The sequence below is a fragment of the Labeo rohita genome, chromosome 14 (genome assembly GCF_022985175.1).
Source record: "Labeo rohita strain BAU-BD-2019 chromosome 14, IGBB_LRoh.1.0, whole genome shotgun sequence".
NCBI classification, from domain to species: domain Eukaryota; kingdom Metazoa; phylum Chordata; class Actinopteri; order Cypriniformes; family Cyprinidae; genus Labeo; species Labeo rohita.
The window spans coordinates 7,052,868-7,155,504 of record NC_066882.1 but is presented as its reverse complement, the minus strand read 5'-3'; the positions used below and the strand labels follow the sequence as shown (position 1 = coordinate 7,155,504).

Here is a 102,637-nt window from a genome sequence, read left to right as displayed (position 1 = left end):
TTGGCCAGAGGCGATGGTTTAAAATTAAAACGCCTTAATGATGGATTTCTCACTAACATGTAGTTTTTCACTTCACAAGATGTTAAGTGATGGACTTGAGTGGTGTGGATTACTTGTGGATTATTGTGATGTTTTTATCAGCTGTTTAAATTCTAATTCTGACGGCACCCATTCACTACAGAGGATCCACTGGTGCTAAATTTCTCCAAATCTGTTTAGATAAAGAATAAAGCTCATCTACATCTTGTGTGACCTGAGGGTAAGTACATTTTCCGCAAATGTTAATTTCTGGGTGAACTACTCCTTTAAAATTATGTTTGTGTGACCAGAGCTAAAGGAAATAGAAGTCAGAGCTGTTCATCTGTTCGTCTTGGACTGTCACACATAAGATGGCAACAGTGCTATTTTCACTGGCCAAGATTCACACTTTCACTGGCTAAACAGCATTGCATCCTGCATTGTGTTCTCACTGTAAAGTTCGAAACATTTCTGGTATAGTATTGGTATAGCAATTTGGCATTTATGGATTCAGTAAATGCTTCAGTGCATTTTATGTGGACAGTGCAGCTGGAAATTATACACCTGTAATTTCAGCATAAACGGAAAAGGATGATCTGTCCAGGTGTATAAAAGATGTGCAATGTTCCTTTAAAATAGTTAAACTTACTGCATCAGTTGTTTAAAAACCAAACAGCAAATTAAATTAGTAGGATTTGGCAGTATCACACAGCTATACTTCCATACTTGTTTATGTTCTTATGCTTATGAGATCCGCTTGTAAATATACTGCACAGATTGTTTAGCATGTTTAATTACTGATGTCCGTGCACAATTTTCCTATTTATTCATTTCATTTTTTGCATCGTTATAGACTTCTCAAGTAATCCTGCTAGGGAAATAAAGACAATGATGCAGTATGGCCTCCCCCTTGGCTCTGCGTTATGTGTTTATCTCTCCTTTTGTGTCTAACTTAGAAACACTGGGACAGATCATCGCCGGCATCATAAGAGGATATAGATTACACAGAGATGCTCAATAACACATATTGTCTCAAAACAGCAAAATGCTTCTCTGAAGTCTCTTGCCGGAGATGAATGCAAATAACATGTTAGAGCGAGATGGAAAAGCAAAAGCGTTTTGCTCACAGGCTTATCCAATATATATCCTCCCACTCATGAACGATCAATGCGACGCTTACAGCTTCCACGCTGTGTGTATCATCTCGTTGCAAAGCAAGTGCCAATACAGTCAAAGTTGAAAATATGCCAGCTAGGGTTTGCGTTCTGTTGTTTTTCATTAAGGAGAAAAATCTGGCAGTGAATTATTGAATGGATCTTAAAAACTACAACAATCTGAGAGGATAAACAATTCTGCAAATATGACATCCAACAAATCTGAGCTGCACTTACAAGTGTCAAAGTTTATTTTTATCTACTTTTCCTTTAATGCATAAAAACTGGACTTGTACTGTATTCTAATGAGTGAATGTAGAACGTATGATTGTAGAGGTGCGTTTTGGTATTTCTTGCTAAATAACTCTGAACACAGGCTGATTCCCATAGGCTGGATTTGATGGAAAACACAATGTAAAGTTATTAGGAAAGTGCAAATAGCCTTTCCCCCCATTTTATTTCCTTTGAGAACCACTCTACACACTATTTGAATGCTTCTTAATGCCATTAAAACTCCAGTCTATTTCCCAAAACAGACGAGAACAGTTCAATAAACACATTCACATAGCTTAGTTTTATCAGCAGCTGTGGTTGATAGAATTTCACTGTAAAAAAATAAGGTAGCAAAGTTTTTGGTTTTACGGTTTTAACCTAAATTTTACATGAAAATACTGTAATTTCATTAACTGATATAATGTTAAAGGGGTCATCGGATGCAAAGTTCAGTTTTACATGTTGTTTGAACATTAATGTGTGTTGGCAGTGTATGTACACATCTACCCTATAATGATAAAAATCCATGCAGTGGTTTTTAATTAATCTGTAAAAATAATATCCCTTTTTTCAAATCATGCCATTCTCAGATGCCTCCATGTTCACGCAAATCATTTGTGATCCAGCTTCACCTACAGCAGGAGTATAAGGGGTTTATTATGAATCTCTGCAATCACCTTTCCTAATAACATGCTATTTAGCAAGTTTAGCGGATAAACGAGGTTAAATGCGACTAAAGTAAACAGGCTCGCCACTCCACAGAGAGCAGAGAGAGGCGGTGCGAGCAAAAGACAAAAATAAACATCAAATTTAAAATATAATGGAGGGAATTCTGGGAATGTTGATTTATGGTTACTTACTGTAAATTATACATTCTTTTTCCACTTCTAAAAACGGTATACTACTGTGAAATTAAATGCAATGTGCAATATAATATGCAGTTTTACAATGTATATAGTAGGGGAAATTACCCATAACCACTTAACAGTTTTTTACTGTTGCATTTTTACAGTATTTTACCGTTGGCCATTTTTTACACTACATATAAAATCTGTAACATTTAATTAAGCATAAAAGACTCGTTATAAAAGGAATATGGAAGAAAAGTGAAATTCTGTAATAAAAAGGTTTGCTGAAGCTACCAGTGATATACAACCAGCATATGGTGGACATGCATAAAATAAGCACTAAAATCGTATTCAAGGCTTTAAAAACAATCACACAGTTTCAGAGGATAAACAGACAATCAAAACAGTACTTAGAAATTAATAGAAACAGAAATTAAATAATAAAAAAAGTCCTGCAAGTGTGACTACACCAATCTATTATCCATTGGAAATTAGATGGGTGAAAATAATATTTTAAATCTGGTCATTGCCTACTTAAATGACTAAATGATAAAAAAAATGAGTTTCCACTTATTCATAACATCAGCTGTGTTTAAATGATCGCATGTAGTCGAATTATTCTCAATCTTATCGATGTTTTAAATACATTTTTTTCAAGGCTTTCTGCAAACAGAGATCATGAACAAAGCATTCAATCCACACAACTAACTTCTGACACCGATGACATCACGGAGGCTGATCCAGACCGACTGTCCTCTAAGGAGCGGTGATGATGCAGCATCAGTGATGCACAGAAACACCGACACCGCGTGCACGAGCGCTCTCCGGCTCATGTGGAGTTTAAACGGCATCTTTATTTGGGAATTATCTGAGATAGCTATGTGTGGATTACTTCTTAATTTAGACAACTATTCTTTTGCAGCGTTGGTAAGTAAAACTAAAGCCACTTTTGTTCTCAAAGCAGGTATAGTACAGGTAAAGTTAGTCACATTTGCTTCTTTATTTTGAGCAATACTGGAAAGAATAATGTAATTTCATCTGCTGTCGCGATAAATGTCTGTACAAATGGTGATCTTAAGCTGAGCTGTATGAGACGTGTGCACTTACATTAACAAGGAGCTCGTAAAGACAAACTTGAGAACTGATCTTTCCGTGCATGAAGTCGGAACTGTCGGTCTGCTTGTAGCAGCCTACCGATAATCAATAAACTTCACAAACTCTTGTACACGAGCAAATCAGCCAGATTAACGTTCAAATAGAATACAGTGTACATTTTCCTCATTTTATCTAATAGGCTAAATTATCTAAAATGTATCTAATAATTGAAAATATTTCCGGTTATAACAAAATACAAAATACAAGGGTCTCACTCTGAGGGGTTCAATCAATCAATCAATCAATCAGGTATATTATTGAAATATATTATTGTAGCTATTATCTGACATAGATTTAACACTTCTGTTAAGACAAATGAGAAGGGCGTCTAAATACACTGTAAAATGAACTTCTAAGCTGTAAATACAAATTAATAAAGAATATTGGAGTACTTTTTACACTAAATATTTCGATTTTTCTACTTCAAAATTTCACATCTAATTCAATGCCTTAGGCCTTCTTGCCATTTCTTTGTAATTATTTGTGAAATTTACTAGCGATTTATGAGTGAAAATTGTTTAACACCAATTCCTGAAATATTACAGTAGCTATGTAAACAAAACCTGAACAAAATCACTATATACTTTCAAAGTATGCAAAAGTATGCTATATGTTTCTTAATGCTGCGTCTGACCAATGAGAATTAAGTATTTATTCTGGATTATATATTATTATATTAGCATTGAAACAATACTTTTGCTCCCAAACTTATTATTTACAACTATGTTGAATATTCGATTCATCAGGCTTTTATGGCTCATACCTATGATAAAGGATATAGATGATATGAAATCCTGATAATTTGTAATGTCTCAATGAGAAATTATTTTTTTATGAAATCAGTGAGATCATTATAACAGTATAAAAGGCTAATTTCATAAAATGCATATAAATAGCAGTTGTTACTCTATATCTCCCAATAATTTGCCTTTGTAAGATGGTATTTAAATCCACATATAAAAACATATAATGCAGTACAATAATGATTAAGGGATGTATGAATAAATATTACTCAAAAGTCTGATGTAGGTTCAATCAATCAAACAATCAAATATATAAATAACGGAGTTTAAATATTGTATTATCTGATGTAGATTTCTGACATTTTCACATGATTTTTATAAGAAATTATGTATTGATTTTCAAATAAATCCAAATGCTTCAGTCCAGTAAATGTTCATCTTGAAATATTAACAATTAAGTTAAGATTTCACAGCAAAAAGACACATGTATCACAGCCTGAAGGTTAGCATTTTATAAAAATTATACTAAAAGGCCTTTTATTTGCTACAAAAGTACAAATTTATATCAAATATGATATAGGCTCATTTCTGTGATAATTTTTTATTGTCATATTTACAGTATTTTCTCCCACCTGTTGCTGTTCTTTTTTCAGTTGGCTCTGTAATCACCTGTCACAATGGGTAAATCCTGGATTAATTGTCTTCTAGCGCTGTTTACGTGGACTTGTTTAAATGCCCAGCGAATGGAAGATTCATTGTCTTTTCAGTTTACTCACCCACTTTACAATGTGATGATATATGAAAATTCAGCAGCTAAAACTTTCGTTGAATGCCCCATAAAAATGGGCATTTTTATGGCGAACCAGTCTTGGGACATTTGGTACACAATAGAACCTGGGGACCATGACAATTTATTCAAAGCAGAGAAGTATGTTTTGGGCAATTTCTGTTTTCTGCGAATAAGAACCAAAGGAGGGAATTCTGCCACTCTTAATAGGGAAGTAAAAGATGTCTATCTACTGACTGTAAATGCTATTGAAAGACATACAGGTGCTGAAACACAAACACAAGTTAAAATACAAGTTCTGGACACGAATGATCTCAGACCTCTTTTCTCACCGACTGCTTATAGTTTTTTTGTACCTGAAAACTCAGCCATCAGAACAAGCATAGGCAGAGTTTTTGCTACAGACGCTGACACAGGCACCAACGGAGAGTACTATTTCAGCTTCAAAGAGCGGACTGACATGTTCTCCATTCATCCTACAAGCGGGGTTATAACTCTGACAGGCAAGCTGGATTACTCTGAGGTGGCTCTTTATGAGATTGATGTGCTGGCTGTGGACAGAGGTCTGAAGCTCTACGGGAGCAGCAGCAGCAGTAGCACGGCAAAGCTAAAGGTGCACGTACTGCAGGCCAATGAACATGCACCTGTCATCACAGCTGTCCCTTTAACTCCATGGAACGCAACCAGGGATCCCACTTATGCGTATGTGACTGTGGAGGATGCCGACGAAGGGCAGAATGGCGAGATTGCCTCTTTGAGCATCGTAGCTGGAGATCCGCTCCAGCAGTTCAAAACCTTCAGAACAAACCCTGGGAGCAAAGAATTCAAAATCAAAGCTGTCAAGGAAGTTGAGTGGGAGGGTTATAGTTTTGGGTACAATCTTACATTGCAGGCCAAAGATAAGGGAAACCCTCCAAAGTTTTCCTCAGCGATAGTTGTGAGGGTGAGATCGCCTAGTGAATACACAAAAGCTCCTACATTTGAGAAGAGCGTCTATAGAGTTACTCTCAATGAGTTTGCGCCACCTCACTCTCCTGTCGTTATGGTCAAAACTGTACAGAAGGATTTGCAGATTAAATACTTGTTGCAATTTAAGATGCAACAACATGAGAATCCATTTGTCATTAATCCAAATACAGGCCTTATCACCACCGTGGCACCTATAAAAGCAGAAAGTGTAAGTCAATATGAATTCGATGTTGCTACGAGTGACAGACGAGCAGTGGCCAAAGTGGTGGTGAGTATAAGCGACGTGAACAATAATGCCCCGTCATTTCAAAAGTCAAATTATGAAGCAAGTATTGCTGAACACGTGCCTGTAGGGACAAGTGTCTTGACAGTCAGTGCTACCGACAAAGACGATGGAGAAAATGGGTATGTAACCTACAGTATTGTCAATGTGAACAAACAGCCTTTTGTAGTGGATTATTTCACCGGTGTCATAAGCACTACAGAGGATCTAGATTACGAGACAATGCCAAGAAAATTCTCCCTAAGGATTCGAGCCTCAGACTGGGGCTCCCCTTTCCGCCGTGAGGCAGAGACTGTTGTTTCAATCACTCTCACCAACCTGAACGATAATAAGCCACACTTTGAGAATATCGATTGTGATGTTACTGTGCCAAGATCTCTAGGGGTCGGTGAACAAATAATAGCGGTGTCTGCCATTGACGCTGATGATCTTGGCATAGTGCGGTACAGAATTGACAGTGGTAATAACATGAATCTTTTCGAATTGGATTCCAGCTCTGGGGTGCTGACACTTAAAAAGTCGCTGAGGGATGGCGATGCGGCGAAACAGTCTTTCCACCGCCTGCAAATAACTGCCAGCGATGGAGAAATGTCAAGCACTCCTATGTTCCTAAATCTAACAGTTGTTAGCGCTTTTAAACACGTCCGCTCCAAATGTGCAGAGACTGGCGTTCTGAGAGCTTTAGCCGGGCTGCTGCTTTTTGGCTCTAAACGGCACAGTCAGAAAGAGGCAGAAGATGAATTCGCAGACATCCATTCGGTTAACCGCCACACTCCACGCTTTATAGAGTCCACTCCAACTGTAATAGAAGTTAAAGAGGACCTTCCTGTAGGGACAAGCATAGCACTCCTCAGAGCTGCCGATTCAGACTCTGGCTTCAATGGGAAATTGCTTTTTGTGATCTCAGGGGGAGATTTTGATAGTCGTTTCACGATAGAATCTGACACAGGGTGGCTTAAAGTTTTCGAGCCACTTGATCGAGAAACAACGGACCGTTACACTCTCAACATCACTGTTTATGACCTTGGCTTACCGCAGAAGTCCTCATCTCACATATTAAATGTTAACATTTTAGACGTCAACGACAACAAACCAGACTTCCTTCAGTCGGAGTATTCAGTGGATATAAGTGAAGACACTGCTATGGCAACAGACATCATTCAGCTTGAGGCAAAAGATAGAGATTTAGGGGTCAATGGAGTGGTTAGATACTCATTTATTACCAAAACAGACAAATTCGTCATACATGAAAAAACAGGGATTGTACGTGTTACGGGTCCACTAGACAGAGAAGCCAATCCATCATTCGTTTTGAAGGTGGCTGCTTTTGATGCAGCAGTTGATGAGCCGAAAATGGTATCAACTGTGTTGTTACGCATTAATTTGGAGGATGTGAATGACAATGCCCCTACTTTTATACCTCAACACTACCACATCAAAGTGAGAGAAGACATTCCAGTGGGCACCTTGGTGCTTTGGCTTGAAACTTACGATCCTGACTTTGGCCTGTCCGGACAGGTGAGATTCAGTCTAACAGATGGGGAAGATGGAAGCTTTCATGTGGATAAAATGACTGGAGCTGTGTACGTCTCTCAGACTCTTGATTTCGAAACAAGACAAGTATATAATCTGACAGCAAAGGCCAAAGACAGAGGCAAGCCGAACCCTTTATCCTCATCCTGCTTCATTCATGTGGAAATTGTGGATGTTAATGAGAACTTGTACCGCCCGTCCTTCCCATTCTTCGTGGACTGGGGAGCTGTGAGTGAAGACGCCCCAGCTGGCACCTCTGTGATGAAAGTTACAGCTCGTGATGAAGACAGTGGCAGGGATGGAGAAATTCGCTACTCCATACGAGGCGGTTCAGGCCTGGGAGTGTTCACCATTGATGAAGACAGCGGTAGGTTCATTAGTATTTTTGCATTTTTAAAAGAAAATAATAACTTTGGTTGAAAAATAAGCCTGGTTCATTAGCATTGGTTCATTAGGTCTCAAAACAAATAAGTCATCAGTAAGTGTTAGAGAATCTACAAACCACGTCTGAAAAATATTTTGAATGAGCAACTAATGGCAGCTTGTAAATTAATTTTCTTTTTTTCATAAGAAAACCGGTGTAAAAAATAAGAAGTGCTTTATTTATTTATTTGGTATGTGGATTCCTTGTTACTGAACATTTCTACAATTATTTAGCATTAATATTAACTGATGACCCACTGCCCCACAAGGTATTAGAACACTTACATTACAAATACAAAACTGTTACAAAATATAAAACCAAGTGTCCTTTATATTAAATCCAACCAAAAAATATTAGAATTTAAAATACCTGTAACACTTTACAATAAGTTTCATTATTAGTTAACTACATTAGTTAACATGAACTAAGAATGAACAATACTTCTACAGCATTTATTAATTATAGTTAATGTTAATTTCAGCATTTACTAATTATTTATTATTATTAAAATCAGAAGTTGTATTTGTTGACATTAGTTAATGCACTGTGAACCAACATGAACAAACAATGAACAACTGTATTTTTATTAACTAACATTAACAAAGATTTATAAGTAGTGTAATAAATGTATTGTTCATGGTTCAGTCATGTTAGTTAATACATTAACTGATGTTAAAAAGTGACACCTTATTATCAAGTAACCAAAATAACAGATGTGTTGTTCAAAATTAAGAAAAAACAATATTTGGACACTTTCAGATGTTAGTGGAATATGTTCATAAATAATGTAATCAGATTACTTTTTCCAAGCTACTAGTAATGCAATGCATTACTTTTAAATTTACTATGAAATATCTGAGTTTCAAATTTTTTACTTTTTCAAATAAGTAACTCAAGTTACTTTATTTTTCCATTTATTGACTGACATCTCTCTTATCCTCGTGTTGAGAGAAATTGTGAGTGAAGTGCGAAAGCACTTTCTGAGACTGAGCCTGAGACTTATTAACTTCACTTTTGGTGTGAAAGGGCCAAAAATATAACTTTTTATTTTTTTTTGTTATTAAAAATAAATAAGCAGCTCAGGTTACAAAAAGTAACGCAAAAGTAACATACTGTTTTACTTTCCATAAAAAGTAACACAGTTATTTTTTTTATTAACGCAATATTGTAATGCATTACTTTTAAAAGTAACTGGTTATAAGTAATCTGTTAAATAGCTTAGTTAAGTGAACAACTAGTGGTGTTATTGTAGTGTTTGCATATACCATTTTGAAATGTTATCTAATGTAATGTATTCATTTAAAAAGTGTACAGTACGTTTCGAGTACACTGTATGAATTTTTAACAAACAATGCTGATTGCTTTTGCTATCTAAAGACATCAGATAGAGAAAAAATGAAAAAGAGAGAGAAAAAGAGGGAAAAACAAAGAGGGATATGCTGGAGACTTTCACCCTGAGGAAAGAGCTTATCAAGTTTTACTGGAGTTGTAGAAGCCACACCGCTACCTTTAGAACAAAGCCCCCAGCATGAAAGCAGACACTACTGAGAGACAGACGAACAAAAAGAGCTGCCTCATCTCCTCTTATTCACTCAATATTTTATGTACAATGTCTGTCCTTTACACATTTAATCTTTTATGCAAATGTCCGCGTTATGAATTCTCAATTCCCTGCTAGATAATAGACCCATTTTTTGCTTCTATGTTGATTACAGTTTTCATTTCAAAAGAATATTATTAGCGTAGTGTCAGTCGTGCCTACTTTGTATGGTTAATTTCTGCTCCATCCTTATCTAGACTTTAGAGTTTACAATGCAAAACTCTCAGTACCATGTGACATGGTTTTATGGCAGCACCGCTGGTGCTTCCTCAGTCGAAATATTAAAAGTGCTTTTTGTTTTTCAAGTGCTTAACATGTAGTGCAACATGTTCCTTCTTCTTTTCTTTGTCACAGGCATAATAAGGACACAAGAGATCCTCGATCATGAGACTACCAATCATTACTGGCTGACAATCTATGCTACGGACCAGGGAATTGTGCCGCTTTCATCATTTGTGGAGGTCTACATCGAGGTTCAAGATGTCAATGATAATGCTCCACTGACAACAGAGCCTGTGTACTATTCTTCTGTATCTGAGAACTCTCCCAAAGACCTCTCTGTCATCCAGATCCAAGCATTTGACCTGGACTCCAAATCAAGCGATAACCTCTCATATAAAATTACCAGTGGAAATCCACAGGGATTTTTTGCCATCAACTCCCAGACAGGTAAGTTTTAAAAATGTTTTAAAATATTAAGAATTTAAATTTGTATACATTTTAGAAACCTGTGTTTTAGTATATACACAAATAGAGACACAGTTGAGGTCAAAAGTTTACATGCACCTTATGTTAACTATTTTTTACCAAAATAAGAGGGATCATACAAAATGCATGTTATTTTTTATATTTCACTCAAAAGACATTTACATGTAGTCCACAAGAGACTGTGTTGTTACCTGAATGGTCCACAGCTGTTTTTTTTTTGTTTGTTTGTTTAGTGATGGTTATTTATGGGTCCTTTGTTTGTCCTGAACAGTTAAACTTCCTGCTGTTCTTCAGAAAAATCATTCAGGTCCCACACATTTCTTGTTTTTTTTAGCATTTTTGTGTATTTGAACCCTTTCCAACAATGACTGTATGATTCTGAGATCCATCTTTTCACACTGAGGACAACTGAGGGACTCATATACAACTATTACGGAAGGTTCAAATGCTCACTTATGCTTTAGAAGGAAACACCTTGCATTAAGAGCTGGGAGGTGAAAACTTTTTGAATTTGAAGATCAGGGTAAATTTAACTTATTTTATCTTCTGCGAAGCATGTAAGTATCTTATGTAGCTTCTGAAGGGCAGTACTAAATGAAAAATATATATATATTTAGGCAAGATAAGAGAAAAATGTACACATCTTCATTCTGTTCAAAAGCCTCCCCCCTCCCCCCTTTCAAAATCATATAGTCATTGTTGGAAAGGGTTCAAATACATAAAAATGCTGGAAAACTAAAGAATTTGTGTAACCTGAAAGATTTTTCTGAAGAACAGTGGGAAGTTTAACTGTTCAGGACAAACAAGGGACTCATGAACAACTGTCACTACAAAAAAAAACATTATTAAGATTAAGAGTATTAAGAATCAAGTATATGTAAACTTCTGAATAGGATCATTTTTATAAATTCAACTATTATTTTCTCTTGTGGATTATATGTACGTATCTTTTAGCTGAATTATCTCATTCAGGTCAGTACTACATGCATTTTGTATAATCGCTCTTATTTTGGTAAAATAATTAACATTTTGCAGATTCTGCAGTGTATGTAAACTTTTGACCCCAACTGTAAAGCTAATTAACTGCAACATTTGAGTGCTGTCCACACCTGTGAGGGAGATCAAAGTCAAACATTAATGAACAGTAATGCTCATTTTTACAAATGTACATGTAAACAACACATATGCTATATAAGTTTTGACATGAAATCTTTCCTGAAGCTATTCATACAGTATATAGACATAATTGATATTCACACCAGCTGGTTAATTACATTCACTGAGCAGCACAAGTAATGAATGCAGCTAATTAATTTGACGCGTCAATTGATTTCTCCTCCACCAAATTACTTGCCACACTCAGTCAGCTCAGCTTAAAGTCTCAACAGTGCAAGTAAAAAGTTTTTCAAAGGATTTCCTTGCCAAAGTCAATCGAACAAACTGAATGTTTTCCGGGAAAGAATTGTGACCGTTCAGATAGCGTTTCAAGGAACAGCAAGCACAGTACACTCTAAACTATGACTCCACTTGTGGGTTTTTTTTTTGCAAAAAATACTTGAAGGAATTCAATAAAAAGGAAACGCTCTCTGAAGAGAATACAAAATCTAGGACAGATTCATCTGTCATGTCTGAATGTTTCTTTTTTGTTGGGGACTGACCCTGTGTCAAGAGAACAGCTTGAATCTTTTATTATTGATAGAAAGTCTTCTCAGTCAGAGGAAGAAACACACTGAACTATTCCATTTGTCATGTACAGGGTTGGTGACAACAACATCGCGGAAACTGGACAGAGAAAAGCAAGTGGAGCATCTTCTTGAAGTAAGCTGTACCCCAAAACTGCTGACTTTGTATTTGAACAAGTTCATTTGACTTCCACAGAGCATAAAAAGAGATTTTTTTATGCTTCTTTTTCCTTAAAACAATAGCTCATAGTGACGTGTCAAGCTCCAAAAATGACACAAAAACCACTGTAAAAGTAGTCAGTGCACTTATGCACTATGCTTTCTCTGATTTGTGAATGAAATGTTCTTTTGAAACAGTCTAATTTAGTGTTTCACTGGAAAAATGACACCATACAGGTTTAAAATGTACAAACTGTAATCTATTCTAATCTATGTAATCTAGTCAATTACATTACATTACTTTTAGATTACTTTTGACCTAACTTATTTAACACATTGATTTAAATAGGAAAACCTTATAAATCTTATTAATATAAAAATACAAAGAGCAAGGAAATCTGTATTACACATAGATATTACCAACATTAAGTGCGTTAAAGTCCCCCTGTAGTCAAAATTATTATCCCTTAAAAATCTTTGATCATCAAAATGACATATTTAAATGTTTTTTATTGTGAAAATAATTTTCTCATGAATTAAATGAATGTAACTGTACCCCCCGTGCCTCATTTATTATACGCGGATCTATGAATATGCAAATTAGCCCCTCCCCCACGCAGTCACACCAGCCAGAGCCCCGTGATCCACTTGTAAACGCGATATAATGGCGAAACATGGATAATAACTGATAAAATTATGTTTTTACTAGCGGACAACTACAGTAGATGCTGTAACATTTGTTAAAGTTACTTACTTGACGATGCTGTGCCCTCAAAATCCCTTGAAGGCTCGAATGCAGCCCAGTTTGTGATTCCAGTTCGCGCCCGCGAGCATATGCGAGTGAAGTGCAGACGGCAATGCGGGAGAGGTGCGTCTGACTCCAGGCTACTTTTACACTGTTGCCGCGGGTTATTTTTCAACTCTATTAAAGGCTCTATTTAATGTTTGGTTTTGTGCTGAAAATCCTATTGGTATATTTTGCATGCTAATGATAGGAATCTATCCTTTGAAGTGATTGGCTACTCATTTTGTGACGTAGCAAAAAAAGGGCATTTCCGAGACAGCCTTTGGGAAACTACAGTTTTACGGGGAAAATCAGCAATGGAAAAAGGAAAAGGAAAGGAAAGGATGTGACATGTGGCCAAGTATGGTGACCCATACTCGAAATTTGTGCTCTGCATTTAACCCATCCAAGTGCACACACACACGCACACGCACACGGAGCAGTGGGCAGCCATATTGCTATCGCTGCGGTGCCCGGGGAGCAGTTGGGGGAATCGGTGCCTTGCTCAAGGGACTCACCTCAGTCGTGGTATTGAGGGTGGAGAAAGCGCTGGTTATTCACTCCCACCACCTTCAATCCCTGCCAGACCTGGGACTCGAACCCGCAACCTTTTGGTTACAAGCCCGACTCCCTAACCATTAGGCCACTGCTGCCCCCAATGGTGTTGATTAATGGACTGGGACATGGTTTGTCTAAAAGCATATTAAAAACACCACATATTATTTAATTTTTTTTTAAAAATTGCATTACATCAAGGTTTCCCTTTAGCTAAATTAATTTTGAATAATAATTTATTGCTATTGTGTGAATAATATGTAATCATGTAATCAATAAAAAGTAACTGCAGTCTGATTATGAGTATTTTAAAATGTAATATAATCTAATTACAAGTAGTTGATTTTTGAAAGCTGATTACATAATCTAGATTACATGTGATCAGTTACTACCCAGCGCTGATGGTGTGCAAATAATTTTAATTTTTGGCTGAACTGTTCCTGTTGAAGAGATACTGAAGTTTACATTTAACTGAATAAATTTTATGCCTCCCTCATGTTTATTTTGGCAGTACTTTCTTAAGCGCTCAGGCATGAGATGTGTTTTTTCGTTTTAAACAGATCACTGTTTCGGATGATGGCAGCCCATCGAAGGCTACAGTGCTTCGTGTGATAGTCAGCGTATTGGATGAAAATGACAACAGTCCCCAGTTCTTGGAAAAGAGCTTTAAAATCAAGCTGGTGGAACGACCAGAGGCAGTGGAATGGGAGCCAATTTATCGAGTGATTGCTTATGACAGAGATGAGAGTCCCTCCTCTGATATCTCATACACAATCGAGGAGGGAGAAGAGCACGGGAAATTCTTCATTGAGCCCAAAACTGGGTTTGTGCTCTCCAAAGAGTCTTTTTCAGCGGGGGAGTATCATATTCTCACGGTACATTTATTTCAATTCCTAGACTCCAAATGGTGTCAGACTTAATAGAGATGTATTTGTGGACTCAAACTGAATGGGCACACACCCCTTCATATTTTTGATCCAATTGGATTTTGAATGCAGCTTGTAAAAAATAATAGAATATTTTGCCAATCTTCATAATTAGATTAAATTACATTGCAGTTTATATATTATGGAAGAAATCACCCATTAACATTAAGAAAAAAATACAATATATGTTCTTGACATGTCCAGTTCTCAAGAAACAAGAGAAAACACTCACACTGCTCTCTTGCAGATTAAAGCATCAGACAATGGAAGGCCTTCAAAGTCGTCCATCTGTCGGTTGCACATTGAGTGGATTCCAAAGCCTAAGCTGGCTAAACAACCGCTGGCGTTTGAGGAGATTCCGCTTTCATTCTCTGTGATGGAGAGTGATCCAGTAGCCCATATGGTGGGAGTCATCAGCGCTGAGCCACTTGACTCCCCTGTATGGTTTACAATCAAAGGTAAAGATCTAAAAGCTCTGCAATCAGCCTTACAAGAAAATCTGCAAAAATGAATATTCTGTCATTTATTCACCCTCATCTGATTCCAAACCCATATGACTCTCTATCTTCAGTGAAGCACAACAGGGGGATTTTATGGTGTATGGTGGTCTTCTCTATTTCATGCAATCACTAAGAATAGAAATATCAAAAAAGATGTAAAAGCATCATTAATATTTCCATGTGCCACATTTTTAAGCCTACCAAAGTCATACAATAACTTTAAGTGAAAAACAGGCTAAAATGTAAGTCGTTACTCATTGATAATCTTCCACTCCGGTGGTCTGTTAAAAAGTCAATGAGTTAAACTTCAATACCAAATCATGAACATATTTATAGGTGACATATTATGAAAATCTGACTTTTTCCATGTTTAAGTGCTATAATCGGGTCCTCTGTGCATCTAGCATCCCAAAAAACTTGAAAAAGAACATGTCTTGGTAAGCCTTTCTCTGCCAGCTTGTGAAAAAACGCTCCTCCGTGATGTAGAAAGGGGATATTATTAAAATATTAACGCCCCTTATTCTGCACGTTTACACCCATTTTCGTAAGTGACAACAGTGTACCAGTTCTAACGGCATGGCAAAAGTTTGAGGAAAGCATGCTAACTGTTTTGTCCTTGGCTGCACTGACTTGCACAGAACACTATTTAGAGTCCCAGTCTCAGAGGAGAAAAGACAGCAGTGGATTTATTGATTTATTTACTGTATATTACGCTGCCGCTACACAGATCTAATATAAACATGCGATTTCTTTCCCAGCTGTTTACCTTCACAGACATAACCGACTGTTTTTGTAACTTTTGTGTGTTTTTAACATAAACTTGTGTGTATTTGGCAGTTTAAGTGCAATAAGACACAAAAGAGAACTTGGTTTAGTACTCACATGCCGTGTGACAGGCGCATTCTGTGTGCGTGCTTCGGATATGTGTGCTCAGAAAACCGTATATCAGAAGTTTAAACTAACATGGTTTAAAATGCATTACTTCAGTGTGTTAAATATGACAATCAAAGCCAAACAGATTCGTTTTGGCAAGGTATCTGAGTTATGAGCTGTAAAGGCACAGCCCTAGTCTGGAAAAAGGGGTGGGGAGCAACAGCTAATTTGCATTTAAAGAGACATGCATGAACACAGTGTGTTTCTGCTTGAAGTCAAAACAGGCATTTTTAAAACGATTAATAAATGATCTTTGGGGTATTTTGAGCTGAAACTTCACAGACACATTCTGGGGACACCTAGGACTTATATTACATTTGTAAAACGGGACATAATAATTCCTTTAAGTCTGTTAAACTGATTCAGATCATTCATTGAAAAGATAAGACATTTACTCACCCTCATATTGTTTTAGACCTGTATGAGCTTCTTTTATCTAAGAAAAGATCAATGAGTTCCAGTGTTGTTTGGTTTCCAATGTTCTTCAAAATATTTCATACAGGTTTAGAATGACATGAGAGTGAGGAAATGATTTTTGGGGGGTTTTACCTTTATTTAAACTCCTAATTCTAATCCTCACACAATGTTTTTGATTGGGTTCAGAAGACATAGCACACAAATCACGTACCACTTTTATGCTGCTTTTTGAAGTTTTAAAGCCTCAGTTCCCATTCAGTGTAATTGCAGAGGGGAAAAAAATCGTGGGTACATTTCTCCATTTATCTTCAGAAGCCAGAACATCATCAGGATTGGAACAACATGAGGGGGAATGAATGGAAATGCATTTATTTGGGTGAATTACTCGTTTCAAAGAAAGCAAAAATGCATTGTTTAGTCATCTGTAGTCATTCTTGATGCTTCAGCTCTTTATTGTTCAATGTTTATTTGATCTTCAGTAACCCAACCTTGATTTCGCCCTAATCAGCTTTCAACTAACTAAATGTTTTTTTCTTTCCTCCGCCGTCTTCTTGTCTGCCTCCTCTGCTTTTCTACTCTTGCTTCACAAGGAGTCACACATGTTAAAGAGGTTTTTCACATCCTACAGATGGCTTGTGACCTGAACTGTACAGCAGGTATCTGCTGAGAAATAGAAATATCGCTTTTTGTTTTCTTACAGCTCCCAGAATGAGTTCTGAATCTGTATTCTGTGGAAGAGGTCTTGCACATTATTTACTTTCTTTGAATGTCTGCTACTTTAATAGCTGATGCAAATGATAGATTATGCAAAAATTACACCTGTTAAAATGCGACCGCTCTCTGTATTTATACTAACAGGTGGAAACGCTGACAGACGCTTTGACGTGGAGAGGGCGAGTGGCACAATCATCATCGCTGGCGCTCTAGATGCTGAACGGCAGTCAAATTACAACCTCACTGTTGAAGCAACAGATGGAACGAGATCTATCAGCACTCAGGTGTTTTGTCTTTAATGGCACTTACCAAGAAATTGCCCATGTATTTATAAAACTGAAGCGTTTGAATAATGGATGGAGGATAAGAAAAAAGATGCACATCTTTGCTTTTGACAAAAGCATACACGTGCATCTGTATTGTGACAGGATAATTGTTTTGTTGCTTAGTATTACCTATACATTCCGTCACTGCTCAAATTGCGAAAACCGTTTAAAATGAACAAGATTACATGCCACACAATGAATGACAGATTTGAATTCGTCCGAAAGCAAACATATCATTTTGCTTTTTCCCCTAAATGGTTGATATCTTAACCTTTTGATTACGTCTAAAAAATGTATTAATTTCATTTCTTTGTCTTGCTACACGTGACGTTCCAAATCGAAAGATCTGGTATAGAACCTATTCAATTTCATGCCAAAAACATGATATCTCAACTAGCTGGAATGTGCCCTGGCACCTGCATATTGCAATACTAGACTTGGCTGGAGTCAGGCTCTCTGGCTGTCTTTCTAATGTACAGGTTGCCTTTGTCCTTTTGTCATGGTGTGAACATACCTCTCCTTGGGCGATACCTGCATGTATCAGCCAAGCCAGCCAGCCTTATCAGGTCACAGTGCGAGACTCATCCATCAGCGTGAGCAGACCCAGAGGCAAAGAATGATGTGAGAGGGAGTAATGTTTTAAAAGAGAGCTCCGTTTCAGCCCTCAGCCCATCGCTCCTGTTGCAGAGAGCATGCCCTCCAGGAGATTGCACTCAGTACAGTTTGTCATCCCATAATGGGCTTCTTACTTGTGGGCAGTTTCAGGGTCTGTGTGAATTACAGATTTTCATAAATTTTGTGTCTCAGGTGAAATAATACGCATTGGGTGCCCTTATGTTCTTGTTGCTTGAGTAAACATACATTCTCCAGAAAACATGAGTGCATTTATAGTGTGATGAACTTGTGGACATATGATTTTGATGGAAGTACTTTCTTGAAAGCAGCTGAATTTCTCCCATTTGATTCTCAACTGATCTCACTGCAACTATAAATAATAATATATAATATATCATAATGTAATATAATACATTTATATATATTTAAATTTGGGGCATTTTAAATGAATTAGAATATTGATTAAATTGTTGATATAAAAAATATTACATAGAACATTTTGTATTTAACCAAGAAAATGTGACTGGGACATGAATTTACATTTGCTTTAAAAAAAGAAAGTAAAAAACACACTTTGTTATACTTTATTTAATTTTTAGTAATATAATATAATATTGTAATCATATGAAGACTGGCAATAATAGTCAGAAAAATCTAAAAGCCAGATATATCATATTTTATATCATTTAAAAAAAGAATAAAACAAATTAATAATCAAGTAAATCTGAGTTACTTTAGTCCAGTGAGTGTTCATATTGAAGCTGGACAATATAAAATACAATATAAAATGCTCACAGGATTTTTTTGTAGAATTGTTCTAAAGGCATTTTACTTGGTAAAAAAAAATTATGATTTATCACACAGACAAAATAAGTTTAGTAAATTGTGTATAATTAAAAATGTAACATTTGTGAATTAAATATGATACAGTAGGGCTTTGTAGGGTTGTTATCAATGCATATATGCTGTATTTAACTGTGTGGTTTGTTATTTGTTAAACAGGTCATAATTCAAGTTATCGACACAAATGAACACCGCCCTCTGTTTAGCCAAAACCAATATGAGATAAGTATTCCGGAGGAAACTCAGCCTGGTATGAAGATACTGGAAATAAATGCAACAGATAAAGATGAGAACAACAAACTGTCCTACACATTGTTGAGCAGCACAGACTTATTCAGTCTGAAGAAGTTTCGTCTTGATCCTGCAACAGGCTATCTGTACTCTGCTGAACAACTGGACCATGAAACCATGCACAAACATATCCTCACAGTAATGGTAAGGCCATGCTTAATCTTTTTTTGTCCTCTACACTAGGTATTACAAAAACAGCAGCTGGTTGTTACAGTATGTCATATTATTCCAGGTTAGGGATCAAGGTGTGCCTGTGAAGAGTAATGTTGTGAGAGTGATCATCAACGTGGAGGACAGTAATGACAATGCACCGTGGTTCACAAGCTCTCAGTACACCGCCTGTGTGTTTGAGACAGCTGTGATTGGTTCATCTGTGTTACAGGTCACTGCTCTAGACAAAGACAAAGGACTAAATGCTGAAGTCCTCTACAGCATAGATTCAGGTACTGTACAGCACAGCTCTACTAACACTGTATTATTATACAGATAGAATTGCTTTGAGATGATCAACGAAATTATATTTCTTAATGTGTATTTTCCCGTTCTCTGATGGTATAGGAAATCATGGAAATTCCTTCAACATTGATCAGTCTTCAGGCATTGTATCAGTTGCAAGAGAGCTTGATCGTGAATACAAAGATCAGTATGAATTGATAATCAAAGCTTCAGATAAAGGAGAACCTCCTCTCAGTGTGGTTACAACCGTCAAGATCACGATCACCATCTCGGATAATACCAACCCAAAGTTCCCTTTCAATTCAGTATCAGCTGAAATCAGTGAATCTGTTCCTGTTGGGAGTTTTGTAACGTTAGTCTCAGCCATCAGTCAATCAACCATCTACTATCAGATCAAAGAGGGAAATGTGAACAGCGTGTTCGACATCAATCCAAACTCTGGTGCAGTCATCACAAGGAAAAAACTGGACTTTGAAACCATTTCGTCATATAAACTGATTGTACAAGGGTCAGACATGACTGAAAGGTCAAGCAGTGTCACAGTAAACATTTATCTAAAGGATGAAAATGACAATGCTCCTGTTTTCACTCAAGCTGAATTCACCGGCTTCATCAGCGAGTCAGCCATTGTCAGAAGTGTAGTTCTGACCTCTCAGAATGTTCCGCTTGTTGTTCGCGCAACTGATGCTGACCAGCACTCAAATGCCAGGCTTGTTTATGAGATTGTGGAGCCGTTTGCTCATAACTATTTTTCAATCGATTCTGGCACCGGAGCTATTCAAACTCTCAGCAACTTGGATTATGAGCAGAGAAAAGTGTTTAACTTCCAAGTTCAGGTTCATGACACTGGAACACCACGTTTGTTTGCTCGAAACACTGCCAATGTGACTATATATGTTATTAACATCAATGATTGTGCTCCAAAATTCACTCAGGATTCATATGAGACAACAATCCTCCTTCCAACGTACAAAGGAGTTAAAGTAACAACAGTAAAGGCTACAGATGAGGACTCATTGCCAGACACCAAACTGCGTTTTGAACTTGTAGATGGCAACATAGGGAACAAATTCCTGCTTGATCCAACTTCAGGTGACATTTTTGTACAAAATGCTACACAGCTGCGGAGCAAGTACAGACTGATGGTTAGAGTCTCTGATGGAAGCTTTACTGGGACTGCAACTGTTAAAGTCAGCTTTAAAGAAAACAAAGGTCACAATCTGAAGTTCACTCAGGAAACTTTCACAGCCTATGTGCAGGAAAACTCAGCAGAGAAGAAAACCCTGGCAATCCTCTCTGTCGTTGGAAATAGAGTCAATGAGCCTTTGTTTTATTCCATTCTCAACCCTAACAACAAATTTGAAATAGGACGCACATCTGGAGTGCTCTTCTCCACAGGAATCCCGTTTGATCGTGAGGAGCAGGATTTATTTGAAATCTTTGTGGAGGTTACAAAAGAGACAAGGTTAAACGGGACCGCCCATGTGCTTGTGAGAGTGCATGTTGAAGATGTGAATGATAATGCTCCCATCTTTGTTGATCAGCCCTATAACGTCATTGTTCCGATTGACAAAACCGTAGGTTCGGTTTTCAGGAAGGTGACCACCATAGACAAAGATACTGGCAGAAATGCAGAAGTTGTGTATTATTTGAAAGGGCACGATAAATATTTCCAGCTAAGCCCTTCTGGAGAAATCTCTCTTAGAAGACCTCTTGAACTCAAAAGCGTTGGTAAATTTGTTATTAACATCACAGCACAAGACAAAGGTGAACCACCGTTGTTTTCAAAAGCAGAGGTTGTTATTTCAGTGGTGAACAAAGCCACACCAGTGTTCGAAAGGCCATTTTACAAGATCGAAATACCTGAGAATGTGCAAGTACGTACTTCTATACTCCAAGTCGTGGCTAATCAGTCTGTAGGACCTCGTACGGTCTACACCATCTGTGGGGGAAACCCATTCAATCAGTTCTACATTGATTTCAATTCGGGACTCATTGAAGTCATCCAGCCGTTGGATTATGAGGCTCATCCTGCATATCGGTTATGCATCCAGGCAACAGACTCTCTAACCGGGGCCAACTCTGATGTTTTTGTAGACATCATATTGGAAGATGTCAATGACAATGCACCCAAATTCGAAGCGATGGTGTATAACATCAGCATCTCTGAATCTGTTGTAATTGGAGCTTCGGTGATACAAGTGGTAGCCGTGGACTCTGACGAGGGAAGCAATGCAATATTGTTTTATCAGCTGTATGAAAAGGATGGAGGCACTTCAGATCACTTCAGAATAGATGTTGAGACTGGAGTCATTTGGACTACGGGACTACTGGACCACGAAACCCAATTGCAACATGAACTTATTGTAAAAGCAGTTGACCGTGGAGCGTTTCAGCAGTCTGCTGAAGTCCAAGTGATCATAAGCATAACAGATCTTAATGACAACCCACCTGTTTTTGCACAGAAGCTTTATAATGCCACCATAAGTACAATATCTTCTCCAGGGCGGCTTGTGACCTGTGTTAGAGCATATGATGCTGACAGCCATGGAACCAGTCAGCTTGAGTATGCAATTTTGTCTGGAAATGACAACAATGTCTTTGCCATTGATGCGTCGAGTGGAGAAATTGTGATTGCCAACATCAGCCAACAGTCTCTTGAGCACTTCTACAGCTTAATTTTGTCAGTAACTGATGGTGTTTTTAGAAGTACTGCTGAGGCAAACATCTATGTGATGGGTGAAAACAGCCACAGGCCGTTATTTACCCAGGATGAGTATGTTATTGAGCTCGCCGAGAACTCTCCAGTTGGTACGTTGGTTGGACAAGTCAAAGCCATTGACGAAGACCCAGGGATATATGGAGAGTTGACATTCTTCATTGTAAATGATATCGCCAGGGATAAATTTACCATCAATGATGATGGTTGGATTCACACAGTGGATAGTTTTGACAGAGAAAACCCTGATGAGAAAGCAATTAGCTTTAGTTTAATGGCTAAAGATGGTGGTGGTCGATTAGGTTTTTGTACCGTTATTATAATTCTCTCTGACGTGAATGACAATACACCCAAATTCAGGCTTTCAGAATACAAAGTTACAGTGCCTGGAGATGCTCCCAGTGGTACGACAGTGATCAAAACATCTGCAGTAGATAATGATGAAGGAAGTAACGCTGATATCATTTACACTATTGACTCTGAGATAGGGCACTTTGAAATTCATCCCCTTAGTGGGGCAATTGTCACAAAGGAAAGTCTAATTGGACTGGAAAATGGCCTCTATTCCTTATTTGTGAAGGCTAAAGATTCTGGAAGCCCACCAAGGCAATCTGTTATCCCAGTTTCAATTAGAATAGTTCCCCCTGAAACATCAATCCCAAAGTTTGCAGAGCCGTCACTGCGGCTGGAGCTTTCAGAAGACCTGGCTGTCGGAAGTGAGATGGATATCTTCCAAACCGAGAATAAGCAGCCTGTGATCTACAGCCTTGTTGATGGAAACACTCCTGAGAGTAACAAAGATGATGTCTTTGCCATTGACAGCAGTACTGGGAAGCTTACACTCACAAAAAGACTTGACTATGAAACTATCAAAGAGTATCAGCTTGCAGTGCGAGTCCAAGATGCTGAAGATGGCATGGAAATTGTCTCAATTATAGATGTGAGTATCCATCTCAAGGATGTCAATGACAACAGCCCACAATTTGAGTCTTACCCCTACCAGTCATATATTGTTGAAAACCTACCGAAGGGGACATCTGTAGTACAGGTCAAGGCCACCGATCTGGATTCCTGGCTTTATGGTCAGGTAACTTATACTCTGCATGAAATCCAGGAGCACCCTGATGTATTGGAGATGTTTGTAGTGGACAGAGAGACGGGATGGATAACCACCCTCACAGAGGTTGACAGAGAAAAGACAGAGCGATATCGAATCACAGTGCTGGCCACAGACCGAGCTGAGAGGCTACAGATGACAGGCACTACTGTTGTAGAAGTGACAGTTGTGGACACAAACGACAACCCTCCGTTATTTACTAAAGCAGTTTTTAAAGGCACTGTGAGAGAAGATGAATCTATACCAGGCACAGTTATCACTATTCTCAGCTATACTGATGCTGACAGTGAGGAGGTCAACAGGAGGTTCAGCTGCTTTATCACAGGTACACTTTCCATGCTACTAAGTGAAACCAGTGAGTTTTCTTTCTCAGAATGGGAGTTTATATCTCACAATTCTGATGTAATAACTTGCAACTACGTGTTAAAAAATCAGAAATGTAAGATATAAACTCTTAATTCTAAAAAAAAGTGAGAATTGTGAAGTTATATCTCAGAACTGTGACTTAATTTCTCAGAATTGCGAGTTTCTGCCAATGAATAAAAAATAAAGGCATAATTGCAACTTACCCTTAAAGGGGTAATTGGATGCAAAGTTTACTTTTTCATGTTGTTTGAACATTAATGTGTGTTGGCAGTGTATGTCCAAATCTACCCTTTAATGATAAAAATCCATGCAGTGTTTTTTAATTAATCTGTAAAAATAATATTCCCTTTTCCAAATCAAGCCATTCTCAGATGCCTGGCATCACACCGACAGAGTCCGCTCCCACGATAGTTGATTGACATGAGCATTTTACCTCAGATCAGCTGTCACAGTCTGACCTTCATTAGCAGGGATGTTAAGTTAAACAAGAGTATCTCTGATTGTGTTGCTGGATGTTATAATCAACATAGTGGTTGTCATTTACTCCCAACATCTGAGCCGCTAAAGATCCAGTGGATTACGTTTGTTTGTGAATGGAACGCACCTCCCGATCTACATAAATACGCCTATGTTCGCGCAAATCTTTCGTGATCCAGCTTCACCTACAGCAGAAGTGAGTATAAGGGTACAATCCCTCAGAATGGGATGATTTTTGCAGAGCTGATTTTGGCAAGGTAAAAAGGGTGTTGTTTTACACAACCATTGAGAATTTTTAACCAAAGTATATTAAAAAAGTATATTATAAAAAACCTCAGTCTTTTTTCCCACAGAATTGGAGTTAAAAAAAAAAAAATTCTAATTCAGAAAGTCTGAATTATGAGATATAAACTCACAATTGCAAGAAAAAGTCAGAATTGTCAGAATTGTGAGTCAGAAAGTCTCTTTGACTTTATGCAATTATGACTTTATAACTTGCAATTGCGAGAAAAATGAAGTCTTAAAAGTAAGCCGTAATTACCTTTATTTTTGCAATTTTAGGTCACAATTCTGAGATACAACTTCACAATTCTGACTTTTTTTTTCAGAATTGAGAGTTTATGTCTTGCAATTTCAACTTTATAATGTGCAGTTGTGAGTTATTACGTCAGAACTGTGAGATATAAACTCGCAGTTCAGAAATAAAAATCTGTCTTTTTTTCCCTCAGAACTGGACTTTATCACACGCAATTGCTTACATAGCTTAAAAAAAGTTTACATCTCACAGTTCTGAGAAAAAAAAGTCTGAATTGTAAGATGTAAACTTGCAATTGCGAGAAAAAGTCAGAATTGTAAGCTTATATTTTGCAGTTCTGACTTTGTAATTGCAATTGCGAATTGCAAATGTTAGAATGGCAAGTTTGTAGTGCACAATTCTGAGATAAAAAGTCAGAGTTGAGAGAATTACGAGAAAAAACAAGAATTTTAAGATAAAAAGTCGCAATTACTTTTTGTTTCTTCAGTAGTGGAAACGGACTACCATAGCGATATTTTTGTTACTGTAATACAAAAAGAAGAATGTCCAGAGTGTTCAGACTACCCAGAAATAAAACCATACAGTTTTTATACTAGAATTATACTAGTGTTCATCAAATCATTGGTCATCTAATGCAACGCTTGCCTTAATATAAAGGCAGTTATATTTTAAAGATCGGTTTATATTTTGTTGAATTAATCAAGTAAAATAGTATGCATCATGAACAGTATTTTCATTTTTGGGTGAACTATCCCTTTAAATTTGTTAACCTTAAAAATACATGATGTAAAATATTTTTCTTAGCTTTCTTCCTTGACCCCCTAAAATCCATTTGCGGCCACTGGAACCAGTTTGAATCATTTTGTCTAAAGCCATACAGTAACTCTGTGTGAGAAACAGACCAAATTTTTATTTTTAGGTGAACTAGCCCTTTAAAGAAACTGGTACTGGAATTTCAGCCTGATAATTTCTTGAGGTATTTATTAACCTTTGGATAGTCAGCAAAGAAATTACAGAGCTAACACCAGAAACCCAATTGCTGGATGTTATGAATAATCTATGATATGTATATGAGTGTTCTGTATTATACCATCGCTGATTAGAGATATTCAGAGCATCTTGTTATTGTCCTCAGTTTCATTACATCGCCTGATTAGCATCTTGAATGCAGCTAGAAATACAATGAATCCCCAAGCTGTTTAGAATGATGCTAAATGCATGATGATTTGACTGCTAATCTCCTTATTAAATATTTCTGATTAGACCAAAGTTAATTTTTCCTTGTTTAATGTATTCAGGTGGAGACCCGCAGGGCCTGTTTGATGTGAAGCACACAGATGGTGTTTGGGTGGTCGCTGTCAGCAAAACCCTGGACAGGGAGGAGAGAGATTTCTATCTTTTAAACATCACAGCCACCGATGGAACCTTTGAGACAAAGGCTACCGTGGAGATCACTGTCCTTGATGCAAATGACAACAGTCCTGTTTGTGCAAAGGCATGATGTGTATATTCATTAGCCCCTGAGCACTTTATTCTGAACTGTGCGGAGAACTTTTAATTAATACATTTTACACACGTTACGCATAGACACATTTTCACAGAGAATTTCTTTTTCGCAAAGTGACTTCGGCAGTGTCAGTTTAAATTGAAATCCACTTTCATTCTCAGGACGTGTACACTCAAACTGTTCCCGAGGATGCTCTTGTCGGAAGACAAATTCTTCAAGTCTCAGCCGCTGATGCAGATATCCAGTCAAATGCGGAAATCACGTACCAGCTGAGTGGCAGTGGAGCTGAATCATTCACAATTGATGCCAAAACAGGTAAATTGAACAAATGGGAAATATATAGTCATTTAGCCTGCTTTCTTATCTAAAGAAAGAGGTTAAGTGTCTGATTCAAGGACATAATGGCAGTAGCTTATTGATCACTCCTTGCCTGGTTCAAGCCCACAACCTTGCGATTATCGCTTCTGATCGGTATCGACTTTAAAGCGTTCAGTGTTTAATGTGATGTAGTTTAAAAGATGTAAATAGTAGGGCTGGGTCAAATCTAATTTTTTACAAAACAATATTGATTCTTAAATCCCAATAATTAATTAGTCTAGTCTGTTTTCACGTAATGAAGGGAATATTGTAGCGTGCCGCCCATCCAATAAATCGCATCATGCTTTGTGCTTTCTTACTTTTGATAGCACACATGAACTGATCATCACCTCCGCTTTAATACCAGTTACAGCACAAAATAAACATTAAGAAACACCCAAAGGTATGTTAAAGTGCTCTTATTATGCCATTTTAAAGTTTGCTAATATTGTTTTATGAGTCTCCTAAAACAGGAGACTTGTTAATACATAGAAAAGATGGCATCGATTTTACCTTACCAACTTGAGCCGGAGACTGACAATGAAACGGTTGAAGTGGCTGATCGATCAAGTTAGCACAGACCCAGCGGACTCATCTGTATTTTACAGCATTAGTTTTAGATTAGATTAGATTAAATTCGATTTATTTTCTATTTGTACTGTACCCAATATATATATAAAAAATAATTGATATTGATATTGATATCGAATTAAATCGAATCGCAAGTTTGTGAATCAGAATTGAATCGAATTGTGAAATTTGTGTCAAAACCCAGAACTAATTGGTAGGATGAGAAGGAAACTCAAAGAAGTCCTTCATGTTTAATGTTGGATTTATTAATGTATTTAAATAGTTTGGGGTTGGTAAGATTTTAAAAATGTTTTTTACAATATTTGTTAATGTAAGTCTGTTATGCTCACTTGCACTGCATTTATTTGATCACAAACAAGTAGAAATTTTGAAACATTTTTAACGTATTATTTCTATTGTATTATATGAAGAGTTCATGTGCAAAAACAGATAACTCCGTTTTTAACAGTTTTCAAAAATCATGTTTTTTCATTGTACATTACAATTAATTTAAATCACACTGCAGTTGGGTTATTTTGATTAAGTAAAAATAACAAAAAAATACAACTAACTAACACAATAAAACAATAAAAACATGATCAAATAATAAAAACATCATTTTTGAAAATTAAAAAAAAAGAAAAACAGAGTTATCATAAACTTTGGAAGAGTAGCGTACATTTTCGTTTTTTTTTTCTTCTAGGTGCAGTGAGAACGCTGGTAACCCTGGACAGAGAGATGACAGATGTGTACAGCCTTACTGTGCGTGCAGTGGACGTAGGCAGTCGTTTCTGCCAAACTTCTGTGTTCATCACAGTTGATGACGTTAATGACAACGCCCCCAAATTCACATCTGACCAACATCAGATTAGTATTTTTCAGAATACACAACCTGGAACGTACGTGGCACGACTAGAGGCCTTCGATGCAGATATTGGTATGAACAACTTTTTACCAGTAAAACAGCCATATCTGTTGTTTGGTAATCTTGTGCAGATTTTCTCATACAGTCATGAAGAACAATTAGTTAGATGTACAGTGGTTGTTTCCAGCAGTGTGTATCTTGATTGAGGCAGTTGTTCCATCAGTAGTTATTAGTCTGTGCCATCTTTTGCTCTGTGTGGCATTTCATCACTCTCATCTTCACTCAGCGTGTAGCATTCCCTGACAATGGGACAATTGAATATAATCTATGCTCCTCGTGTACAATTGTCTTTGCTCCCCACGAAGGTAACAATTACTTTCTCGCAGTGGTCTGCACTCTAATTTTCTGCAGATAATTTGAACTTACTGATACTGAATTAAAGTTCAGAGCACTTTTTTCTTTTCCGACATCTCAAGTGCCCGTTGCTTGTTTGACTTCAGATTTGTAACATTTCAATTATTTTTGTCCATCCGTGCTTCAGTCTCGCCATTAGCCCGTCTCCTTTGTTCAGATGAAGTTACACGCACACATTCCATTCTCTGCCGCATCTCTACTCTTCAAAACTTGTTCACTTGAAGGCCTGTCTGTCTTGCAAACACTATTGTGGGCACTAATGACTAAAGTAAACAACTACCCGGATGGATGTCTTGTAATTAGTGGTTCTTTCAGAAATTACCATCAACTAGATGTGTTCGTGAGCATTTGCTGATTGGAGGGGAGATTGTGAAGTGATTAATTCCAATTCACTCAGCTGTCATCGTAGGATTTTCATAGGCGTTAATTAGTCAGAGGCAATTAGGCTGGACGACCGGGCGACACTAACAACAAGGTCTGCTCTCATTGTACTAATGAGCATATGAACAAGTATGTATTTGTATATAAACTACAAATTAACCCAACAAGAAGCAATCAGGTCATATTTATGCCATCCTGCTCCACTATGACATGAAGCAGACTAGAGGAACTGGCTCGTTTTTGCATCCCTTGGGTTTTGTTGCAAGTCCGGACGCTCTCAGAATGTTATCATTTCAACCCACTCAAGCCTTAATGATATGATGATATTTCTCTGCCCACTTCTTCTCAATTTATGTCCAATTTTTGAACTTGTTTTCTCCCCTCAACTATGTTTTTGTTATGAAATATCAGGAATTTAATTACAAAGAGCATAAATCACAGCACAAATCACTGTTTTTCTTGTTTACAGTGAGTGCATTATAATATTTTGTTGCTGAAAGCAAGGGTTTATAAAGGGACCCATGAAAGGACACATACTCCATGTGTCTTTTTTGAGAAGATATACATTTACGGCTTGCATTTTAATAACACTTCAGCTTACAGTTGATAATTTTAAAAATAATAAAAATAATTTATGAAAATGACCCCTTTCAAAAGTTTACACCCCCTTGATTCTTCATACTGTGTTGTTACCTGTATTATAAACGGCTGTGTTTTTTTTTGATTAGTGATAGTTGTTCATGAGTCCCTTGTTTGTCCTGACCAGTTGAACTGCCTGCTGTTCCTCAGAAAAATCCTTCAGGTCCCATTTGGTTTTTCAGCATATTTGTGTTTTTGAACACTTTCCAACAATGACTGTATGATTTTGAGATCCATCTTTTCACACTGACAACTGAGGGACTCATATGTAACTATTACAGAAGGTTCAAACACTCACTGATGCTCTAGAAGGAAAAACCATGCATTAAGAGCCAGAGGATGAAAACATATGGAATTTGAAGATCAGGGTAAATTTAACTTAATTTGTCTTCCGGGAAAAATGTCTTCCGTAGCCCCTGGGCAGTACTAAATAAAAAAATATTATATTTAGGCAAAATAAGAAAAATATACCCATCTCCATTCTGTGCAAAAGTTTTTACCCCTGGCTCCTAATGCATAGTTTTTCCTTCTGAAGCATCAGAGAGTGTTTGAACCTTTTGTAATAGTTGCATGTGAGTCCCTCAGTTTCCTCAGTGTGAAAAGATGAATCTCAAAATCATACAGTCATTGTTGGAAATGGTTTAAATACACAAAAAATGCTGGAAAACCAAAGAATTTGTGGGACCTGAAGGATTTTTCTGAAGAACAGCAGGCAGTTTAACTGTTCAGGCCAAACAAGGGACTCAATGAACAACTATCACTAAACAAAAGACACAACTGTGGATGATTCAGGTAACAACACAGTATTAAAGGGATCAAGGGGATGTAAACTTTTAAAAGGGGTCATTTTCATAAATTTTCTCTTCTGGACTATATGTAAACATCTTTTATGTGAAGTATCTTATTCAGGTCAGTACTAAATAAACAATAACATGCATTTTGTATGATCCCTCTTATTTTGGTGAAATAATTAACATTTTGCAGGTTCTCAAAGGGGGATGTAAACTTTTGACCTCAACTGTATGAACTAGTTAGTTAAACAATTTACTTTTTGATCAGTATTTTCTTTTGTATTGCATTCAGGAAAATAGCACTGTCAAATTTAAACAAAATGACTTTTTATTATTATTATTATTTATTTTTATTTTTTTTAATGCTACTGTTAAAGAGACAGTTCACCCAAAAATGAAAATTCTGTCATTAATTATGTCGTTCCAAACCTGTAAGACCTTCGTTCATCTTCAGAACATAAATTAAGATATTCTTAATGAAATAGGAGAGCTTTCTGACCCTGCAAAGACAGCAATGCAATTGACACGTTCAAAACTCAATAAGGTAGTAAGGACATTGTTGAAATAGTCCATGTAACATCAGTGTTTAAACCGTATGAAAAATGTTATGAAGCCAAGAGAATACTTTTTATGCATGAAGAAAACAAAAATAACTTTCTTCTCTTCCGTGTCAGGCTTTGCTAAAAGGGCTATTAAAAAGGGCCTTCAATGAAAGAATGGCTTCTGTGAACACTCAATATAGAATAAATTGACTTTTCAATGATTCACATAAGCATGAACACTAGAAAACACTACAGGGAACTGAGATCTAAAAAAAAAAAAAAAAAAAAACTACTCTGAGACAGGCTGATTCCACAAACAACCACCTGCTCCCATCCTACACATCAGAGACCGAATCCCATGATGCCACAAATCTAATACGGGATGCTAGAAATCTAATGCAGACCTCCAGAACTGACCTTTCCTAATACTCTTTCTTGTTTCTTTATCTCCAGGGATGAACGGTAAAATACGTTACTCGTTTGAGGACTCTGCCGGAGGTCTGTTTTCAATCGAGGAGAACTCAGGAATTATCAGTTTAGAAAGGTCCCTGGACAGACAGACGAAGGCCACGCATGTGCTGAGGGTACGAGCGACAGACCATGGCACTCCTCACAGACTGTCCTCTCTCAGCTCTGTGGTGGTGACAGTGCTGGACGCTAATGACCGTCCACTAGCGTTTGAGCATAGGGAATACATTTCCACAGTTCCTGAGGATGTTAAGATAGGGACAAAGCTTCTGAATGTCTTTGCTGCAAGCAGAGACCAGGAAATTACTTCCCAGACAACATACTCTTTCACCAGCGGCAACGGGCAAGGAGCTTTCCGAATTGATTCGCAGACAGGTGACATACACATACGCACAATTTCCCCTCTGACAGTTTGGCTCAAAGAGGACTCCACTGTAAATGTTTGTGTTTCCAGGTGACATCTTTGTGATAGAGCCACTGGACTATGAGGCATCTCCACAGCATTACCTGACAGTGAAGGCCTCCACCAGAGGGAAACAGTCACTCAGTGACACAGCTACTGTTACTATTCACCTCCTTGACATCAATGACAACAGCCCTGTGTTCAGCCAGAAGATCTACTCGGCTGTAGTCAGTGAGGACAGCAAGCTTGATAGCACAGTGCTAACGGTAAGTGTTTTGCATGTGTTTGCATTAAATTACACTATCTCTGAAGTGGTCCATAGTGTAGGCAGACAATTATGTTTCAGGTTCTCTCTACACTTCCACTTCACAAAATGCATTTATATGCATTTTTACAACCACTTTTTTGTTGCAGCATAGTATTTTCACATTAAAAAACCCCAAACAAACAGAACACCTCTGCAGGACTTAGCTGGTTTAAGATGGAACTAGCTGTTTGTATCTGGTCTCCCAGCCTGGAAAAGCTGGTCTTGCTGGTTGGTCAGCTGTTCTCCTAGCTTGACCAGCTAAAGCTGTCAAAACCCCTTTAAAACCAGCTCTGTCCAAGTTGGAAGACCAGCTAAGGACTCAGCAGGACCCTAGCAACCCCATAGCAACATATTTAAAAACATTCAGAACCTTATTAACCACATAACACCACCATGATGAACAAACCCAAAAACCTACTAACCAATACTCCAAGAACAATCTAGCAACCGCATAACCTACGTAGGAGCCCAGAACACGCCATATAGTAAAATGCCAAAAACCATTTATGACATCTGGTGCAATCCAGGTTTTTATAAATACTGAGGTCTAAAAACTGAAGCTCTAAAAAATAGGTAGTTTTATTTAACTCAACTATAATTGAAAAATTACTATATGGCTGTTATTATGAACCCAAAAATAGGTTAGGGTTAGGGTTAGGGTAAATTAAAAAACAGACACATAATTACTAGAAGGCATCCGCAACAATCAGCAAAAGTTGAATTTTTTAACTTATTAATAAATGCTAATTTATTGAACATATTAAAAAATAGGGCTACCTTTGACTAAAGATTTTTCTGGTTGACTAGTAGTCATTTATTTTAAGCATTAGTCGACTATTAGTCACATGTTTATTAATAAACCATATGAATCATAATAATGAGCCTTCAGTTGCCTAAGTAGCCTAATAAACGCTCAAGTCCACGCAGAAAAAGCTTGCTACAGTGCACCGGCAGATATAATAATTATGAATGGGGAAAACAGCAAAGAGACTGCATTAAAGTTTTAATAATTTATTGATAAACTAGTGCTTTCTTTCTTTTCATCTTAAGAAATGAAGTCGGTGGCTCGTCATCTCCAAATGTAGTTTATGCGCCTGTATGCGTGTTTCATACGGATTACATAATCTGAGAATATTTGTTTTCTATTTGAATTCATTTAAAAGTAGACATTTCACTCAGTAGATAGGCCACTATTTTTCATGTAAGGCAAATGTACACAGAGTGCTCAAGTTCACAGAGAGCCAGACAGCAGAAAGCGCATCCTGTTTGCTTTAATTATTTTACAAAAGCACAACATTTTGTTGTTATTATGAGTGCACACAAATAAACAGAGTCTTTACAGATTCTAAAGATGTATTACTCTTATTTGTATGACCAAAAATGACGGAGTATTTTAAGAGCAAGTGACTGCACCTGCGCCTCCATCTGTTATGCAGTGAGCGCACTACTATTCAGCTTCCACACTTCGCACAAACACTTGAATAGCGCACATTAGAATGAGCGGCCTTGTAAAGTTGCTACTACTTACAGTATTTCAGATGATATTTGTGGTCGATGAAAGATAGGTGACTGCATGTCTTCGCCACTTCCTGTGGATTTTTATTTATTTATTTTTTTTCTGCGACTAAGGCTGCGTTTACACTGCAAGTCTTAATGAACAGATCCGAACTTTTCACCATATCCGATTTTTTGGCCTGCCTGTTTACATTGACTTTAGTATTAACATTGACTTAACTGACATGGAAAATCGGATATGTGTGGTTAGATGTTGGTCGGATGTCTAGATATAAAACCACATTTGGAAACGGCTCAAATCAGATGCGGAAAAATGTGATCTCATGCAGATTTTTGTGTAAATTCCGATCTGTGTCAGATATGGGCAAAAAATCAGATTTTTTATGCCAGTGTAAACGCAACCTAAGTGACTAATAAAATTTTGGTTGACTAAGCCCTCTTCTTGTTGACTAATGGTAAGTCGACTATTAGGGGCAGCACTAATCATTTCATTATATTTACTGTATACACCTTGAAAAAAATACAGAGGTCCAGACCTCAGGGACCTCAATGGTGGGTACAGGCAGGCACCACATTAAATGATTAGTTCACCCAAAAATGAAAATTACCCTATGATTACTCACCCTTAAGCCATGCTGCGTACACATGACTTTTTTTCTTTCAGACAAATGCAATCAGAGTTATATTTAAAAAATATCCTGGCTCTTCCAAGCTTTATAATGGCAGTGAATGGGTGTTGAGATTTTAAAGTCCAATAAAGTCCATCCATCCATCATAAAAAGTACTCCACACGGCTCAGATTCTGAAGCAAATCGATGCATTTGTGTAAGACAAATATCCATATTTAGAACTTCATTAACTGTAATCTCTAGCTTCCGCTAATTTTCGTATACATGTTCACAAGAGAGTGGCATTCAAGCGGTTGACGTTGGATGTAGGCATAGCTTAAGCTCTGGTAAAAAGTTACAAAAGCGGTAGCGCAGTGGAGAGAGCAAAACAAAACACTGATCACAAATTAAAGTACAAAAGTATTTGCAAAGCAAAATGTCTAAGGATTTTGATAAAAGATAAGGAAAGACCTTTTTTCCTTTGCTGTAAAACTTTGCTGGAAGCTAGAGATTACGGTTTATAAAGTTTTACATATGGACATTTTTCTTACACAAATGCATTGATTTGATTCAGAAGACTGTTATCCCAGAGCTGTGTGGAGTACTTTTTATGATGGATGGATGCACTTTTTGGACTTCAAAATCTCAACACCCATTCACTGCCATTATAAAGCTTGGAAGAGCCAGTACATTTTTTTAATATAACTGTGATTGTTTTATCTAAAGGAAGAAAGTCAAATACACCTAGAATGGCTTGAGGGTGACTAAATCATGGTGTAATTTTCATTTTTGGGTGATCTATCCCTTACATCTAGTTAAAACTGAAAATTGTCTTTTGATTGTGTTGCTACTCCAGTAGATAAATATATGCCATATGGTTTATGTGAGATATACAGATTTTCATCAAGTGTAATGATCCCTGTCCTTAGGTACTGGCGAATGATTTTGATGGGCCTTTAAACAACCGAATCTACTACTCCGTTGAGAACAACAACCAAACATGTCCATTCATCATGGATGCAGTCAGTGGTGAACTGCGACTGGCCCGTCAGCTGGACAGGGAAAAGGTAATGCATTTTGAATAACATATTTCCTTTTCACTTCAGCTTCACAGGCCTTGACAACAGTGTTTCTAATTCCTTGCAAAAGCCAAGGATGACTCCATTCTCTGCTTTTTTTTATTTCGGTTAATTTAGGTAGTGAGTTACATGCTGACCGTTCTGGCTTCCGACAGTGGAAATCCCTCCAAATCCGACAGCGCTGCAATCAGCGTGACCGTGTCTGATGTGAATGATAATCCCCCTGTCTTCTCTCAGGCTAACTACAGCCTCATCATCCAGGCAAGACCACACTCTGCCATAGAGTAGGGCAAATTAAATCCTATACACACTCTTTCCTTACTCCACACCTGAGCGCTCAGTGAGAGGTGATGTTGTAATCTCTCAGTTCTTTTGGAGTGATTCTGGATATCTTTCTTTATTCTGTAGGAGAATCTGCCTTCAGGGGCCACTGTGTTACAGCTCAATGTAACAGACAAGGACTCCCCCCAAAATGGGCCTCCTTTCTCCTTTAGTATTTTGAAGGGTGACGAGTCAAGCTCCTTTATCATAGACCAGCAGGGTGTGGTAAAGACAGCTGGACCACTGAGAAAGGGTCAGCATATATTCCAAGTGCAGGTGAGAACTGAGCTTTGTCCATTTGTTTGTTGTGTAGCAAGCCTTTAGGGGACTTTTAAAGCAGTGGTCACTTGGACACCTTGGGCTCATGACATTTTGGACAAACTGTGCATGATCAGAGGATGATGCTCTGATTTGTATGCTGAGAACAATATTCTCAAAAAATCAAAAACATGCCCAAGTCTTTGATACTAAAGTATGACTGTTAGTGGAAGACATCATTGTTATGTGATGTAGACATTTGTAATGATTCATGTGTTGAATGTTCCCTCTTGTGTTGAACAAGTGTCATAGCAGACAAGTGAAAACACTTTTACTGCCTTTCTAGCCACAATGCTCAGTCCTATAGTCCTGTATAGTGGCAGAATTTGGTTAGAACATCATTTTAAAATAACCTATAGACCAATTTTAAATTTCATACATAATATTATCACATTTTCAATGTACACTACTGTTCAAAAATGTAGAGTCAGTAAGACCAAATACATATACATATATATATATATATATATATATATATATATATATATATATATATATATATGTATAATATGTGTATTTCAGCAAGGATGCATTAAATTAAGATATATATGTCATTTTACAATTTTTAAAAAAAACTTTTTTCATTGTAATTTTATTTTTAGAATTAATTGTACTATTATCATCAATAATAATAATAATTATTATAATTATAATTCTAGTTCTAGGGGTATAAAAGAATATTAAATCATAGCTTTTAATCTTGCTGTTTGATTACATATTTTTTATACATAATGTATTATGAATATGAATACTTTTTCCTAATTTTATTTTAGTATAGTATTATTAGTATTATTATTTGTACTTTTACCATTAAGATAAATATTTCTACATAATAATAATAATAATACAGCTACGAAAAATAAAGTAAAAATGAATTAATATTTGTATTTCAGCAAGGATGCATTAAATTTGAACAAACGTGACAGTAAAGATGTATATGTAATTTTCTAATTTTATTTTATTTTTTACTTTTTTCAATTTAATGTTTTTTATTAATTCTGCTTTTATAATTAATAATAATAATAATAATAATAATAATAATTCTAGTTCTAGGGGTGTAAAGAATATCCAATCATATCTTTTTTATGCTGTTTGATTATTTTTTAAATACATAATCCCTAATAAAAACCAATAATTTTAGTGTTGTTTGTACTATTATCATTAATAATAAAAACAATGTTAATCAGAATTTTTCAAAATTGTATTTTTAGATTATTTGTACTAATTTGTATTAACATTAATACTTTTGTACTATTTGTACTAAAAAAAATACTATTTGTATTTCAGCAAGGATGCATTAAATTGAACAAATATGACAGTAAAGACGTATATATAATTTCAAATAAACACTGTTTTTTATTTAAAAAAAATTTAAATAAATGTATTACGATTTGCACTAAAATATTATGCAGTCTACCTTTTTTAAACTATAATAAAGAAATGTTTTTTGAGCACCAAATCAGCATATTAGAATGATTTCTGAAGAATAATGTGACACTTATATTATATTATATTATTATATATTATATTATATTACTTTTTTTAATTTAATATTAATACTTTTCCCTAATTTCCCTAATTTTAGTTATTATTTGTACTTATGCCATTAATAAATATTTCTACATAATAATAATAAATAATACAGCTACAAAATTTCAGAAAAGATGCATTAAATTTGACCAAATGTGACAGTAAAGACGTAGAATATTACAAAAAAAATTATTTCAAAATGCAGGGTTTTTTTTAATTATTATTCGTCAAAAAAATCCTGAATAAATGTATTATGGTTTCCACAAAAATATTAAGCAGCCTACCTTTTTTAAACTATAATAAGCAATGTTATTATAGTTCAAAAAGAAATGTTTATTTTAAACACCAAATCAGCATATTAGAATGATTTCTGATAAATAATGTGACACACATTAGAAATGTTTGTTGGAGTTACTTATGAAAGTTAATGTAAACGGTCACCATTTGAAATCTAAAATGTAAATCTTCTGTATCTAATTTCAGGTGTCTGACAATGGACGGCCCCCACTGAGATCAGTCACATCTGTCAGTGTGCTTGTAGTACAGACAAGTGTGTATCCTCCATCTGTGCTTTCTCTGGATGTTTTCATCATGATCTTGGAAGATGAGTATTTAGGAGGCATGCTGGGCAAGGTCCACGCCACAGATCAAGATGAATATGACACGCTCACTTTCAGTCTGGAGCCACAGTCACACAGCTTGTTCTCCGTCGTTGGCGCGGATGGCAGATTGTTGGCCCGCGGAGGCTTGGACGTGGGTCATTACCAGCTTAATGTCTCAGTCAGTGACGGCCGTTTCTCAGCCTTAGCCAGTGTCACAGTGAACGTGCTGCGGGTCACAGAGCAGATGCTGGACAGTTCTGTTTCTGTGCGATTTGCTGGCATCGCTGCAAAGGATTTTATTCAGGACCACTGGAAAAACTTCCACAAAGCAGTCCGCAGTGTCGCTGGTGTCCGCAGGGCCGCCCTGCAGTTGATCAGTCTGCAGCCTGCAGAATCTGGCGATGGCCTGGATGTTCTTCTGTGCTTTGAGAAACCAGGACGAGGTGTCAGCTCACTGGAAGCCCTCTCTCAGAAGCTCAGCTCTTCCAGAGCAGCCATCAAAGAGATGACAGGACTACATGTGGTGCGGGTTCTGAATAGTCAGTGCTCAAGCTCTGAGTGTCCTGGTGGCATGTGTAGACGAGTGGTCCTGCTTAACCAGACCAGTATGGCCACCTACGGCACTGCCCGAGTGAGCTATGTCACACCCAGACACCACATGACAGCCAAATGCCTGTGCACAGGTATGCAATGTTACAGTCATAAACTGGGTAACAAACTGTAAAGTTGTAGCTTTTTGAAGTGTGACTTTTTAAAAACATTTTTTTCACATTTTTTGGTATCAGTTGTACTATTATTATTATTTTGTTAATTAATAATAATTATAATAATAATAATAAAAATAATAATTATTAGTATTATTATTTTAACTTTTTTAATTTTGAAAATTGTATTTTTAGTATTATTTGTACTGTTATTAAAAATGCAAGTATTTATTGTTATTAATGCCTTTCCATAAATGTATTTTTTTAATATAATGTTATTTGTGTTATTATTTGTACTTTTACTATTAATATAAATAATTCTACATAATAATAAGAATAAGAATAAGAATAAGAGTTCTAGAGGTATAAAAGAATATTAAATCATGGCTTTTTCATTTTTTACAATTTCATTTCATTTTTAGAATAAATTGTTCTGTAACAATAATAATAATAATAATAATAATAATAATAATAACAATAATAATAATAATTTAAACTACAAAATATTTAAAAATGAAAATAATAAAAAATTATTTAAAATTGAAAATTATTTAAAAGTCTTTAAAAATAAATAAAAATGTAAATTAAAATATATTTAAAAAATACATTTTATAATAATATATAAGTATGAAAATTGTATTTATTATTTGTATTACTACTATATTTGTATAAAATGTAATTTGTAAAAATAAATACAAATTACACTAATTAAAAATAAAAATAATTAAACAATATACAAATAAATATATTAAAAAAATAAAAAAATGAATAAAAAATACTTAAAACAATTAAAAATTACATTTTATAATAAAAAAAATATACAAATTGTACTTTTTAGTATTATTTGCACTGTTATTATTAATGCAAGTATTTATAAATAGTAATAATAATAATAATAGTTGTTGTAAGGACAATAAAACTACAAATATTTAGTTATTATTATATATTATATTTTATTATATAATTTATATATTATAAATTATTACAATTATTATTACGTATTAATGCTTTGATAATATTATATGTGAAACAAATCTATAAAGCACATTTGTTAAATCTCAACTTTTTTCCCCAATCTCCTGCTATTTCAGACGGAAACTGCCTGAAGCATGAAACCACCTGTGTGAACAGCCCATGTCCTGAGGGTTATGAGTGTGTGTCAGGCTTTGGGGAAGACAAACACAGCTGCGTCTGCACAGGTGCTGCCAAAGTCAAATGCTCAGGTAACAGTGAATCAATTTCCTTATCAGAGAAGACTGTCATCTAAAGTACCCATCACAGGTGCAGATTAAATTGTTCCCTGCTCACTTAATTAAAAACAATTTGCAAGCGTTTAGTGTTAAAGTGTGTGTATTGTAAACATATTCATTAGGTACAATAATATAGGCTTCACTTTCAGCTATTTGCAGATTTAATCATTAGGTGGAGCAGCGCTTACACGCATAATTTAACACAAGGGTGTTTTTATAATTAATGCGGAGAATGGCAGCTTCTCTTGAGCAGGATCTATGAGGTGTTTAACAGTAAATCAACTGCAAGATAAAAGACACAAGTTTCTTCAGCTGAGAAATGGGTATACTCCATTATGTCCTTAACAAGAATGTCTTAACGCGGATAATTACCTTCCACACCCACGTGTTATACTTCTTTAGTAAGAGTAATTGCAGTTGGGTTTAACATGTTTATTTCGCTACTGCAAAGACCTTACCGGGTTAGCTCAACTATGTTAAAAAAAAGAAAAAATCAATTAATTAATCAATAAAACATTGCAAAAAGCCATTTTCTCAGTTCCAGTGTTGCGGTAGTTACAGTGTTTTGCATTTGTAGGGCAGTATGATATTGTTATGGAAACATTAGTTATTACAATATTCTGTGCATGACATTTTCTACAATTTTCCATGGCTTAAAATGAATTAGTAAGACATTTATTATTACAGCCAGTTTTAAAGGTGAGTAAAACAGACATAAGCAACCAGGATCCCAACTTAAATGTCATCTGTATTTATTTTAATTAACTTGCTACTAACTGTATTTTGTCTTTTTCTGTTCTAAGGAGGATCTTCAATGACATTTAGCGAGAGCAGCTACATTAAATATCGCCTGACAGAAAGCAGGAGAGAAGTGAAGCTCACGCTCAAGTTAAAAACGCTTTCAGGAGAAGGAACAGTAATGCTTGCCAGAGGAAGAGGCCACAGCAGTTTAGAGGTATAAAAATTATAAAAAAACACCATATACGTGAACCCTAATAGAACCAGATGTCCCTAGAGAAGTCTAAAAACAGCTTAAACCAGTCTAAGGTGGTGTTTAATGAAGGTTTTCACCCTAGTGAAAAATACATATACTAAAATGCATTTAAAATATATTTATTTCATTCTAAGTATACTGCAAATACACTTACATATTATGTACTTAATAAAAATACCCTGCAATTGTACTTTTAGTATACTAAACTGGTATATTTAAAGTCTGCTAAATTGGAACAAGTAATTTTGGACATAATGCACTTTAATTGTGCAGAAGTACTGCTGAAGTCCAACTAAAGATGTGCTTAAGTATATCTGATTGTGCTAAAGTGGAACTATTAGGTACACTTTAAATAATTAGCATTTAAAGACCAATATTATCTCCTCATCAACAGTGACATTAAAAATATAATTTAGCGTTAATGTTAAGATATGTGCATTGTGCACATCTTACATTTCGTAAGTAGTTGTCCAAATAAAGTTTAATTACAAGTTTTTATGTCAGTTTTGAGAAATATGTCAGTAAATATGTTAATTGTCTTGAACTATATTTAGTATAAAATAAATGCATTTTAAATATATTATTTTTTACTAGGGCAGGCTGGGAGAAACCAACAAAAAGTAACAAAAGTGATCTATTATTCCCCTTTTTTACAAGATGTCTCAGGTGTCCCCAGAATGTGTCGGTGAAGTTTCATCTCAAAATACCCCAAAGATCATTTACTATATCATTTTGAAAATGCCTATTTTGAGTGGAAGCAGAAACACACTGTTTTCATGCATGGCTCTTTAAATGCAAATGAGCTACTGTTCCCCGCCCCCTTTCCAAAATAGGGCTGTGCCTTTACAGCTCATAACTCAGATACTCTGCCAAAAAAACATCTGTTTGGTTTTGATTATCATGGCTATTGAGCTGAAATCATGCCTTTTAAAGCCATATGTGACCCTGGACCACAAAACCAGTCTTAAGGGTCAATTTTTCGAAGCTGAGATTACTACATCGTATGAAAGCTGAATAAATAAGCTTTCCAATGATGTGTGGATTTGTTAGGATAGGACAATATTTGGCTGAGATACAACTATTTGAATATCTGGAATATGAGGGTGCAAAAAATCTAAATATTGAGAAAATCACCTTTAAAGTTGTCCTAATAAAGTTCTTAACAATGCATATTACTAATCAAAAATTAAGTTTTGATATATTTACAGTAGGAATTTTACAAAATATCTTTATGGAACATGATCTTTACTTAATATCCTAATGTTTTTTGAATTAAAAGAAAAATCTATCATTTTGACCCATACAATGCATTTTTGGCTACTGCTACAAATAAACCCAAGTGACTTAAGGTGGTCCAGGGTCACATATTAGTTTAAACTTCTGATATATACAGTTTTCTAAATACACAATTGAAGCACGCACACAGAAAGCTGCTGTCACACGGCATGTGAGTATTAAACCAAGTTCTCTTTCATGTCTTATTGCGTTTAAACTGTCAAATACACACAAGTTTATGTTGAAGTTACAAAAACAGTCGGTTATGTCTGTGAAGGTAAACAGCTGGGAAGGAAATTGCATGTTTATATTAGATCTGTGTGGCAGCAGTGTAATATACAGTAAATAAATCAATAAATCCACTGCTCTCTTGTCTCCTCTGAGGCTGGGACTCCCTTTTCTACTTCACGTGGGGAGCAAAATCTGACATGCTTGTTTTTTCACATATTTGCAGAGAAAGGCTCAACAAAGTTACTGGGTTGTTCTTTTTTCACATTTTCTGGAGTGGCAGATGTACCGGGGACCCAATTATAGCACTTAAACATGGAAAAAGTCATGATATGTCATCTTTAATATTGACTGTATGTGTTCCTCAGATCGTGGGAGGCCGACTGCAGTTCCAGTTGGACTGCGGCTGGGGTCTTGCTACAGTTTCTGTGCACAGCGTCCTGGTGAATGATGGACAATGGCACATGGCAGAACTTGAAGTGAAGGGTAACTATGCCAGGCTGGTTCTGGATCAGCTCCATTCTGCGTCAGGCATCGCTCCCGGTCCCGTCCATTGCCTCGACCTGGGTGACCAGGTGGTCCTGGGTGGACGCGCTCAACATCTCGGTTCCAGACTCAGGCGCAATCTGCCTGTGTCAGACAGCCTACAGGGCTGCATGGACTCTGTGCTGTTTAATGGACAGAGACTGTCCTTGGACTCAAATGGTCCATTAGGGGTTGCCATTGAGGACATGGTGGGAGTTTCTCCTGGCTGTGTCTTCTTCCCATCTCCAGACTGCTCCAGTAATCCATGCCTCAACGGAGGGAGCTGCTTAATGAGGCAGAGTGGAGGTAGACTGAACCCACACACTGTAGATTAATGAAAATGTCATACTAACAATATCTGTATTAATATCAATGGCGTTGATATTGTTCATATGTATTACTCATATGAATTTTATTATTACTGTTAGACTCCAATAGTCTTAAAACCTCATTGATTTACCTCCTGTTAATCTAGAAATAAAAAAAAATTAAAAAAAATCAAAGATTTTGAGAATAAAGTCGAAATATTACAAGAATGAAGTTGAAATATTATGAGAATACAGTAGAAATTACAACAATAAAGTAAAAATTACGAGAATAAAGTCTGTGTTTTGAGAATAAAGTTGAAATATCTTGAGAATAAAGTAAAAATTACAACATAATTACAAGTAAAACATTTCAACATTATTATCGTAATTTCGACTTGTTTCTCTAAACATGTCAACTTTATTCTCGAAATTTCTACATTATTCTCAAACCATTTCAACATTATTCTCGTAATTTCGACTTAATTCTCGCAATTTCGACTTTGTTTTCTAAACATTTTGACTTCATTCTCGAAATTTCTACTTTATTCTTGAAGCATTTTGACTTTTTTCTCAAATTTCGACTTTATTCTTGTAATTTCTAATGTATTCTTGAAATTTAAACTTTATTCTCAAAACATTTCAACATTATTCTCATAATTTCAACTTTATTCTCGTAATATTTTGACTTTATTCTCATAATATTTCAGCTTTATTCTCGAAATATTATGACTTTAATGTCGTAATCTTCCTTTTTTTTATTTTTTAACGTGGCATTAAAACATTGTCATGCATTTCTGCCTTAGGATACTTTATTTCTTGTAGAAATTTATGTCTCTAATTTTATATTCCATTTTTACAATGTTATTCTTTTTTTTTTATAAAAGTCTTAAAAAAAAAAAAAAAGTAAAATGACATTGTATTCAAATGTGTGTGTTTTTTTTTTGTAATACTTTTATTCCGAAAGAATGCATTAAACTGATCAAAAGTGACAGTACTGACTTTTAAATTTATACAAAGCTTTTCTGTTGTAAACAAATGTTGTTCTTTGGAAGTTTATGTTCATCATAGAATCCTGAATCTGGTTTCCACAAAAATATTTAGTAAAAGCTGTTTTAAACATTAATCATACATGGGATTCCATAAAACTTAAAAGATACATAATTGTACACCATTTTTTATGGGTATAATTTCAGAGAAAAACAAGCATTTTGCTGGAGGTTTAAGATCCCACTGTAGATATGTGTTTATCTAATCCCTATATTATATTTATAAACTTTTATTGCATTGCTGAGTCACTAATATTCCCACAGGTTATGTCTGTGAATGCAGCACTTTATTCTCTGGGACACATTGTGAGATCATGATTGGTCCTTGTGACTCCAACCCCTGCCTGTATGGAGGAACCTGCATCCAGAACAACCTGGACTACTACTGTAAATGCAGGGACCAGTACTCAGGTCAAAGGTACTGCACTTTCAGTGTACAGTGAATTTTTGATTACATCATCTGTCGGTGGGACAGAATTACTGTACACCCAAAACTCTTTGTATGATTGCAGGTGTGAGATGGGTCTATACTGCAAGGAGAATCCATGCCAGAATGGTGGACAGTGTATAGACGGTCTTGATGGACCCATCTGTGAGTGTGAGCCGGGATTCAAAGGAGAAAGGTCTTTTGTTTTTACCATCCTTATGAAGATATCATAGTATTTCCCTAAGTATGTCTGATGGAGCATTTCTGTTTTTCAGGTGCATGATCGATGTTGATGAGTGTGTGAACAGGCCTTGCTTTAATGAAGGCCGTTGTGTCAACACACACGGATCCTTTAGCTGTTCCTGTTTGGTGGGATTCAGCGGGAGGCTGTGTGAGATGGACACAGATGTTAGGAACCAACTTATAGCTTCATCTTGGAACTCTTGGATTGCAGAACTGGTCACGTTGCTGGCCATCTTGACAGCCATCTTTGTTTTGATGTTGTTTTTCTTAATAGTATGGAAAGGAACCTGCAAACCTGACAGCAGTGATAAAGTGCTTGATAAGTACAAAGATGTTGATTCTTACATTCAGAGGTCCAGCGTATACAACCAAGCAAAAAAAGAATCGCACCTGGACACCCCACCGCAGGTCCCGGTGCGGCCTATTTCCTACACACCCAGCATTCCTGGAGAATGTCGAAACTATCAAGGCTCTATGCCTGAGTTCAGCAGCTTCATGCCAGATCCGCTCTTTGGTCTTAGGAAGTCTGTGGCTGTATGCAGTGTAGCCCCTAACCTACCACATCGCAAAGCGTCCCATTCACACTCGGAAAATGATTCCATACAGCAAATGGACTGGGATGAGGAGTATGATGGTTAGTGCAATCTGAACTTTCACATTTGAGAGTTGAAACCCTACATTTGAACTCTACATGTGAGCTGCATGTAGATTATCTGCTTTATTTATTTAGAGTTTTTTGTTTGTTTGTTTTTTTAATGCAACTAGTTGCATTTTAAACAGCAATAGAGTTCTATTTTTCTTTAAATGAATTCATAAAAAGACGATTGTTCAGTGGTTATTCTAAGGGTTGTTTACATGACAATTTTCAACTAAAAACTAAAAAACTTCTATGCATTTTGGCCATTCATTTACACAAACTTGGTTTAAAAGTGCAAGTTTTTAAAACAATACATTTATCTTCTAGGTGTAAACTACAAAAATGCAAATTTGTGAAAATGGTGACGTCATGTGCATGTGTGTTTGATGATATCAATATGATATCGCCAACTACTGGCCTGGCATGAAGAATACAGTGTTTTTGTTTAATTTACATCATATTCGTGGATGTGTGTAAACAAATAATTTTGTGCAAAACTTTTCAAAAATGCAAATATGCTATTCTGTTTTAATTAGATTATTATCGTTTTAAATATCATTAGTTATCGCCTTTGCAGAATTGCTGTTTACTGTTCCTTCTTTGTATTTGTCTTTCAGAAAAAGTCCTAGACTTGACTTCCTGTTTAGCAGTTGAAGACGACAGTACTTCCTTTTCTCATGATAATAGAGGTTTGCGGTCTATGTGCTCTCTCCAATCAGACGTCATGGATGACAACAGTAAGTTGCACTAAAAATCCTAAAAATTTTAAACTGTATCATTTAGTCAACAACTTTTTTCTTTTAAACACAAATGCACAAATCTGACCAAAATATGTATTTTGTTATTTTGTGCATCTTTGTTATTTCTGAAATGAATTCAGCTCCTATATGGATTAAATCTGAGCACAGATTCTGAACAGATCCAAATGGGCTAGTGTAAGTGTTATGCTGAATGACTGAATTTTAGAAAGAAAAACAAAAAGGCCTGAGATTTCTGCTTTTAGAACCCTTTTAGAACTCTTGCTTTAGAATTCTCATAGTGCACATCTCGCTAGATCCTAAAGGGATAGTTCACCCCAAAATGGACATTTTGTCATTAATTACTCACCCTCATGTCATTCTAAACCGAGAAGACTTTCGTTCATCTTCAGAACACAAATTAAGATTTTTTTTATGAAATCTGAGAGCTTTCTGACCCTGCATACTTTTTGTGTGCAAAGAAAATAAATCGTGATTTTATTCAACAATTTCTTATCTTCTTTGTCAGTCTTCGATGAACATTCTTGAGGGTACCACAATGCATGCATTTGGGTGAACCAGATGAGAGCTTTTACATGTACATTATATTCCAAAAAAGATCCAATTGTGAAAACAGTTTTACAAGGTCCACTAATATTGGCTTTATCTAATTATTAGATATTATAGGTATTATTTTCTTTCGTACTAGAATGTGCTTTGTTTAATATTCTTGTAGTGCCTTTACAGAACCCCTAGTTAGAATCACATTAAGATACATCAACATGTTCTGTCTGTTATATGTTCCGCTGTTTCTCCATGTTTAATACATAGGGTCTTTTGTAAAGTTTTATCTGATTTAATGACTGATTTCTTGATTTTTTACTTTTACAAGCCTCCAAAGTGAAACACAATGTCAAAAAATAGATTGACATGGTGAGAAAAAGGTATACAATGTTACATCTCATGTCATGTTGGGTGTTAAACATTTCTCATCTGTCCGTTACTCTAATACTCTCATTTCCTGCATGGCAGTATGCAGCTAATTGTTTATTTGCTCAACTTTCAGCACTGACCAAACTAATCGCATGGAAATTAAGAGATTCATTCTGCTTTTAAAATATATATTTAAAACTCTCAAAATGTAAAAATGCCCCTTTCTTTTTCCTTCACTTGTCAACGTATGATTCTCCTGAGCTTTGGTACTGTACCTTGAGAATCACAATGTTTTGTTGTTATCTATCAGACCCTTCTTGCATGCTCCATTGGTTTGGCAAGCCGGGTTACACTGAACAACTGTGTGAATTTGCTAGGCTCTGTAACAAGATGCACTGGCATCGATCTCAGGGGCACTTTGATGTTTAATCTTCTTTAACTCTGAGGAGTTATAACAAGCTCTTTCAAACCCGCGCGCTCAGATCTTTCACACATCTAAGATTAATGAGCCTCAGAACTATCAAAGCATGTCGCAGTCTGAAGATACATGTGAGCTTTACTGAAATGTGTGTTGTGGAGCTGCTTGTAGCTGTGAGGATGTGGATGTTGTGATAATTCAGCAAGGAGCCATTAAATGTGTCATTGTTTAATTATGCAATTGTTTGGTTTTCTAACTCAAACAGGCTATTATTGGGATACCTCAGATTGCCTTCAGAACATCTACTCTCCTGGGATCCAAGGTTTTCTCCAGTATGAATTTGTGCAGATGCCTTCCTCCATGCACACTGCTTCAGAAATTCTTGACTACCTTACTGGTGGCGATGACATTGAGAACTTCCTACCAACTCCAGCTCTCCCTTTTAATACTGACATGACTGCAGTTCCAGAGTACGACCAGTATACCAGGCCAGAGGTCCACCATATCAACCACCCAACAGCAAGTCAACATCACATCAATCACTACCCACAGCCAATTCAAACAGCCTTAGGGATGCCTCAGGGCCAACATTTAGGACCTGCTGAGGTTCCTGATTCCTTAGAAAGTTCTGTGTGAGACTTCTAAACTCCATCAGACTTGGCAGCCAGTGGTTAGAAATTCAATTCTATAGTTACTGACCATGAAGAACTTTATTAAGCTGTGGTTGGCAACACTACCAGACACTGATTTACCAGACACCATTGAAATCACCATTAACCATCGATCTTTTATAGGGGATATGACACTCCTAGATTTGCAATCTATTTTTTGGAAAAAAAATTGTCCTGGCCAACATGACAGTGGTCTTGGGAGTTATACTGACACCTAGTGGTATGGATGAAGCAAATATCCTATTCGCCGTCAATCATAAGTTATTCTGTAATTAAAATCGTACAGAACACAGAGTTAATGAGGTAAAGTAGTACTTGGTCATGTAATCTCATCATGGTGGCCCCTATGAGGGGAGACGCTTCATGTAGAATAAAACCATAGTAGCATTTTATTTCAATAGTCCACTACTAACTACAAATAGCTTTGCTGCAACTACATGTCAACTAACAGAGTATTAGTAGACAGTTAGGTTAGGGTTAGTAGAGTAAGTTGACGTACATGCAGAAATGTCCTTATAGTCAGTAGAATGTGTTTGGGGACCATGAGATAAAGCGTTATCAGATCTATATTAAGCAAAGGGGCGAGTGGGGTAACTTGAGCCAGCGGGTAAGTTGACCCACCCCCTGTATCTTGGCAACTGTACACTTTTACTGTCATGTGACCATGTAATTTGGAATCATATATAATTTCTGCCAGACTGTGAAATGGAGAAACACATGGGAGGAGTGGAAGGCACCCATTTACCCTTGGCTTGTCAAAGTAAACGTTTGGCATATGTAATGGATGTTACATCAAAAAATTATCCAGGTCTATTTATGATGTATATAAAATCATGCAAATCATTTAGCTAGCTAGTTTTTTCCAAAGTGCCAGCTATGGGGCAAAGTGAGCCAAATGCTGTGGGGTAAGTTGAGCCAGCACTTTAACTTACTCCACCATAAGGCACTGAAGTTATGTTAAATCTCTAAAGTATAAACTGGTATTTTAATGTGATATTTTTGGAGTTTATTTGATAGGGATAGTGTACAAGTGCACCAAATCCTTTCTGAGAACCAGAAGATCCATGTGTAGTCCCTAATGGCAGGTTCGACATTGCAGAAAAGGTACCAAGCCAAGAATGTTTTGACTACAAAATGTATTAGTTTCAGTGATATTTTTTGCTTCATTCTAATTCAGTTTGTATTTAATTTTACTCAAAGTCTCTGTTTCATCTGTTTTTTGGGTTTTTTTTTTTGGAAGGTTAAAACTTTGGTGTTCAACACATTGTTTCAGAAATACAAACAATTAAAGATTGAAAATTTAATTTAATTGGTTTTATTTTAAGTTAGCTTTAAGAAAAGAAATATGACTTTGTAAAAATGAAATTTGATTATTAAGTTAGTTTTTAAAAGAGGTAAATCTTTAAAATTTCACATGGGTTTGAATCAGATTCAGTCAGATGGTCAGTTTTCACCCAGATGGTGCATCTTACCCCCTGACTCAGGTCAACTTACCCCTAAGCTGGGGCAAATTGATAAGACATCTTTTTAGAACCCTTTGTCATAGATATATTCAGGTACATTTAAAATAATAAGAAACATCCTAAAATTACTTCAGATACTTTCATTGTACTTCTGCCTCATTTTCCCTTATTTTGAGGACCACATAAGTAAAATATGGCTCATCTTTCCCCACTCTCCCCTACAGTCTAATAATACTAATGACTGCTAGCTGACATGGAGTTACCAAGTTACTTAGTTTGTTGTGTGTCAGTCAGTACAAATTGACTACATAAAGTGTTTTCAAAACTGTTTTAAGGTCTCGAATATGATTTATCTTCATTTCATGTATGTGATCTTAAACATTTTTTAAATAGCACTATGCATTTCTTTTGTATATTTTTATATACATTGGTCAAATGGCATATAGTTATATCCAAACTCATGCCATTGGTTTAGCCACTATTTACAGAACATTGAAGTATTTCACTTAAAAAAAAAGGTCACAGTTCAGCTTTAAGTATTAAATATTTTCTTTTTCCATCCTGACATGAAATGTTGTCATTGACATGGTATGGTCAGTGTGGGAATTGTACAGTTGTGAAGTACGCTATGAATCATTTTTGGGTAATCAGACAATTTTGAAAATAAAATTCAATTTTAAGTTTTAATTTCTGATGTATTTAATTACTGGGGTTTGTAAATGACCAGTGTCCAAAAATGGGAATTTTTAAGTGTCACCTTAAAAGTAAAAAAAAAAAAAAAAAAAACAATACACAAGGTTTTTTTTTTAAACAGTAGACAGTTATGTATTGTCTGTTAAATGCTATGTGTATTATTCTCTCCTTGCCGAAGTGACTCTGAAATGTTAATGTTCTGTATGTACAAAAATTAAAATATTTTTTAAGACATTATGTTCTGTCTCATTTATGCATTTATAGTGTTTCGGGTGTTGTTTCAAGATTACGACAAAGGTATCAGGTTGAGAAGCAGAGAGAACCTCTATATCCATATGGTGAGCTTGAAAAAAAAAATACCTGAGGACTGCAGCTTCCTGCTACTTTAGCTCCTCTAATGCAATCTAACAGTCTCATTAGGGGAGTTTAAACTTTTCTGAAGCTGTGAAATTTTGCATTTGCAAAGGTTGATGATCCAGAGCTAATAGCAGATGCTCTCAATAGGGTTGTTATGGAAATGACTGGAAGGTCATCTGCTGTCAGGGTCACCCTTTAATTTCATGGAAAAATGAGGACCGTTTTACTCATTTAGAACTTGGTTAACGTTTTCAAAATTTACATATCAAAAATTAGAATTGTTAAATGGCTAATAAATCAAATCAACCACATGGTTGACTTTACTAAATCAAATTCTAAATAAATTTTTAAATTATATGATTGTGGCTTCCGGTCTCATCAATGTCCAGCTATGTTTAGCTGAACAAAACAGCTCGTTTTGCTGCTTGACATTAGTGCAAATTAGTGTGTTCTACTAGTGTACTCTATTAGTGTGTGAGTAGGGGAGAGCACGGCGAAAGTAACATTTTTCAGAAAAACAATTTAAAAAGTTGTAGACAGAGATATATTTTTGCTGTGGCCTATAATTCAGAAGTGTGGTCTATTAATACTAGGTAGTATTTTGCAAAAATGTAGAAAGACTTAAGTATAATTGGCATATATTTGGACCCCGTTGGTTGGGATGAAAGTAACACACAGGTGGGTCAAAAGTAACACAACAATAAAAGCTAGATTTTTGCAAACATATATATATATATATATATATATATATATATATATTTTGCAAACCTATTTTGTCCTTAATCTTTGCAAAAAAAAAAAAAAAATAAAAAAATATAAAATTATATATATATATATATATATATATATATATATATATAATTTTCCTTTTGAATTTAAGTTTCATCAAATGTTTCAAACATATATAATTATAATTATTTATTTATTCAGCTAATTTTTATAAAACATTTTTAACAGAATGAACAATATGAAAATTAGATTAGCATAACATAAATTCTCAGCATAATTTGACAGTAGGCCTATTCATGCTTCCATACAGTTGTTTGCATGCATAAATTCAAAATGTGCATAAAACATCTGGAAACACTGCAAATTCATAGGTGGAGGTGGAAAAGCTAAGGTATGGCTAAAACCTAAATATGACTAAGGTAAATGCGATGTAGCAGCTTCCCTGAAACTAATATTCCTGACATTGGCTTATATCCAGAAACGCCCTCTCATAAACATGTGGCTGAATCAGACCTCTGTCTGTCTTTCTGTCTCTCTTGGCATATTCTTTTGGTATAATACAGCATAAACATTTATGACGTTTTAATAAATGATGCAAGACACAGAAAGTCACCAAATTAGCATGCTGCGGGACAAAATTCTTTGGATTGAATAGCAGGGTTACAAGACAGTTCTTTCGATGTCATACACACAATTGAACACTAGAGGGGAGCACAATCAAATAAAGTCAAACCAGCAGGTTGACTGCATGACTGATTGCCCACTGCTAATTAAAGCCAATTGTGAAGAGACCGTTTTATTACAAGATTTTCAGAACTTAATACAGTTTCTTTTGATAACGATGACACAAATGAACATTTAATTTTGAGAATATTCCAATAGAATGTTTTTATTTTAGAATAGTGCTAATAGTCAAATGACTCTATTTATTGCAGAAGACATAATATAACGCCCACAGCAGTGCTCAGAGTATACTGGAGGGAAGACAGGTCTGCTCTAGTTCAAATCACTGTATGAGATAGTGACAGCACTTAAATGCTTTGACAAGTAGTGACAGAGGCCTGAGGCGAGGAACAGGATGTGTGTGTGTAACATGGTGTGACAGGTTGACCTTGCCTGATGCAGTCATGTGACTCACGTGGCCCACCCAGTTCCACAATGAACATCAAATGTTCTAAAGGTCTCCACGAATGGGACTTTATGTTCAAAATTACATACTACCATGCCAGTATATCATCTATGGATGGAATCCACATAATACTCCATCCCACAGTGTAATTCTGTGTAACAAATAAATTGTAAGTTCATGTAATTTTGTAAGTTCATGTAATTCTTGTTTTTAAATGTTTTTTTGAGTGCAGTGCAAAGTGAGGCTTACACAAGTTGAATTACAATTGCAAATTAATCATTTTGTTTTCAAGATCTTGATTTCTTAATCAATTTATTAAAAAAAGAATTGCAATATAAATGTACCCAATTTTCTTGAGGGTCTAATTTTGCAACCACTGCACACAGAAGAAGATACTTGCATCAGTTGCATACTAGTAACAGATGACTGAATTTCCTAAACAAGAGGTGCATGAAGGGGATTTTCAAACTGAGTCTAATGAGTCTAAATATAACTATACTGTGAGCAGCACTTACATACAATCAATGTCCTCCAAAAATATTTGTCAAACATTAACATTAAGTTGTTACAGACCTTTGACACTTCTTTTATATAAATGTTATTATATGTATAGCTTATATATGCTACCACTCAAAAGTCTGGGATCAGTATAACACTGTAAAATGCTATTACAATATAAAATAATGTTTTTTTATTTTAATATACTTTAAAACACAATTTATTCCTGTGATGCAAAGCTGAATTTTCATCAGCTGTTACACCAGTCTCTTAAGTGTCACATGATCCTTCTGAAATGACTTTTGAACAACAGTGTATATTGTTAGAACATATTTCTTTTTAACTTTTTATTCATCAGTCATGAAAAAAATATCACAGGTTCCAAAAAAAATATAAAACAACACAATTGTTTCCAGCAGTGATAATAAATCAGCATATTAAAATGATTTCTGAAGGATCATGTGACACTGAATACTGGAGTAATGACGCTGAAAAATTAAGCTTTGATCACACAAAGAATTTTGTTTTACATTGTAATAATATTTCACAATATATATATAAAATATATATATATATATATATATATATATATATATATATGTATGTATTTTTGATGAAATAATTTCAGCCTTGATGAGCAAAAACGTATTTAAAATACATTCAAAATCTTACTGATCCCAAACTTTTGAACTCTTGAATTCCATTCCAATGATTAAGTATTTCATCATTACATCTACGTTAACATTTAGAACATTAAAGTGGTTTTGGTTATGTAATACAACCTGACCTTTGAGTGCTACATTACCCCGAGATTTCATTGAGTATTACACTCATTATAATTCTCAGGAACATGCACGCACACACACACACACACACACACACACACACACACACACACACGTACCAAGTTCAATTAAACATGTTAATGAGCAGGCCAGGTGGTAATAGCCTGTTTAGTGGGACTAATTGTCATGAGCAGTCTCCTCACACCTGGCCTCTACAGAAGGTGAGAAAGCATCGAAATGTTGGATGTCCCCGTTTCAACCCTGTATGGGCACTTACAGCAGCCAGAGCTCTCTTAAGTGCTTTCAAAGCATTTTTGGGAGAAAAAAAAAATCTACAAAGAATAACCTCTTCTTGGCAGCCATTGTTGCTCCTGGCTATTTCCAGGAAAACCAAAAAATAATAAAATAAATAAATCAAAAAATGGATAAATAAACAACACGCTGCATTCCAGCCTTGAATACCTATTGTGCGCTTTCTATTCAGTCATGCTCGATGTTATTTACCATCTACAGAAAATACAGAATGGCATCTCTTGTTGCTGCAATACAGCAATTGTCCACAAAATGTAAGACAAAATAGCCCAACACGACACACACTCACCCTTCTACCTAAATGTCACTTGAAATGATCACTCCTTATCAATTTTCCCTTCAATGCCAAAATTTTGCTGTTAACACAGTGGCATTTTTCAGTGCACGTCAATAAAAAAAGTTTGTGCATTTCGCAAATAGTCTGTTCTCATATAACTTTCCAACCTTATATATCTAACCTTTACATCTGAAAGGTTGTATTTTATTAGACAACGCTATTGAACACTCAATTGTGATCAGCCAGCACATTCATGTTTCTCATATCATGCATGTTGCATATTTATGACCAATTATAGTGAAAATGATCTCAGAGAAAGGTTTTCTAAATTGTAATTTTCCTTTTTTACATTTTAAGATAACATACACTACCAGCCAAAAGTTTTTGAACAGTAAGATTTTTGATATTTTTTTTTAAAGAATTCTCTTCTGCTCATCAAAAGCAGTAATATTGTGAAATATTTTTAATATTTTAAATAACTGCTTTCTACTTAAATAAATTTTAAAATGTAATTTATTCCTGTGGTCAAAGCTGAATTTTCAGCATCATTACTCCAGTCTTCAGTTTCACATGAGTCTTCAGAAATCATCCCAATATGCTGGTTTGCTGTTCAAGAAAAAATTATTATTATTACCAATATTTAAAACAGTTGAATACATTTTTTCAGGATTCTTTGATGGATAGAAAGATCTAAAGATCAGCATTTATCTGAAATGAAAAGCTTTTGTAACATTATACACTATACCATTCAAAAATAAAAAAAATATAGAAATTAATACTTTTATTTAGCAAGGATGCTTCAGCTTTCTTTGACAGCAAGATTTCTATTTCAAATAAATGCTGTTCTTCTGAACTTTGTATTCATCAGAGAAACCTGAAAAAAAAAAACTACTCAGCTGTTTTCAACATAATAATAATAATAATAATAATAATGTTTTTGAGCAGCAAATCAGAATATTAGAATAATTTCTTAAGGATCATGTGACACTGAAGACTGGAGTAATGATGCTGAAAATTCAGCTTTGAAATCACAGGAATAAATTACATTTAAAATATATTAAAATAGAAAACAGTTGTTTTAAATAGTAAAAATATTTAACAATTTTACTGTTTTTGCTGTACTTTGGATCAAATAAATGCAAGCTTGGTGAGCAGAATCTTACTGATCCCAAACTTTTGACTAGTAGTGTACAAATAAAATTTGTAATAATTAATAATAGTAGTGCACTTATTTATTTATTAATAACACAAAAAAAAAAACACACAAAAAAATGAAAATTTAAGAGTTAAATGTGACCTTTAGAAAGTAGAAAGACTGAAATAGTATTTTCTTATCAAACGTCCATGTTTTATTTACTTTACCTCAATTAATTTTTTAAAAATGTATTTTTAAATTTTTTTTTACAGTGCAGTGATTTTTCTTTTGAAAAAGGATCAATTAAAGGATAAAAATGAATAAATAATAATGCCATGAATGAAAGATTACAATGTGTGATTTGAAAGATATTTTAAGGAAGTGTTTCATTCACAATGTAAAGTGTGGTCAATATTAGTTAGCTTTTTCACAATCTACTTTGCTTAATGCTTCTCATACCTTTCTCTCTTTCTCACTCAAGCCCGACCTCATCCATCTTTCCAGGTGACTCTCATTATCTCTTCTTTGTTTCCTCTATGACCTCCTCTCTTCCCTCCTTCAGCCGTCTGTTCGGTAACCGATATGCCTGTCACACTCCCTTTGTCTTTTCCATCCTCCATCTTTCTTCCCCACAATTTATCTTGGCCTAACAATGTTAGGCTCAGGCTTCACTACAAGCCTCTCTTTAATTCATATAAACTTCAAAACACCTTTTTGGCAGCTCATGTGTTCATTGCTCAGCACAGAACAGGACATTTCTTCCTGTTTACTTTTCAAATCATCAGCGAAGAACCGCAGACTCGAAGTCGCACGAAGAGCTGAAGCAGCGCGCCTCAGAAACACGACGAGACTCACTCACGGCTGTGTCATAACAAATCAGAAACATAATTAAGCTGAATATGCTGTCTGTTCCTTTACAGATTCGCTGTTGCTCTGGAAAATTGGTTTAATGCCTGAGGTAGGTAAATTATGTACACAAATGTCAACATTATCCTACATTCACAACCCGATAAGGCATTTTCTATTTATATGCGCTCACATGGATATCTCTTCTAGTGGATTTCACTGGAAGGTATAAAGTGTCTATGTAATTTACAAACTTTGAATGCCCTGAGAGTTTGTCAACATGATCATATGATGTAGAGTTAACCAATACCACGGTATAGTGATAAATCAATTTTCTCTTGAAGTTACCAAACAGAAGAGTGGAAGTCAAAAAGTGTCTTTAACTGAAACCTAATATTACTTGGATACACAGTGAACGATAAAACCAAAACTCCAGTCTCTTCTTACTCCCAAACAACAAAAGCTCACAGAATTAACTTGCAGTACACTTTAATGATTTATTGATGACTACGGTCCTGTATCCCCTTTCTTACACTCTCTGTAATATGAGCGAGGATTCCTCGTATCTGAGGACCGGCAAAGTTCAGAACATAATTAAACTCGATCCAAACGAATGCCTCAACTTGTGATCTTTGAGGGAAACCAGCAGTAACTCAAAGAGGTCTTGTATCCACCACACGTCAACCTTTATCAATGAAATGCCAGAGAGATGAACACTGCACTTTAAGTTAATTACTTAGGACGTGGCTTTGTCCTTTCATTGTTTGGTCGGAGCTGGTAAAACCAAAAGAGAAGGATGTGATGAATGTGACAGTCGTCAGATCATCATATCTTTGTAAATTTGACAGTAAGTCGGGCTGTCTGTTCTTATCTATCTGCTCCCATCTGCTTCGCAACAAGGTGGAGTAAATAGCGTGACATGATTTGATGGCTGAGGTACTTCTTATTATATTACAAGTGTAATGTTTGTTTGCAAACGTGTCATAATTTGAGTTTGAAAGCTGACGCTGACAGTTTCACACCATTGCACAACTTATTTGTTCATATTTATGTGTCACGTTGCAGAGATCAAATGCGGCCTTGTTTTAAATTTATATAACCAAGCCTAGGGAAATCTGAAAAAAACGTATAATAGTCTCTCCCTCCACTAGTGTTTACTGTAAAAATAAATGCCAATGTAATATTCTCCTCAGTAATGTGTCCTCTGGAGTAACCAATGCCATGGGTAAAGTGTAATGAGATCCAGTGTTAATGTGTTCTGATAGGAGGGTGAGGGTACATGTCAATAAATGTTAAGTTCTGCATTCTTGATGAATGAGCTAATGCAAAATCGTATTGGATTCTTCTTCATTAAATTGTCTCCTAGACTCCAACTCATTAATCTGTTCCATTTCAGATAAGATGATTTTTTTCTCTGACTTGTTTAAGTGCACTCAACTGCTCTTCAAGGCCTGGATAAAAAAAACAAAAAAACAAAGCTGTCTGTGCATTGCTCAAGTTTTGCTGTCAAAAGTTCAGTCAAATGCAATCGTTGCCACATGAACTATATTAGTACTGATGTTTCATAATGGCACATTGTTGGAATTTCAAGGAATTTGTAGTCACTCAAAAGATGAGGAGGGAAAAAGTTACAAAAGTAAGAGTCGCCTAAGGAGTAGGGTTGGGCGATATACCCGGTAGACATGATTAACCGGTATAAATTTGTCAGCTGGTATCGTGGTTACACACTCATATGATGTTGCTCTGCTACGTGGTCACGAAAACGTACACTGTAAAAAATGCAAATGCATTTTGAGTCTCAAATACTACTAAAAAATGCTTTTTTCTTGAAATGACATAAAAACCCTTGTCAGACCAACAAAATTGCCCCAAACTTTGTCCCAACTAGTCAAACACAGTTGTCTGAACAAAGAATTTCATATTGTTGAAATGTTATTCTTTGTGAGTTCCCAGCATGCATTGAAGCATGAATAAATTATGCAGTTACTGTTATGGGATTATTGTTTTGCTGTTTGCTGACTTAATTCAAACTTTTTGTGATTATTGTTAGTTATTTGTTGCACTGTGATGTAAAGAGCTCATCTTTTAACATTTGTTGATTGCAACCGTTCTTGAGGTTTGCAACACGTTCTAGAGTATGTTCAACCACTTATATCTGTTTGCTGGATATCTTAGTCTAATATGGAAACAACATTGTCTTTGTTTGTAAAACATCTTACAAGACTAAGCTATCCTTTAAAGGGGTCATCGGATGGCCATTTTCCACAGGTTGATATGATTCTTTAGGGTCTTAATGAAAAGTCTCTAATATACTTTGATTAAAAATTCTCAATGGTTTTGTAAAACAACACCCTTTTTACCTTGCCAAAATCAGCTCTGCAAAAATCATCTCATTCTAAGGGATTGTTCCTTTAAATGCAAATGAGCTCTGCTCACCCCGCCCCTCTCTTCTCTCTGTGGAAAGACGGTCTTGTTTATACTAGCTGCATTTAGCCGCGTTTAGCCGTTAAACTTGCTAACTACCACGTTATAAGGAAAGGTGATCACAAAGATTCATTAAAAACACCTCAATCACTTCTGCAATGAAGCTGGAGATATGATTCTTGTCTAACATAGACATATATGCAGATCGGGAGGCGCATTCCAAACATGGAAACGTAATCCACTGCATCTTCAGCGGCTCAGATGTCGGGAGTAAATGAGACCACTTTGTTCATTATTACATCCAGCAACACAACACCTCAATCACTCAATCGGAGATATTCTTGTCTAACTTACATCCCTGCTCCGGCATCCAAACATGGAAAGTTACTGGACTGTGACAGCTGGTCTAAGGTAAGAGCTCATGTCAATCAACTATTGTGGGAGCGGCCTCTGTCGGTGTGACGCCACACCGACAGGCATCTGAGAACGGCTCGATTTGAAAAAGGGGATATTATTTTTACAGATTAATTTAAAACCACTGCATGGATTTTCATCATTATAGGGTAGATTTATACATACACTGCCAACACACATTAATGTTCAAACAACATGAAAAAGTCAACTTAGCATCCGATGACCCCTTTAAGGTTTCTATAAAATTCACTGTTTGTCATTTCTGTTTGACACAAAAATAAATTATCATTATTATTATTTTGAGGCACCAAAATGCAATCAGCAGTGAAAGAGAACTCATTTAGCTATATACATGTGCTGAGGGACTGTGTTCTGAGCACTTGTCAGAGAGGTACGTACGTGAAGACAGAGCTCATAGAGCGCAGGAGTATTGAACAAATTTATTTTTGCCACTTTATAGCCTTTGAACAGTTAAAGGCACAATATGTTAGATTTTGCCACTAGAGGGCGCATATTCAAAACAAACAAAGAACCAAAGGCGTAGTTTAATGATGCTGTGATTGAGTGTGGAATCATGGGAGTTGTCGTTTTCATCCCCACAGCTGATGCAATCCGTCGGGACTCGGGCAGAAATCATGTTCACGGATGAGCTAATGTATTAAAGACTTATTAAGATCACTGTAGTGTGAAGCATGGTGGGGCTGAAAGTCGTGGAAGCGAAATGAAAACACTGGAGCGATTGCTAAAGAAGGATGAGCGCGATACACGGCTCGAAAGTAGTGGAGCTTTTATGATGTCACAGCCGAACAGTCATGCGCATAGGAAAAAGCAGTGTTGTTTTATCATGCTAGAAACATTTGAGCATGTTGAAAGTTGCGTTATAATGCTACTCTGTGCATTCGTCACCTGTCTAAAAACAGAACATATTAAACATATTATCACTGGCAGGCGATGCAATGACACGGTGCCCATTACACTAGTTTAAATTGCTTATTTCTCTGGATTTAAACATTCTTTGGAACATTTGGGATAATTTAAGTACACAAATCAGCAAAATGTATAACACTGTTCTAGTGGCTTTTGGATATTTTAATCATATTGTGCCTTTAAATATACACACTCATATGTGTCATAATGCCTGTCTACGCAAGCATCCTTGACAACAAAGTCAGTTAGGTCTTAAGTGAAAGCAAACAGCTTAGAAAGACAACATGTTTAACAGGATGTTGGATCCGGTCAGCTCCTAAAGTGACAGCAGTCTGTCTGTCATTCATGTAATCAAACAAAAGAGAGAAAATCTCTCACTGCTTGACTAAATCGCTTTTGTAACTTTAATAATAAGAAATATATATATTTGATATCATAAAGACCTTATTTAATTAAAAAAATACTATATCATGATATATCATTACCATGAAATAAAATTGCTTGTATTGTGGTAGAAGATTTTGGTCATATCACCTATGGAGTGCCATGTTTGCTACTCTAACTCATTTCTCTCTTGTTTTTAATAAAAGAGTTTTATGTTAGTCCAAAATAGTTGTTTCTCTGCCACGTCTTCAAAAGAATTCCAACATTAGGCAAAAGAGATTCATGTTTGTTTTGAACAGTGCCCTTGATAACATCAGTTTGAACTTAACAGTTAAAACAGTGCAGACTGTTTTGTCACAATGTAATAAATGTTTTGTAAAAAGACTTATTGAAGAATGAGGCAATTATATTGAGCCCACAACCCCTCAGCTAACATAATAGTCTATTGCAAAGACATTTAAAAAGTCAGTGTAAAGCAATATTAAACAGATAAAAATGTGTTATTAACCACCCAGCTAAATATGAATAATAATAAAAAAAGCTAAGTAAATAAATTATCAAAGTCAAAAAAAAAAAAGTAGTATTATCTGCTCTCAAACACTGGGGGTGTCAGTGTTGCCAGGTTTTCACAACAAAACCCGCCCAGCTGCTACTCAAAATTAGCCCAAAAGTCGCCCATTCATGTTTTGAGGGGGGTCCCTGTTAATAATCACCTTCAAGGGGGTAAAATATGTGTTTTTTGGCAGTGTTCCCCTGGTAAAATTACCATTCCTATGGCTAAACATTACGTTATTTGGGTCGCTCTCTCAACTGTCAAACACCGCTACAACCTGAATAGATGACGGAGCTGTTTTGTAAATTAAATTAGGTAATATGCATTTACTTGAGGAAGGAATAGGTAGTTAGCAAACTGTAGGCTGTAGTAACTAATGGTAAGGACAGTAACTCGCGATTAATTTCAGGCCTTTCCAAAAAATTCTGAACACAAAAATTAAAAAAAGCTTTTAACAGTTTAACGCCACAATTAAGTACTATGTAGTTCACAGTCTTTGTAACGTGATTTCAGCAATACATTTCTAAAATTTATAACGTGTATAGAAACAATTCTGTGAATTGCCTTTACACAGACTTTTACAGTTTTAAAGATATAGTGGCATGAAGTATAGAAAGGGTATTGAAAATGTCTAAGTTATCACTGGTTTTGGTGCAAGACTCCTTGACCTTAGAAATGAACCTCAGGGAGAAAATATTTCAAATATACGACATAACCCGTTTAACTTGTGACACACTGGATGTATAGCTTTGACGTGTCTGAAATGAAGTGTGTATAAGAGAGATAAAACTGCAACTATTCAGTCTGGTTTATTTAAAGAGGTTGGCACTGACAGGCATCCTCCAATGCAAAGCTAATGCATGATGCTGAGCCACAGTCCAAAGAGTATTTGGACCACATTACTCTATGACGAATACATTTGGCTGTATGTGCAAATGGACAGCTGCATGGTCTAAAGGTTGTTTTTAAGGGGCAGTTTATTATTGCTGCTCAGATGCTTTTTGCAGCTCTGTCTAGCAGTTGGAAAACTCCTACATTTAGATAACAGAATACGAAAGCATGTTTTTTCTTTAGAATAAAATGCAACGATGAATTGCTCAAAACAACACTAACAATGTATTTAAAATAAACATGGCCACTTCTCATACATTTTTCATAATAAGCACACATACACGATAGTTGACTGACTGCATGCCTATTAGGGCTGGGCGTTGATGCAAAAATAAACAAACAAATAAATAAATCTCAGTGTTGTCTCAGGTGGAAGCTGTCACAGTATATACCTCTCAGTAGCTTTAAGGTTTTAAGTCAAAGCCCAATTAGGCACCCTCAGATATGGTCAGCATGTGTTTAATGAACTGTATCTTTTGTGCAATAACAGTGGAAATGTCAAGTGCCTAGAGAAACACTTTAAAAAATAAACCTATGCTTAGAAAGATGCACTGGAGTAAAAAGTGAAATACCTAGTCTCTCTAGTCTTAGTTTTGATCTTATATCAGGGCTGTCTGATGTGGACTTGACAGCATATACCTGTATATGACATCAATACTTAAACATGTGATCTTTAAGACCCTTTGTACAAAGGGATTGACGGTTCATCTAATACAGAAACAGCTATAAAGCAGCCTCGGGTGAAGTTTTTTGCTTAAGGGCATGGAGAATAGTTTAAGGGTAGCCCTTAAGCAGTGTTTGAACCTCCAAGTTTCATCGCGCGTCCACGCACTGAAACGATTTTTTTCCCCACGAGGCTTGATTAAACTATGTGAATGTGTCGATTTTGACGTTAATAAACGATGAATGACTTAAAATAACGAATGCACACTTGCATACTTGCATAAATAATCGCAAGGGAACGCAAAAGTAGCAGCTCAACCTTCTCCGACCCAAATTCTGAGCCGATTTCGTTGTCTTCCACAGCGGGGCAGCGTAACAGCGATCTACAGACAGCATCACCCATCCATGGGCATTTGAGAAGAACTTAACTTGCTGTCGGATGTCACATACCAACAATCTGATGTAGACAGAAAGCTATAAAAGTGCGGACACATGTCCGCGCTCAGAGCATGAAGGCGTGCGCTCCATCGAAGACCATGACATGATAACAGACCTTCATTTTACGCACGTTTACGCAAACGCAATAACAGCCACACATGGTTTTCCAATGGAATCAAATCCTATGATTTATGGCGAGGATTATTGAAGTGAAGATAAAATGAGCATAAATGGCAGCGGCTTGATGAACAGTTCTTCACTGAGCCCTCTGAATCGCCCTCCCTGGGTCGCCACAACTTTGGGCAGCTTTCTGATCTTCACTATCGTGGTTGATATACTGGGGAACCTCTTGGTGATCTTCTCCGTGTACAGAAACAAGAAACTCCGAAACGCAGGTAAGATCGTTTATAAACCAAATTTGGCAAGCCGTTTAAACATTTATCCGTTTAAACTGTCGTAGACACGTTTTAATTGCTAGAAGATAATCTATTACTATTATCATTTTCAGTTCACCTGTAACTATTCATTCAATAACAGTAGTATAATTTGACAAATTAGAGATTTCTTCAAACAGTCAGCATTTATTCCTTATTAGCAACTATCACAGTAGTGACAAGTAACTGTTCCATTGTTATTGGAAACAAATGTAACATTTTTGCTCTTGAGTTATATGCTATTTATTGCTAATAATTTTATAACAAAATTTCTGACTAGTGTGTATTATCTTTTCCATCTTTACTAGTACTTATTAACTGCATTTAATATGAAACTAGTATATTTTATTTGTAGTAACATGTTTTTTTTCTTACTAGTTACAGTTGCTTTTTACTAACTAGTCAGAATTGCAACTTTACAGTTCATTACAACATTCCTGGTCACATTACCAGATCTTGTATAACAGAAACTTCCTTACTTAATTCTTGACTTAAGGCTCTGTTTCCCAAGTCAAATTACAATGATGACTCAGATAAGATAGAAATATAAGTTAAATTTCTGTAATGCAGCACCAGGATTCCAGGTGATATTGTGCTTAAATTACAGGATTTTAAATATTGACAGAAAAACATGCGTTTAACAGTCAGTGTACACTGTACTGTAGTATACAGTGAGTTTTAACAGTTTCTAAATGAACTAATATGCAGCATTCTGCATAAACTTAATTCTTACTGAGTGTGATTTTATATTTTCTGTCATTCCTGACAGTGGACAGTTAGGAACTATTTTTAGAGGTTTGAGGTAACTGGCCCAATATCAAACAAACCTGAACAGGCCAGTCATTTTCCTGAGTGGATGGAGTGCTTATCACCGGTGTCACACCGACCCATATGTCACTTTTCTCTGCCAATGGAGACAGAGACCTTATGTTGTTCCTGAACTGTGAAGTTTGTGGCACCAGTTTGAAAATTACAACAGCACTATAGAAAAACAGGTTCTGACAGTGCTAATGTTTACACTAAGTATAAAGCAATTCCAATTAACTAAATATACTTACATTATTACGTGGTGCAGCTTGATGTTATTGCTATTGAAATTAAGTTGGCATATGATAGTATCCAATTTTCATATCACAATAATTGCTGAAGATTTTAAATCGCAGTATAAGTAAAGTCCTGTCCTTTTAATAACAAGTTCAACTTGTTACTAAATAACCTTTAATTTACAATATCAAGAAGAACCTTTAACATTTAAATACTATAAAACCTATACAATAAAATGAAATAAGTAAAGAAATGTTTTTAACCGATTAAAATGAACAATATATTTAGATATTTTTTTTTAATGCTGGCATTTAGTCATGATTAAAATTTCAAAATATAATTTTTGCAGATTTTAAACAGATGTTTGAAAATAAATATTAAGTATTTAAATATTTGGTGTTTTTTAATGAACCCAATGGCTGTTTGAAAGCATGTAAATACTGACAAAAACTTCCTTTCTTTTCTGTGAAAAGTGGATGTCAGAAACCGAACGTTGCGAAGTGCTTCTTTGTGTACCAGCGTATTCATGGTAAACAATGTATTGCTACTTTCCATAAGTGCCACCTACTGTCAGATAGTGAATCTGCATTTTCATTAAGCCCATTTCGCAGCATATATGCAGTGTTGTACGTTTAGGGGTCAATTTTTTTTTTTTTTAAATTGAGAGTTATACATTATCTGAAAGCTGATTAAACAAGCGTTCCATTGATGTATAGTTTGTTAGGGTTTGGCCGAGATACAACTATTTGAAAATCTGGAATCTGAGGGTGCAAAAAAAAAAAAAAAAAAAATCAAAATATTGAGAAAACTGCTTTAAAGTTGTCCAAATGAAATTCTTACCAATGCATATTACTAATAAAAAAAACAGTTTTTGATATATTTATTAATAATTTTTGGCATAAAAGAAAAATCAATAATTTTGACCCATACAGTGTATTTTTGGCTTTTGCTACAAATATATACATGCTACTTAAGGTGTGGTCCAGGGTCACATTTTAACTAGCTGATGAAAAAGTAGCTATGTTTGTTTCTAAAAATCTGAACCATTCAGATAACCTAGAATTATTCACAATATTTTAAAGCACCCACAATAACAATACTGTTTCAGTCCATTTTCACATATTTTAGCATGGTGTACTTGTCAGGTGTTTCAGGTGCATTGTTTATTAATTTACTTTTTATATATGTTCTGTAATGTCTCCTCCTCTACTAAGTATAGTGCACCATGTTCTTTGATTAGTGGGTCAAATTAACCCAGTAATTGTCCCATTAGCCTCCCATGATGTGTGCTTCATTATGTTTCTCACTAGTGCGAGGACCTCCTATGGCCCCGTTGTAAAGACCACTGACCCAGCGAGAATATTCAATTAGCAATCATTCCACCACATATCCAAAGTTACAGTTACCCCAAAAACACACATATACACAGTATGCGAGCACGCACACATTCGCTCTTCATTGTTCTTCTGTGGTGAAACAAAGTGGTTCCTTTCCTCCCCATTGCGGTCTATCTGTTTTATTTAAGCTACTCAACCTCAAAGACTCTATCTGCTGTGGCACCACTGTCTGTTTAGATTATTCAGACCAACCATTCCCTGCTGTTAGGTAATCCTCATTTCAACACAGCCAGTGTACCTACATCATAAAATTATGAACGAAACTCCACCTGAGAGCTAGCACTGATATGCTGGACTGTATGCATTTTATAACTTGTTATGGAACCAGATGCGTATTTCAAGATAAAGGTAATCAATTTGTCTGCTTCCTGGGAAATGAACCCATGACCTTTGTGTTGTGAGCATCACCTACTACCAACTGAGCTATACAGGAACAACATGCAGGTGATTGATTCCCTTTTTTATGTTTTTCAAGGACACTGTAACAGAGCTCATCTTCTCTGTGCTGTTCTCATCTTTAACTACTGTTCTTTAGCTGGTTTGACGTCGCTTTATAAGCCCAAGGCGGTCTTATTAGAACTTCACTGTTCATTCAAGAGGAACTCTTCTCTACCAATTATTCACAGAGCTTGTGTGAGTGGAAGAAGGGCCCTTTCAGCAGGCTTGGGTACTGAACATGGGTGGAATGAGGACAGAATTTTCTAGAGAATAAAATGATTACATACAGTAATTGTAAAGCGCAGGGTTTTCAAAGTCTTAGTTTGTAACATAGCTAACCTTTAATGTAAACAGTCTGCAAAGCTGTTAAGGAGAAGTCCACTTCCAGAACAACAACTCACAAATAATTTACTCACCCCCTTGTCATCCAAGATGTTCACGTCTTTTTGTCTTCAGTCGTGAAGAAATTATGTTTTTTGAGGAAAGCATTTCAGGATTTTTCTGATTTTTTTCATTGGTGTCCAGATTTTGAACTTCCAAAATGTAGTTTAAATGCAGCTTCAAAGGGCTCAACTATCTAGTGAAATGATCAATCATTTTTTTCAGAAAATAATATTTTTTAATACTTTTTAAGCACAAAAGCTTGTGTAGCACAGGCTCTGGGATGCACGTTCACGACGCTACATACTACTGAATCAAGTCGAAAGGTCATGCAGAACATAGGCGGAACTACAGACACAGTGTTTACAAAGCGAACGCGTAAGTTTATTAATGCAAGTATGTTTGTAAATGCTGTTTACAAACAAAAAGATACAACAATGTCCTCCTCTCAAGTTGTAGGTGTAAATAAGATGGAGTTTTTCGCCATACTCAGACTCGAAAAACCCGAAGACTCGAAACAGGTGAACTAATTCCAGTACAGAACCTAATAGGATGTGGCACATGCGTGAATGAACGAATCACTCCCCGAGACGACTCATTCTTTCCTTTAAAATGAAAGAATCGTTTAAGAACGACCCATTACTAATTAGTAGCATCGTGGACGCGCATCCCAGAGCCTGTGCTACACAAGCTTTTGTGCTTAAAAAGTATACAAATTTTTATTTTTTGAAAAAAAATGACAGATCGTTTGGGCTACTTTCATACTGTTGCCACGGGTTCTTTTTCATGTCCGGGGGTTGAACCGACCCTTTTGTTGTGTGTTCGTCATTTTACCGAAAACTGCTTCTCTATTCTTGGCTTTTATCTTCTTTGGCTTCTAATCTTCTTTATTTGGAATAACAAGCATCTCCAAACCACAACCTGTAAGGACGATCGATAAATTATGTATATATTTTCAAGTTTTAGGGGTTTAGCAGCTAAACTTTAGCTGTGGGCACGATTTTCTTGCGCAAGTTTTAAACAAAATATTTTTATGTCATTATTTTAAGAATGGATTGGAGCACTATATTATTGTTTTATGTAAAGGTGCATCAGGGTTGCCATTTTGAGGGGGTCCCCCGTTAAAAATCACCTTCCGGGGTGTAAAATATACGCTTTTTGTCAAGGTTCCCCTAGTAAATTTGCATTCCAGGGGCTAAATATGACGTTATTGGGGTTGCTTCAACCCACGAACATCGAAAACAAGACTTGGCAACACAGATGGTAGCATTCGCTAACTTCCAAGGCTAACGTAAGGTTTGGCCAGCAGACCAATCAGAGCAGAGTAGACTTATTGAAAGGAGGGGTTTACAGACATTACGCTCAAAACTGATTAAAACAAACCGTTTCGAAATGTATGTATAATGTATAAATGTATATTCTGAGAAAATGACAATGTTTTCTGACCTTAGATGCATTTAAATCTGCTGTAGGGGACTCCAACACAATATTAGGACACTTTAAAAAAAACTTATGACCTATTTTTAAACAACAGCATCTAAAAGTCTTGTTGAAAGTATATTTCTCAGGATATAAAATAATACTACTGACGATTCAAAAGCTATTGTTCAGGGTAACTGAACTATGATGCAATTTACTGTCACACTTCTAAATGCCCTGATTGCTTTTTACAACAAAATTGGTTGGTGATGCAAGATTCAAAACGAACAAGACATGGGAGAGTGAGATTTTCTAAAGTCATGCAATTTAAGACTAAAATTAACTGTTGCATTAAATGACAAGACAATTACACGTGCATTTTAGGTGAAATATATATACTAGCTGTCTGACTCCCATAGATTACCTTTTTTTGCAGTTTTTACATTGCAGTTTTGTTGTCATGCTGCATTGCCCCGTGGGAAACTCCCTAATGTTTTGCTTTTTACCATGAAGTTTTATTTATTCTCAAGGAGTTCATGTCCTCAATCCCGCTTGACTTGGCCCCCGGCCTGCCCTTGGGCTGGTTTCGATGCCTTAATGAATGGGCAATTGCAGATACACTGTACTGATGCTGCGCTCACTTACAGACTGACTCACTTTTGAAGATCCACTCTTGGCTCATTCACTGTTAAACACAGCCAGAAATGCCTGGTCCACCGCTTTGTCAGACAATTCAATCAGTGTCAAATGTCACAGGAGGTCTGTGGCCGTACTATATAAGCATGCGTGATAACATGCAATATCTTGAATGCACTAGTGTCTGCCAAATGCGTAAATTTAAGGAGACAATTAAATTACACTACACCATGTTGTGTTTATTGGGCCTGTTTTTATTCTTCTTCTTTTCAGTTTCTTAGTCATTTTTGTAGCTCAGCAATAGAGCATGTTGGTACAGTAGGTAACAGTAAGGTAAATGGTTCAACTCTACAGGAACGCATGGACTGATAGAATGTGTAACTTGAATGCGGTGAAAGTTGCTTTGGATAAAAGCCAAATGTAAAATCTTATAAATATGGATGAGCTGTGAGTTGAATTTTATTCAATTTTCAAAAAGCAGAGTCACAGTGTTTGGTCTATTTTTCACAAAAAAGTATTAGTGACCAAATCACCATGGACAAATCTCTTCATCTGTTGTTTGAAAGCACACTGTCTATATGTAATTTTTATACTTCATTTTTTTGAAAGAAATTAATACTTTTATTCACCAAGGATGTGTTAAATTGACAAAAAGTGACACTGAAAACTTTTTGAATTTTACAATTCCAAAACCAAAGAACCAAGGGGTCTGATTTTAGCGTTTAAGACTTTTGTTATATCAGGCCAGCCTGCTTATTTTTCATATGTGTGACCCTGGACCACAAAACCAGTCATAAGGGTCATTTTTTTTAATTAAAGTTGAATAAATAAGCTTTCCACTGATGTATGGTTTGTTAGGATATTTGGCCCGAGATATGACTGTTTGAAAATCTGGTATCTGAGGCTGCAAAAAAATAAAAATACTGAGAAAATCACCTTTAAAATTGTCCAAATGAAGTTCATAGCAATGCATATTACTAATAAAAAAATAAGTTTTGATACATTTACGGTAGGAAATTTACAAAATATCTTCATGGAACATGATCTTTACTTAATATCCTAATGATTTTTGACAATGCTGGCTATTGCTACAAAAATATCCATGCATGCTACTTAAGACTGGTTTTGTGGTCCAGGGTCACAATATTGTTGCATATTGTTCTGCTTGATAGTCAAACAAAATATCAGTGTGCAGCGTTTACCCAAATGAACATAAGTTACATAGAAATATGCTTTACTGCAGACAAGCAGTATCCTCACTCTTCTCCTCACTATCCTCAGTATCCTCGCTCTGTGTGCTGCTACAGGCTTTGAATTGGTTTGTTCAGTAGTTTTTGTGCAAGGCCAGACATTGACCCTTTATTTGGATTTGACTGTGGCAGATGACTTGATATCAAATGTCATATCTCCCCCAGTTGAGCTCCATAATGGTCTCATTATCTATAGAAATGAAGTTAGGAATAATATTCATGAATAAATGTTGTTGCTGTGGCTATGTAATTTTTGTTGAGGTATAGATAAATTAATTTCAGTTTGTTTTTTCCTGTCAGTTGTTTTTCCTAGAAGTAAATTGGATGATTCTTCAATATAATCTGTGCACAAATGTGAGCTAAACAGGACCTGCTAGATACTTTCCCTTGCAAGTCTTTAGCCACGAATTAAGCAGAAGGAGATGCGTGATGAGTTATGTTTGACAAGACTCCAGTATCATTTGAAACTGCCCTGCAGGATCCCAAAGCAATAAAATATTGATTTAAGCATAATATTTCAAGGGTAGTTTAGAGCTTCTCTTTAGTGCTGTATTTACACTCAGTAGGAGTGACAAAATGATATCAAAGTTTATTTTGCAAAGGCTGCAATTAAAATATGCGATACCCAGCATTAACGAATTAGAAGCCAATATTCCAAAATTTGGCTATCAGCGTGATACGCTATTTGCTTTAATATCTGGTTGCTTAGATGTGGAGAGCCTTCATTAAAGAGATACTGAATAAATATAACGGATACTTATGGGACCAAAGATCTTTTGGTTTAAGCCAAAAGGTTAAGCCAAGAAATTCCTTGTTGTTTGTAATGAGTGCTCTATTTTTCTTTCACCAGGACGAATAAAGATAAAGAGCAAAAGCATGGCAATGTGTTCGTCTTTAGCTGCATTTATTTAGCCACAGTATAAAAAAACATAATTACTTCTTTAAACCATCTCAGCACTCTTCAATTTCTAATGACTTTCATTTGAAAGGATAGCAAACCTTTCTAGTACATACTGCAGTCTTTGCATTTAGCTTCTGTTAAACACACAAGTGCAATGATTAATTACAATTTGATTACTTTAAACATCATATTTAACATTTAGTTCCCCACTGAATAAACAAACCTTGACATTTGGATTTGAGATGTTCAAAGTCTCTAGTATTGTGCTGTGAATTATATGAGTTCACTAAAGTGTTAAATCCTAGGTTGTTTTGCATTTACAGGATTCTGAATCACCTGTCCTGAACTGCAAATGTCATGTAACTAATCACTCTAGTGTTGCAGGAAAATGACGGCATCACAACGCTTATTGACTGATGTCAGCACACAAATGCTTTGCTTGTGATTATTCTAAGCTGTGATGTCAAAGGCAGCAGACAGGAACAATATAAATCTATTTCACGCTTTTAAGAGCCCAGCAAAAACAATCCAAGCTCTGGCAAAAGACCTAGAATAATATAATAAAATACTGAATACGTGGCTGCTTTTGAATGGCTGTTATTGGTGAAAGATGCCTTTTAGATCCAGATGGTGTAGTTACAGCATCCACCGGCAGCGTCTAACGGGGCTTAAACTCATTTCATCTTAATGACGTCTAGCCGCTGTGTTGATAGCGAACATGTTCTACCACATTTCCTCCTCGAACAAGTTGTGTATAACCATTTAGTCTTCATTACCATCTCAAACTACTATAAATACATTCACCTATGTCCTGCAGGCCTGTCCAGCACAGAGGAAACACCTGGTTGCGCATCTTCTGTAGAGAAAGAAAAAAAAATCTAATTTACACCTTAGACATTTTCATACTGAAGAAAACACTGTCTTTTTAAGTGTTTTATTGAACAAACCGGCTAAAGAGGCACTCATACAGTGGTCACGCTATGCAGTATGTTTTTTTTTTTTTTTAGCTCAGTTGAATGACCTACTGTCTTGGCATTACTTTGCAGTATCCAGTCTTTTGAATCTCTTTTGAATCTCAACTCACACTAAAAGCTCACATCTCACATATAATTTCTTTTTCTGTACTGTTGAACACCAGTCAGATGGATGTAACAGAGTCAGGCTAATGGTTCATTTTTAACCACACTTTCTCCTCTCTTGCTTTCTCAATACTATTACAATTTAATATACCCGTTTTCTTTTACTTACAAGTAACGCAAGTCACGTAATAATATTACTTTTTTCAAGTAACTAGTAAAGTAACGCATTACTTTTGAATTTCTAAGAAAATATCTGAGTTACTCCAAATAAGTAACGCCAGTTACTTTTTTCCCCATTTATTGATTGACAAGTCTCCTGTCGGGAAATGATGTTACTGTATTCTAGACCAAATGTGAACATGCATTAATTCATCTCAGTCACAAAAAAACAGATTCAGTAAGTAAAACAAGTATCCTTTATGTATTTAATCCCATTTTATTAACCAGTGTCTTTGCAGCTGACCTTCGATGATGCAATTCAACCATACTAATAAGCAAAAATTACTTTAGATCAACTAACATTTGTGCTTCATTTTTTTTTATTGCTGAAGAGCAATTTCCTGCAAAAAATGTACTCTTTTTTTTTCAGCCTGAGGTGAATTGATTTCACTTTTGGTGTAAAAGGGCTTTTACATTAGAATTGTTTTATATTAAAAACAAAGAAGCAAGCCCTGCCCAGATTTAAAAAGTAATGCAAAAGTAACGTAACTCATTACTTTCCATAAAAAGTAACTGAGTAACATAATTAGTTACTTTTTCAGGGAGTAACGCAAAATTGTAATGCATTACTTTTAAAAGTAACTTTCCCCAACACTGTTCACTATATATGCAACTATTACAGAAGGTTTAAATGCTCACTGATGCTTTAGAAGCAAAAACCATGCATTAAGAGCTGGGGGGTGAAAACTTTTGAACAGAATGGAGATTTTTCTTATTTTGCCTAAATATATTTTTTTTATTTAGTACTACCCTTCAGCGGCTACAGAAGATAGTTGCATGTTTCCCAGAAGACAAAATAAGTTAAATTTATCCTGATCTTCAAATTCCAAAAGTTTTCACCCCCCGGCTCTTAATGCATGTTTTTTCTTTCTGGAGCATCAGTGAGTGTTTGCACCTTCTGTATTAGATGTATATGAGTTCCTCAGTTGTCATCAGTGTGAAAATCTCAAAATCATTGTTGGAAAGGGTTCAAATACACAAACATGCTGGAAAACCAAAGAATTTGTGGGACGTGAAGGATTTTTCTGAACAACAGCAGGCAGTTTAACGGTTCAGGACAAACAAAGAACTCAAAAACTAAAAAAAAAAAAAACAGCTGTGGATCATTCAGGTAAGAACACAAGAGGAATCAAGGGGATGTAAACTTTTATTATTTTTTTATTTTGTGGACTTTATGTAAACATATTTTATGTGAAATATCTTGTTCAGTTCAGTACTAAACAAACAATAACATGCATTTTGTATGATCCCTCTTGTTTTGGTCAAATAATGAACATTTTGCAGATTCTGAAAGGGGGATGTAAACTTTTGACCTCAACTGTATATCATTACCGTGAAAAAAAACTACTCATAACGTGACATAAGATTGTGATCATATCGCACACCCCTAGTTTGAATGTATTTTTGTAAATATTTCCTGTGAGGCAAAGCAGAATTTTCAGCATTATTACTCCAGTCTTTGCTATCAAATGATCCTTCAGAAATCATTCTAATATGCTGATTTGCTGCTCAAGACGCATTATTATTATCATCATCATTTTATGGGATTCTATGATGAATTGAACGTTCAGAAGAACAATATTTTTTTGAGTTGGAAAGCATTTTAAATGTCTTTTCGGGTCATGGCGCAGTGGTGTGGATGAAAAGAAGTCGAGGTGTTGATCTGAATCACATACTGAATTTATTAAAACAAGCCAAAAACTCAGGAACACAGGAATCCACTACAAAAACAACAGAGTTACAGTTTACTATCAACATGAAACTTAGGCTATACAGTATGAAAAGAACCGACAAAGGAATGTTAGATCAAAGAGCTATATATACAAAAGAAAAAGGAAACTAAATTAGAAACAGGTGAGACCAATCGCTAACCAAGGTCAAACACAGGAAGAAAACACAGGAAGCAAAAAGAGAAGCAATGGAAATATAATACAAACTAAAAGTCTTTAGAACACTAACTATAACATAAGTCACTTTTAATCAATTTAATGTGTCCTTGCTGAATAAAAATAATAATGCCCCAAACTTCAGATTATATGTGTTTCAAATAAAGATATTATACAATGGTTGTTATTTTTGCTTTGATGCTAGACCTCAAACGCTAAAGTGTGGTGATCATAACACCAAGGGCATGAGTTTGATTCCCAGGGAATGCTAGAACTGTAAAAATGCAAGTCACTTTGGATGAAAGGTTCTGCCAAATGCATAAGAGTAAATGTAAACAATAAACCTCGCAAGATAATTTAATCATATAGCGCACAGCAGAAAGACAGAAAAAAGCAGCCACATAAACAATTGGATGTAGAGGAGTTAACAGAGTGAGAAATTCTCTTTGCACTCCTCTGGCTCTCAAAGGATCATGTGAATCTGGCCGTGAATTTCTCTCACTGTATGTGTGGTGGTGTGGAAAAATCATAGCCAAAGGTTTGCCCTGCAGCATATATGCCATTAGTGGCACAAACAAACTCTCTAGGGAGAAGTGACGTGCTTGTAAGGACTTTTTCTCTACAGTCTCAGTGGCTTTGCCTCTTATGCTACTGTAGAATGCAAACATTGATCAGTGCTGCATTCACATTCAGTGGGAAGTTGATATTTTTGACATTTTAGAGACAGGAGCATGATTTCATTGTGATCGTTTTCAATAGTGCCTGCCCAAACAAATAATACCATATGTGTGCTATAGACGTGAAATTACCTTGACAGATTTGTTATAGTTCTAGCAGTTTGATATGTGCTTACAGACAAAATTCAGAGCAAAAACTAGCCACATGACTAGACAAACAGTAATTAAACAGCTGATTTTCCCAGATCAGCAAAGTTTTTTTTAAAAAGAACTTAAGTTGTAAACTTAAAAACCTCCTTCCAGTTGTAATCACATAGACAGCATAAAGAACTCTTGGGAATTAAAACTTTAGCTCGTTGCAGTTGTGCACTCAAAATAATGACGTCTCACATGAAGTCTACAGCTGCAGATGACTTCTGCAGTGAGATCTGTGCTCCATGCTACAAGGCCCCTGCCGGGCTTTCCAGATCTCTGTTCATATTTTTTCCCTCTCTCTGCTAGTCGTCCTCAGTTCAAATGGAACTTTAGGAACACAACGGTTGAAAATAGAGGAGCCGCTGAGATGTCGCAGGAATAATTTACTGAGTCACTGTTCTGGAACGATCTTCTGCTCTGATGGTTTCTCTTAACATTAAGCTAAATTTGCTAAATCATGAATGTATTTATTTGGCAATCCTTCAGGATTACAAGATTTGCACAGCGTGTTCCGTATATGAGATAAAAATGCCAGTATGCGAGTGCAGTGTTCCACATCTGATCTGCCTGTCGAGAAAGTTAGGCTGGTTCACATTCGAAATATTTTACCTTTTCTTTCTAAGTGAGCCAAAAGGAAATGAGTATAGAAGTCAATAGAATGAATATAGATGGCTCTTCTTCAAAAAAAATGCCCAGGTCCCATAAATTCGTTGGTTTTTCAGCATTTTTGTGTATTTAAACCCTTTCCAACAATGACTGTATGATTCTGAGATCCATCTTTTCACACTGAGGACAACTGAGGGACTCGAGGTTCAAACGCTCACTGATGCTTCAGAAGGAAAAACGATGCATTGAGAGCCAGGGAGTGAAAACTTTTGAACAGAATGAAGATGTGTACATTTTTCTTATTTTGCCTAAATATCATATTTTTTTTTTTATTTAGTACTGGCCTTTAGAAGCTACAAAATATACTTACATGCTTTCCAGAAGACAAAAGAACTTAAATTTACCCTGATCTTCAAATTCAAAAAGTTTTCACCCCCTGGCTCTTAACGCATCGTCTTAACGTGTTTCCTTGATTTTTTTTTTTTTTTTTTTTTAAATATCCAAATTTGTTACATTAATATTTTCTATTAATATTTAACAAGAAAATGTATGTATACTTCTTAAAGCAATTATATATATGATTGCTTTAAGGGGACATATCATGAAAATCAGACTTTTTCCATGTTTAAGTGCTATAGTTGGATCCCCGGTGCATCCAGAAAACATGAAAAAGGACAACCCAGTAACTTTGTTTTGGTAAGCTTTTCTCTGTAAGCCACTCAGATTTCACTCCTCTAGTGATGTAGGAAGGGAAACTTCTTATAATATTACCGCCCCTTAATCTGCACGTTTCCACCCTTGGCGCCGTCATTTTGTTTTCGTAAGCAACAGCGGTACGCCAGTTCTAATGTCATGACCTTCACGGACATAACTGACTGTGTTTTTAAAGGGGTCATCAGATGCCCATTTTTCACAAGTTGATATGATTCTTTAGGGTCTTAATGAAAAGTCCATAATATACTTTGGTTAAAAATTCTCAGTGGTAGTGTAAAACAACACCCTTTTTACCTTGCCAAAATCAGCTCTGCAAAAATCATCCCATTCTGGTCGAGGCTGCTTTAAATATTAATGAGCTCTGCTCGCCCCGCCCCTCTCTTCTCTCTGTGGAGTAACAAGCCTGTTTACTTTAGTTGCATTTAGCCACGTTTAGCCGCTAAACTTGCAAACTAGCACATTATTAGGAAAGGTGATTGCAGAGATGCATTAAAAAAAACCCTTATACTCACTTCTCCTATAAGTGAAGCTGGATCACGAATGATTTGCGCAAACATAGACGCATTTATGTAGTATGGGAGGCGCATTCCCTTCACAAATAAACTTAATCCACTGCATCTTAGATGTTCTATGTTCTATGTTCATTATTGCATCCAGCAACGCAACACCTCAATCGCTCAATCAGAGATATTCATGTCTAATTTACATCCTTGTTTCAGCATCGAAACAATAGAGGTGGGACTGTGACAGCTGATTTAAGGTTGAAGTTTCAACTAATATGGTTTAAAATGCATGATTTTAATGCAATAGACATGATAATCAAAACCAAACAGACGTTTTTTGTCAGAGTATCTGAGGTACGAGTTGTAAAGACACAGCCCTATTCTGGAGAAGGGGGCAGGGAACCGCAGCTCATTTGCATTTAAAGAGACATACACGAAAACAACATGTTTCTGCTTCCACTCAACCATTTTCAAAGTGAAATAATAAATGATCTGTGGGGTATTTTGAGCTGAAACTTTAAAGACACATTATGGGGACACCCGAGACGTATATTACATCTTGTAAAAAGGGGCAGCTTTAAGAAAATCCAAGGTTAGGTCAGCTTAGCTGAAATTAGCAACTCCAAAACCTCTTAAAAATTATGATTCAAAAGTTTTTTTTACACTTTGCAAAAATGTTTGATTTCATAACATATTTAAGATGTGTAAATATGTCAAGATGCAAGGGAAACTTGATGTTATTAGAGTCTTATTCATTTTAAGTGGTATAAGGGTTTTTCAAATATGGATGAAGCACAAATACATAATACATAACATAAATAAAGAAAAAAACATCTGAAAATGGCCTGTTTAAAATAAGCGACTTGGTCTTATCAGCCAATGCCTCTTCTAACATGGGGCCCAAAAGTTCTAAAAGTTCTTCATTGGAGAGCAAAGTATCATGTGACAATAACAGATGCAACTCAAATCCTTTTAATAGTGAAAGCAGCTGACAGACTTAGGAAAGATATGATTTAATTAGATCCATTAAAGGTCATGCTGCAAAAGCATACTGGCATCCATCCTGCAAAGGACAGGAAAAATAATGCGCCTAAACTTTGTTTTCAGAAGACGTCATACACAAAACTTCTTACAAATCTAATCTGATGGCTTCAAGGAACCTGACAAGCCATCAGCAAAATCGGAGACGGTAAACACATGACAGTCATATGAAACCTCTCTATTATTTCTGCTACAGTATTTTATTTGGCCTCATGTTATTCAATAACCTAATAATTTGCATACTGGAAACTGTTTTGCTTGAAGGTTTTCCCATTTTTACAGTGTGGCTGTAATTGCTTAATTTGCATTTATAGTCTTTCTACTGTCATTGTTTTGCAGGGAACATATTTGTGGTGAGCCTGGCAGTAGCTGACCTGGTGGTAGCAGTCTATCCTTATCCTCTCGTGCTGGTCTCCATTGTCCATAATGGATGGAATCTGGGACTTGTCCACTGCCAGATCAGTGGATTCCTGATGGGTTTGAGCGTGATTGGATCTATATTTAACATCACTGGCATTGCCATCAATCGCTACTGCTATATCTGTCACAGCCTGAAGTATGACAAGTTATACAGCGACAAGAACTCGCTTTGCTACATTCTTCTCATCTGGATACTGACCGTGGTCGCTATAGTACCAAACTTTTACGTCGGGTCCCTGCAGTACGACCCCAGGGTCTACTCGTGTACCTTTGCGCAGTCGGCCAGCTCGGCGTACACCATCGCCGTGGTGTTCTTCCATTTCATTCTTCCAATCATGATTGTGACGTACTGCTACCTGCGGATCTGGATCTTGGTGATCCAAGTGAGGAGACGCGTCAAACCCGAGTTCCGGCCCAAACTCACACCGCACGACGTGAGGAACTTCGTCACCATGTTTGTGGTGTTCGTTCTTTTTGCCGTCTGCTGGGCCCCTCTTAATTTCATCGGCCTGGCGGTCGCTATAGACCCCGGGCGGGTCGCGCCTCTCATCCCCGAGTGGTTTTTTGTATCCAGTTATTTTATGGCCTATTTCAACAGCTGCCTTAATGCCATAGTCTACGGACTGCTGAACCAGAACTTCAGACGAGAGTACAAAAAAATTATTGTCTCACTCTGTACTGCGAGGATGTTTTTCCCAGAGAGTTCAAACGATGCTGTGGATCGGATCAAAAGCAAGCCATCTCCTTTAATGACAAACAACAACCAAGTCAAAGTAGATTCGGTATGAGAACACTGTGAAAGAAAACCAAATAAGCATTTCAGCAGCTTTCAAAACTGACTATTTATAACCAATATTTATAACCTGAATACAGGTGTATGTATTTCTTGTACCTGTTGCATTTACAAAAAGGTGCATTGCAAAAATCTTGCTTGGTCTCAGTGTTTACAAGTTCATATTGTTAGACTTTTTTATTTTATATACCGTAGATCCACACATTTTTTTTCAGGACATCGTAACATTTATGCTACAATCCAATGCACACTCTGTCGTACATAAGGAACTAGGTGCCAACTGAGCAGAACATTAGTGCTTAGTCCTGATAAGTGCTCAACAATATAATTTATGACCGTTATCATATTGTTTTTTAGGTTTAGTTATTTTCTGATGTTTTTAGAGGCTGTCTGCAGCGCATGCCAAATAATGCATTTGCAAAATAACACTTTGTTTATTGTACTCAAGTGTATTATTTCTAGGCAACCTGGTTTAAATTGGTAAGACAGCCAGTGCAGGCCAACAGATTTTGTCCCATGAAAGCAAATGTCTTTAGGTTCCATGACAGATTTAAGACTGGGTTTATGTAAATGCAGGCAAGGACTTGGAACAGTTCATTAGTTCACCAGTTTAGGATTGTTTTTGTCAATGGGGTCTAAAACAACACCGGACTGCATTGAATTTTATTGAACGGACAAAAGAAAAAAATGCATTTTATAAAAATACAGTTTGGAGCAACATGAGTAAATGATGACACAGTTTTCATTTTTGGGTCAACTTTACTTTGAAATTGTCACTGTAGCATCTATGTAACTGCATATCTTATGAAATGTTAACAAACTGCAAAGTCTAAAAATGACATTTTACATATTCATGTTCCATAACAGGTTCTTCTTATCTCTCTGTTACAGCTCGTACGATTGATTTATATGCCAGATTACACTGCTATAATATGGCAGTTGAGTGCATTTAATGATAAAGCAATATAAGTCTCTTTTTAAACAACTTAGGGTTAATTCAGGATTACTGGGTCATATCAATGGCAAAAAGACTCCCAATTTGCCTGAATTCACCCATCCATATTCTGGCATACAGTAGATCAAGTTCAGTGTACTACTATAAATCACCTTTACAATATCACATAAATGGCATATGTTCAACACAGTACCTTACTTTCTTGTTTACAACATAAAAATCAACTTAATAGAACACATTTGTTTGTCTGTCCTTGAACTTTTCAATGTTAATAAACTGTGCTGAATAAACTGAGATGAAAACAAGAAGTATGCATGCTTAAAAGCTATAGAAGAGGTGAAATGGACACACTGTTGTCCATTCTTTTACTATTATTGTCTTTTAATGTCGGTTGAGACTTGAAGGTTCATTAGGAGCAACATTAAAGTGTTGGGGAGGCATCACACAGGTGAATAGATGCTACTTACATTTAGTACATTTTTCAACCCTATTTACATTCTCATTGCATTTTATGAGTATTTGTGAACGATTCATTGATGACTTTAAATGATTAGTTCACTTCCAGAATAAAAAAATTCCTGATAATTTGCTTACCCACATGGGTCCAATATGTTCATGTTTTTCTTCCTTCAGTCGAAAAGAAATTAAGGGTTTTGACGACAACGTTTCAGGATTTTTCTCCATATAGTGGATTTTAATGGGAACCAATGGGTTGGAGGTCCAAATTGAAGTTTCAATGCAGCTTCAAAGGGCTCTACACAATCCCATCTGAGGAATAAGGGTCTTTATCTAGTGAAATGATCAGTCATTTACTAAAAAATAAAATAAATAAATAAAAATTTCTATACTTTTTTTTAACCACAAATGCTCGTCTTGCATTAGCTCGACTTAACGCATTACGTAGTTACATTGGAAAGGTCAAACAGGCGGAAGTACCGATCCAGTATTTACAAAATGAACGTGCAAAAGAAGTCAAACACCCTTTACAAAAAAGGTCAAACAACGATTTTGGATGATTTTGAAGTTAGAGGAGAAGATGGAATGAGACCTTTTTGAACCGAAACACATAGACAATGAACTCCGCATGTGGTCTTTCCAAAATGATGAGCTAGTCCAAGATGAGCATTTGTGTTTTTTAAAAAAATGACTGATTGTTTCACTAGATCAGACCCTTATTCTTTGACTGGGATTGTCTAGAGCCTTTTGAAGATGCACTGAAACTGCAATTTGGACCTTTAACCCACTGGCTCCCATTGAATGTTTTCCTCAAAAAACAATTTCTTTTTGACTAAAGAAAGAAAGTCATGAACATCTTGGATGACATGGGGGTGAGTAAATTATCAGGAATTTTATATTCTGGAAGTGAACTAATCCTTTAAGATATTTGGCTTTTTTGCATTGGGTTGGATTGGACAATAAAGCAACGGGAGAGGAGAGACTCAGGTTGCCTGAAGGACAACTGCACAATAAATCAGAGCGCTACACACAAAGCTATATGCTTCCAACAATGGGACTTGTTTGTTTGCAGTTCTTTTGCAGGAACTTTCCTTTTTAGCTGATGCTATGCAGGCCACAAAGGATTTTAGATAATGTTGACCACATAGATGTTTAGTTTTATTAGCTGGATTTATTGCGAACTGTTAAAGCTTAATGTTGTTACTCTAAATCACAATTCTTATTGCTTTATGCCAAATAGACACTGCTTGTTGTGTATGTTTTATTTCACTCGTAAAATACTTCAAACTATTCAAAGTGGCTTCCTCAACACGGACAATAAGACAATTATGATATCATGAATATGTGCCTTCATTCTAATGGATTATCAAGACATTCAAAGAATATTCTAGCTAAATGCGATTTCATTGTTATCTTTACATATCCCAGGCCCAGGAATAATAAAACCGCAGTGTTTTTGTTGGACGCTCTCCATGAAGACAGAACATCCATTCATTTGTGAAACAATCCTACGGGTGCTCTTAATACACTGTGATGTGCATCCTGTTTGCTGCTATTCAAGCTTTCCAAATTCCAGCACACCACATAATGAGCTTTGACAAGTCACATATTTTTATTTTTTATTTTTTTTACCCTACAAACACTTATCATGCACATTCGCACACATAAGCCTGTCACAATGTGATTCATCCAGCTCTTCCCATGCAAGGAGTTTGAGTAGAATCATGCAACGCTATTTAAGAGCAAACTGAAGACAGTTTGCATTGACCTGCTTTCGTGCCCACGGATGGTTATTTCTGGACATTCGGCGTGAAGTGTCTTTTAAACGGTGAAAGCTTAAGTAATTACGCATGTCTCTGCACGGGCCTGACGAGAACCCCCACCACCATTTTTCCCGGGCGACTCAAATCCGTGTCTCTTCCCCTACTCTTCATCTTAATGAACTTGTACAGATTAAATAAAATCTTAAAGGATGAGCCTTAGAGTAGCCACCCCCATCTACTGGGGATTTATATATTTATTTTTTGGATTACATTATGATGACATATTTTAATCTCAGGCTGATTCTCAGAGGAGGGATTGAAATGGTGATGAGACAGTCCCCACCTCCACACACACAAGTAAAAAGAAGCTTGATTAAATAATTTCCACAATACACTGCCAATATAAAGGAAAGGGTAATTTTTACCACATACCCTGCCAGAAAGGAAATGTGCGGTGGCAAACATTGAGTTTATTATGCTGAATTAAATAATTCCCCCATCTCTCCTACAAACCAGTTTTTAGGCAAGCTAAAAATGTACTTCGTGCAAAATTTTTTTAAAGGTCTATAATCAAAGTTTGGCTGACTGGCATGATATACTAAGCCCCTGCTGGTAGATACTGGTAACTACACACTTGACAGCAGTTACAAATCAACTGGGTATTGTGACAAAATAATGTTTTTAAATGTATACTATTTCATTAAATAATAGATGCTTTACCCTCCTTTTTTGGAAGGATTCCTAAAATTATAAAATGAACAATAATTGAAGGCAAGACACAGGTGAACAGAGTAAAATGTATATAGCTATCACCATACTTTTCTAGTTGATCACAGTAAAATAAGACAATTGTTTTGTCGTACAAAACAAAGCTTCTGAAATGTTGTTTAAAATGTGCAATTGAGGCATTATCTAATAAAAATGCAATAATTTGCATACGATTTCTGAACAGAATTCTAAAAAATGTATCAAGCCATGATTAAAAATCTCAAAACAGGGCATTTTGGATAATTATTTTCCCACTCTCACAAAACAGAAAACACAATTTTCCACAATGTTTGTAGGAATAAAATGATATATAAACCAGAAGAAGGGGAAAAAAAAAATATATATATATATACATATATATATATATATACACATAACATATTTATATATGAACAAACACCTCTCTAAAACAGTAATAAAACTAGAAAATTTGGAGAAGTGGACATTTCAGTCTAGGAGAAAAAACAATTCTGCTTTTAAAAATATGTATTGAAATCTACAGTCTGTGTAATAAAACAAATATTAACACATATAACACATACACACACACACACACACACACACTCACAAAACAAAAAAAAAAATGGTTTTGCCTGTAGTGTTTTGCCTTACAATGGATAATATTACATATTATAAAACATTACTGATATATTTATATAAAATAACATTTTGATATCACAGTATTTCTAGGACCCTATTTTTTGTGACCGCGCCATCTAGAGGAGACCTGATTCAAACATCAAACAGTTGCAAAGACTAGATCCTATTCATTTTATATCTCTCCATCTTATTTTTAATGTAAGTGCTGGCGTGAACCTGACTGTTCGAGGCAGTGTCAGCAATTTCCATTTAGCCTATTTAGCTATGAAAAACAGTTAATTGTCATGCTGGATGTTATAAACTGGTATTTGTATTCAAATTATCTTACATTTATTAATGTTCTAATAAACACACTAATTTGTAGCACAATTGTTTTACAATTTACTGCACCTTTGTTATGTGCGTCACACATCATGTGAAGTGCTGCACTGCGGCTGATGAACTGAAGATCTTTAAATATTTGAAGAGGGTTACCAACAGGTATGTTTAGGGTTGGGAGTTGGTTAGGACAATAATTAAGTGTACACAATTACAACTACATACTTCCTTAAAAAAAAAAAAAATACAGAATTGAATGGCAAGTGCTATTAAAGGGGTCATTGGATGCCAATTTAGAACAAGTTGATATGTTTCGTTAGGGTCATTAACATTTGTCAGAGAGGACAAAATCGTCACTTCCTGATAAACTGACACTATATATTACTAAGAAAAGTAGGAAAAAACACTAAATATAGTAATTTTCATATATAATAAATTACTTGCACCTCAGAGGGAGCAGACAAAACACAATAAATGTGATCATTTCATTCGGAGGTGGATGCCTGGTGTTTGTGAACGCAGTCGTGTAAGACAGTTCTGGGAGGCTATTATACAGAAATACTTTGATGATAGACTTTTCTCAGGTATTTTAGAATTACCATAACAACATTTCAGATGCTGTGGAATGAGATCAGTCCACTGGTTAGACGGGTTTTGCTGTCCCATAGCGCAAAGTCACATGACTTTTTTGATGCGTATGGAGAAATTTATTCTGCAAATGCATTTCCATCTCCCATTATTCGCATATTTCGCACACGTCAAAAACCACCTCAAGCAAGCGCCAAAACTTAGAGAATTAAGGGATTTTTGTTTAAAATGTTTGCCGTTTTCATCACTGTGTCTGATGTGATACTTAAAAATGCGCATAAAACAGGATGATGGAAACATAGCTGCTAACATACTTTGGTTAAATTTCTCAGTGGTAGTGTAAAAAACAACCTTTTTACCTTGTCATAATCAGAGCGAGCCATTTTGTTGCATTTGCCTTTAAATGCTAATGAGCTCTGCTCACCCCGCCCCTCTCTTCTGTGGGCTGATGAGCCATTCTGGGGTGCGTTTCCCGTACAACGACATAACTCGCTGATTAACCTCCATAGTACGATGCATTGTTGTGGAAATGAACTAGCTAGTCATGACTGTTTCCCGAACACGGTTGCATCTCTGTCGTTTGAACCACATTAGTTCAACAATGTAGGGCCGTTGTTAATGACGTCACCGAGTAATAACTTACGTTATTTAACTGATTAGAGATCTCTAAAATGTAGCTATATTGAACATGGCACCTGATGACTAATTTACTATTTTTTGTTCCCTGTCATTTCGCTTTATTTGATGTTTGATTCATTGCGGGTTTCCTCTTACATCATACTCCGGGGTTCCCGTAGGCATTTACGCACATGCGCACTATTCAAAAACTGCGCTTACAGAGGAAGCTTAAATATACATAAATTAAAATGCATTTATAATTAGATAGAGTGAACGATATAGATTGTACTGCATGTTAGCTTGCTTATTGTGCTCAAGAGCATAATTTACTGAGCCCATATCTCTTACTAACAAGGAACTACGCTTCTAACCACAGGTCGAGAGCTAATTCCAACCACGTAAGTTTGTGACACTGTTTGCGATTGTTCGTTTGAACTATGGTTTCGGGAAACACTGAATCGTTGGACTATGTTGGTAACGACGGACCATAGTTGGCTAACAATGCTTCTGGGAAATGCACCTTTTAGCCGCATTTAGCCGTGAAACTTGCCAACTAGCACATTATTAAAAAAAGGAAATTTGCAAAGATTTGAAAAAACCTTATACTCACTTCTGCTGTAGGTGAAGCTGGATCACCAATACTTAGCATGAACAAAGACACATTTAGGTAGATTGCCGGGTGCATTTCCTTAAAAAACAAATGCAACGTTAATCCTCTGCATCTTCAGCGGCTCAGATGTCGGGAGTCGAAACAATGGTGGTCAGAGTGTTTATAGCTCACTCAGGGTGGGTCTAAGGTAAGACTATCATGGGAGTAGCCTTGGTCTGTGTGATATCACATAGACAAGTTGCTGAGAATTGCTTGATTTGAAAAAAGGAATATTACTTTCATAATAATTTAAAAAACACCACCAGGTGAATGTTTTTCATTATGGGGTGGTTGTGTACACACACTGCCAACACACATTTATGTTCAAACAACATGTAAAAGTGAGTTTTGCATCCGATGACCACTTTAAATATGAGCCACTAATACATATATACAAAAAAAATACAAATAAAAAAAAAAAAGCAGACAGGGTCCTAGAAATGCAGTCCTGAAACTGCAGCCTCGAATACCATTCTCCATTAAACTGATATGTTCTTGTGGTGCTGTCAGCCAATCAGTGTTACCGATTTCATACAACTTCAGAGTGATTGGTCACATGGCACTTAAGGCTCAGGCAATTGGCTCAAAAACTTCTGCAGTCCCATGAGCAAAGATTTAAATTTTTATTTAATACCTACATCAAAAATATCTGAATTTGTGTTCCAAAGATAAATGAAGATCTTACCGGTTTAGAACGACATGGGGGTGAGTAATTAATGACAGAATTTTCATTTTTGAGTAAACAAACCCTTTACAGTAACTATGGCACATTTTCACTTTTTTTTTTTTTTTTTTTTTTTTAAGTAGTCTGGGCGAATCCTGAGGTGATCGTTTTCCTTAGCAGTAGCGAGGTCGAGCATCTTATGACCTTCTGCATTCGAGCGTTTGTCCCTGTGCACTGACAGTCCTAGAGTAGCTCTGTGAAGTGCCAACATGCCACACAGACATGCGTGCCTGTCGACAATGTGAACTTGTCTTCCCTTCAGGGCCTGAGAGTGCTGCTATTGAGTGGGATTCACCAGAGAGACTAGACTGTGAACCTGCTCAAGTCCAGAGCTCAGCAGTTTGATAAAGCCCACTGTTTATGTCCGTTCAGGCGAGGGAAACGAGGGCCTTGTGTTTTGCGTGCGCGCATGTTTGCGTGTCCGTCTGCAGAGTCAAGATTCTGCTATCAGCAAGTCTCAGTCCAACATGAAGCCATTGGACAGCTGAAGGAACAATGGATTACTATTCCACAGAGCAGAAAAACATAATTGAGTTAGTAACATTTACATTTTGTGTTTGGCTATGGAGAGGGGTTTCATGAAGTCATGTTGTGTTAGGCTCTCGAGGATTTCAAATCTGCTCCTTATCTTGAAGCCTAAACTGCGGATGGAGCCTCTTTCGGGGCATATGCAAGAAACAAGTGTGAAATGAAATTACTTTGCTGTTATTTCACAGTTAAATGCCTGCATTTGGAATTCCTCCCTTAAACTCTCCACATTTACTGTGAAAACAATAACATTCCTTGCAGTCTGGTAACAGCTCTGAATGGAAATATATCACTGTATTGTTAAGCTAGTCATAAATATTCTGATGTAACAAATTAAACAAGCTATGAATATCAATTTTCAAAAAAGAATCCTCAAACTAAAAATAAAAAAAAAATTAAATTATATATATGTGACCTTGGACCACAAAACCAGTAGCATGGCTATATTTGCATGGGTCACAATTATCTATTTTTCTTTTATGCCAAAAATCATTAGGATATTAAGTAAAGATTATGTTCCATGAAGAAATTCTTTGTAAATGTCCTACAGTAAATATATCAAAACTTAATTTTTGATTAATAATATGCTTTGCTATGAACTTCATTTGCACAACTTTTAAGGTGATTTTCTCAATATTTAGATTTTTTTTGCACCCTCAGATTCTATATTTTCAAATAGTTGTATCTTGGCCAAATATTATCCTATCCTAACAAACCATGCATCAATGGAAAGCTTATTTATTCATGTATAAATCTCAAATAACCCTTATGACTAGTTAAGTGGTCCAGGGTCACATTAATATAAATTAAAAAAAAACTGGTTAAACATTTGTTTTTAAATTCCTTTGAAAACCACATTGTAATGCAAACACATTACTTCCTTATGCTTTGTTCAACAGAAACAAGTGCTGTATTCATGAAATGAAGTGTAAACAATCATGGAGAGTGCCATCTCCACACCTCTTCTTTAATTTCACCATGCGTTGCAGATTTCAAAGCCAATATTTGTCTAGTATCTTTTGCACAGTAGAGGAGCAAGCACAGCAGGTGAAAACACACTTCAATGTGGTGAGAACACACAGATCTTATCGTATGAAAATATTACAATGTCCTACCTAATTTTTCAACTCTGACCTAAAATGCAATCCTGTGCATGCCTAGTGTTTCTCAGTAAGTAAACACAGTCCAGATGCATTATTTAATATCTTTACACTAAGGATATTTGCTGTTCCTTGTTGTGTGAACTGGAGCACGTATAAGTCATTGTGGTTAACATACTGTGCGGATCAAGCGGAGGCAGTCATCTCTGATGCCATCTGGCGATGCTAACAGAACGGCTGGGAAATTCTCTACAATGGCCACGTGGAAGCCAAAGGTCCAGCAGATGCTCATCTGACCTCAAAGTGATATGATTCGATTGAACATTCTGAGAAGAACAACTGGATATTCTCAGAACAACAAGATTCTGCTGGGCAGATGTTAATAACCTTTAATCTAATGGCTCTAGAACTAAATCTGCCATTTGCTTCATGAAATCATCAGCATGTCAGGGTTCTGCCCTGACACTCAGTTTGTCTTGTGTTTGTTTCCTGTGTCTATGTTGTCTTGTGTCAGCACATGGCCTTGTTGATGTTTTGTCAGCCATGTGCTTCTCTAGGCCCTCCTCCTTGTTTCCTCTACCACACCCTTTTGTTAGCCCTTGTTGAGTCATTGTTAGTTTAATTGCTCTCACCTGTTCCTCATGTGTCTTCCTTCCTATTTATAGTTCCTCGTTTATCCGGTTCGTAGTCAGGCTGTTCCAGTGGTCTCCCCCTAGCTGTCCTGTTGTTTACTATGTTTCTGCTGTTATATCACCTGTGCACCTCACTACCCTCTTGCATCAGTCTGTTTTGTCAAATCCTTGTCATACACTCTGCATTTGAGTCCTCCTTCCAGATCCCTGACACTGCAACAATATAGACATTTCACCCAAATGTTCACAGAAATTCATAAAATATCATAAGGTAGCATTAATTCTCTTTAAGATCACTTGAAGCACCCTTTTTACCATCTTATGTCTTGTATTTGGTTGTGTTTGATAAGTTAGTGTACACTATAAAGTGATTTAGTCATTACATTATTTAGAAACAAAAGCAGTCATTTCATTTATCACTGTATATTTTTAGATCTGCACACAATGTGCTTGCATGACAAATAATCTGGGCCAAAGCGGAGAAATATGCTCTCAACTTAAAGACTTTACAAACACAAACAAATAGGCTATGTGAACTACAAAACCAGTCTTAAGTAGCATGGGTATATTTGTAGCAATAGCCAAAAATACATTGTATGGGTCAAAATGATTGATTAAAAAAAAATAATAATTAAAATAAAGTAAAGATCATGTTCAAGTATTTATTTATTTATTTATTTTTGTACCCTCAGATTCCAGATTGTCAAATAGTTGCATCTCTGTCATATATAATACTGACAAACCATACATCAAACAAAAGCTTATTTATTCAGCTTTCAGATGATGTATAAATCTCCTATGACTGTATTTGTGGTTCAGGGTCACATATATACAGTGGCCCAAAACATACTTGGACACCTATTCCATGTCTGAATGTCCTTGCTTTTGATACAAAATGGACCTTAAAACTTAAAACTGTCTGATGAGTTCTGAAGGTGATTTATTTATTTATTTATTTATTTATTTATTTATTATTTAATTTTTTGTGGATGTCGGTTTTCTACAAGTTCAAACAAGTGTGCTATCAGAGTAACCACAGTTTTTGTTCATCACACCAACCTGAAGACAGTATTTTTTTTTTTATATATTTTTTATAACCTGAAGACAGTTCATTATTAGATTATTAGATTTTAAATAATCTTTAAAAAATATATATATAATTCAAATACATGGCTAAAAGTGTGTGTGCAGTCTTGTTTAAAAAAACAAAATCATTTTATCCAGTACCTTTAAGTAAGAAGAGTAGGTATTTAAATATGTCATCTTTGGAGCCTGTATGAATATCTTTTTTTTTTTTAATGGATCAATGAAGTACATCTAACTATATATTTATTCAGGCATTCAGTAGCCTTTCAAAATCAAAAGTGAATCTGTGGAAGAGAAATTCCATAAAACTAGATAAACTGCCAGCTAAAGTCTATTACAATGGGTAAAAAAGCTATTGCAGCCTTTTGTAATTGTGTGTTACGTTTGGCAATTTCATGAAACTTCAAATGGCCTGAAAAACTAATTTTCCAGCCTATATTCCAGCACTGAATAGCTCGAAAATAAAACATCAAGTGAACAAGAAAACAGCACCTCCAACCGATTACAAAATCAACATTATTACACTACTCATTAAACAGGTGGTGTTAATCCTCTGACCAAACCCTTAAAATACACTGTTGGGTTAGTCTCCGTTATTTGCCTTGCATCAAAGTGTAAGTGGTATTGGCAGGCATTCAGCTGACTAGGAAAATACCTCATCCCTCATTTCACAAGGCTGAACAAAGAGCAGCTGTTTCATAAGCACGAGAACAGGTAAGTTTAGAGTTGACAGTAGGACATTAAAAAGAATATGTAAAACTGATGAGTGTTGTCACTTAACAACCTATACTGTATCTGTTTATGGGGGCTAAAAAATGTATTAGTATAACTGGTATAATTAAACAATGCCACCCCCTGTAATATTAACTAAAGCATAACTGTAAGTGTGTCATATTTCTGTTTCACAAAAGTTTAATTAGTACTGAGTATCTTACAAACAAAATAGTTCCATTCAAAACAAAAACACAATCAGCTGTTTGTTAAATTGGTTGAGTGCATGGTACAATGACTCACTCATTAAAGGGAACCTTTTATGCAAAGTTCACTTTTACAGTTTGAACATAAATTTGTGTTCCCAGTATGTGTACACAACCACCCTATAATGCTAAAAATCTGCCCGCTCCTTTTTTTAATGTAATGTGTGACATCACACTTTACCAGTCCCGCCCATGATAGTTGACTGACACGGCCATATTAGCAAAGTCCCACCCTCAGAGAGCCGAAAACACAGACTGTGTTTTTGCAACTTATGCATGTTTTAACATAAATTTGTATGTGAAAGAGAACTTAGTTTAGTACTCACATGCATGCAGTCCCGGCGCCAGGACACTCGGGTGTGGGATGTGTATCGGGGTATTATATATGAATAAAATACGTCGTCAGATTTTAATTGAATGGATTATTGCCGCTTTTCTTACACACCAGGTGACACTTCAGGACATCATGACGCCGGGCCTGCATGCATGTGACAGCCGCTTCCTGATTGTCTGTTTCGGATGTGTGCGTTCAGAAAAACATGTATCAGAAATTTAAACTGATATGGCTTCAATGCGTATGATTTCAGCGCGATATACATGATGATAAAAAACAAACAGATGTTTTTTGGCTGAAATCCGAGATACAAGCTTCAGTAGCATAGCCCTCTTCTGGAAAAGGGGGTGGGTAGCAGCAGTTCATTTGCATTTAAAGAGACATGCACTAAAACAGCCTGTTTCACACATTCTGGGGACACATGAGATTTGTAATACATCTTGTAAAAGAGGGCATAATAGGTGCCCTTTAAGACAACTTTAGTTTAGATTACAAATGGATCACTGTGCAAGCTAATGTGTTTGAATAAATGGTTTAGCACAGTGGTGCTCAACCCTGTTCCTGGAGATCTACTTTCCTGCAGAGTTCAGCTCCAACCCTGATCAAACACACCTAAACCAACTAATAAGGATCTGAAGAAGCACTTGATAATTACAGACAGGTATGTTTGGTTAAGGTTGGAACTAAACTATGCAGGAAGATAGACCTCCAGGAACAGGGTTGAGCACCCCTGGTTTAGCAGCTGTCTCATGTTGAATGCTGCACCCTGATGACGTATGCAGCAAAAACGTGGTATTTTTACGCATTGTGTCATGCATATTCAGAGAGACAGATTACGGCTGCACAAAAACTAGCAGTAGCTCAAATATACCTGATCACACAAAGGCACAAATGTGTGTCGATCAGGGTTACCGGGACTGCGCAACAAAAAACAGCCAAATGGCCAATCAAATACAGCTCATAGCCGACCCAATGGCCCTATCCCACATATCAAAACTCAAAATATGCCTCTCCAGTACCTAAATTACAATTACACAGTTATGGTATCCTCATAAAACTCATAGACTAGCACAGATTTATCACTGGTAGAATGTAAAGCATTTAAATACAAGCATTCAAATATAATTTGCAATATGTCAAAACTTTAACAAACAAACAGTTCTGCTTGAAAACCATGTCAAGTCACATATAAACAAAAGTCTCAAGAGATTAACTAATCATTTATGTTTTTCCCGTAATTTATCTTTGGCTGCACTGTAATGATTTTGTAATTCAGAAAATAATCAAAGATTGCGTATGTGGATGTGCTTGGGAAATGTGACTATTAAAAATACAACATTATACAACACAACAGATAGTTCCAGTCCTTGATTCTGATTGGTTGAGCCACATTCTAAGCTGTTGTAAATTACTCTACAAATATAAACCATTGTTTACTTCTAGGTGTTGTTGGCTACCACAACAGTTTCTGAAGAACTACATTGTTTGGTGGAAGAATACTGTTTTTATTTATATCATTACAATTTATTTGCTCTGTTTTATTTTGTGAAACCTTACGACGTATATGGAATGACTGCTTTATTGCTTTATTTTAACACTCAATGACGGACTTGAACAGTCCATTTTGCTGAACAAGATTCAGAGATTAGGCTGATAACATTTTCCCATCAATAATAAAAGGCAGTAAAACTGTCCCAAGGTTCCGGGGGAAAAGTTAGTACAGCAATGTTTCTCCCATGACATTTTCCTGATCATAAGTGTAAATCATTCAAAAATTAAAGGTAGAGATGGAGACACAGCAAAGGAGGGGGTTGTTTAAGTAAAGATAGGTGAGAAAAACAGAAAAAAAACACCAGAGGCAGCAGCTAAGAATAAAACGTGATGCCTGGCGGTCGGCGGGCATATTCCCAGCTGGAAGAAGAGACATTTATGTGAAGTCAGCATGCATTAACCTCACTAATCGTCAGGAGTTCTGTGCCAACAAGCATTCATATTTAACATAAACATCAAGACTATGGCCCTACCTAACACCACTCTTAGAGCTATGGTGTAAAAAAAAATATGATGAAATGCATGTTTTCCTATTATCTCGTTTCACATCATAAGTAACAGTAAACACACTCAATCCCACCATAAGTGGATCATAATTACTGCTAAACCCCTTCTACTAGTCTGCAGTAACTGAAACCGGATAAACAGCACAGATCTCACTTTCGTCCTTGACTTTTACCTTGAATGTGTCACTCATATCTACATGAAGATCCAGTGCAGCTGTACAGTAATCAGTCTGGTCTGATGCGGATGACATTATGCTTGCACACTCATTAGTTGTTTAAAGTTGTTCTGCTTAAACTGTCAGTTCCACATACATATCAGAACAAATTGGTTAGATGTCATAACAGATTTGACATCAGACTGATTATTTACTAATTGTCTAGATTAAATTACTTTTTTAGTGCACCTGGATGGGGAATTGCGTTACACAAACGGCATTCAGATTTTGGGGTGTGATTGTGCTGTTACCTGATTTGCATAATTGCTTTTGTAAATCAAAATAGGTGCTAAAACAAAGAGAGCACAATGCTATTATTTTTAGTGAATTCCCCCATGCCATGTGACTCTTTTGTTGAAAAAAAAAAAAAAAAAAAAAAACACCTGAATAGTGACGTAGTTAGCCCATAAGCTCTGACGTGCGCCATAGTTTTTTTTTTTTTTTATGTCCTCTTTTCAATGTAAAACCACTAATAATAGGTCAAAAAGGCCCAAATAAAATATAAAGACTGCTCTTATCAGTGCCAACTTTTTTAAATCAACTAATAATTTAATTTCCCTTGTGCGCACAGGAACATTTAAAAAATTGTTTTACTAAACTACCACTGAATGGACTGTGTTATCTCAGTGACTAAACAGTTACTGCTTTAGGCTTTTGTAGACCAATAATAAAGTCAAATGGTTTTACAGAGAAATCGTGAATAACACAAATGGAAGGAGTTAATTAATATTCAATAAAGCATATTGACAGATTTTCTCTCTCTAAATAGCATTACACACAAGTGTTATTTATAGGGCCGGGCCGGAGAATGCTTCCGCATGACACATGAGGCTTACATATTTCCAAATAAAGCAAGCCGGATAATCAGTCGGAGAGAATGAGATGTCAGGAGTGACAAACTGCTTCTTGAATTAATAGGGACTTTAAATATGCACCATTTAGTGCCATTCAAAAAATCTTTTCTGAACACAGGGGGTGATAAAGAAAGGAAATTATTAATATTCCAGCTTATAGGGCTTATTTATCAATGACAAAATGTCAAAATGACAAAACACGTACAGTATGTGTTCATATCCCTTTTCCCAAGTGAGCACTGCTACTGGCGATGCGCATTCACTATGAATAGTTGGACAACCTTTTTGGAGTGTTAACACATGTGTTAACCTCCATGTCCTAGGGACACGGGTGTGAAGTTTCAGTTGGAGTGGAATCTGACGCGCGGCCAGCAGCGTTCACAAGGACAGACCATAGACCTTTGCTCCCAGTCAAGTGAGTTTACACATTAAATGTCATACTAGTGCAATAAATAAAAATTAATTGGAACTAAATTATATTCTCCAGTGCTAAAGTAATGAGTTTTTTATTTTTAATCATCCATCTGCCTTAGTGTTTAATTAACGGGCTGAGCTGAGACAATTCCCATCAAAACCTCTCTCAACTGTGCTGATTTGGATTTTCTTTACCTTTTTAGTTTTAATGAATCTACTCCCTTTACGATTAACTACTGAGATAAGGCAAAACCTAAGCTAACAGCTACTTCCAATTAGGGAAGCTGTGCACAAACAACTGCATAAGTAAAGCAGTTTTACACAGGAAATGTGTTCATTTCTCAAATATTAATATACTGCTTGTGGCACTGTTAAACTGCATGAAATTGCAATTAATCAGAAGATGTAACTCCTGATTGGAGTTGAAGTCTGAATAAAAGAGAAAAGGAAGCGTTAAGGCTTTACAAGACGTACCACATGCTGCTAGTGGCGACGTGACTCCAAATAACACTAATTTTACAATGACACATTTTACTATGAAAAATACTCATTTTGGCATTGCTGGGAAAAGCATGTAGAACATTGCGGGAGCTGTGCCAAAAGATAATACGACCCTGCATAATGCATAATGCAACCCTGTATGAATTAATACTTGCCTGAAAACATGATTTTTTCTATCTAGGAGGAATATGTAAATACTCACTTTACATTCTGTAGTGGCACATATTTACATTTCATTAAACCTTTGTGTTAAACAAAACAGATTTCATGATGAATTCCCAATGGTTTGTTCTGGAAATGCAGCACCTCTGCTTATAACCGGAACAAGAAGCAGGTTAGAAGAGAGCAACTTTGGAAGCATATTGAATTGGAGCTAAATTATAAGGGAATCTGCCTATGTGTTGTTTTTAAGAATTTATTTAAATAGGGCTGGGTTTTGACACAAATTCAAACTCTCAGTTTGTGGGATTGACAACCGAATTTACTTATAGGTGTGAGTCTCGAAATGTCCCGTTCACACAGCAGCTTAGCAGCATCTCGAATGTCTGTATGGATGTGCTACGGGAGTCAAGCCCATGTATTCCTTATCAGTAACCACAGCAACAGTGACCAAAGCAATATCAGAGATAAAACTGAAGGTCTTATCACTTTCTGACATGACAAGAGTTCAATCGAGCCACGAGTTCGTTCATTAAACCTTCATTAACGGACATCAGCTTTTATATTTAGGTATATTTGAGTCGCTTAGAGAAAACAACACTGATGGGAGCGACTCCGGTGGAACTGGATATAAAACTTTACGATGACACACAGCTCATTTTCCGTCACTGTAAGTTACAGAAACCACACGTGAAAACATGCAACACAGGAAGATGCGTGTTTGTGCGGCAGAGCGTCTCTCTCGCACTGAATGACGTGATAGACAACTAGTTGTCCAGTCCCGTTCCATTCACACAAGCTTGTGATTCGATATAGATTATTTTGGACGTGTATATCTGGTTAAGTAGATGCCAAATTTTCTCAAAAGAAAAAAAACTCAAGTAATGGTATAAAAGTCAGTTGGTACTACATTACTATAATATTGAAGGTTAAAATTAACTGATTTGTATATAAACTTTTAAATTACACTCTATGAAGTTTTAATAATAATAAAGTTCTAATATTTGAATGTTTGAAATATAAACATTTAAATAGTGGCTGTCTAAAAACTTGGCAGATTTATTCAAAAATTAAACATTGAACAACAGTAAAAATTTATAATGAATATGTTATATATTAAAGGGGTCATCGGATGTAAAGTTCACCGCTCCCACAATAGTTGATTGACATGAGTGTTTTACCTCAGATCAGATGTCACAGCCTGACCTCCACTGTTCCGATGCCGGAGCAGGGACGTAAGTTAGACAAGAATATCTCCAACTGAGGGATTGAGGTGTTGTGTTGCTGGATGTAATAATGAACAAAGTGAACAAAGTGGCTAAAGTAAACAGGCTCGTCACTCCACAGAGAGAAGAGAGGGGCGGGGCGAGCAGAGCTCATTTGGATTTAAAGGAACAACCCCTTAGAATGAGATGATTTTTGCAGAGCTGATTTTGGCAAGGTAAAAAGGGTGTTGTTTTACACAACCATTGAGAATTTTTAACCAAAGTATATTATAGACTTTTCATTAAGACCCTAAAGAATCATATCAACTTGTGGAAAATGGGCTTCCGATGACCCCTTTAAGCAATATGCTCCTCTCAAGTGTTTGTCTTGCTGACCAATGAGTTTACGTGGTCACCAAATGTTTTTTCGGAGATAAATGTGACGTTACGTGACATTGTTTACAAGCTGTAATATTCACATCTTTGAGCAGCTGAAACACTGGTTAAGCGATTGCATGAGACAGGATGCGGATTTCAGTAAGTTGTACTCTCTTTACATACCTTCGGACGTTCATTCATGTTTATTTCGTGCTGAAACACGCATTAAAGCAGAGGAGATGAACAGTTCACATGTGCTTGGCTTTGCCACTTCTCTTGCACTGAGATGATACAGCGAACTGTTACCCCACATTAAACTGCCAAAACAGTATTTATTATTTGAAAACTGTAATAAAATGAACAGAATTTGAAATCTGAGACTTTGTTTCATATCAAAAGTAACAAAGCAAAAGTTCCGTTAACTGAGAACAGACTAGACTAATCATTTCTTGGGATTTAAGAATTAACATTGTTTCGAAAAAATGAGAATCGATTAAAATTGAGAAATTGATTTTTTTACCCATCCTATATATATATATATATATATATAGGATGGGTAAAAAAATCACCAGTATATTTATATACTGGTGTAGACCAACAGCTGTGCTGTGTTGTGCTGTAATTTAGTTAAATTATGACAAAAATAAAAAAATATTTATATATTAATAAATACATGGTCAAATAAAATATATGCATCATATTACAACAAGTGTAATTTCCACCAAATTCTGAGCTGGAAATGATGGAAATGTCATTTCAGATTTTATTCTAGATAGCATTTTATTTGACCATGTATTTATTAATATATAAATATTTTTATATTTTTGTCATAATTTAACTAAATTACAGCACAACACAGCACAGCTGTTGGTCTACACCAGTTTTATTCAGGCATTTAACTGAAAATGAATAGTAAAGGCATGAGAAAAAAAGTTAATGTGACCTTCATGTAATACAACAGTAGTAAGTAAAAAAAAAGAAGAAAAATACAAAAAAACATTCTAGGATATAAAAGCACCAGAAGTTGAAGAAAACACAATTATCAACAAATTTCTCAAATGAACAAAAACAGATTACCAGGTGCATCTTGTCGCATTGAAGACAGTGTGGTTATGATTCAGCACTAGACCCACGAATGGATTTTAATTATGATTTCATAAAGTATCTGAATGATATTAAACACCACAAGCCGAGGAAGCTAAATGGACAGCCTCCCTCTTTCATCAATCATTGAACAGCACATGTCATGTGGTTGACCCCAAGAGATCATTCTCTGCCGGGCAATAATGAGCCAAGCCGCCAATGTATTCACCTAAGTAGGGCAGAGACGGTCCGTAACGAGAGAACTCCTGTCTGCAACTCCCAAGATCCTTCACCCTCGCTTACACTAACTCCTCTATTCTCATCTACCTCGCAAAATCTGTAATTGAGTTTTTCGATCTCGCCGTTTAGCCTATGCCTTCCTTCACCTTCATCCTACCAGAGTGATTCACTTAAAAGGAGACAATGGGAGTCTGACGAAAGCAACGACAGGTAGCGCCACCAGAAATTATTACAATGCAGCCTAACAAAGGAATTGTCAGGCGCTTGAATTTGACGGCAGCTCAGGATGAGTCATTATGGGTACTGATGGTTAAAGCTAGTCACATCCTGTCCAAATGCGAACGACTGTTCAAATGTCCCGTACATGAGGACTTTTCTACCTGTTCCTGCGTAAAACGTTCAACACGAAGTGTGTGTATATGAGTGAGTTTGCAGGTTTCAGAGCGAGTGCAGTGAATCGTGGCTTAAAGCTTGCTATGTTCACCCATGCACGCTGATTGAGCCAGCTTACTGACCTCCCACTGTTATCCGGCCTCTGGGGCCTGCAACAAATAACAAGACGTTTTCTTCCAGAACAATCCGTATGAAAAACACCATTGCTTTGTGTTTGATAAGCAAGGCTTCATGCCTGACAGATTTAGTACATTCTATCTTCACAAAGGACTGAAAGCAATAGTATTTTAAACAATACAACAGCGCACATTGTACTGCACGTAGACAAATGTTAAAAAAACTACAGATGCTTGGGGATGTTTAAATTCCCATCTTATTCTATTCCAGGGTGTGAATGTTCAAGTTCAGACTTGCTTTAAATGCCCTTAAAAGGTAACATAGAGCAGTTAAAGCAATAGTTTACCCAAAAATGTACATTCTGTCATCATTTACTCACTCTCATAGTGTTTCCAGACCTGTATGACTTCTTGTGAAACAAAATGACACTTAATCACATCAAAATACAAACATAATGATGGATGGAAAGCCCATTTTCCACAAGTTGATATGATTCTTTAGGGTCTTCATGAAAAGTCTATAATATACTTTGGTTAAAAATTCTCAATAGTAGTGTAAAACAACACCCTTTTTACCTTGCCAAAATCAGCTTTGCAAAAATTATCCTATTCTGGTCGAGGCTGCTTTAAATGCAAATGAGCTCTGCTCACCCCACCCCTCTCTTCTCTCAGTGGAGTGACGAGCCTGTTTACTTTCGCCGCATCTAGCCGCTAAACTTGCTAACTAGCACTTTATTAGGAAAGGCGATCGTAAAGATTCATAAAAAAAAAAAACCCTCATAAAAATACTCACTTTTGCTGTAAGTGAAGCTGGATCACGAATGATTTGCACGAACATAAACGGATATATGTAGATCGGGAGGCGCATTCCCTTCACAAACAAACTTAATCCACTGCATCTTCAGCTGCTCAGATGTCGGGAGTAAATGACGACTACTGAGTTCATTATTATTATCCAGCAACACAACACCTCAATCGCTCAGTTCTTGTCTAACTTACATCCCTGCTCCGGCATCAAAACATGGAGGTTGGACTGTTATAGCTGATCTGAGGTAAGACACTCAAGTCAATCAACTATCGTGGGAGCGGCATCTGACGGTGTGACGCAACAACGACAGGCATCTGAGAATGGCTCGATTTGAAAAAGGGAATATTATTTTTACAGATTAATTAAAAACCACTGCATGGATTTTTACCATTATAGAGTAGATTTGTAAATACTATAAACAATCCCAGCCAAGGAAGAAGGGTCTCATCTAGTAAAACGATTGGTTATTTTCTAAAAGATTTTACAATTTATATACTCTTTAACCTCAAATGTTCGTGTTGTCTAGCTCTGCAATCCAGTTCAATACAGTTAGGGTATGTCGAAAAACTCTTATTATTCTTATTATTAAGGTAAAACAGCGATGTAGGACAATTTTTAATTTGGAGGAGAAAATGAAACGGGAGTTTTTCGACATACCCTAACTTTCTTGAACCAGAATGCACAGAGCTAGACAAGGCGAGTATTTGAAGTTAAAAAGTATATAAAGTGTACAATTTTTTTAAAAGATAATTGATTGTTTCGCTAGATAAGACCCTTCTTCCTTGGCTGAGGTCATAGAGTCATTTAAAGGTGGATTTTTATTGCATTTTGGAAGTTAAAACTCACGGGCACCATAGAACATTCCTGAAATGTTTTCCTCAAAAAACATAATAAAGTTTTGATGATGATGATAATGTCTTTACAACTGGAGAAAAAAAAGACATGAACATCTTAGATGACAAGGGGATGAGTAAAATATCTCTAAATTTTTGTTCTGGAAGTGAACTTCTCCTTTAAAGGATTGTGAACATATTTCACATGTTTCGGACTAGGCCTTTATTACATATTTTGTGTTTCATTACTTTATGTTTTTACATATTTATTTTTCTTTTTTCAAGTGTATTTATTTTTGACCATATAAAAAAAATAAAAACACCAAATCGACATGAACTGCTGTCATTGACACACACACAAATATTAAAACTATATTAATTATATTATATACATTATATTAACTATATTATTAATTACATAATTAAATCATTTTCATAAATCATAAAAAAAGAGTTACAAGATGAAGAACTTTTTCTAAAAAAAATTTCCTAAAGGGATTGTTCACCCTAGAATAAAAATTCTGTCATTAATTACTCACGCTTATGTTGTTCCAAACCCGTAAGACCTTAGTTCGTCTTCAGAACACAAATTAGGATATTTTTGATGAAATGTGAGAGCTTTCTAACCCTACATAGACAGCAACACAACTTCAAGACCAAGAAAGGTACTGGTATTCTTATAAACACGTCAAAAACTGACATGAAAGAGAAGAAATTGTTGAATAAATTTTTTTTTTTTTTTTTTGCATTTTCATAGCTTCACAACATTACCGTTGAACCACTGATGTCACATGGACTATTTTAACAATTTCCTTACTACCCTTCTGGGCCTTGTCAGTGTGTCATGCTGTCTGTGCAGGGTCAGAAAGCTCTCAGATTTAATAAAAAATATCTTAATTTGTGTTCCAAAGATTAACGAAGGTCTTGTGGGTTTGGAACAAGATAAGGGTGATTAATTAATGACAGAATTTTCATTTTTGGATGAACTAGCCCTTTAAGAATGTGAAGAATAGTTTAAAAGTTTGACCATACAATGGACCTCACTGACTTCTTGCATGGACAAGAAATTATCTTCTTCTGTGTTTCATATTCAGGCGTACTATCCCTTTAAGCTCAGCTGTTCTTTATAATAACCCTTTATGACCTCATCAAAGCACATAATGTTAAACATAAAGCCTAATTATCAAGTTTCATTTATGTCAAAATCTCATACCTAGATCACCGAGACCACTAGATCATTAATATCCTGCCTGAACTTCATCACTGTGTTTGAATTGTGAATGAGCAGCATAACCCATTGAAAGTGCAGCCGAGTCACGTTTTCCCTTACAGTTTGTGGAAGCCCTGGAGTATCAGTCAGCCGCATCTAATTCCTCCTGGTTCACGTGTGTCCTTAACCTGCCACAAGTGATTGTGTTTCATCCGAGGAAGCACGTATTGCCATTCACTTGCGCTTTACGGGGGAGTCGAGGCAGTGCGGAGTTGCTAAAGGCAAAAGACAAACTGATTCATGTAAATTTATAAATATATGAATGCAGAAGCTCTAAAAATAGACTTGTTTTTCCCTGCAAAACCCATTCATTTGAGACAGGCTCCTTGCACTGGGGAGAATCTGTTTATAGAGGCACTTCCCATCTCATAAGAGAATACTACACATTTGGTAGGAATGTGTAATGCATGTTTATTTTTTAGCACTACGGTCTAATTTTCTTCTCTATAAAGTGATATAAAGCCCCTAGATTTATAGGGTGGACATCAGCTTTATGAAATAAAATGTGTCATTTCAATAACCTCCAAGGCACTTTGACTAC

General features: G+C 36.0%; 2 protein-coding genes across 2 annotated transcripts; both read left to right on the top strand.

Annotated features, from left to right (window-relative positions):
• The first annotated feature begins 3,092 nt into the window (after window positions 1-3,092).
• On the top strand, window positions 3,093-50,875 carry fat1b (FAT atypical cadherin 1b). Its single transcript, XM_051128006.1, has 27 exons — window positions 3,093-3,220; window positions 4,845-8,130; window positions 10,142-10,456; window positions 12,252-12,313; window positions 14,236-14,550; window positions 14,849-15,059; window positions 17,310-17,449; window positions 19,109-19,384; window positions 19,473-19,683; window positions 19,799-23,857; window positions 26,209-26,405; window positions 26,579-26,732; window positions 28,048-28,281; window positions 31,430-31,819; window positions 31,899-32,113; window positions 35,207-35,344; window positions 35,474-35,617; window positions 35,765-35,953; window positions 38,009-38,810; window positions 39,923-40,054; window positions 40,885-41,036; window positions 42,947-43,409; window positions 44,722-44,875; window positions 44,970-45,080; window positions 45,160-45,761; window positions 46,382-46,501; window positions 48,118-50,875. The coding sequence occupies exons 2-27, from the start codon at window positions 4,869-4,871 to the stop codon at window positions 48,486-48,488; spliced, it is 13,419 nt and encodes a 4,472-aa protein (XP_050983963.1). The 5' UTR covers window positions 3,093-3,220; window positions 4,845-4,868; the 3' UTR covers window positions 48,489-50,875.
• Window positions 50,876-63,401: 12,526 nt separating this feature from the next.
• On the top strand, window positions 63,402-80,718 carry mtnr1ab (melatonin receptor 1A b). Its single transcript, XM_051128001.1, has 2 exons — window positions 63,402-63,836; window positions 78,601-80,718. Exons 1-2 carry the CDS (start codon window positions 63,662-63,664, stop codon window positions 79,467-79,469), a joined length of 1,044 nt encoding a protein of 347 aa, XP_050983958.1. The 5' UTR covers window positions 63,402-63,661; the 3' UTR covers window positions 79,470-80,718.
• The last annotated feature ends 21,919 nt before the right edge of the window (window positions 80,719-102,637 follow it).

Excerpts from the sequence above, each read along its gene's own strand:
- mtnr1ab (XM_051128001.1), top strand. The coding sequence starts at position 63,662 with ATGAGCATAAATGGCAGCGGCTTGATGAACAGTTCTTCACTGAGCCCT. Across the intron at positions 63,837-78,600 it reads CAAGAAACTCCGAAACGCAG|GGAACATATTTGTGGTGAGC; the intron begins GTAAGATCGTTT and ends ATTGTTTTGCAG.
- fat1b (XM_051128006.1), top strand. The coding sequence starts at position 4,869 with ATGGGTAAATCCTGGATTAATTGTCTTCTAGCGCTGTTTACGTGGACT. Across the intron at positions 17,450-19,108 it reads CGAGATCTATCAGCACTCAG|GTCATAATTCAAGTTATCGA; the intron begins GTGTTTTGTCTT and ends TTTGTTAAACAG. Across the intron at positions 35,618-35,764 it reads ACTACAGCCTCATCATCCAG|GAGAATCTGCCTTCAGGGGC; the intron begins GCAAGACCACAC and ends TTTATTCTGTAG.